The sequence below is a fragment of the Mobula hypostoma genome, chromosome 1, assembly GCF_963921235.1.
Source record: "Mobula hypostoma chromosome 1, sMobHyp1.1, whole genome shotgun sequence".
Classification (NCBI taxonomy): Eukaryota; Metazoa; Chordata; class Chondrichthyes; order Myliobatiformes; family Myliobatidae; genus Mobula; species Mobula hypostoma.
In genome coordinates this window covers 91038777-91182955 of record NC_086097.1, presented here as the reverse complement: position 1 = coordinate 91182955, position 144179 = coordinate 91038777, and the positions used below count along the sequence as shown (strand labels likewise).

The window sequence follows — 144179 nt, the reverse complement described above, 5'->3', positions numbered from 1 at the left end:
CGGTACTGCAGGTCTGCCTCACTACTGAGTTGATGAATAGTGGTGCAGTTGAACCCTGTTGCAGTCTGCTTCATGCATGTGGGGAAGAAGGCACCAGAGTTGGAGCGCAGAGGTGCTGCGTGATCCTATGGATTGTCCGAGTGACTGTCCTGGACATCTTTGTTGTTATTGTAACACTCTGTTGGACACTGGTAATGTAGAATACTATGAGTCTGATTCACTGGTTCACTGGCGAGAACGACAGCAGGAGAGCTGCATGGTCTCTGTTGCGGCATGGACCAGGCCCTCGTGCCTTGGGGGTCACCTGTTGTGGCTGTTGAAGAAGGAGATGCTGGAGCTGGCTGTGTGCCATTGCATTCTGTGTGGGTGCTGCCATCCAGTATTTGCTTGGTGGAAGGCAAACTGGATGCGTTCATCTGCGGCTGCATTGTGCGATAAGAGGAACTGTTGCAGGCCATTCTTGCAGAGACATTGCTCCAGGGCAACATCCATGCACGATCAATCTACAGGCCATGACACTCAGGAACTTGGGCTATTTTTTTTAGGTTTTTTTGTAATTTGTGCTCTCATAATTATATGTGCTGTATGTGCTGTGTGCCATGTGAGATAGCTGGTTCTGTGTTTTGCACCTTTGCCCTAGAGGATCACTGTTTCATTTGGCTGTATTCATGTGTGTGAATGAACTATGATTAAACCTGAACTTGAACTTGAACATGATCTCAGCATGCCTTATTCTTTTCAATTAGAAATGAGGATAAAAGAAGAAAGGCAAGTGTATAAGTGAAGCTCCACTTGTTTTAAAGGCAGTGAATAGTGATAAAGTTTGGAGTGGGAATCAGATGGAAACCTAAAATGTTAGGCAACTAGAAGCTCAAAGATGTCCTTGTTGAATAAGTGCAGAAACTCCATCAAGTATTTGGTTTCTCCAGTGCAGGATAGACAGCATTGAAAGAAAAGAAAGTCTGTCCTGCTTCACTTGGAAGGGGTACTTCGGTGGCTGAATGGTGGGAAGCAAAGAGATAAAATGTTGGGTATGAATCTCCTGCAGCTGCACAGATAGACTAAAGAAGATTGACCAGTAGAGGTGGAAGTCTGTATGAGGCATCTGTGTGGAATGTCTCTTTAATGGAGCAGGTAAAAAGAAATGGAGGGACAGGGAGGATGGAATAGAGTCAACAAGGTACCTGAAGGTTCAGAGCTGCTGTATGAGGTTGGCTGGTTCGATGGCTGAACAAGGACTGTGGGTGTGAGCTGGGTTTAAATAGGCTGCAGGTGATGAGTTGGCAGTGAGTGGCAGGTGACTCCTGTTAGGGGGATGGAGACTGGAGGTGCCTGTCTCTGCAGGCCTGATATCTCTGGAATTTACAGAGAATGGTGAGAAAAACAAAAAAAAAAATCCAGTGAGCAGCAGTTCTGTGGGTGAAAATGCCTTGTTAATTAGGGGAGTCAGAGAGAATGGCCAGACTGGTTCAAGCTAACAGGAAGGTGACAGTAACTCTTACAACAGTAGTGTGCAGAGGGGTATCTCTGAACACACAACACATAGAAGCTTGAAGTGGTCGGGCTGCCTCAGCAGAACACCACAAATATATCCAGTGGGCCACTGAGTATATATTCAAGTGCAATGAAAGCCTTACTTTCAGCTGCATCACAGGCCCAGAGCATCACAAACAAAACATAAATTAAGCATAAGTTATACACAATCTTTACAAGAAAGAGCACAATTGGAACAACACATTGCCTGTGGGAGGACAAATCTCAGATCTGTATTCTGTTTTCATACTTTGATAATAAATGTACTTTGAAGGTTGAACTTTGAAAAGAAAAGCATGAAGTTAATTTTAGTGCAAAATGATCAAAGTGATAAAGTGTTGCTATACTGAGTTAATGATTAGGATTGTGGGGGTTGGTTCAAGAAATGAGCGGTTGAAAGGAAGTAGCTGTGCTTGGACTTGGTAGTGTGGATGTCTGTAACTCCTGCCTGGTGGCAGCTGTGAGAAGGTGTCATTGTCTGGATACCGAGATCTTCGTTGGTGGATGTGCCCATGGTGGGTTTTGCTGAGATTTCTACTCTCTGTGGTTTCTTATTTCCTCCGCACTTGAATTGCTGTACTAAACCATGGTGCAACCTGTCAGGATACTTTAAACAGTATATCTATAGCAACAAGGTCCTGCTAGAGGGAGAAGAACAATTTTTCATCGGAACAACTCAAGACTTTTCCGATAGGACGTGATGAAACACTCCCTGATCCTGAAGGGAAAGTAATTCACTTTGCTAAGTAATGCTTTTCTCTCTATGCTTTGGCTTCAGACAGGAGAATTAATTCAAAATCCTTTTCACCTCATTTAATGGATAGCTAAGGTCATGTTGTTGCAGTTAATTCTCTGGTTGTATTAATTCTGGGTCCTTCTGCCTGCCTTCAGCTTATGGTTACCAGTTTTGACTCTATGCCTGAAGAGTTCCTGCTCCCTGCAATTTAAGTTCAAATTTACTGTCGTGGGCGGACATACCCAGGGTATAAATATCATTAAAATTAGCTGCTGCTGCAACGCAGTACATTGCAAACATAAATTACATAAAACTTCAATTGACATAAATTATACACATCTTACACCACAAAATACACAAAAATGAGCACAAGTAGAGGGAAGTACAGTTCAAGGTAGAATTAGGGCTTTTCATGTCTGTTCACGAATCTGATGGCAGTGGGGAAGAAGCTATTGTTGAACATTGAGCTGTGGGTCTTCAGGCTTGTGCATCTCTTGCCTTTCGGGCAGGTGGGGCTCGTCAGCCTCGGACGGCAGCCCACCTAGGAGAAGGAAAACTCTGATTTTAAACCTTCACTGCCTTGTGGCCATACCCACCCATGGGAAAGGCTTCGGGAGTAAACCTCGAGGAAGAAATCCAGAGCCGAGGTCACTAAGGCTGTTTGACTTTGTTTACAACTTCACTCTGGCAACCTCTGCGACGACACTGGTGCCAAGCTGTATTGGCACTTGCCCTTCCCTTGGACAACATCAGTGACGTGGAGAGGGGGAACCCGCTGCATGGGCAACAGCCGTTTCTTCAAATCTTCCCGCCCAGGCTTGCGCCCTGGAGAGGACACAGTCCACCAGAGGCACAAACCCATGATCCCCTGGGATTGACGGCTGCCTACTGCCTCCTGTCTGATGACAGCAATGGGAAGAGGGCATGGCCTGGATTGTGGATATAACCTTCCTGAAATATTGCCTCTTGCTGATTTCTTCAGTGGATCCGTGATGGAACAGGTTGTGTCCACTATTCTCTGTAACCTTTTTCTTTGCTGTTTATTAGATATTCCATACCATGTGCAACCCGCAGAATCTAACTCCCTGTCTCCCACTGGTAACCACGCGCTGCTTCACCTTTCCAGCTGAATTAGAATACAAACAGACTCCTTGTTTGGCAATTGTACAACCAACCTTTCCTGTTACATTTTATAAAGATCAAGGGACGATGTTCAAAACGAGGCATAAAAAGCACATTCTGTAAAATGTCACTGTGATTTTTTTTAGCTCCTTGGATTTCATGTAGCTGAACCTTTGAGTTTAATCTCTGCCCAATGGATATGTCAGGACAATGATGAAACTTGGAAATCCTATTAACACAGAGAGTCACGTCGCACTGAAATCGGCCCTTCAGTCCAGCAGCCATTTTAATCCTATTTATTTTCCCGAAACTCCACCACTCGTCAGCCCGTGAGGGGCAATTTACACCAGCCAATTAGGCTACCAACTCACAAGCTTTTACATTGTGTGGGGAAACTGGAGCACCCAGGCAAAACTCACATATATTGGAAAGAACATGCAAATTTCACACACAGACAGTACCAAAGATCAGGACTAAAGCCAGACATTGGAACTGTGAAATAGCGTCTCTACTTTCTGATGAAGGGTCATTCATCGTATGCCCTGAAGAAGGGTCTTGGCTCAAAATGTTGATTGTTTATTTCCCTCCATAGATGCTGCCTGACTTGCGGAGTTCCTCCAGAATTTTGTGTGTATTGCTCAACGCTTCCAACATCTGCAGAATCTGTTAGTTTTAGGCTCTATTTTCTGTGCTGCCCTGATTTAATGACTGTGGAGAAACTGGAATATCTTTTCCTTTAAGTAGAGAAGATCAAGAGGGAGTTAGTAGATCTGCTAAGAACTGTGAAGGGATTTGATAGAGCAGATAGGGGAAGAAAGATGCCTGTTATTTATTTATTGATTGAGATGTAGCACAGAATAGACCCTCCTGGCCCTTTGAGCCGTGGCGCCCAGCAACTCCTAATCTAACCCTAGCCTAATCACTGGACAATTCACGGTGACCAATTAACTTACTAAATGATAGATTTTGGAATGTGAGAGGAACGGAGCACCTAGAGGAAACCCACCCAGCCATGGGGAGAACATACAAACTCCTGACTAACAGTGGGCTGAATTGAACCTGGGTCGCTGGGACTGTGAAGCGTTGTGCTAACCTGGACCAGCCTGGGGAGGAGGCTTGATAGGTGTTCATGATGAATACTTGGAACCTGGAGGCTGTGAAATATTTCTGAGGAGGCTGCAGAAGGTCATAATGGATAACTGGCCTCTAGCTGCTCAGGACCTGAGAAGGGACACTGTCTGTCCTAACAGGTATACTGACTTATTGCTGATAGTCAACAAGCAATACTGCTGCTCTTAACTAATAAAACTGGTCTTTCTTGGACCGGGATTTCGTCCTTCAGGGTCAACCGTCACCTACTCCATTGCATCTTAGAAAGCTACCACCAGCGGTGCTGCAGCCAATGAAGCAGTAATGCATGGGACAGATAGACAGGCACTAAGGAAACATTTAAGGAGTGTGTTGAGATTTATGCGGTTTATGTCATGATCAAATGCATAAACATTGATTGGAATAATGATGGATTGAGATCAAGTTTCAGACAATAGGAAAGGGAAATCTCTAACAGAATGGGTGTTTTGGATATGTTTACTGAAATCACATTGGTATCAAACATCCTTTCACCACCTGGCCAGAAACAGGCTTGAGAGCAGGCTTCAGACTGGAGTCATGAGCTGACCAGAGACAAGCCACCCAGCCTGAAGATGGAGACTGTAGATTGCTACAGGTTGGAAGTGCTGGGCCAGCCACGCTCCACCATGATCTTCTGTGTGTGAGACCTGCTGTACTTTCAGGGAGTGAAGGCCAAATGATCTACCGTCGGTGGTGGTGATGTTCAAATGAGATGTTAAAGCAAAGCACCATCATACCTGTCAGGATGAGGGAAATGATCCAATGGCACCTTTTGGAACTGACCAAGAATTTTTCCTCAATCAATGTCACTAAAACAGATTATCTGAGTAATAACTCATTGCCTCTTGTGAGGCCTTGTTGTATGAAGAAGGTCTGTTTTCTATCAATTGACAAAGGGTCTTGGCCTGAAACGTCGACTGTACCTCTTCCTAGAGATGCTGCCTGGCCTGCTGCGTTCACCAGCAACTTTTATGTGTGTTGCTTGAACTTCCGGCATTTGCAGATTTCCTCGTGTTTGCTCTTTTCTATCAATACTAACTTTTACTCTTTAAAAGTATTTTTAATACACTTAAGTGCTAAAATACAAGGTTACCTTTCTTTGAAAGTATTGCTTTCAGCTTCAGGGATAATGGGATCACACACTGGACTTCAATGGGTTAACAATAACAAGCTTTATTTAATTTCAACTAGACATATTTCTTGGTGATCTCAAAGGGCCATCTGAAGATAATTGTATGCTGTATAATTGAGTTAAAGAGGCCATGTATGTGTAGTAATGTAATTTCACCAGAGTAATTCAACCTGGCATTTGCAGTCTTGACTGTGGGTTTAGTCAAAGGAAGATGACATCACCATCACATTGCTGATTAGTTCAAGTGCTCAACTGTGAAGTGAAATATTATGGCACCCATGATTCAGGCTTGTTAACAAGAGAGCCCATCTGCTTTGTCTCAGGGATGTTGGACATGTCATTAATGATTGTCCAAAGGAGGTGCTCTGGGGGGAGAGAAGTCACCTAGGAAAGAAAAGCAGTTCTGGAGATCACAACAGGAAGAGTAGTGGAAGGAGAAACTGTCAGCCCCCAAAAAATCAGAGTAGGAGATATCACAGGGGAGCGATCATGAGGGGGTTGAGATCAGGATGTGAAAGACCATTGGATGAGAGGAAGTTGGTCTTCATTGCAAGATAATTTGAGTACAGGAGCTGTCTGGCTAAAGTTGTACAGGGTTGGAGTGAGAACCCCAGCTGGAGTTGTGTGTGCAGTAGTAATCTAATCTGATGTTGTCATAGAAAGGGTGTACCAAAAGTTTATTTAATAGACCGCAGAGCTGGTAGGACTTGTGTACAAGGAGAGACGGGGTTTGGTCCTATATTCTATATTCTGCATTGCAACATTATATTTGGCATTTGAAACACTATATCTGCATCTATAACAGGATATTTTACATCAGTATTCTGCATTTGTAACTCTAGAATCTGCATTCTGTTAATGTTTTTCATTTGTACTGCCTCAATGTACTGATGTTGTGAAATGATCTGTATCAATAGCATGCAAAGCAAAGTTTCTCACTGTACCTCAGTACACGTGACAATAATAAGCCAATTACTAATTAGTCTTAGAAGTTTGGAAGAATGACAAGGAATCTTGTATGACTCTATCAACTGTCATGAGCCCTGCGGGCCAGTGCACCTATATTTGTTAATTGCTGTCTTATCTAGAGTCATTAAGCCCTTGTGCTTTCTGTTTAATCTTGTTAAGTTTATTTTGACTGGCACAGGCTGTCAGTGTACTGTGATTATTTCGAGCGGACTCCTGATTAGCACTGATTGTGGGATCTTTGTGTGTTTCGAGAATGATTCACCTGGCGGTGACACCAATATTCTGTTGAAATTCCTTTGAATAAACTCTTATTTCTATCTCAACATGGGAATCTGTCATTCCTCCACACTTGGGTTCAGTCATCTGTCAGTACACACCACGACAAATGTAATGCTCTAGTTAAGATTTCTACTGCTATGCTGTGAGGTATATTTATTTTAGCAGTTTTCTGCAAAAGCTGTGTGTCCTGTAAGTAAGAGTGTTTTGGTTTCAGCCAAAGATAAGGAGCCATTTTGTCCAACTTTGGAATGTTGCATCAGCCAATCAGGTTTGCCGTGGTAACGTGTTGTAACTTTTTGCCCAGTGGGATGCCATCGAAGATTTAAAAGAGCTGGGTGGGATCTGAAATCTGGAGGACAGTACTCTGGTTTGGAGCTTTTTTGTCAGGACAAGGGAAGATGCTCGTAGGATCCCACCCCAAGTGGAGACCCTATTGTACGGAGTACTTTGTGCAGGCGAATGGTTCAAAGGAGGAAGTGCCAATACTCCTGAATTAGCCAGTCCATTAGAAATGGTCTTTGAAGGAAGTTCAAACTGTGACTGGTGTCCTTCACGTAGAACATAGGTTCAGTGTACGAGTAATCAAAGTGACTACTCCAGGAATGAGCTCCAACATTTATGTGCAGATTTTGACTGGTTTAATTGTAAAGGACCCTCTTATTTTTCTTTCTTTTTTGTTAACTGTTAAAGTTGAAATGTTGGTAAATATACTTCCTTTGTAATTTTATGCCAGTGCATGATCTGTTACTTTTCTGGTGAACAATATCTTTACATGGGGCAGTAGTTACACAGCATTCACTACAGTTCACATCCCTCCCAGGAACATTCCAACTTTCCTGTTTGGTTGAACCCAAATCGTACTGACCCTAGACGTGTGTTGCTTATGGAAGGTGGCCTTCTAACTGGTGAACAACATGGCTGTTGGCAGAGTTAGCTAACCAGCCAACTTGGTGTACGAGTCCTAGTGAGAGGGTTACATGAACAACATTAAACAGAATTGACACAGGATAGATGTTCCCAATCAATGGGAAGTCCAAAACCAAGGTCATAGCCTCAAGATATGGGAAATGCCATTTAGCTTTATGAGAAATGTATTCACCCAGAGGGTAGTGAATTTATGGATCATCTACTACAAAAGATGATAAAGGTCCAGTGATTAAATACATGTAGGTGGAAATTGATATACTGTATTTCTTAATGCTAAAGGGATAATGAGAGATAGGGAGCAAGCAGGAACAGGGTTCTGAGGTGAAAGATCAATTATGATCATATTGTTCCTGCTCCTGTTTTCTGTAACACAAGAGAATCTGCAGATGCTGGAAACACACACACACACAAAGTGCTTGAGGAACGCAGCAAGCCAGGCAGCATCCATAGAGGGGACCAACAGCTGCCATCTCAGGCCAAGACCCTTTAACAGGACTGGAAAGGAGGGAAGAAGATGCCATTCTCCTCTTGCCAACTTTAATTCTGGCTCCCTCTCCTTCTTCCAGTCCTAATGAAGGGTCTCAGCCTGAGATGCCAACCGTTCCTTTCCAATGATGCTGTCTGGCTTGCTGAATTCCTCCAGCATTCGGTTTGAGTTGTTCCTATTTTCTGTAAATTTATTATGTGGAAAAAGATTGCCAGGGGCTGGAGACCATGGCAGGAGGGAACATGGCGTAGATATTATGAAGAAGAAATCACAGCAGAAGAAATCGATGGAATGCAGGAAGAGATCAATGGGAGACAATGAAGGATTGTGGCAGGTGAGATCCCAGTGGGAATAGGTTCAAGGAGAGAGAGAGAAAATGGAGGGCTAGTGAGGAGATCATAGTGGAGAGACTGCAAGGGGTGCTGGGAAATCACTGACACTGGGGCAGAGAGCTGGGTGAGGAGGGGAATGAGTTGGTGGTGAGAAGAGTACGCTGGTGCCTCTAGCCACCAAGTAAAATCTTTATTTAAACATTAATTACTGAAATTAATTACTTTAATTACCTCCTAGATTTAAATAAAAATAGACCATAGAACTTTATAGCACAGGAACGTGCCCGTTAACTCACAAACCTGAGCCAAACTAATTAAGAAACCGACGCCTAGTCTATTCCGCGTTCACAAGAATCTGAATCGGAATCAGGTTTAATATCACTGACTCGTCATAAAATTTGTTGTTTTGTGACAGCAGTACAGTGCAATACATAGTAAAAACTATAAATTACAATAAGAAATATATAAAAAATGTAATTAAGTAATTAGTGCAAAATGAGAGAGAGAAAAAATAGTGAGGTGGTGTACCTGGGGTTATTGCCCATTCAGAAATCTGATAGCAGAGGGGATGGAGCTGTTCCTAAAACATTGAGTGTGTGTCTTCAGGCTCCTGTACCTCTTTCTTAATGGTAGCATTGAGAAGAGGACATGTCCTGGGTGATGGGGGTCCTTAATAATGGATGCCACCTTTCTGAGGCATCGCGTTTTGAGGATGTCCTTGATTCTGGGGAGGCTACATAACAAATCTGCTCAAGCTCCTAATGAAATATAGTCACTGTTATGCCTTCAATATGTTGGGCCCAGGATAGATCTTCAGTGATGTTGACTTGAAACAGCTCACCCTTTCTATTGCTGATCCCTTGATGAGGACTGGTGTGTGTTCCCTCGACTTCCCCTTCCTTAAGTCCACAATCAATTCCTTGGCATTGAGTGCAAGGTTGTTGCTGTGACACCACTCAACCAGCTGATCTACCTCACTCCTGTACACCTCATCACCATCTGAGATTCTGCCAACAATAGTCGTGTTATCAGCAAATTTATAGGTGGTGTTTGAGCTGCGCCTAGCCACACAGTCAAGGGTGTAGAGCAGTAGGCTTAGCATGCAAGCTTGTAATGCACCAGTGTTGATTGTCAATGATGAGGAGATGTTATTTCTGACCCACACCAACTGCGGTCTCCTGATGAGGAAGTCAAGGATTGAGTCGCAGAGAGAGGCCCAGATTTTGAAGCTTTTTAATTAACTCTGAGCATATGATGCTGTTGAACATTGAGCTGTAATCAATAAACAGCAGCTTGATGTAGATGTTGCTGTTGTCCAGGTAGTCCAAGGCGAAGTGCAGAGCTAATGAGATTGCATCCACTGTAGACCTATTGTGGCAATCGGCAAATTGCAACAGGTCCAGGTCCTTGCTTAGGCAGGAGTTGATTCTGGCCATGACCAACCTCTCAAAGAACTTCATCACAGTACATGTGAGCACAATTGGGTGATAGTCATCCAGACATGGTCCATATCCTTCCATTCTCTACATATTCACGTAGCTGTCTAAGAGCATTTTAACACCTCTACCTTACAGTATTTGCTTTTATTACCTTTTCAGGCATCCACCAGTTGCTGCATAATAAAAAAAATTGGACATACACCTCCTATGAATTTTCCCCCCTCACTTTAAATGCATGCCCTCTCCTGTTACATATTTTGACCCCAGAAAAAGATACCAGCTGTCTACTATATTTAAGACTGTCTACAAGAAGGGTCAGAGCCGTCTCTATTTCCTGAGGAGACTGAGGTCATTTAACATCTGCCGGACGATGCTGAGGATGTTCTACGAGTCTGTGGTGGCCAGTGCTATCATGTTTGCTGTCGTGTGCTGGAGCAGCAGGCTGAGGGTGGCAGACACCAACAGAATCAACAAACTCATTCGTAAGGCCAGTGATGTTGTGGGGATGGAACTGGTCTCTCTGACGGTGGTGTCTGAAAAGAGGATGCTGTCTAAGTTGCATGCCATCTTGGACAATGTCTCCCATCCACTACATAATGTACTGGTTGGGCACAGGAGTACATTCAGCCAGAGACTCATTCCACCGAGATGCAGCACAGAACGTCATAGGAAGTTATTCCTGCCTGTGGCCATCAAACTTTACAACTCCTCCCTTGGAGGGTCAGACACCCTGAGCCAATAGGCTGGTCCTGGACTTATTTCCTGGCATAACTTACATGTTACTATTTAATTATTTATGGTTTTATTACTATTTATTATTTATGGTGCAACTGTAATGAAAACCAATTTACCCCGGGATCAATAAAGTATGACTATGACTATGACTATGACTATGACTAAGCTCCTGACAATTTTATTCTTCTATTTGGTGCTCCTTCAGCCTTTGTCACTCCGGACAAAACAACTGGATTTTATCTAATCTCTCCTTACAGCACCTGCCCTCTAATCCAGGTAGTGTTCTGGCAAAGTTCTTCTGCACTCTCCCAATAGCCTCTACATCCCTCCTATAATGAGGGACTGGAATTGACTAAAATCTTCTGCTAGATCTAGACACTGGGAGGGGTTGCCTGTTTAGCCCTCTCAACAAGAGATGGATTTCAACTCATTGCTGTCAAACCAGTCATGCAGCTGAGCTATGATGGTAGTTTGCAAGTGTTCTGAGCCTTCGTATGTGATCAGCATTCAGAGAGCAAGACTGGCATCTTGTAACTGCTTACAAGTGCAATCACAAAGCTGCCTGAAGCTACAGAGGCAATTTCCATTTTCTCTGCTAGGCCTCTTCTGCTGGAGAGGCGATGATGTCTTCCATCATGCCTTGTTTTGCAAGCATATTTACAGGATAAAATTAAAAAGTAATGCAGTTTTATAGGCAAGGCAATAAAATACAAGGAAAGCAATTTGGTGTTTTTTTAAGGCTGAAGAAGAAGGATATAGCCATTGAGGAAAGGGTGGCTGCAGGAAAGGAATTAAACTAACAGCAGTTTGATGAGTAGCCAGAGAAGATTTATTTACAGGCAAGAGCTACAAGGCAAATTGTGGAGGTGTGGCCGCAAATCAGAGCAATGAATGGTTCCCACACCCTACAGGCCATTAGAAGTCCCAGTGTCAAAATACTAGAGGACATGCAGTTAAGTTGAGAGGGAATAAGTTCAAAGGAGCTATAGAAAAGGGATTCTTCACACAGAGTGCAGGGTGCCTGGAATGCTCTGCCAGGGCTGGTGGTGGATAAGGCACTTAACAGGCTCAGAGACACATGAATATGTGGGGAATGGAGGGATATGGACCTACATAGGTGGGGGGGGGGGGCTTACTGGGCTTTTGATTACCAGTTTATTCAGCACAACACTGGTCCAGAAGACCTTTTTCTGTGCTGTACTGTTCTATTTATATTCTATGTAGATGGAAGAGAAAAATGTTGGTGATCAACAAATGACCTTTTCCAGGAGTGCTGTCTGATGGGTGGTGAACATTGTCCAGGATACCAGGTATTCGACTTCATCATTGGTCCCCCGGGGCCTTTAATGCCTCATCAAGGGGAAAGACAAGGCAGTTTAAGAACCTCTGATGGTGCAGCCCTCCCTCAGTAAAACATAGAACAGCACTGAGCAGTAACAGGCCCTTCAGCCCACGATGCGTGTACCAACCGTGATGCTGATTTAAACTGCTCATCTGCCTCCATGTAGTCAATATCCCTCTACTTCCTGACAGTTCATATGCCTCTCTAAATGTGTCTTAAATACTGCTCTGTATCTGCTTCCATCATTTCCCCAGGCAGCGGATTCCAGACACCTACCTACCTCTGTGTAAAAATGTTGTCTTAAACCTTTAAACTTTCTCCTTCTCTTTTTAAAAGTTTGTCTATCAGATCTACATCAGGCTCAGAAGATTCCTCATGGTTGACTAGTTTATGGAATAATTCTAAGTTATTAGTCACTCCCATGCTCACAGAAACATGAAAGAAGAACAATGCTTTTCAAGGTTCAAACATGGACATCTTAAAGAGACACCCAAGCACAGAAGACACCCATAGTTACAAATCCGACAAGGAGGCTCCTAGAAGATGAGAGAGGAGGATGATTGATGGACAAGGGTGAAATTTGTGAATGAATTCTGGCCAGGTTTAAGCTGCCATAGAGTTCTGGTGATAATGAAAGCAGTACTGGGATCATTCATTGACTTTCACAATGGATGCCGGGTGGGAACACAAACACGAGAACATCTGCAGATGCTGGAAATCAAAGCAACACACACAAAATGCTAGAGGAACTCAGCGGGTCAGACAGCATATATGGAAAAGAGTAAATAGTTGACATCTTGAAGACTAGAATGGGAACAGGGTGTTATATTCTATAGAAGGGAAGGAGGTCACAGCACTTGTGCATCAACCATGTCTCACTGAGCTGCACTCTCAACTCAGAGAATTTGGAGTTCATGCCGTACCCCAGAAGATTCAGTACTCACTCTTGTGCGGTACTGAGGAGGGCTTCTTTGCTATATGTCATGTAATTCTTATAGTGAGCTCCATCTGCCCTTTCGACAAAGCATCGTGAGAACAATATTGTACAGCACAGCACAATATTGGAGTTGGGGAATTCTACCCGGGATCCTGGACAACATTCAGGTCTTATAGTCTCATGGAGTAATACAGAGTGGAAACAGACCATTTGGCCCAACTTGTCCATGCCAACCAAGACGTTCATCTAAGCTAGTCCCATTTTTCTATGTTTTTCCCTTATCCATTAATCCTCTCCTGTTCATTGACAAGTATCAACTCAAAGGATTACTTACTGAACTGTGAACTCACTTCAGATGTTTCCTGACCATTTGTGAATTCCCCACAATGTTCTGTTTTATTTCTGTAAGTGGATTGTCTGGTGATTATCACATTGTTGCCTTAGATTTTTGTGTTGCTCAGTGGAGCTGTTCTCCTTTGAATTCACTGTATGTTCCGAGGGAGTGAGCTGAGAACGATCTGATCACAGGAGTGAAAGAAAAAAGTCTATCTTCCCTTATCCCTGAATTCTACCAGAATTCAGAAGGATGAGGGGTGACCTAATTGAAACCTATCGATTGGTGAAAGGCCTTGATAGGGTGGAGGTGGAGAGGATGCTTCCTATGGTAGGAGAGTCAAAGACCAGAGGACACAGCCTCAGAATAGAGGAGCCTCCTTTTAGAATGGAAATGAGGAGGAATTTCTTTAGCTAGAGAGTGATGAATCTGTGGAATTCGATGCCACAGGCAGCTGTGGAGGCTAAGTCTTTACGTATATTTAAGGCAGAGATTAATAGATTCTTGATTGGTCAGGGCATGAAGGGATACTGAGAGGGAGGGGTGGAGAAGGCAGGAGATTGGAGCTGAGTGGAAAAATGGATAAGCCATGATGAAATGGTGGAGCAGACTCGATGGGCTAAATGCCTAATTCTGCTCCTATATACGTTATGGGCTTATATTTGGTTTAGCCTAGAGTGGGCAGTGCACTGTCACAGCTGGTAGCACATAAAGCCAGAACCAATTTCAGTCCTGACTTTGGGTGCTGTCTGTGTGGAGTTTGCATGCTCCCACTGTTACTGTGTGGGTTTCCTCCTGATCCTCCAGTTTCCTCCCACATCTCAAAAATAAGTCGGCTGAAGGGTTAATTAGTCCCTGGAAATTGCCCCTTGTACAGGTGAGCTGTACAATCGAGGGGAAGATGCTGAGAATGTGGGGTGATAATAATGGACAATGATGGATTAGTGTAAATGGGTAGCCAATGGTCAAAGAGCCGAATGATCTGTTTCAATGCTATACAGTGTGCTTCCTGACTCCATGATTCATGTACAAAGAGAGGACTCCGCAGTGATCCCACCCACCGTGGAACAACTGGGAGACTCATTGTGGCTACAGATGTACACAAATGCTTTGGGGTGCGGGTGCCATCTGTTGGAAAGCACCCAGCAAAAGGCCAACAGAAGCATCATGATCCAATCAAATGAACCCCTGGCTAATATTCCTTTGGAAATTCTACCCATGCACAGATAAAGATGCAAGTTTCTATATTAGTTGAGTGATAATCCTGAAGGCAGAGGATGGCAGTAGATGAAGCATACTCTACCTGGAGGTCGGAGAACTCTTCTGGGCCCCTTAATCTTTGTGATATTGATAAACGACTTAGAAAAGGATGGATTAGTAAGTTTGCAGATGACACAGAGATGTTGTGGATCGTGTAGAAGGCAGCTGTTGGTTACAATGGGATATAAACAGAGTGCAGAGGTGGAAAGAGATGTGATAAACACACCCAAAATGCTGGAGGAACTCAGCAGGCCAGGCAGCATCTATGGAAAAAAGTACAGGTCGAGGTTTTGGGCCGAGACCCTTCAGCAGGACTGCAGATGGACTTCAGTCTGGAAAAGTGTGATGTGATACACTTTGGAAGGTCATACTTGAAGACAAAGTACAGGGTAGGATTCTTAGCAGTGTGGAGAGACAGAGGGATCTTGGGGTCCACGTTCTCAGATCCTTCCAAGTTGCCATGCAGTTGACAGGGTGGTTAAGGAGGTGCATGTGTTTGCTTCGAGTGCTCCATTTTCCTCCCACATTCCATAGGTGTTCAGTTCGTGAGTTGCCGGAGTGCTATGTTGGCTCCGGAAGTGTGGCAGCACAAACTTTGCCAATTTGATTTGACATAAAGCAATGGATTTCACTGTGTTCTGATGCACATTAGACAAATAAAGATTACCTGGTGTTCTGGTCTTCATTAGTTGGGGAGCTGAGATCAAGAGCCACAAGGTAATATCGTAGCTCTGTAAAACCCTGGTTAGACCACACGTGGAGTATTGTTTAGATCTCGTTGCCTCATTATAGAAACAATGTGACAGCTTTAGAGAGGGTATAGAGATTTACCAGAATGCTGCCTAGATTAGAGAACATGTCCTGTAAGGAAAGATTGAGCAAGCAAAAGCTTCTTCTCTTTGGAGCAAAGAAGAATGAGAGGTGACTTGATTGAGATGTATAAGATTTTGAGAACAATACGTAGAGTCAGCAGTCAGCACCTTTTTGCCAGGGCAGCAGTGGCCAATACATCTGCTTAATATGAGTGTTAGTTTAGTGGAGATATCAGAGATAGGTTCTTTACACCAGGAGTGGCAGGAGCCTGGATTGGTAGTAGAGGAAGATTCAATAAGGGCATCTAAAAGACTCTTGGAAAAGCATATGGATGTAAAAGAAATGGAGGGTTATCAGCTGTGTAGGAGGGAATGTTGAGATTGACTGTGGAGTATGTTTAGCATAACATCAACGGCTGAAGGGTCTGTGCTGTACAGCGTCATTCTATGTTGGATTTGCAAAACACATGCACACACTCAATGGCACTATCCAACCCACGACTAATGAGGAGGTTGCAGGATTCCATCAAAGGCTGAATTACCTTCCTTTACCCATCTTCAACTAAACAACAGACTGCAGCCTGTCTGGAAGCAATGGCCCAACTCACTTTAAATTGCATTGCTTTTCACAACACCTAGTGTCAATTTTGAATCTTGTTTCTCAACCAAAGGACTGTCGTTCTGTGGCCAAGATGGCCCCTGTGACTCTGAGACCCTCAATTAAATCAAGCATGTGGGCTACAGGGACAGCAAACCATTTCCCAAAGGAACTGTCTGTTTGAGGCCTTAACATTGGGCTTAATCAGAGTCAGAAAGACTGGATGGAGCAACAAGCCATCTGCTGGTAGAACTCCGTGAGTCGGGCCACATTGGCGAGGGATGGCAAGAAAAGGATTACCAGTCAAGTGGCTGGTGTTATTACTTACTCCTGAGGAACTTTCAAAAATCATTCTCTGCCACTGGAATTGGATGGAATGAGCACCATACAGATCCTGACCTAAAGTGGTAGCACCTGGACTCTCGTGACCTCACCAGAAGCCTAAACTGAAAAGTGCTAGTTACCTGAAACAGACAGGTATGATGGCTGACATGAGGACTGGCGTTTGGTGGTGCTAGATTCTGACTGGGGTGGGGATGTTGGGAAGTAATGTAATTTCAGGTGGGGGGAGGAACTGAAAATGGAGGGTTCGGTAGGGTACAGGATGGCGGGAGGAGGAAGTTGGAATGAAGTTGAATCTGGATCAGGAAAACAGAAAAAGAAACAACATTGGAGTGATTCCTGGTGATGGAGAGGAAGGGTGGGATTTTTTGAAATAAAAAAGAAGTAAGACTTTAAATTTGACCCGGAAGAGCCTTCTTCCATCAATCCCATTAAGTTAACCAGAGAGTTGCAATCTGCTATAGATTGTGCTCGTACTTTGAGAAGAATGAATCGTTCGTAAGGATAAAAACAGTGTGAGAAGGCATTATGTTTGAAGACTTTGCTGGGCAAAAAGGTAGTATCTATATGTCGTCTAATGAAAATAGAGGTATTTGGGGTGTCATATAATGGATGTTCTGATGGAGATTTCAATAGAGTAGGTTAAATCTCATTTATTGGGAGGTAAAGAGATCACAAGTAGGTAGAAATAGGGAAAGGATGGATAGTTCATCCGTATTGATTTATTTTGATGGGGTGAAGCTTCCTGATGAAATTAGTTTTAGGTATGTTAGTTATAATGTACAAGCTTATATTCCACCTCCACTTAGATGTTTTAAATGTCAGAGATTTGGGCATGTTGTGGCAGTATGTCGTGGGAAGCTAAGGTGTAGTTAGTGTGGTGTGAAACATAAGGATGAAGATTATGGAGAAGGCATAAAGTTCAACTGTTGTAATTGTGGAGGAGAACATAGTGCAGGTTATAAAGGATGTGAAGTGCTTAAGAAGGCAGTTGAAGGCAGGTTAAAGTACAGTTGGGTGTGCTTTATGCAGAGGCCTTTCAAAAAGTTAAACCTAATATTGCATTGGAAGTGATTCCTATTAAAAAGGGCATTAATATGTCAGTACCTCCAGTTGAACTCTGTCTTTTTGTGTGTTTCCCTCCAGCTGTCAGTCTGTGGTTTTGTATTGCCATGTGCTCCTATCCCCGCTCCTGCTCTACTCCAGCCCCTGTATTACTGAGTACTCCGTCTCTCATTTACTTCTCATTATTACCTGTATTGCTGCCACCTGTGTCTCATTGTGCTCCACCTATCATCTGCCTCTCTGTTTGTTGCTCAGTGTATTTCAGTCCTGTGTTTTCACCTGTTTGTTGTCAGATTGTACCAGTGAATTTTCCCAGCATTCATATCTGTACTCTGTCCATCTGAATATTGACTCTGCCTATTTCCCCGATTCTGGTTTTTGGATTACCCTGGATGTTTTGATCTCTGCCTGAACTCTGTTGCTGACTTTGTTTGCACCTTGGGATTTGTTACTCAATTAATGTCACTGTGCGCACAGTACTGGGTATGCAATTGGATCCCTGTTCCAGCATCCTGACATAATAGGAGAAAGGCTGCATGGTGGTCTGAGGATTATGCAGAGGCAATTAGGGAGAGAAATAGGTGTTTTAGAAAGTTATGAAGTGTCACTCTCCAAGTGACCTTACTAAGTATAAAAGGGCACAGGCCATGGTGAGGAAAGTGGTGAAGACTGAGAGAAAGCTTTACTGGAGGTCATATTGTGATAGTATTGGAAGGGATTTGGGGAATAGTTAAGAAAGTGGTGCGGGGGGTGGTAATTCATAGGGATAATAATATCCCAGCATTGATTAAAGAAGATAAATCAATTGTTACTGAAATAGGGAAGGTTGAGTTACTAGCTAGATCATTTGCTGCAATTTGTACTCAAGATATTTTAGATGAAGAGGTTAAACAATGTAGAGATAAGGCTCGAAATGAATACCCTGATGTGTTGAAAGCCAGCTGTAGCAATGATAGTATTAGTGATGTAGAGTTTTCTTTCTGTGAATTTAAGAAGGCTATTAATAGTGCAGTCAGACATCTCTAGAAAAGGGTGCTTTATGTTATTGTATGATTAGACATATGACTGACAACTCTCTTGAGACAATATTAAAATTCTTAATCATATTTGGAAATTAAGACATCTTCCTTCCTCATGGACAATGGCAGTACTAGTGCCTATTCCAAGATCTAGGAAAACCCCATTGGACCCTTTTAGTTATAACCAGTATTATTAATGCCTCATTTATGTAAACTTATGGAACATATGGTAATAGAGAATTTGAATTATATTTTGGAAAAAAGAGGTGATATAGCATTTTATCAGTGTATTTCAGAAGGGTAGATTGACATTTGTTTCAGTTTTACCTTTGGAAGATGCTATTAGGAAAGCACAGGTAAATAAAGAAGTTGTAATAGCAGCATTTTTTATATGGAAAAGGAATATGATGTGCTATGGAAAGAAGGAATTTTGATTAAATTATGGTAATTAGGAGTGAGGGGAAGATTTTTTAGTTTTTTATTTGGATGATCTAAACAGGTACGGGTTGGCTAGGTATATTCAGGTTTCTATGAGATAGAGAATGGGAACCCACAAGGCAGTATTTGTAGCCCTTTATTATTTGATATTATGATATTTTTCTCTGAGATAGATACCAGGGTGGGTAAGTCACTATATGCAGATCATGGAACTTTATGGATTAGAGGTAGGAATTTCAATTTAACTGTATATAGGATGCAGTTAGCAATTAATAAGGTTGAACAGTGAGAAAATAGATGGAGATTTAAGCTTTCAGTAGCTAAAACACAAGTTGCGTGTTTTACAAAATACTATCAATAGACCTGCATTTGATTTGAAATGATATGCCAAAGTCTTGAAGAAGTGTCTATGGTAAGATTTCCAGGCATGTGGCTGGATAATAAGCTAACATGGAAGCACCATATCAGTAAAATAATTGGTAAGTGTAAAGGAGCATTAAATATTCTCAGGTGTCTATGTGGATAATTTTGAAGACTCCCATGACTATTACATCATTGCCCTTTTGGCATGCATTTTCTATCTCCCATTGTAATTTCTAGGCCACATCTTTGGTACTGTTTGGGGGTCTGTAAATAACTCCCATCAGGGTCTTCTTACGGTTGCAGTTCCTTAGCTCTATCCACAATGATTCAACAACTTCTGACCCTATGTCACCTCCTTCTAATGATTTGATTTCATTTTTTTACCAACACAGCAATACCACCCCCTCTGCCTTCCTGCCTATCTCTTTGATATAATGTCTATCCTTGGACATTGTGCTCCCAGCTATAATATTTCAGCCATGATTCAGTGATGTCTAAAACAACATCCCTGCCAATCTGTAACTGTGCTGCAAATTCACCTACCTTATTAAGTATACTGCGCAGATTCAGATACAAGCCCTTCAGTCCTGTATTCACCCATTTTGATTTTGTCTGCCTTTTTCATTGTAACTCATCCTGTTGACTGAAATTTCGTCTATCATCAGCCTTTCCTCATTACACATTGCCTCTTTTTGTAAACCAGCTAAATCATCTTCAGCACTGTTATCAGCCTTTCCTAGACATAGACATACTTTATTGATCCTGAGGGAAATTGAGTTTCGTTACAGCTGCACCAACCAAGAATAGAGCATAAATATAGAAATACAAAAACCACAAACAATCAAACAACAATATGCGAACTATGCCAGATGGAAATAAGTCCAGGACCAGCCTATTGGCTCAGGGTGTCTGACCCTCCACGGGAGGAGCTGCAAAGTTCGATGGCCACAGGCAGGAACAACCTCCCATGACGCCCATTGTTGTATCTCGGTGGAATATGGCCGGAGTCCAACAGCAAAAAGTTCAATATCCGGGCTACAAACACGTTCCTCGATTGTAATATGACCAGGATTGCACCATCCGTTGTTAACCAGAACAGTAAGCCCCCAACTCCTTTACGCTTTCCGCTCTCAGTGCACTTCTGGTCAGCCCGAATGGTCTGGAAGCCATCCATGGAAAAGTTTTGGTCGGGTATGTCCACGTGCATTCCAAGTAGAGAACTCCTCTTCTCCATAAGTCTCTGTTGTCTCGACCCAGTCCTCTTTCCTTGCCTTTTTGGTTAATCGTTTAGCTAAGAAAGCTGTTAAAGGTTCAACAGTGGATATAGACCTCCATTCTGCAAATCAGAAGCTAAGGGGCATGAACAGAGGCTTATGAGAAGACTTGTAGGATATTGGGCATAAAGCGAGACACCTTTACAGAATACATAAAACTGTTGGATTGATGGGAGAAGGGGGTAAAATAAGAGGGGAGGAATTGTATTGACTTGACTTAGAATTGGGCATACTATGCTTAAATATTCCTTGTATCTTGTTACATATTCTGGGTTGTGTAGGTTTTGTCATCACTGAAACAGTTGAACACATACTATTACAGTGTGAGGCATATAAAGTTAAAGAAATCAGATGCAGGCTTCATTACAAATCTTTGGGGGTTCATTGTTTTTATTTAAAAACTGTATTAAGTTCTGGGAGTGACTTTAATTTAATTCACAGTATTGTCTTTCTCTACTTGGAACCTATAAGGCTTTTTGAGGTAATTTTTTACACAATGACATACAAGAGAAAATCTGCAGATGCTGGAAATCCAAGCAACACACACAAAATGCAGTCCTGCCGAAGGGTTTCAGCCTGAAACAATGATTGTACTCTCTTCCATAGATACTTGCTGGCCTGTTGAGTTCCTCCAGCATTTTGTGTGTGTTGCTAGGAGAGCCGATGTTAATTGTCAGTGAGGTGGAGATGGTATTTCCAATCCACACAGTTTATGTTTGGTCTTCTGGTTATGAAATCGAGGATCCAATTGTAGAGGGAGGTACAGAGGCCCAGGTTCTATAACTTTTTGATCAGGACTATAGGAACGATGGTGTTAAATGCTGAGCTATGGTCAATGAACAGCTTCCTGTCCTTGGTATTTGCATTGTCCAGGTGATCCGAGACTGCGTAGAGAGCCATTGAGATCACGACTGCTGTAGTCCTATTGTGACGATAGGTAAAGTGTAGTGGGTGCAGGTCCTTTCTGAGACAAGTGTTGATTCTAGCCATGACCAATCTCTCAAAGCATTTCATCACCCGTAGATGTAAGCATTACTGAATGATAGTCACTGAGGCAGCTCACCCTGCTCTTCTTGAGCACTGGTATAATTGTTGCCCTTCTGAAGCAGGTGGGAACATCTGACTGTAGCAGTGAGAGATTGAAAATGTGTTTGAATACAGTTGGTTGGCACAGGTTTTCAGAGCCCTACTGTGATGCGAGGGTTTACCCTCGTGAAAGACAGCATGACGTCGGCCTCCAAGACAGAGTTCACAGGGTCATTGGGTGCTGCAGGGATGCTCACAGCTGCAGTTTTGTCCTCCCTTTCAAAGCAAGCATCAAAGGTGTTGAGCCCGTCCGGTAGTGAAGCACCTCTGCCATTCATGATGTCGGGGTTTTGCTTTGTAGGAAGTAATGGCCTGCAAACCCTGCCAGAGTTGATGTGCAACTGATGTCGCCCCCCAACATCCCTCAGAATTGTTTCTCGGCTCTTGAAGTAGCACTCTGCAAGTCAGAGCTAGTTTTCTTATACAGTCCTGCGGGGGGTTGCCAGAATTAAATGCCAGAGATCTAGCCCTCAGTGGACTACGAACCTCCTGGTTCATTCACAGCTTTTGGTTTGGGAATGTACAGTATGTTTTGTAGGCACACACTCATCCGCACAGGTTCTAATGAAGTAGATCTTGTTATTTCTGTTTTTCTGCACGATTTAAAATCTATTCAATATACATATACTGTAATTGATTTACTTATGTATTTATTATATATTTTTTCTTTGATATTATGTATTGCATTGAACTGCTGCTGCCAAGTTAACAAATTTCATGACACATACTGGTGATAATAAACTTGTTTCTAATCCTGATTCTGAAGTAGCTGATAGCAATGGCATATTCATTCAGACTTGAAATTAACTCCCTGAACACAGTCCAGTCCACTGATTCAAAACATTAAAGTTCCTGTGCCCCTTGTTCCTCACTACTGGTGCAGTAGTCTTCAGTCTCTGCCTATACTCAGGGAGTGGAAATACAGCCAGATAATCAGACTTTCTAAAGTGTGGACATGGGATAGCATGGTAGCCACTCTTGAACTTGGTGTAACAGTGGTCCACTGTGTTGATTCCTTGGTACAGCAGGTGATTTGCCGATAATAATAATTTAACGACTTTATCAAGCTGGCCTGGTTAAAATCCCCCAGAATGATGGGGAAGACATCAGGATGTGTTGTTTCATGCTTGTTGATTACATTGCTCAGTTCATCTAGAGCCTGTTTGACATTAGCTTGATGTGGAATGTACATGGCTACCAAAATGATCGTTGAGATCTCCCACAGCAGGTAAAATAGCTGGTACTTAATTGTGAGGTAGTCTAGGTCTAGTGTGCAATATAGGGACGTCACTGACACATTAGTACACCATGAGGAGTTGGTCATGAGGCATACACCTCCACCTCTGATTTTGAGAGACTTGACAGTCCTATTCTGACAGTGTATAGGGAACCTATCAATCTGAATTGCTGTGTCCGGTATGGAAGGGGTTAATCAGGATCCCGTAAAACAAAAGACGCATTTGTTCCTAACTTCTCTCTGATACAGCGCCCTAGCTCTGAGATTGTCTATTTTATTTACCAGAGACTGTGTGTTTGCCAGCAAGGTAGTTGGTATTGGGAGTCAGAAACCTTGTTTTATTTAATCTCACCATCAGACCAGCACGTTGCCTTCTTTTTTGCCAGCGGCTTCTTAAATGGACCGTGTGCCGGCTACAGTCTGGTCTATGTCTTATAGTCTTATGGTCTATTTCTGTCGGCTTTAAGCAGAAATAGATTGTTCATTTGCATTTAAACTTCATCACTGACTGTACACATTATAGACGCAGGCTGAAATGGGAATATTTGATTTTTCAATGAGAACTGCAGTTAGGTTTGTCCGGAAGACCCAAAGTAGCTGGTAATGAAGAAGCCACTAAGCGCATGTCATGAAATATGTTGTTTTGCAGCAGCAGTAAAATGCAATACATAAAAATGCTGCAAGTTATAAGGGATACATAATAAATAAATTGTGCAAAAGTGTAGAAAAACAGTGAGATTGTGGTCATAGACTTGTCTGAACTTTGTCAGTAGAGGGGAAGAAGCTGTTGCGTAAAAATATAAATCATCCCATCCTAAAATCCTGTCTGTGAACACTAAAATGCCTCACTGCTTCGTTAATCATGAGTTCCCAAGCACAGAGCTGCTGTCTTCACTTTACCTCCATTCTGCCATTAATCCACCCATGTACCATGGTCATGAATCTGGATATACTAACTACCACCCACATCAGTCAGTATTCAAAATCAGACACAAATCAAAATCAAAATCATGAGCAGAGCCCTCCTGAAACTCCTGCCTGCTGATTTTCATCTCTTAAGTCATCGCCCAATTATTACCCAGTCCATAACTTCATGATCTTCATGGTGACAACCTTCCAGAAATAACTAACCTTGAAACCCTCAGTCTCATGGAAGGACAAGATAGAATGGCAGAACAGACTTGATGGGTTGAATGGCCTAATTTTGTTCCTATGTCTTATGGTCTTACTTTCCACAGGTGTACAAGCCACAAAAACCTGTAACTCAAACTTGCTTTTTTTTTCTCAACTTTGGAAGACATCCCAGAACTCTCCCTTGAAGATCTGGATTCCACAGCTCCAGTGTAATCTGCTCTGTACCTACTCATTTTATTAGGACAGCATGGTAGTGTAGCGACTAGCATGTTGTGTTACAGCACCATCAATCACCAACTGGGCTTCTATTCCTGCTGCTGCCCATAAAAAGTTGTACATTCTCCTCATGACTATGTGAGGTTTCCTTGGGGTGCTCCAGCTTCCACAAGAACCTAAGATATAGGAGCAGAATTAGACCATTCAGCCCATTACCTGCTCTGCCAATCCATCATCGCTGATTTATTATTCCCCTCAACCCCATTCTCATGCCTTTTCCCCATAACGATTGATACCCTTACTAATCCAGAACCTAACAATGTCATTTTTAAATACACCTAATGATTGGCCTCAACAGCCGTCTGTGGCAGTGAATTCCACAGATTCACCACCCTCTGGCTAAAGGAATTCCTCCTCATCTATTCCAAAGAGACATCCTTCTTTGCTGAGGCTTTGTATTTTCTCCTACATTCCAAAGACCTGCAGTTAAGGCTAATGACTTGTGGGTGTGCTACTTTGGCCTAGTCTGTTGACTTTTGCACACAAGCTGCATGCACAAGCTGGTGCAGTCTTTCATTGATTCTTTGATGAAAAAGCTCTTGTCGGGCTTCAAGCTGGGTGTAGGTATCTATTATAACTGATATTTTGATGACAGACCCTACTATCTTCTTCAGGGATGATGCCTGGGCATGTCTAGTCCAATGGTGTTTCTAACCCCATTGTCCATCTCTCCTGATCGCTTATCCAATCAGGTTTCTGCTCTCCCACTTTGTTTCCAGTCGAATTCCAGCTCTTACTTGGAGTGAGACCTTCATCTTTGTAAAATTATTTTCTGCTAGTTTTATTTCAATAGCTTCTTCTACCAAGCAGTCTCAAAGGCCATTGGCACGGCACAGTAGTTTTATGCTGTCAAAGTCAATCCTATGGCCATTGTGAATGCAGTGTTCCGCTACCGAAATAGTAAGTATGCCCACAACACAATGAATCTCAGGTTTGAAGAATGAACATTCAGGATAGACAAAGAAGAATAATTGGATGTTGTGTAGATGGATTTTCGGATTGCCTTTGACAAGGAACCACATGTGAGGCTGCTTAGCAAGTTAAGAGCCCATGGTATTACAGAAAAGATACCAGCATGTTTAGACATTAGCTGATTGGCAGGAGGCAAAGAATGGGATTAAAGGGACCCGTATCAGGTTGACTGCTGGTAACTAGTGGTGTTCCCACAGGAACCTCTGCTGAGACCATTTCTTTTTACATCATATGTCAATGATTTGGATGATAGAATTGATGGCAAAGAGAAGATATATTGGTTTTGCATTAAATGGCATTAAAGGGACAACTTCATTCAAAAAAGTCATGACAAAGAGGACTATAATTTTCTCATTATGTTCTTAGATTCAATATTGTGAGAGCCAAAGGGATGTTCCACAGTGCATTTACCTAGAGGAAATATGTTGAATAGTTTGAAAACTGGCTGCCTCATAAAGGACAGAGATTTAGAATAATTGGGTCCTTTATAGACTGGAAGGAGGTAACAAGTGTGGAGTACCACAGGGATCGCTTCACTGTTTACATTATTGACTTGGAGGAAGGAAGATCATGTAATGCTTCCAGAATTGTTGGTGAATGGAAAACAGGTGATAGATTTTATTGTAATAAACATACAGCAATTCTATGACAGGATGTAAATAGAGTGCCTTGAAAAGGTATTCAGCCTCCAACCCTTTGTTCACATAAATGAGTATTACAGTTAGGTATTTCAATCAATTTAACAGAGAATATTTATTTGTGAATCACATAATCCTTGCTTTCACATAATGTCCAAAAAACGATGAAGATTGTAAAGCATGAAAATTAAAAATTCAAAAACTGAAATGTCAGCAGTTCGAAAGTTTTGTTTTCCTTTGCTCAGTACTAAGTTGAACCAACGCTCACAGCTATTACAGCCAGTAGTCTTTTTGGATAAGTCCTATTAGCTTTGCACAAGATTTTCCCATTCCTTCTTGCAAAATTGTTCAAGTTGCGCCTGGTGAGTTGGGGAGCAGCAGTGGACAGAAATTTGAATTCTTGCCGGAGATGTCCACTTGGTTAAGGCCAGGACTCACAATGGGCCATCCATGGACATCAATTTTCTTCATTTGAAGCCACCCAATATTGCTCTGGCAGTGTGCTTTAGGATGTTGTCCTGCTGAAAGATGAACTTCCTCCCTGGTTTAAGCTTTCTGTTCGAGGATAGCAGTTTTTTTTTTAATCTATGATTTCTCTGTAGTAAGCAGGATTAGTTGCTAGTGACTAGTAGTGTTCTACTCATGTTGGGACCGTTTCTTTTTACATTGTATGTCAATGATTTGGATGATGAAATTGAAGAAGTTTCTACTTTCTACTTTATTGTCGCCAAACAATTGATACTAGAACGTAAAATCATCACAGCGATATTTGATTCTGCGCTTCCCGCTCCCTGGAGTACAAATCGATAGTAGATATTAAAAAAATAAATTATAAATCATAAATAGAAAATAGAAAATGGAAAGTAAGGTAGAGCAAAAAAACCGAGAGGCAGGTCCGGATGTTTGGAGGGTATAGCCCAGATCCGGGTCAGGATCCGTTCAGCAGTCTTATCACAGTTGGAAAGAAGCTGTTCCCAAATCTGGCCGTATGAGTCTTCAAGCTCCTGAGCCTTCTCCCGGAGGGAAGAGGGACGAAAGTGTGTTGGCTGGGTGGATCGTGTCCTTGATTATCCTGGCAGCACTGCTCCGACGGCATGCGGTGTAAAGTGAGTCCAAGGACAGAAGATTGGTTTGTGTGATGTGCTGAGCCATGTTCATGACCTTCTGCAGCTTCTTCCAGTCTTGGACAGGTCAACTTCCATACCAGGTTGTGATGCACCCTATAAGAATGCTTTCTACGGTGCATCTATAAAAATTAGTGAGGGTTTTAGGGGACAGGCCAAATTTCTTTAGTTTTCTCAGGAATTAAAGGCGCTGGTGGGTCTTCTTGGCAGTGGACTCTGCTTGGTTGGTCCAAGTCAGGTCATTTGTGATATTGACCCCGAGGAACTTAAAGCTTAAGATAGCTGGAGGGGCATGTTTGTTGAGGGAGCAGAAAGGCTGCAAAAGGATCTAGACAGATTAAGAGAATAGGCAAAGAGGTGGCAGATGGAATACCGTGTCAGGAAGTGTATGCTTATGCACTTGGGTAGGAAGAATAAAAGTGTAGGCTTTTTTTTAAATGTTGAAAAAAAATTAAAAATCATGGTGCAAAGGGATTTGGGAATCCTTGTGCAAGATTCCAATAAAGGTTCATTTGCAGGTTAAATCGGAGGTGAGGAAGGTGAATATAATGTTAGCTTTTCTTTCAGGAGTACTCGAATATAAAATCAAGGATGTAATGTTAAGGCTGTATAAGACACTGGTATGGCCTCACTTTGTGTATTGTGAATAGTTTTAGGCCTCATTTTTAAGAATGTATGTGCTGACATTGGAGAGGATTCATAGGAGGTTCCCAAGAATGATCTTGAGAATGAAAGGGTTATCATATGAGCAGCAGTTGAAGGTTCTGGGCCTGTATTCCCTGGAATTTAGAAGAATGAGTGGGGATCTCATTGAAACTTATCAAATGTTGAAAGCTGTAGATAGAATAGATGTGAAGAGAGTGTTTCCTTTACTTTAGGGTCTATGACCAGAAGGCACATCCTCAAAATGTTGGGACGTTCATTTAGAACAGCGATGAGGAGGAATTTCTTTAGCCAGAGGGCGGTGAGTCTGTGGAATTCACTGCCACAAGTAGCTGTGGAGGCCAGGTCATTGGATGCAATTAAGGCAGAGCTTGACAGATTCTTGATTCGTCAGGACATGAAAGCTTATGAGAAGGCAAGAGAATGGTGCTGAGAGGGAAATGGATCAGCCATGATGAAATGGTGAAGCAGACTCAATGGGCAAAATGGCGTAATTTTGCTCCTAGGTCTTATGGTCTTATGGTATATGGTGACATATAAGTACTTCAATAATAAATTTACTTTGAACTTTGAATTCTCTCAGGCTGCCCAGCAGAAACCTCGCTGACCTGATTTAACACATTTCACTATATGTTTTGAAACATAGAAACATAGAAAACCTACAGCACAATACAGGCCCTTCGGCCCACGAAGTTGTGTAGAACATGTCCCTACCTTAGAAATTACCAGGCTTACCTATAGCCCTCTATTTTACTAAGCTCCATGTACCTATCCAAAAGTCTCCTGAAAGACACTATCATATCCGCCTCCACCACTTGAATGGTTTTGATGTAGATGTGACAAATAAAGCTGAATTTATTTAATTCTTCAAGCCAAAACAGTATGTTTTCCCATCATGCCACTGAATTTCACCAAATAATCATAATTCTGGGTTTCATACTCCATGGAAACAATAAAAAATATAAAAATAAGCTGTTCAATGGTTTTTTATTCTTTAAATTATTCAAAACATGAAAATTAATTTTTAAAAAAGACTCAAGAGTTCAAAAATGCAGGTCTATGGTTGAGGTGCAGGTCAATTTATATTTTCTACCCAGTGCGGAGTGGGGAGGGAATGGGATGGAGAAGAGAATCCAGGTTGGGCAGTGTTATGCTTTGTAACTTCAAAACATTGAACTAATTCAAAGGAGGACATGGGAGTCTGAAATACTGGTTTAACTTTGTGTTTACTTTAAGTGAGGCGGGCAGGTATCACTTAGTAGCGTGATGAAGTATGCAATTCACAGATTTATATGAGGGGTGATTGATACGTTCATGGCCTAAGGTAGAAGGAGTCAATTTTAGAAAATCTAGCACATCTATTTTTCCTACATTTACACACTTAGTCCAGCCGTCGTGGAGCATATGGATCCCTTCTTTGTAGAAGTCGGCATCTTGGACCCCTAGGAAGTGGTCCACAGCAGGGGTGATTGATAAGTTCGTAGCCTAAAGTAGAGACGATGAATTATTAACTTCAACCTTTCTGCATAATCACTCAAAGAGTTGAACTGCACATGCACGTAACGAGAGTTGTACCACGAACTTATCAATCACCCCTGCTGTGGACCACTTCTACAAAGATGGGATCCGTATGCTCCACGACCACTGGATTAAGTATGTACATGTAGGAAGGGACTAGGTTGAAAAATAAATGTGTTAGGTTTTCTAAAATTGACTCCTTCTACCTTAGGCCACAAACGTATCAGTTACCTCTCGTACATAGAACTCATAATTAATTATTTAAACAAACAAGAATGCTTAATTAAACAATATATATGCAAGATTACTCAAATATTATTGAAATATTAAATACACAACATTCCTAATCAAAGCTTTCCATACTGTTGTATTACATTCATACATATCAACAGTGCTGCTGCCATTTGTAACTAGATTCCTGGCTGTCTACTGTGGCCTCTGTAGATATCGTGAGGCCTCTACTTCCTCTATGGAGATTCGGCATGTCATCAAAAACCTTGGCAAACTTCTGTAGACATGTGGTGGAAAGTGTGTTGATTGGCTGCATTATGGCCTGGTATAGGAACACCAAATCCTTTGAGTAGAAATTGCTACAAAGGGTAGTGGATTCGGCCCAGTACATTACTGGTAAAACCCACCCAACCATTGAGCACATCTACATGAAACGTTGCCTTAGAAAAGCAGCATCCATCATGAAATATCCTCACTACCCAGGCCATGCTCTTTTCTCACTGCTGCCGTCGGGTAGAAGGTACAGGTGCCTCAGGACTCACACCATCAGGTTCAAGAACAGTTACTACCCTTCAACCATCAGGCTCTTGAACAAACGGTGATAACACATATTTGAGGACTCCTTTTATCTTGTTATTTCATGCTAATTATTTAATGCTTTTTTTTTAGTATTCATTTGTTTACGGTTCCTGATACTTATCGTAGCAGATGCTGTTTACAGTTACAGTTCTATAGATTTGCTAAGTATGCTTACGGAAAAAGCTCAGGGTTATACGTGGTGACATATATGTACTCTGACAGAAGACCGAAGTCAGCCCTAACTGATCACAATTGCCTGGTAAACCAGTTCCATCTAGCCAGTAAATTAACTTGCAACTTCCATTTGCCAAGCACCTTCCTTACCATCATCAATGTGAAAGAAACTACAGCTTGATGGGAAGGTTAGGTTGAATGCTAAACGCTATTTGCAAAACATACAATCTGTGGAAATCTGTAAAAAGAAAACAAATTATATATCTGAGTTTTTAAGGGAATCGGATGATACTAACAGGGAATTCGCAGCTCACTTTTTTTTAGATTAGATTATGAGGACAGCAGTCCTCTTTTATTGTCATTTAGCAATGCATGCATTAAGAAATGATACAATGTTTTTCCAGAATGATATCATGAAAACACATGACAAACTGACTTAGAAACTAAGAAAAACCACATAATTATAACATATGGTTACCCGTAATTCGATAAGAACAGACTATGGCACGGTAATTTGGTGTCTAAACCAAAACTAAACTTAGTTTTATTTTTGATTTTTTTTGTTTTGTAACTGTATGTTTTTATGCTATGAAATAATGTTTGACGAGCTTCCACAGTAAACCTGACCTATTGTTGTTTGGCCTGTTTTAAGACTCATCAAGACCAAGAAGGAATCTGAACAAGTTACAACTTCGCAAGGTCAAATTTCTTCCACCCACTGTAAGCCTAAATTGATAGCCACCAATTCTGTTGTATATACTGATAAATGATTATTAAGGTGTGTCTTTATTCCTTAGTGTAATTCAGACAAAAACAGCCACACCAACATTCCCAGTAAAATTATATTTTGATCCATCTGTAAAAATGGATAACATATCAGAATAGTTTTCCTTAACATATTTGCTAAACCAACAGACGCTCAGGCATAACAGAGTCCTTAGACTTTATGAAATCATGTAACCTGAAATCAACTGAAGTCATTAGGAAAAAAGGTGGGGTTACCAAGATACAGTGGGGCACAGTGCATAATCCAACAAACCCATATTCCCAGTGTGATAAGAACCCAGCCACCCAAAACTAAAACCACTCTTCTTGTGATGTTCCTAACAGTCCTCCAGAACACCTTAACAGGATGATCCTTTCTTTATCCCCTCAAGTTAATCTAGTATGTTAACAGCAACTTCAACCACCACAACTGTAAGGGTAATTGTCCCATTTCAACCAGTAAAGCCAAAACAGGGGTTGATGTTACTGCATCACAACACAATGTTAAAGTCTGTGCTTGTATTTTATCCAAATATTTTAAAGTTGAAGATGAAGCTGATTCATAAGCCACTCAGCCATAATCAGGAACAGATCTAATTAATGAGGCGTTAAGGCCTCTGATTTCACTTTTAAGACTATTATCAATGGATTACTGGAAGGTAAAGTCTTTTGAACTTATCTCCTTGGTCTTCGTTCTGAAAGCTACCTTGGGATTCTCTAGCTGTATGAGAGCAGATTCAATATATTAATATATAAAAGTGTTAGGTGGTTAAGAAGACAATCATCAACAATACTTCTGTCTCTCTTAGCCTCTCAGTGACCCATATAACACACACAAAATGCTGAAGGAACTCAGCAGGCCAGGAGGCATCTATGGAAAAAAGCGCAGTCGATGATTTGGGCCGAGACCCTTCAGCTGGACTGGTGCATAAAAGATGAGGAGTAGATTTAAAAGGTGGGGGAGGGATACAGAAACTCAAGGTGATAGGTGAAACCAGGAGGGAGAGGGATGACGTGAAAAGCTGGGAAGTTGATTGGTGAAAAAGATACAGGGCTGGAGTGGGTGTCCAATAGGGGCAGGTGTAGCACTTGTTCAGCTTGCAAGGAATAAGTGCCGGGAGGGAAATCAGTAGGGAGGGATGAGTGGACAAGGGCATCATGTAGGAGTGAACCCTGCAGAAAGCAGTAAGTAGGGGGGTTTGGGGTAGGAAGGATCTTGTTGGAGATGGTGGAATTTCCGGAGAATCACACCTGCCCCTACACCTCCTCCCTCACTACCATTCAGGACCCCAAACAGTCCTTCCAGGTGCGGTGACACTTCACCTGTGAGTCTGTTGGGGTCATGTACTGTGCCTGGTGCTCCTGGTGTGGCTTCCTGTATATCGGTGAGACCCAACGTAGATTGGGAGACCACTTCGCTGAGCACCTACGCTCCATCTGCCAGAATTAGTGGGTATCTCCCAGTGGCCACCAATTTTAATTCCACTTCCCATTCCCATTCTGATATGTCAATCCATGGTCTCCTCCACTGTCGTGATAAGGCCGCACTTAGGTTGGAGGAATATTTTATAATCTGTCTGGGTAGCCTCAAAGCTGATGGCATGAACATAGATTTCTCGAACTTCCGGTAATGCCCCCCCACCTTCACCATTCCCCATCCCATTTTCCCTTTCTCACCTTATCTCCTTGCCTGTCCATAACCTCCCTCTGGTGCTCCTCCCCCTTTTCTTTCTTCCATGGCCTTCTGTTCTCTCCTATCAGACTACCCCCTTCAGCCCTGTATCTCTTTCACCGATCAACTTCCCAGTTCTTTACTTCATCCGTTCCCCTCCCAGTTTCACCTATTACCTTGTGTTTCTCTCCCTTCCCCACCTTTTAAAACTACTCCTCATCTTTTTTTCTTCAGTCTTGCCAAAGAGTCTTGACCAAAATGTCAACTGTACTCTTTTCCATAGATGCTGCCTGGCCTGTTGAGCTCTTCCAGCATTTTGTGTGTGTTTCTCTGATTTCCAGCATCTGCAGATTTTTCTCTTGTCAGTGACCCATATACCCTATCTCTGCTTCTCCAATCCCTCTCTAAAATCAACTAATCACACATTAAACATTTGGACATTTCTAACTTTCACAATTAAATGTTAGGATTAATTTTGTCATTGAGCTCTGTAGTGATAGATTAGTTAATTTCCATCTTCCTGCTCATGTTCTGCATCTGACCACAGATGTGACAACACAAGCCAATCTCAAATAATGACACTCTACACAATGATTGGAGGGAAAGCAAATACTCATCTAAATTGGAACCTCATTTAGTGGAGGAAATTGCATTTAATGAATATTTGACTAAGGTGTTTACTCCAATAACCTGCATTTTTGGTTCCTCTTTCCTATAAGTTAGCCCGCTGTATGGATGCCTCAAATAATGTGTTTTAATAAATGCTACAGCTTCGGGTTGGTCTGCTACTACAGTCAGACATTAGACTGTACTATGTTTCATACCGCGAGGTGCAACAGCATCAGGTTAGATTGCAATCCAGTGAATGTAGCAGATTAAGCTGGCCGGTGGTGTAGTGGCATCCACACCGGACTTTGAGGTGAGTGGTCCCGGGTTGGAATCCAGCCGGATCCTTGCACGCTTTCCATCCGTGCTGAGTTGAGTGTCGAGCTCGCACCTCAGCCCCGTTTATTTTTTTAAAAAGCAGACAAAATTGCTAAGGAAATGGCAAGGTTCCTGCTCGATGCACCACAAGGTGTGGAAAGGAGCAACAGCAACAACTATGGTACGTTGAATGATAATTACTATTCCTTATTTGTGCTTGAACAAGGGACGGATGTTGGAGTTTATTTCCTCAGAAGTGAGTTCAAGAGTTATTTGTTTGAATAGAAGTATCAAAGCACTTCACTAGGACAGTGCCAGTGCCGAGTTTTACATGGAATTTCCAAGATTGAGATTGATTATTGCTGGATGAGGTATATGGTGCTAATGACATTGAGGTACAGATCAGGAATGACAATTAAATAACAAAAAAAGATTTGAGAGAGTGGATGATCAACTCTGTTCCAATTTCTTCCTATGCATCTATCATTGTCAGATATACTCTGCATACCGAAGAGTATCTGGAGTAGCTTGGCAACCATTAGCTGCTGTGAAAATATGTCACTTATTGTGGTAAGTTAACTGGCTACTGTAAACTGCCACATGTGTGTGGGTAAGGAAAGAATATATAGGATTTGTTGAGGAATTGGGGGAAATAAAAGAAAATGGGATTATTGTAAATGGGCAATGACTGGTTTGTACAGCTGTAGGGCCTTTTCTCATGCTGTAACACTCCATGATTCTGAGTTTTTGACATCTCTTGTCTATCACCAATGTTGCTAGAGTTGCTTTGCATCTCTGCTGTGGCTTCAATTTCTTTTAAGTTAATAATGAATATGCTTCATTAATCCTGAAAATATGGCCAGTATGTGTTTCCCTTGATTATTTTCCTTTGAATTTTCTCTTCCAGTTAAATCTGCAAAACTCACCATAAGATTGGAGATAAAGATAATAAATGAGACCCTTCAACCATCAGGCTCCTGTACCAATGTAGACAACTTCACTCACCACAATATTGAACTTATTACTGAACACAGTCTATGGATTCATTTTCAAGGACTCTACAATTCATGTTCTCTATTGTTTTAGTTATTTATTATTATTATTTGTTTTCTTTGTATCTGCTATTTACATTTTTTACACATTGGTTGCTCCTCAGTCTTTGAAATTTTAGATTTTAATTGATTCTTTGTATTTCTTTATTATACAGTGAATGTCTGCAAGGAAATGAATCTTAGGGTAGTACTTGGTGACATATATGTACTTCGATAATAAATTTACTTTGAACTTTTAACTTCTACATCTACACAACCATAGTTATTAATAATATTAATTAGAATAGAGTTTTAGTAAAATTGGTAGTTTATGTGTTCACAAAAGCTTTGGAACCAAATATATGCTGGAAATGAAGACAACTCTATGGATAATCATTGTGCTCAATATTGCTGGTGTGATCAGAATAACAGGCCAGATGTCATTGGATGAAAGACAGGTGTAATGTAAGGCAGGCTTACTTGATTTGTAATGACTTGTAAATATCTTCTGGTGTTTTAAATTAGACTTGAAACCTTGACTGACCACCTGTATGTTTATCATTATCTTTCTGTGTTCACACGCCGTAAGGGTTGTTAGATAAACCCTGTCAAGTTGCAAGTATCAGAGGTTTCCCAGCACAGGAGGCATAAGCTATTTATTAAATATAAAGACAGTTCATGTACAGCTTGCAGTCATTAGGCAAAGCTTTGTGGAAGTATCGTTTATCTCTGACTTCGGTGAATAAACTTGAAGTCATAGAGTTGAGTTGGATAGCTTTAAAACAGGCCATTGTTCACACTGGTCAGCACGCACATCAGTATTAATCCAAACTTCCAGCACTTGACCCATACCTTAATATCTAGATGAAGTAACTGCTTATCTAGATATTTCTTAAACTTATTGGTAGTTTTGCAAAAAAAAACACGAAGTAATTGTTTGCCTCTGATAGTTTTAGAACATAAGGCCATAGATGAAGAAGAATTAGGCCAGTCGGCCCATCAAGTCTGCTCCTCCATTTGATCATGGCTGATGTATTTTCAGTCTCAAACCCATTTTTCTGCTTTCTCCCCATAAACTTTGACACCCTTACTAATCAAGAACCTATCAACCTCTACTTTAAATATATCCAATGACTTGGCCTCCGTAGCCATCTGTGGCAATGAATTACACAGATTCATCACCCTCTGGATAAAGAAATTCCTCCTTATCTCTGTTGTAATGGGATGCCCTTCTATACTGAGGCTATGTCCTCTCTTCCTAGACTCTCCCACTAATGGAAACATCCTCTCCATATACACTCTACCTTGGCCTTTCAGTATTTGGTATGCTTCAACAAAATCTCCCCTCATTCTTCTAAATTCCAAAATGTACAGGTCCAGAGTCATCAAACACTCCTCAGTGTTAATCTTTTCATACCTGGGGTCATTCTCATAAATGCCCTCTGCACCTTTTCCAATGCCAGCATGTCCTTTCTTAGATATGGGGCCCAAAACCTTTGACATTACTCCACATGTGGTCTGACCAATGCTTTATAAAGTGTCAGCATGACGTCCTTACTCTTATATTCTAGTCCTCTCAAAATGAATGCTAATATTACATTTGTATTTCTTACTACCAACTCAACTTGCTAGTAAATCTTTAGGAAATCCTGCACGAGAAATCCCAAGTCTTTTTGTACCTCCAAATTCTGAATTTGCTCCCCATGTAGAAAATGGTCTATGCTTTTAGTTTTCTACCAAGGTGCGTGACCACATACTTCCCTACACTGTATTCCATCTGCAACTTCTTTGTCCTCCTTCTCATCTGATCAAGTCCATCTGCGGACTCTGTTTCCTCAACACTACCTGTCCCTCCAGCCCTCTTTGTATCATCGGCAACCTTTTCCAAAAACCATCAATTCCATTATCCAGATCGTTAACATTAAATTGAAAAGTAGTTGGCCCACCACCAAATGCTGCAGAGATCACTGGTCAATTGCAGCCAACTAGTAAAAGCCCTTTTATTTACACTCTTTGCCTTCTTCCAATCTTCTGTCCATGTTAGTATCTTTCCTGAAATGCCATGAGCTCACCTTGTTTAATTGCCTCGTGTGTGGTATCTTGTCAAAGATCTTCTGAAAATCCAGGTAAAGAACATCTATTAACTCTTTTTTGTCTATCCTGCCTGTTACTTCCCTAAAGAATTCCAACAGACTTGCCAGGCAGGATTTTCCCTTAAGAAAACCATGCTGGCTTTGGCTTATTTTATCCTGTGCCTCCAAGTACCTAGAAACCTCATCCCTTTCATCTCGCCAACTACTGAATTCTGGCTAGCCAGCTTATAATTTCCAGTTTTTTGCCTCCTGTCCATCTTAAAGAATGTAGTGGTATTTAGAAATTTTCCAGTCCTCCAGAACCATTCCAGAACCTAGTGATTCTTGAAAGATCATTACTAATGTCTCCACAATCTCTTCGTTACCTCTTTCAGAACTCTGGGAGCATAGTACATCTGGTCCCGGTGACTTGCCTACCTTCAGAGCTTTCAACACCTTCTACTTATTAATATACTTGCTTCTTCTCCCTGACATTTCTGGCAGGCTGCTGGTGTCTTCCACAGTGCAAAATACTTATTTAGTTTATGAAACATTGGTTTGTTCCTCTTTACTACCTCTTCAGTGTCATTTTCCAGATGTCCAATGTCCACTCTTGTCTCTCTTACTCTTTATATATCTTAAAAAAAATTTTAGTATCTTTTATATTATTGCCTTCTGTTGGTTCTTAAAAGCTTCCCAATTCTCCAGCTCCTCATTAATGTTTGCTTTTTTCTTTGCCCTTACTTCTACTTTTATTTTGTCTTTGACTTGCCTTGTCAGCTACGCTTGTCTCATCCTCTCTTTAGAATGCTTCTTCTTCAGGATGAACTGATGCCATGTTTTCCGAATTACTCCCAGAAACTTCAGATACTGCTGCTGTGCCTTTATCCCCGCTCATGTCCCCTTCTAATCAACTCTGGGTAGCTCCTCTCTCTCATCTGATATGTCCAATTTTTGCTTCTCCCTCAAAATGCAGGGTGAATTCTATCATATTATGGTTACTGCCTCCTAAGGATTCCTTTATGTTAAGGTGCCTAATCAAATCTGATTCATTACACAACACCTGATCTAGAATTGTCTTTCCTCTAGTGGGCTTGACCACAAACTTCTGTACAAAGCTGTCTCACTGGTAATGTACAAACTTCTACTCATGGGATCTGGCACCAACCTGATTTTCCCAATCCACATCACCCTACATATTAAAATCCCTCCTGACCCCACTGTCTCATTTCCCCTTTTTAGATATCTTTTAGATTAGATTATGAGGACACACTGTCCTCTTTTACTGTCATTTAGTAATGCATGCATTAAGAAGTGATACAATGTTCCTCCAGAATGATATCACAGAAACACAAGACAAAACAAGACTGAAAAAACTGACAAAAACCACATAATTATAACATATAGTTACAACAGTGCAAAGCAATACCGTAATTTGATAAAGCACAGACCATGGGCACAGTAAAAATAAAAGTCTCAAAGTCTGTCGCAAGTCCCATTGTCTCACGCAGATGGTAGAAGGAAGAAACTCTCCCTACCATGAACCTCCAGAGCTGCAAACTTGCCTATGCAGCACCCTGGAAGCACCCGACCACAACCAACTCTTGAGTCCTTCTGAAAACTTCGAGCCTCCGACCAGCCCTCTGGCACCGAGCACCATCTCTGCCGAGCGCTTCGACCCCAGCCCCAGCAACAGGCAATAGGCAAAGCCGAGGATTTGGGGCCTTTGTCTCCGGAGATTCTCGATCGCACAGTAGCAGCGGCAGCGAAGCAGGCATTTCAGAAGTTTCTCCAGATGTTCCTCCGTGCTTCTCGCGTCTGTCTCCTTCAAATCAGGATTGTGCACGGCCCCTACTTAACAAATACGATATCATTTCGGAACATGCGTTGCGCCACCATCTTCTCCTCCCCTCCCCTCCGTTCAATCTCCTATTGTAATTTCTTCCCCTGTGCATAACGTTGTTGAGGGAGGAATTGCTGTGTGGAGGAGGGAAAAACTAGTGGAAAAAGCCATTCTGATCTTTGTGTGCTGATGTGTAACATGCTTCTCAAAAGATGCAACCTAATTTTAATTGACTAGGAGAGTCATGATTGGGACACAGCAGAAGTACTTACTTCATCACAATCATGCTCTCAGCAGTCTGCAAGATGTAATTTAATTTTACTACATTCAGACAAAGAGAATTAGATTAGGAGCTAGAACCAGACCATTCAACCCACAATGTTGTGCCAAACCAGCTAGCAAATCAAAAACACCCAAACACTAATCCCTCCAACCTACACCATGCCCATATCCCTCCATCTTCCTTATATCCATGTGTCTATCCAAATGTCTGTTTAAACGCTCTAATGTATTTGCCTTTACCACCATACCAGGCAGCGCAGTTGAGGCATCCACGACCCTCTGAGTAAAAAACTTACCCCTCACATCACCCTTGAGCCTACCCCAAGATTAATAGATGGATGATAAAGAGAAGAAGGATATGGTGATACAGTTAGATGATAAAGGAAAATATTATGTGCAGCTTAGAACTGTTGGACTAAATATTTATGCCTATAATGTAAATTGTATGTAATTCTGATTGGAAAGCCAGTAATGCATAGATTAAATACCACAACCCTCAAAGTAAAATCAGCATATCTACATCTCTATCATTAATCATTGACACAGTTGGATTAAATTAATTTTAAAAGGTGACAGATAGCTTCATTTGTTACTGGCTGCTGGCATTAAGATTAGATGTTGATATTCAGAACTCTACCTAAATATTATTTTCTTAATATTCATTGTGACATGAATTCAGAAACAGAGGAATTTAGATAATTTTGTTGATGGTGAATACCCTTGATGTTTTTCCTCCACCTTTACTCGTCTATTTTCAATGGTGGATAAGCTTCAGCTGTAAAGTTTTCATGTACAGACTCATAAATTGCATAAATATTAATTGTACATTTATGAAAGACCTGCCTAAAATATAAGTAGCTGAATTGAAAGATTAAATTTTATCCGATAGAAGGTTGGATTAACAGTAGACTTGCATGACCAAATGCTATTTAGGTACGACCCTTCCCATATCACCTATTTAACACCTATTGATCCAAGATAACTTGGATTTATATAATTCCTTTCAACTTTGATATCTGAAACACGTTCAACCAGTGATATATTTATAAAAACTTAGCTGCAGCTGCAACATCAAGAAATACAGTGAAAAATTTATAGAGAAACAGGTGTATACACTAAAAGAAAATGGGGGGGGGGCAAAAAGGGGCATAAGCTGAATTTGTCAGAGAAGATTAAGCATATTTAGGAAAAACGGTATCTGGAGCAAGAATAGGGCCCCTAAGAGACCAAACGGACACCTTTGTGTAGAGCAGCTGGAGATGGGAGAAAAGCATGAAGACTTGGGAATGAAGGAAATTTAATGGGGATATTTTAAGGGTAGTCTGCTTAACTATAGAATAAGTACTAGATGTCTTAAAATGTATGAAGTTAAACAAATCTACAGGGCCTGACCAGAAACAACTTGTCCAAGAACTTGTGCCAAGGTGTGGGAAGACTCGAACATATCCACGACATAGTAAAGCGGGAGGATGAGCAACCAGATGTCCTGGTACATAGGGAGGAAAAGGGAGGAGGTCCTAAAGAGAAAATTTCGAGAGCCAGGTTGGAAAGCTAAAAGGCAGGACCTCCAGGGTAGTAATCTCTGGATTGCTGCTTATTCACATGCCAGTGAGGGCAAGAATAGGATGATTTGACAGGTGAATGCGTGGCTGAGGAACTGGTGCAGGGGGCAGATTTATGGATCATTTAGATCTCTTCTGGGGTAAGTACACCCTGTACAAAAGTGATGGGTTACATCTGAACCCAGGGGGGACCAATATCCTTGTAGGCTGGTTAGGGAGGGTTTAACTAATTTGGCAGGGAGGTGGGGACCAGTGTGATAGGGCTGAGGATAAGGATGTGGGTTTACTAGCAGAGGTAGTGTATAGTGAGGCTGTCAGGAGGGATGGGCAGATGATAGGGAAAAATTGCAGTGGGAGGAATAGGATGCAGTGGAAAAGGTGGACCAAATTGTAAAGGGTGACAAATACAGGACGGAAGGTGTTATAGTTTATTACATGCAGTATGCAGAATAAGGTAGATGATCTTGTAGCACAACTAAGAATGGCAAGTATGACATTGTGGGTATCACATAGTCATGGCTGAAAGATGATTCTAGTTGGGAGCTTAATATCCAAAGATACACAATCTATTGAAAGGACAGGCAGGTAGGAAGGGGGTAGAGTGCCTTTGCTGGTAAAAAGACATACCATAGGATTGGAATATAGGTAGAATTAAGAAACTGCAAGGGTAGGAAGACCTTGATGGGCCTCTGAACAGCAGGAAAGATGTGGTCTGCAAATTACAGTGGGAAATAGAAAAAAAAACATGTTGAAAAGGCAATGTTATATTTGTTATGGGGGATTTCAATATGCAGATAGAATGGGAAAATCAAGTTGACGCTGGATCCCAAGACAAAAAAAAATGTGGGATAGCTTTTTGGAGCAGCTTGTAGTTGACCAATTCTCAGCTTGTGGTTCTACAATTCTGGATTGGATGTATGTAATGAACTGGATATGTTATGGGAGCTTAAGATAATGGACCCTTAGGAATCAATGATCATAATATGATGGAGGTCACCCTGCAATTTGAGAGGGAGAAGCTAAGGTAAAATGTATCAGTACTAAAAACCAACTAAAGGAAACTAAAAAGCCATAAGTGGAGAAAAGATGTATTGTGTGCAGTTTTGGTCCCCTAATCTGAGGAAAGACATCTTTGCCATAGAGGGAGTACAAAGAAGGTTCACCAGATTGATTCCTGGGATGGCAGGTCTTTCATATGAAGAAAGACTGGATGAACTGGGCTTGTACTCGTTGGAATTTAGAAGATTGAGGGGGGATCTGATTGAAACGTATAAGATCCTAAAGGGATTGGACAGGCTAGATGCGGGAAGATTGTTCCCGATGTTGGGGAGGTCTAGAACGAGGGGTCACAGTTTGAGGATAGAGGGGAAGCCTTTTAGGACCGAGGTTAGGAAAAACTTCTTCACACAGAGAGTGGTGAATCTGTGGAATTCTCTGCCACAGCAAACTGTTGAGGCCAGTTCATTAGCTATGTTTAAAAGGAAGTTAGATATGGCCCTTGTGGCTACAGGGGTCAGGGGGTATGGAGGGAAGGCTGGGTTCTGAGTTGGATGATCAGCCATGATCATAATAAATGGCGGTGCAGGCTCGAAGGGCCGAATGGCCTACTCCTGCACCTATTTTCTATGTTTCTATGTTTCTATACCAATAATATCAAAATGATACCAAAACCTTTTTCAGATATATAAAGAGAAAATGAGAGCCAAAAGTAGATATTGGACTGCTGGGAAATAATGCTGCAGAGATAGTAAAGAGGACAAAGAAATGGCGAAAGACATCGTGGGAGACATTGGTAATATGCCAGAAGTTCAAGAGTGTCAGGGGGAGGAAATGAGTATAGTTGTTATTTCTAAGGAGATTGTGCTTGGGAAATGGAAGGTCTGAAGGTAGATAAGTCAACTGCACCAGACGGCCTACTCCCCAGGTTTCTAAAAGAGGTTGCTGGAGAGATTGTGGAGGCATTAGTAATGACCCTTAAAGAAATAATGGATTCCAGCATGGCTCTGGAGTACTGGAAAATTGCAAATGTCACTCCACTCTTCAAGAAGGGAAGGAGGCAGAAGAAAGGAAATTATAGGCCAGATAGCCTGATCTCAGTGGTTGGGAAGATGTTGGAGTCGTTTGTTAATGATGAAGTTTTGGGGTACTTGGAGGCACATGAGAATATAGCCCAAAGTCAGCATGGTTTCCTCAAGGGAAAATCTTGCCTGACAAATCTGTTGGAATTCTTTCTGCTAAACAAGATAAGAGCCCAGGTCATTACAGGAAAGGTACTAGCATAGATAGAGCAATGGCTGATTGACAGGAGGCAAAGAGTGGGAATAAAGGGATCTTTTTGGATTGGTTGCCAGTGACTAGTGGTGTTCCATAAGGTTCTGTATTGGGACCGCTTTTCTCTACATTATATGTCAACAATTTCGATGATGAAATTGATGGCTTTGTGGCAAAGTTTGCGGTTCATTACAAAGATAGGTGGAGGGGCAGGTACTGTTGAGGAAGCAGAGAGGGTGCAGAAGAATTTAGACAAATTAGGAGAATGGGCAAAGAGGTTGCAGACAGAATACAGTGCCAGGAAGTGTATAGTCATGCACTTTGGCAGAAGGAATAGAAGCATAGACTAATTTCTAAGTGAGGAAAAAATTCAAAAATCCAAGGTGCAAAGGAATTTCAAAGTCCTCGTACAAGATTCTCTAAAGGTTAATTTCCAGGTTAATTCGGTGGTGAGGAGGGCAAAAGCAACTTTAATATTCATTTCAAGAAGACTAGATAATAAAATCAAGGATGGGATGCTGTGCAGTTTTGGTTCCCTTATTTAACAAAGGATGTGCTGACATTGGAATGGGTTCAGAGGAGGTTCATGGGAATCCAAGAATGAAAGAGTTATGATACGAACAGTGATTGAAGGCTCTGTCCCTGTAATCACAGGAATTTAGAAGAATGAGAGGGGGATCTCATTAACACCTATCGAATGTTGAAATGGCTAAGTAAAGTGGATGTGGAGACAATGTTTCCTTTGGTGGGGGAGTCTAGGACTAGACAGCACAACCTCAAATAGAGGGACATACATTTAGAACAGAGATGAGAAGGAATTTCTTTAGCCAGAGGGTGGTGAATCTGTGGAATTCACTGCCACAGGTGGCTGTGGGGGCTAGGTCACTGGATGCATTTAGGGCAGTTATTGCAAGAACCCTGGCTAAGATACTTGCATCAATGTTAGCCATAGGTCAGGTGCCAGAAGATTGGAGGATAGTAAATGCCGTTCCTTAATTTAAGAAGGGCTGCAAAAGACCAAAGACCAGAAAGCTTAAAATCTGTGGCCTGTAAGTTACTGAAGAGGAATCTGAAGGATATGCTATACAGGTATAGCTTAGGAGGATTAATGGCACCTAACGGCAACTCCTTTGCTTGCCTCTTCGGAAACGGCTCTATTTCCATCTTTAATATCTCTATTTTTCCCTTTCAGGGTTCTTTTGAAGACCCTGACCTGGAGTTACACGCTGACTACAGTTCTTTGCGGAATGGAACCTGCTCTCGGGGTTTCATGAATGGCCATTGTTCAGCACGCCAAGGGCTCGGCCTAAGTGCTTTGCTCACCTTCGGAGGACTGAGATTTTGTGGCTCTGGAGACGGAGGGATCGGAGGTCGTTTCCTCTGCAGGAGATCGGTGTCAATGGAGATGGAAGATCTCTGGCTGTGTGCCCAGAGATCGAGATCTTTGGACACAGAGCTCGGAAAAAATCAACACAACAGACTTTTAACTTCATAAACCAGTGAGTTGTTTATTATGTCTCCCCCCTTGCTGTGAAATGGAGACATCGCTTTCTCCCTTATTAGGGAGAGAGAGAGCCTGTGGCATGTCAAATACCGTGTGAATAGGTAGTCTTCGAGGTACTGCAAACCTGTGTCTTTGTTGTTGCTTTGCTCATGGTTGAGTGCTCGATAGTGGGTGCAGATGTTTTTTTTTGCCAGTGGGGGGAGGGGGATCTTTGCTAGCTGCCGCTTAGGCACGGGAAGTAGGGGAGCTGGGGAGGACTTTGGGGACCTAACATTTAAATGTCATTCATTCTTTGGGGGCACTCCTCAGTTTTTGTGGATGGTTGCGAAGAAAAAGCATTTCAGGATGTATATTGTATACATTTCTTTGGCATTAAATGTACCTTTGAAACATGGAAAGACAGGGCTAGACTGGGGTAGTCAAAACGGCTTTACGCTTTAGAACTTGGTTGAATTTTTTTTTGATGAAGTGACTAGAAAGGTGATGATGGTATGGCAGTAGACAGTTTATATGGATTTCAGTAGGGTCTTTGATAAAGTTCCATGTGGTAGGCTGCTCTGGAAAGTTAGATAGTATGAAATCCAGGAGTGGTGGCTAATTGGAAATACAGAGGGTGATGGTGGAACGTTGAGGTGATTAGTTTTGTGCTTCAGGTGTCGGTGCTGAGCCAAATGTTGTTTGTCATCAATATCAATGATTGGATGAGAATCTAAAGGGCATGGTTATTAAGTTTGCAGAAGGGTGCTAGATATTGGTATCATTAGCAGTGGAGATCATTATTAGGATTTATATCCCATGTTAATAAGCTGAATTAGTAGGCCAGAAAAAGGCAAATGATGTTTAATTCAGATGAGTGTGAGATTTTGCATTTTGGTAAGTCAAATCAAGGTAGGACTTTCACAGTAAACAGTAGAGCTTTGAAAAGTGATATAGAACAGAGGGACTTTGATGCTCAGGTACATGGTTCCTTGAAAGTGGAGTCACAGGGTGGTGAAGAAGGTCTTTAGCACACTGCCCTGCAAAACTCAGAGCACTGAGTAAAGAAACTGGGAGGTTAGCTAGCAGTTGTACAAGACACTGGTGAAGCAGTACTTGGATTATTGTGTTCCGTTTTTACCACTCTGCATAAGGAAATGTGTTATTAAACTGAAGAGTGCAGGAAAAGATTTAGAAAGATGCAGCCATTGCTGGGTGGACAGTTACAGGAAGAAGTTGAACAGACCAGAGCATTTTTCCTTGGAGCACAGGAGATTGAGAATTGATCTTATAGAAGTGCATAAAGTCATGTGGTGCATTGATAAGGTGAACACACTCAGTCTTTACCCCAAAGTTGCAGAATCAAGAACTAGAGGGCACGGACTTAAGGTGAGTGGAAAGATTTATTAACATAGAATAGTACGCACAGTAAAGGCACAACATTGTGGGCCGAAGGGCCTGTACTGTGCTGTACTATTCTATGTACTAACCTGAGGGGAAACTTTTTTTATACAGAGGGTGGTACGTATATAAAATTAGCTGCCAGGAATGTATGAGGCAGGTACAATTACAACTTTGGACAGACACAAGGATAAAAAAGGTTGAGAAGGATATGGTTAAACATGGGTAAATGGGACAAGCTTGGATGGATGTTTTGGTCAGCACAGATGAGTTGGGCTGAAGAGTCCCTTTGTGTGCTGCATGACTCTGTAACTGTTTTTATTATTGGGAATAGTGACATGGTCATGTGATATTGGTTGAAGTATTGACCAGGAACCCTTTTCCTGTAGTGTTATGACATATTCTAATTTCACCTGAAAGGGCTAATAGGGTCTTGGAGAACCTCAATAGCATTTCATCGAAAAGGTGGAACATACAGTACTCTCTTAGCACAGTACAGGCTACAGTAGGCTGGGTTATGAACTCAAGCCTCTGGATTAGAGCTTGAGCCAATAATCTTCTTACTTTGAGGAACAAGATTGTATAGGATATTGGAACATACCACTCAGCCCAGCCATGTTTGTATTTATGTTCCACTTGAGCCTCCTCCTGTCCTTCTTCATCTGAAACTATGTTTGAACCTCAAATTCGTTATCCCTATATACTGATCTAGCCTCTCCTTAAATATAGCCATAGTTTGGGTTTTGTAATGATAAGCAAAACCTGAAAAATGAATAACTAATGTGACAAAATTAATCAAAAGTGCGATCTTTAAGATATAACAGTTTTCTGTTTAAAACAGCATTGTTACACTATTTATTTTTCTATTGGGAAGAGTTGATTTCTTGAGCTCAGATTTCTTATTAAACCCTGAAATTTCCCCTCATTATTCCAATATGATAAGTCCACATTGTTTGTCAAACAAATATCTTTTATTTCATCTTAAGCAATTCAACTCAGTTCCTACCTTTCTCTGTGAGAACACAAACATGAAAAATGATTTAATGTAACCTTGCATTTGAGTGACTGATGGGGGAGTGAGTGCCTCTTTGCAGACACCAGCGCCTGTTAGCTCGGTAATGACAGGGATGGACTGACAATGTACACCAAGCACAAGAAAGAGACTCAGAAAAGCACACCTACTGTGCTTGAAATTGAGTAATTCCTTTTCTCACTTTTCTTCTTCCACCAGTAACTTTAGATTTACAATATGCTTCATAAACCCCACTGGCTCACAGCTGTTTATTAACAAATCATGGTTGCTTTCTTTGTCAACTTAATCTGGTTATCCAAAAGTGTTTCCTCAACCCCATTAAATAAACAGTGCTGGAATTCACACAAGCAATTAGATGAGACGTGGTTTAGTCTATCAACGTATAAAAAGTCCAATGGAAGAACTCCAATGGAAGAACATAATCTTGTGATTAAAATGGATGAAATACACATTTAAACCTTTCCATTATGTTATTTTGAAGCAATACATAATTTATGGACAGCGTGTCTGTTTCTGTTCTGCATGACTGTGGACTTCATGGCAACAACTGCTTGTGATTTGATCTATGGTCAAATTTTAACATGTCTTTTCATTGTTGCACTGGCCATCAGCTTCCATCAGTGGCTTAGATCAAAAGCCTGAGTGGATTTCTCAGGAGTTGCAGATTTTGGGATTAAATTAACAATCATGAGTTGGAAGTGTGAAAGAGATGAAGGCAACGAGATAATGCACATCTACCTGCACAGAAAGAGGTAACAATTCAAGGCCAATCAGTCAGAGACACAGCAAGGTTAATTCACATCCTTTCCTTTACTTTCCCAGATGTCTTCTGTTAAAATTTGGCAGAAATGTAATTTCTGAAATAATTTAAATACTCTGCATCTGAAAATACAGTTAGATCTCAAAATATGTTTGTAAAATGGTTGCCATCATAATAAACACATTCATTTCAGATGTTAGAAATTTGGACATTAAAGTCTTGGTCTTGAGAATGACAAATCCAATAGGTCATTGACTATGGAATAAAAACACCTAGTTGTGACTTCTTTTGGTGGCTTCAAGTTCCAGGGCAAGAGTATTCTTTTGAAGAGTTGTTTTGTAACCATCCCAGAGCTGTCGTCAAATTCTCCTTGTCATACCTGAGTTATAGCAAGAGGTCAGCAATAGGAAGAAGAGAAAATTGAGAGTGGGGTGAGCACAGATTGCTGTTAGCCCATCCATGGATTCTTATTGGATATGGAGCAGTCATTGCCACCCAGAGTCTGGAAGTATTTCTTTCCCATTGTTACTCTTCCTGGACTACTTTTGGAAATGATCTGTTTCCCAGTTCATAGTTGACTTGCTTGCTGTCATGTGTCCACTATTTCTCCGGTTGGGGTTTGGTCATGTGGGACAGCTTGTGTATTGTGGATGCTCTGACTGTGAGGGATGGAATTCTGCTGGAGCTCGAGGGCTATTGCATTCTCTGGGAAATTCTTGACCTGTTTCTGATACTCTACAAAAGAGCAAGTCTTGGTGGCTATCGCGATGATGTTCTTACCAATAAATATAGTCGAAACCCGACTGTCTCGGAACAGTAACATGTTAATTGATCGGATGAATATTGTCACTATGTTGATGGTTACCAAGCTTAACACAGGATATAGCATCATCTTTTGAGGGGCTATGTGCTCACCTTGCATGCTGATCTCACTGAGAGACACACATGGCAGAATGAGCAAGAGAATGTAGCAGTAGAAAAACATGAGTCCCTCTGCCCACATGGGAAGGCCAGACTTATGTGGTTCCCAGAGATTGGCTTGGATGTCCAAAATATCCAACAAATCCAGGGCTACCCAGAACAGACGTCCTCTTAGATCCTCTTTCTTTCTGAAAGTCCTGACATAGTCCATGCTGTCTAAGGCGATCAAGATGAGGTATAGCCCGGGCACACAGATAGAAAGCAGTAAGGTCAGTGCCTTTCGTGCGACTATGTCTGTGTTCTTTTTCTCAGCCTTGTAGTTCTGAAAAATAAAGTAGAGCTTAATCTCCAGAACGAATATGTACAGAAACCAGAGTATCATGGCATATCCACGCTTGGCGGTCTTTACCTCAGCTCCGACCCAGACTGCCACGTACCGCAACACGATGAGGAAGCAGATATCTCCAACCAGCACAATGATACAGACCCCAATCTTCCGAGGGCCCTGGTTTTGCTCCACCAGGTAGGCGTCCATGAAGGCCATGCTGCTCATGATGACAATGGTGGAGAGGCACACATGGCGCCTGTCGGGTGGAGGAAGGACCATGTTAGTGGTCAAGGAGCACCTTTCAGCCAGTACTGCAGGGCTGTCCTGTCAGGACTAAAGGAATATCTCCACGTAGCTGAAGAATACAAAAGGTCAAATGCACTACTAAAATGAAGATAAGGTAGCCAAAGATGATTGCTCCTATTATTTTGATCTGCTGATCGAAAATATAGTTAGCTATTACCTCCAGTATTCCAGTGATAAATCTAAAGGCTTCCTCAATTCCTGCTGGTAATCTCCTCCCATCCGTGCTCTTATAATTGGTATATTGATGTTTGAAATGTCTTGTGCTTTTTTAATGGCAATGATGTAACTCTTCATCAGATGGAGAACAGCAAACATATCTCTGGAAATCATGGATTCCTGAGAAAGCATGGCATGCCTGAGCGATGGACTCTTGACTAATGGATAAAGAGTTCAAAGGTTGAAGGGATGCCAGTGCCAACAGCAGTGTAACAAGTGGGGTCAGCCTGAGATGTGAATGCATTGTCAATTAATTATGAATCTTCTTCTGGATGGACCAGATTGCAGTGGTATATTCATCAGCTGCTTTCCATGGACTAAAACTGACTTGGTCATTATCCATTATATTCTTTCAGAACACCGACCTTCTCCTGGTAATCCTGATGTTGGTTTTCTCTTTGGATCCATGAAACCAAGGAGATATATGGCTGGGGGTGGGGTAGAGAGACAGAAAAAAAAGGAAAGAGGCACATTAGAGATGAAAGGTCACAATCACACAACTTTGTGCTGCCGGCTGCATATTGATCAACTACAAACTGATGTATATTGGAAAAAAGGTCAGAATAATCTTTTGAAAATAAAATATTTATGAGCTTATGGGTTTCAAATGGTAAACAATTTTTTTTCTTCAGCATGCAGTGCTTGCAAAGGTTCACCAGATGAGCAGCTAGCAGCTTAACGCCTGACCAAGGAATCTTGCAAGGACACACAAGGTGGCTTCAGATCTTGATGTTGTTCTTCGGAGATTGACCAAAAATGAAACCGTGAAACACAGTGTGCAACCAGAAGGCCAAGTATATCATTACCTCCCTAAGTAGGACAAGCCAAATCTGCCATCAGAAAAAGCAAGACTAATCATATCTCATGGAGAACAAGTGAGAATTAGAAAGTAAATCTTATGCTAGTTAACTGATTTGTCTACACGAGGAATTTCTTGGGCCCTGGGCTATATTGGCCTGGGCTGGAATCCTTGGGTGGGAACTATCAACTTGGCTTCCAATTTATGGCCACTAGTCCTTGCCATAGGCTGCCATGCTGCATTAGCTCTACGGTGGAGTATTAGACATTTTCTCTGGCTATAAAAGCTTGCAGCGGGAGCCCGACCAGCTGGAATAACGGCCTGAAAAATGGCAAATGGGACTTAATGCAAATAAGTATGAGGTGTTGCATTTTGTGGGGGTGGGGGGGGGACATAGGAGAGTGGAGCTTTCAAGGTGAGCAGTAGGGCACTGCAGAGTGTGGTGGAACAGAGGGATCTCGGAATATAGATCCATAGTTCTTTGAAAGTGATGTCACAGGTAGGTAGGATCATCATAAATTAAAGCACTGAGTGCTGGAATTAGGATGTTGTATTGAAGTTGTAAAAGATCTGGTGAGGTCTAATTTGGAGTATTGTGTGTAGTTTTGGTCACCTACCTACGGGAAAGATATCAATAAGATTGAGAGTGTAGAGAACATTTAGAAACATATTGCCAGGACTAGAGGACCTGAGATAGACGATAGACAATAGACAATAAGTGCAGGAGTAGGCCATTCGGCCCTTCGAGCCAGCACTGCCATTCACTGTGATCATGGTTGATCATCCACAATCAGTATCCAGTTCCTGCCTTATCCCCATAACCTTTGATTCCGCTATCTTTAAGAGCTCTATCCATCTCTTTCTTGAAAGCATCCAGAGACTTGGCCTCCACAGCCTTCTGGGGCAGAGCATTCCATATATCCACTACTCTCTGGGTGAAAAAGTTTTTCCTCAACTCCATTCTAAATGGCCCACCCCTTTTTCTTAAACTGTGGCCTCTGGTTCTGGACTCACCCATCAGCGGGAACATGCTTCCTGCCTCCAGCGTGTCCAATCCCTTAATAATCTTAAATGTTTCAATAACGTCCCCTCTCAGCCTTCTAAATTCCACAGTATACAAGCCCAGTCGCTCCAATCTTTCGACATATGACAGTCCCGCCATCCCGGGAATTAACCTTGTGAATCTATGCTGCACTCCCTCAATAGCAAGAATGTCCTTCCTCAAATTTGGAGACCAAAACTGCACACAGTACTCTCACCAGGGCCCTGTACAGCTGCAGAAGGACCTCTTTGCTCTTATACTCAATTCCCCTTGTTATGAAGGCCAGCATGCCATTAGCTTTCTTCACTGCCTGCTGTACTTGCATGCTTGCTTTCAGTGACTGATGTACAAGAACACCTAGATCTCGTTGTACTTCCCCTTTTCCTAAATTGATTCCATTTAGATAATAATCTGCCTTCCTGTTCTTACCACCAAAGTGGATAACCTCACATTTATCCACATTAAACTGCATCTGTCATGCATCTGCCCACTCACCCAGCCTGTCCAAGTCACCCTGCATTCTCATAACATCCTCCTCACATTTCACACTGCCACTCAGCTTTGGGTCATCGGCAAGTTTGCTAATGTTACTTTTAATTTCCTCATCTAAATCATTAATATCTATTGTAAACAGCTGCGGTCCCAGCACTGAACCCTGCGGTACCCCACTGGTCACCGCCTGCCATTCTGAAAGGAACCCGTTAATCGATACTCTTTGTTTCCTGTCAGTCAGCCAATTTTCAATCCATGTCAGTACTCTGCCCCCAATACCATGTGCACTAATTTTGCCCACTAATCTCCTATGTGGGACTTTATCAAAGGCTTTCTGAAAGTCCAGGTACACTACATCAACTGGCTCTCCCTTGTCCATTTTCATAGTTATATCCTCAAAAAATTCCAGAAGATTAGTCAAGCACGATTTCCCCTTCGTAAATCCATGCTGACTCAGACCGATCCTATTACCGCTATCCAGATGCTATTCATCTTTTATAATTGACTCCAGCATCTTTCCCACGACGGATGTCAGGCTAACCAGTCTATAATTCCCTGTTTTCTCTCTTCCTCCCTTCTTGAAGAGAGGGACAACATTAGCCACCCTCCAGTCCACAGGAACTGATCCTGAATCTACAGAACATTGGAAAATGATTACCAATGCATCCACGATTTCTAAAGCCACCTCCTTAAGTACCCTGGGATGCAGACCATCAGGTCCCGGGGACTTATCAGCCTTCAGACCCAACAGCCTATCGAATACCATTTCCTGCCTAATATAAATTTCCTTCAGTTCATCCATTACCCTAGGTCCTTTGGCCACTATTATATTTGGGAGATTGTTTGTGTCTTCCCTAGTGAAGACAGATCCAAAGTACCTGTTCAACTCATCTGCCATTTCCTTGTTCCCCATAATAAATTCACCCGCTTCTGTCTTCAAGAGATATAGGAAAAGGTTGAAAAGCTTAGGACTCTATTCCTAGACCGTAAGAGAATGAGGGTAAATTTGATAGTGTTATAAGGAGGTGGCTAGGAATGGACCCAAGTGCAAGACACAGACACTGAAGTACTAGGGACAGGACTAGGATACAGGGCGAGGCCAAGCACATGGACAGGAGAACCGGGAACCTGGAACGGAGTTAAGAGCCCGGGCTTGGACTCCGAGCCAGAGACTGGACAAGGACCCAGTACCTGGGTCTTGCCTCTGGCTCGGACCCCAGAACTAGGCAAGGATGAGGCTTGGCTGGCAGTCAGGACGAGGCTGGAGTCTTCAGGCTTGAGGCTAGAGGCCAGAGGCGAGGCTTGGCAGGAGGCAGGAGGCTGGAGTCTTCAGGCTTGAGGCTAGAGGCTAGAGGCGAGGCTTGGCAGGAGGCAGGAGGCTGGAGTCTTCAGGCTTGAGGCTAGAGACTAGAGGCGAGGCTTGGCAGGAGGCAGGAGGCTGGATTCTTCAGCCTTGAAGCTTGATGCTAGAGACTGGAGGTGAGGCTTGGCAGGAGGCAGGAGCTGGATTCTTCAGGCTTGAGGCTAGAGACTAGAGTCAAGGCTTGGCAGGAGGCAGGAGGCTGGAGTCTTCAGGCTTGAGGCTGGAGTCTTCCGGCTTGAGGCTAGAGACTAGAGGTGAGGCTTGGCAGGAGGCAGGAGGCTGGAGTCTTCAGGCTTGAGGTTAGAGGCTAGAGTCAAAGCTTGGCAGGAGGCAGGAGGCTGGAGTCTTCAGGCTTGAGGCTAGAGGCTAGAGGCGAAGCTTGGCAAGAGGCAGGAGCTGGAGTCTTCAGGCTTGAGGCTAGAGGCTAGAGACTTGAGGTGAGGCGAGGCAGGAGGCTGGAGTCTTCAGGCTTGAAGCTAGAGGCTAGAGACTGGAGGCGAAGCTTGGCAGGAGGCAGGAGGTTGGAGTCTTCCGGCTTGAGGCTAGAGACTAGAGGTGATACTTGGCAGGAGGCAGGAGGCTGGAGTCCTCAGGCTTGAGACTAGAGGCTAGAGACTTGAGGCGAGGCTTGGCAGGAGGCGAGAGACTTGCGGCAGGAGGCGAGAGACTTGAGGCGAGGCAAGGCTTGGCTGGAGGCTGGAGGCTGGAGGCTGGGTGCTCCTCCTGGGCAGGGTGCGGATCACCACCCAACAGAGGCAAGGGACAGGAAGGGACAGAACCAACAGCAGGTAAGGGCAAGACGGCCTGGCTTACCCAATGGAGGCAAGGGACAGGAAGGGACAGAACCAACCGTAGGGAACGGCAATATGGCCTGACTTACCCGATGGAGGGAAGGGACAGGAAGGGATAGAACCAACCGCAGGTAACGGTAAGACGGCCTGGCTTACCCGATGGAGGCAAGGGACAGGAATGCAGCTAGGTACGGGGTGGCTTCAGGACAAGACTGAAGGCGAGACGAGGCAAGAGTTACCAGCAAGACAAAGCAAGGCTTCAGGCGAGGAAACAGAAGGCAGAGGAAGGGATACAAGGAGTAAGGACAAGATCAATCCAGCAGCCAAGCCCTGGTCTCTGAAGGTACTTATGCAGCCAGCCCCAACAAGCATCAGCTGCCTTAATTAGTGCTTAACAGGAACAGAAACAGGGTAGACAGGAAATCCTGGAGCAAGGGTCGATGGACCGGACCGTGAAGCGGAATACGGACTTCAAGGACCGGACCATGACCGTATCCGCTCCCCCTCCACCGCCCCTACGGGAGTCTCCTGGCGACCAAACAGGGTATCCAGACTATGGAGACCCGGGTGGGTGGGAGGGTATTTAACAGAAAGGAACCCCAGCTGGCAAGAGGAAAACGACAGTGTTTGTGTCGCTGGGTCCATGGGTAGTTGGATCGTTCTGTCATAAGGAGGTAGCTAGGAATGGACCCAAGTGCAAGACACAGACACTGAAGTACTAGGGACAGAACTAGGATACAGGGCGAGGACAAGCACATGGACAGGAAAACCGGGAACCTGGAACAGGACTGGACAAGAGAGCTAGGAGCCCGGGCTTGGACTCCGAGCCAGAGACTGGACAAGGACCCAGTATCTGGGTCTTGCCTCTGGCTCAGACCCCAGAACTAGGCAAGGTCGAGGCTTGGATGGCAGGCAGGACGAGGCTGGAGTCTTCAGGCTTGAGGCTAGAGATTAGAAGCGAGGCTTGGCAGGAGGCAGGAGGTTGGAGTCTTCAGGCTTGAGGCTAGAGGCTAGAGACTTGAGGCAAAGCTTGGCAAGAGGCAGGAGGCTGGAGTCTTCAGGCTTGAGGCTAGAGACTTGAGGTGAGGCTTGGCAGGAGGCAGGAGGTTGGAGTCTTCAGGCTTGAGGCTAGAGGCTAGAGACTTGAGAAGAGGCTTGGCAGTAGGCAGGAGGCTGGGTTCTTCAGGCTTGAGGCTTGAGATTAGAAGCGAGGATTGGCAGGAGGCAGGACCTGGGGTCTTCAGGCTTGAGGCTAGAGACTAGAGGTGAGGCGAGGCAGGAGGCTGGAGTCTTCAGGCTTGAGGCTATAGACTAGAGGCGAGGCGAGGCAGGAGGCTGGAGTCTTCAGGCTTGAGGCTAGAGGCTAGAGACTTGAGGTGAGGCTTGGCAGGAGGCAGGAGGCTAGAGACTTGAGGCAAGGCTTGGCAGGAGGCAGGAGGCTAGAGACTTGAGGAGAGGCGAGGCTTGGCTGGAGGCTGGAGGTTGGATGCTCCTCCTGGGCAGGGCGCGGTACTCCTGGGCATGGCGTGGTACTCCTGGTCAAGGCGTGGTTCACCACCGGACGGAGGCAAGGGACAGGAAGGGACAGAACCAACCGCAGGTAACAGCAAGACGTCCTGGCTTACCCAAGGGAGGCAAGGGGCAGGAAGGGACAGAACCAACCGCAGGTAATGCTAAGACGGCCTGGCTTACCCAACAGAGGCAAGGGACAGAACCAACCGTAGGTAACGGCAATACGCCCTGACTTACCTGGCGGAGGCAAGGGACAGGAATGCAGCTAGGTACAGGGTGGCTCCAGGACAGGACTGAAGGTGAGACGAGGCGAGAGTTACCAGCAAGACAAGGCAAGGCTTCAGGCAATGCAAGGCGAAACAAGAACTTCAGGCGAGGCAAGAGTTACCGGCAAGGCTTCAGGCAAGGAAACAGAAGGCAGGGGAAGGGATACAAGGAGTAAGGACAAGAACAATCCAGCAGCCACATCCTGCTCTCTGAAGGTATTTATGCAGCCAGCCCCAACAAGCATCAGCTGCCTTAATTAGTGCTTAACAGGAACAGAAACAGGGTAGACAGGAAAACCTGGAGCAAGGGTCGATGGACCGGACCGTGAACCGGAATATGGACTTCACGGACCGGACCATGACAGATAGAGGCATACAAAATTATGAAGGGTAAATGCAAGCAGGATTTTTCCACTGAGGTTGAGTGAGACTAGAATTAGAGATTATGGGTTAAGGGCGAAAAGTGAAATGTTTAAGGGGAACATGAGGGGGAACTTCTTCACTCAGAGGGTGGTGAGACTGAAGAACGAGGTGTTAGTGGGAGTGGTGGACGCAGATATGATCTCAGTATTTAAAAGGCACCTGAGATATTGAATGCTGCCATCACCAAAGGAGAAACAGCCCACCCAAACACATTTCAAATCATAGTCGTTGACTTCATTTTGGCTTGTTTGAAGAAATCTTTGCCCAGTTATCATCAGCGTATAACATGCAGCACCAGGGTTCACAGCACACTCGACCACTGCTATACTATATTAAGTAATGCCTACCATTCTATCCCTAGACTGCATTTAGGAAATCTGATCATTTGGCTGCCCTACCTACATACAAGCAGAAACTAAACAACAAGGCTCCGGAGATAAGGACAACAGAGTGGTGGTCATGGGAGGCAGAGGACCGGCTATGGGACTGCTTTGTGTCAGTGGACTGGACTGTTTTCAACGACTCATCAGAGGACTTGAATAAGTACACAAAGTTTGTCATGGACTTTATAAAAACAATCGTAGATGAGTGTGTCCCCATAACATCATTCAGTCTTCCCTAACCATAAGCCCCAGATGAACCATGAGATCTGCAATCTACTGCGGGCCAGATAATAACATTCAGATTTGCTACCCAGTCAGATACAAGAGGTCCAGGTATGATCTCTGGAAAGCCATTTCATGTGTGAAGTGACAGTTCCAGACCAAACTTGAATCACTGAAGGATGCTCGACAGTTGTGGAAGGGCTTGACTGCTATTACCTCTTACAAAGTGAAACCAGGTGACATAGATGACAACAAGGCTTCGCTCCCCCATGAACTTAATGCTTTCCATGCTCGCTTTGACCATCAAAAGAAGGAGGAAACTTCACAAACTCCCACAGCTGCCGATGACCCTGTAACTTCAGTCTCTGAAGCAGACGTGAGAGCATCCTTCAGGAGGGTGATCCCATGGAAAGCATCTGGCCCGGATGGGGTACCTGACTGAGTACTAAAGATCTGTGCTGATCAACTGGCTGGAGTGCTCCCCCATATCTGTAATCTCTCACTTCAGTAGCCTGAGGTATCCAAATGCTTCAAGTAGGCTTCAATTATACTGGTGCCTAAGAAGAACGTGGTGACCTGCCTCAATAACTATCACCCAGTAGCACTTACGTCCATTTTGACAAAGTGCTTTGAGAGTTTGATGATGAAACATATCAACTCCTGAGAAGCAACTTGGATCCACTCCACTTTGCCTACGGGCACAACAGGTGCACTGCAGATGACATTTCATTGGCTCTTCACTCAACCGTGGAATATCTGGACAGCAAAGATGCTTACATCAGGATGCTTTCTATCAACTACAGCTCGACATGCAATACCATCATCCCCTCAGAACTAATCAATAAGCTTCAAGGCCTTGCCCTCAATACCTCCCTGTGCAAATGAATCCTCAATTTCCTCATTTGCAGAATACAGTCACTTTGGACTGCCAACAACATCTCCTCCACAATCTCCATCAGTACAGGTACACCACAAGGCTGTGTGCTTTGCCCCCTGTTCTACTTGCTTTGTACTTATGACTGTGAAGCAAAGCACAGCTCCAATGCCATATTTAAGTTTGCCAATGACATCACTGTTGTTGGCTGAATAAAAGGTGGTGATGAATCATCACATATAAAGGAAATTGAAAATCTGGCTGAGTGGTGTCACAACTACAACGTCTCACTCAATGTGAGCAAGACCAAGGAGCTGACTATTGACTTCAGGAAGAGGAAACCAGAGGTCCTTGAGTCAGTTCTCACCAGGGGATCAGAGGTTGAGAGGGTCAGCAATGTTAAAATCCTCAGTGTTATTATTTCAGACAGCCTGTCCTGGACCGAACACATAAGTGTAATTACAAAGAAGGCACGGCAGCGCCTCTACTTCCTTAGAAGTTTGCGAAGATTCATCATGACATCTGAACTTTTGACAAACACCTATAGACGTGTGGTGGATTGACTGATGGCAAACACCAATGCCTTTGAATGGAATATCCTACAAAAAGTAGTGAATAAGGCCCAGTCCATCACGGGTAAAACCCTCTCCACCATTGAGCACATCCACATGGAGAGCCTTTGTAGGAAAGCAGCGTCGATCATCAAGGACCCCCATGCCTCAAGCAATACTCTCTTCTCATTGCTGCCATCAGGAAGAAGGCACAGGAGCATCAAGACCCACACCACCAGGTTCAGGAACAGTTACTATCCTCAACCATCAGGCTCTTGAACCAATGGGTATAATTTCACTCAACTTCACTCGCCTCATCAATGAACTGTTGCCACAACCAGTGGACTCACTTCCAAGGATTCTTCATCTCGTGATCTCAATATTTATTATTTAGTTATTTTTTATTATTTCTTTTTTGACTTTTAAATTTGTACAGTTTGTTGTCGTTTGCAAATTGGTTGTTTGTCCATTCTGTTGGATTCAATCTTTCATCGATACTATTATATTTCTTAGATTTACTGTGTATGTCTGCAAGAAAATAAATCTCAGAGTTGCATTTATTTTGAACTTTGAACTATAATTTCCTGGCTTATTCTTATAGCCTTTCTTAAACAATGGAACAGCATGAGGTTTCCTCCAATTGTCCAGCACCACACCGGTGGCTAAGGATGTTCTAAGTATCTCTGCTAAGGCCCATGCAATTTCTGCACTAACCTCAAGACAGCAAACACCTCCTCCTCTGTAATCTGTATACAGTCCACGACTTCACTGCTATTTTGCCTTACTTCTATAGACTCTCTGCCCTGAGTAAATACAGAGGCAAAAAAATCAAATTAAGATCTCCCTCATCTCTTTCAGATCCATGCACAGATGACCACTCTGATCTTCAAAATGACCAATTTTGTCCCTCACTATCCTTTTGCTCCTAATATACCTGTAGGAGCCTTTGGAATGCTAGAGCAACTCATGCCTTCTTTTAGCCCTCTTGATTTCCTTCATATAAGGAAATATAAGTTATAACATATAAGTTATCTTGCATTTCCTAATCTCCTTAAGTACCTCATTTGCTTCTTCCTGCCTATACCCGGTATGTATCTCCTTCTTTCTCTTCACCACGGCCTCAATATCTTTTTAAAAACCAAGGTTCCCTAAACCTGTATTCCTTGCCTTTTACAGGAGGATACAAACTTTGCTCTCAAAATTTCACTATTGAAGGCCTCCCACTTACCAAATACAGCTTTGCCAGAAAACAACCTGTCCCTGTCCCGATCCACACCTGGCAGTTCCTTTTTGTTACCTTCAAAATAGGCTTTTGACCAATTTAGAATCTCAGCCTGAGGGCTAGACCTATCTTTTCCATAATTATCTTGAAACTACTGTCATTATGATCACTAGATGCAAACAATTCCCCTATACAACCTTTATCACTTGCCTTGTCTCATTCCCTAATTGCAGATCTAGTATCATACTCTCTCTAGTTGGGACCTTTATAAACTAATTAAGGAAACTTCCATGAACACATTTGATAAACTCTATCCCATCCAGCCCTTTAACATTATTGGAGTCCCAGTCAATGTGTGCAAAGTTAAAATCACCTACAATCACAACATTATGTTTCTTGCAACAGTCTGAGATCTGTCTACAAATTTGCTCCTCTAAATCCTGGGACGGATGGGTGGTCTGTAATATAATCCCAATAATGTGGACATCCTTTCTTATTCTTCAGCTCCATTCATACAGCCTCAGTGAACAAGCTCTCCAGTCCGTTCTGTCTGAGCACTGCCACGACATTTTCCCTGACTAGTAATGCCATTCCTCCCACTCTATCACATCTAAAACAACGGAACAGTGAAACATCCAACTGCCTCTCCTACACCCCAGTAACCGAGCCTCACTAATGGTGACAATTCATAATTCCACATGCTGATCCATGCCCTAAACTCATCTGCCTTTCCTACAATACCCATTGCATTGAAATATACGCAACTCAGAACATTATCCCACCATGCTCAATCTTTTGAATCCTGGCTTTGTATAAGACCATACCACATAGGAACAGACTTGGGTCATTGGGCACATTGAGTCTGCTCTACCATTCCATCAAGGCCAATTTATCATCTTCTCAACCCCATTCTCCTCCCTTCTCCACATAACCTTTGATACCTTTATTAATCAAGCACCATGTTTAAACTGTATCATCTTCCTATTTCTATCCTCAGTACTATGCGACACTGGTAGCAATTCTGAGATCACAACCCTGGAGGTCCTGTCCTTTAACTTAGTACCTAACTCCCTGAACTCACTTTACAAGACCTTGTTCCCCTTCCTACCCATGTCATTGGTACCGACGTGGATCGTGACTTCTGGCTGTTAACCGCCCACTTAAGAATGCTGAGGACTAGCATTCTTAGTCCTAGCATTCATTCGAGATGTCCCTGGTATCTGGGAGGCAGCATACTATCTGGGAAACTCGTTTTTGTCCGTCAAACCTCCTGTCTGTTCCCATAACCAACAAATCCTCTTTCACTACAGCTCGCCTCTTCTCTCCCCTTCCCTTCTGAGCCACAGAGCCAGACTCAATGCCAGAGACCTGACTGCTGTGGCTTTCCTCTGCTAGGTCATCCTCCCCAACAGTATCAAAAGTGTTGATGAGTGTTGATGAGTGGAACAGCCACAGGGGTACTCTGCACTGCCTGCCTATCCCCTTTCCCCCTCCCGACAGTCACTCAGTTACCTGTGTCCTGCACCTTTGGTGTATCTACCCTTCTGTATGCCCTGTCGATCAATCCCTCAGCCTTCCTAACGATCCGAAGTTCATCCAGTTCCAGCTCTAATTCCTCAACATGCCCTGAAAGAAGCTGCAGCTGGATGCACTTCGAGCAGGAGTATAACCAGGGATATTGCAGATCTCCATGCCTTCCCACATGCCACAAGAGAGCATTCCACTATCCTGCCAGGTATCCCCACTACTCTGACTATGCAATAAGAAAGAAAGAAAAATTAAATGAGAAAAATACCTCCTGCCACTTCCTCTATGAGCCAAAGCCTGAACTCCCCACTCTCACAATGACTGCTCCACTTAAACCTAATTTTTTTTTATCGACCCTTGCCAGCACCTAATTATCCACAACCCTCGGGAACCATGGCATGCAGAATGTCCTGACTGCCCCTCCCGTTTCTTTTCAACTCTTCCTCCCGCTACGCAATCCAACTGCTCGGGAACTATGGTGTGCACAGTTTAATCATCTTACTCTGTATTCACCTGGTCTTCAGCCAGTTTATAAACCATCTCAGTAAGCAACCTTCAACTTTAGCTAACAGTATCTTTTGTGGGACTTTATGTCATGCCCTTTGGAGGTCCATACAAAATCATACTTAGGCAATCTTCTGGCACTGTGTCACAGATTATAGCGCTGCTGCCTCCAAGCTCCAGTGACCCGATTTCAATCATGACTGTGAGTACTATCTGTGTGTTTTTCATGTGTCAGCATGATATTACCCTCTGGGTTCTTTGGTTTCTACCTGAATCCCAAAGATGTGCTGGTTGATAAATTGACTACCAATTGAAAATTGCCCTGAGTGTGAAGATGAGTGGGAGCAATGAATAAGAACATGAGGTGAATGAAATGTGATTGAGTAGCATTCCCGTAAATGGGTGTCTAATGTTTAGTATGCTGAATGACTGAGCTGAATGGAGAGAGGAAAGAATAGCTCATTGTCAGTGCAAAGAAACATAGTGTTCCCCAGATTTCTTACTGGCAGCTCTAAGTATTTTTTCAGACCAAGTGTTAATAAGTTCCTGTTTTATGGAACAATTCTGGTTCAATAGTTAAAGTGAATTAAACTGCTGTTGAAAAAGGTACCATGGGGATACAATTATTAGGCAGTCATCAGTCACTGATTAAAAACTGCTTCTCTGCTGAGTGACTCTCTGACTCTCTGACCTCATCAAAATAGTCAATCAATTTTGACAAGTATGACCTGCCCTTTATGGATCTATGCTAACTCCAGTTGACAGTTTTCAAGGGGTTCAGCCTCTCGATTCTTTTTAAGAGCTCTACTAATTTCGTGACAATAGATGGCTGGCAAGCTGGTCTGTAATTACAAATACAAGCGTATCTGCAGATGCTGCAAATCCAGAGTGACACACACAAAATGCTGGAGGAGCTCAGCAGGCCAGGCAGCATCTATGGAGAAGAATAGACAGTCGTCTATACACAGGGTCTATAATTCCCTGGTTTCCCTTTCTCAGTTTTGTAAGTAGCAGAATGACATGCACAATTATCTAATCCAAAGGGACAAACCAAAAGCCATGGATGAGCCAGGAGATTCGTAGCTTGCTGAGGGCTAGATCTGTGGCATTCAGGGTTGGTGATCCAGAACTACTGTATACAAGTACTCTAGGTACAACCTAAGGATAGTTATTTTAAGAGCGAAAAAACAATTCTGATTGAGGTTAGAGATGGAACGATGCACGTCAGCTCTGGTAAGGTTTGCAGGCCATTACTTCCTACAAAGCAAAACCAAACATCATGAATGGCTGTGATGCTTCACTCCCAGGTGTGCTCAATGCCTTTTATGCACACTTTGAAAAGGAGAATAAAACTACACCTGTGCGAATCCTTGCAGCATTGGGTCACCCTGCGATCTCTGTCTCAGAGGCTGACATGAGAACATCTTTCACGAGGGTGAACCTTTGCAAGGCCCCAGGCCTTGATGGGGCTCTGAAAACCTGTGCCAACCAGTTAGCAGGAGTGTTCAAAGACATCTTCAATCTCTCAGTGCTGCAGTCAGAGGTTCCCACCTGCTTCCAAAGGCTGACGATCACGTGAGCTGACCCAGTGGCCCTCACATCTACTGTGATGAAGTGCTGTGAGAGGCTGGTCAACTCCTGTCTAAGCAAAGATCTGGACGTGCTGCTATTTGCCTATCACCACAATAGATCTACAGCAGATGCAATCTCTCTAGCTCTCCACTTGGCCTTGGAAAACCGGGACAATAGGCTGCTGCTAATTGATTACAGCTCAGCATTCAACACAATCATACCCTCAGTTCCAATTAGAAGGCTTCAAACCTGGGCCTCTGTAACTCCCTCTGCAACTGGATCCTTGACTTCCTCACCTGGAGACCACATTCTATTCTATTCTCTTCGCTGACAATCAATAGTGGCTTAAGGATGTGTGCTTAGCCCAATGCTCTACTCTCACTACACCCACGACTGTGTGGCTCGGCACAGCTCAAATGCTATATATAAATTTGCTGATGACACAACCGTAATTGGCAGAATTTCAGATGGTGTCAAGGAGGCGTACGAGAGCAAGATAGCAGTTGGTTGAGTGGTGAGGCAACAACACCCTTGCACTCTATATCAGCAAGACCAAGGAATTGATTGTGGACATCAGGAAGGGGAAGTCAAGGGAACACACCCCAGTCCTCATCAAGGGATCAGCATTGGAATGGGTAACAGTTTCAGGTTCCTAGGTGTCAACATCTCTGAAGATCTATCCTGGGCACAACATATTGATGCAATTACAGAGAAGGCATGACAGTGGCTATATTTCATTAGGAGTTTCAGGAGATTTGATATGTCACCAGAGACCCGCAAATTTCTACAGATGTACCACAGAGAGCAATTTAATTGGTTGTATCACCATCTGGTATAGAGAGGAGACTGCACAGGAGAGGAAAAACCAGCAGACAGTTGTAAACTCAGCCAGCTCCATTATGGGCCCAGCCTCCCCAGCATGGAGGACACCTTCAAAAGGCGATGTCTCAAAAAGGTGGCATCTATCATTAAGAACCCCATCACCCAGGACATGCCCTCTTCTCATTACAACCATCAAGGAGGAGGTACAAGAGTATGATGACACACACTCAACATTTTAGGAACAGCGTCTTCTCCACTGTCAGATTTCTAAATGGCCAATGCATCCATGAACATTATGGTAGTATTTCCCCTCTCCTTTTGCATTAATAATTTAATTTATTTTTTATTTATACATCTTACTGTCATTTATATTTTCTTTATTATGTATTGCAATGTACTGCTGCCACAAAACAACAAATTTCATTACATGCCAGTGATATTAAACCTGATCCTGATTCAGTTCCTGACTCAAGAGAACTTTGGGAAGTTTGGAATTCAGGGATTGTTAGGAAAAACTAATTACTGAAGTTTTCCCGCTGCAGATTTAAAAGTTATTTTTGCAAGATGAAGGATTAGAGAGAGAGGAGGAAGACAGTAAACACAGATAACACAAGGGTCACTTACTCTTGATGCAAAGAAGTATAACATTTCCCCAGATCTCCTACTGGTGCCTCTAAGCAGCTTTCAGACCAGGTGTTAATGAGTTCCTCTTCTATTATGGACAACTCTGGCTCAATAGTTAAAACAAATTAAACTGCTGTTGAAAAAGGACCATGGGGATACAGTCATCAGGCACTTATTAGTCACCAATTATAAGTTAGTTGTAACTCTTGTACCCGTAGCAGATCTACAAGATTCTGTTATTAATTAGGCCATTGTGAGGGCATTAACACTGGCTTCAGGTGTTCATATTGTTACTGTGCCAGCAACAAAAGAAGAACGTGCAAGCTGAGATTTCCCTCCCGGTTAAAAGTAATTTAGTATTTGGTTTCAAAATTTGGAGGCATTTTGACAAAGCATTAAGGAAGGAGGATTGGTCACAGATGAAATGACCTACAGGGTTCATGAGAACTAATTTTAATCAGGCATATTGTTGTGATTCGAAGTGCACTGCCTGAAAGCATGGTGGTGATAGGTTCAAAAGAAAATTACCTAAATAATTGAAGTTGACGATTGGTGTTTGATAAGCACGTAAGGTTGAAAAATGTGCAGGGTTTTGAGGAAGAGTTGGGGGAGTGGAACTAATCGATCTCCCCTTTGACAGAGATTACTGTGCCAGTGGTTACCCTCTCCTCAATACCAGTGGATAAACATGACTTATGCTTTGGTATGATACTATGCTTCCTGCGTATTCCTGAGTTACTCCAAGAACCATTCTCTACCTGCGATAGACCATCTAATATTCAGCCAGATGAAATTCCACAGTCTCGCCCAATGCAGACTAGGGCAAACTAGAAATTGAAAGCATGAGATCAACTGTAGTGATTATATCATTGTCCAAGACTGAAGAACATCACTAACTACACAGGCCAGGTCACAAATCTTGTACCTTTTATTCCCAAATTACATTCATTCTGCCTTAAGCTGCATTAAGCAAAGTACTGGGGCAAGTCTTAGTGGATTGGCAATCACTCTTACTTGCTTCTCTCAGTTGAGAAGAGAATGTGCCAAAGCTAATGACAGTTCTATACTTTCCATGGACTTCCACCCCAGAACTATGCAGAAGGGGCAACATCCTTCAGTTGAGCAATTAATTCAAGGCCTCCTTTGCCCTCTCGGGTGACTGTCACTGTTTTGAAAAAGTATAACCATGCCATCTTTTCATATGACGTAGCCAATGCTTGTTCTCAGAACAATCCCACTTCCCTCACTTCAAAGTTGCTGGTGAACGCAGCAGGCCAGGCAGCATCTCTAGGAAGAGGTACAGTCGATGTTTCAGGCCGAGACCCTTGGTCGGGACTAACTGAAAGAAGAGCTAGTAAGAGATTTGAAAGTGGGAGGGGGAGGGGGAGATCCAAAGTGATAGGAGAAGACAGGAGCAGGAGGGATGGAGCTAAGAGCTGGACAGGTGATTGGCAAAAGGGATATGAGAGGATTATGGGACAGGAGGCCCAGTGAGAAGGAAAAGGGGGAGGGGGGGAAACCCAGAGGATGGGCAAGGGGTCCTGTCCCATGATCCTCTCATATCCCTTTTGCCAATCACCTGTCCAGCTCTTGCCTCCATGCCTCCTCCTCCTGTCTTCTCCTATCATTTTGGACCTCCCCCTCCCCCTCCCACTTTCAAATCTCTTACTAGCTCTTCTTTCAGTTAGTCCTGACGAAGGGTCTCGGCCCAAAACGTCGACTGTACCTCTTCCTAGAGATGCTGCCTGGCCTGCTGCGTTCACCAGCAACTTTGATGTGTGTTGCTTGAATTTCCAGCATCTGCAGATATCCTTGTGTTTCCACTTCCCTCATTGTTTCCTTGTAACTAATTTTCTGTCATGTGTCCGTAGTATCCATCCAATTCTCCTGACACCCATCCCCATCGGGGTGATTTACAGAGGCCAAATAACCCATCAACCCCACTCTTTGGGAGAAATCCACCTGGTCACACAGGGAACATGAAAACTCCACACAGACAGCACCAGAGGTGGGACTGAAGTTGGGTAACTGGAGCCGCGAGGCAGCAACTCCATTAGTTGTGTTACTCTGTCATCTATTACTCGTAACAACATTGCACTTCTTATGATCTCAAATGTCCCAAATCACATTAAATCTAATAATGAATATTTTAAATAATTAATCGTCACTATAATGGGGGAAATTAAAGAGGGCATTGTGCGCATGGTAAGTTCCCAAGAAAAACAATATGATTCCAGCCCATTTATTATTGATGCTGATTGTGAGGTGAATGTGAAGATCTCTGCTCTACTTTGAAACAACACACAGCCAGAGAGAGCAGACATGACCTCCTTTAAGCTGTCATCTGTAAAGCAACATCTCCTCAGTTTTGCATTGGAGCATTGATTCAGACTGAAATCTCTGGAATACCAGTTGAACCCACAAGTCTCTGATTCAGGGGAAAAATATGTTGGCAGCTCAGCCTGGCTGGCTGTGCAAAGCAGCAGTATTCTCTGGTCAGTTTTCATGCCTCAAGAAATTTCACTGAAATAACTTTGACCTGTTCATTTATCTCACGCTTTTCATGAAACCTTGATTATACATAAACAGTTGCTGTATTTCTTACATTAAGAGTGAATGCATTTCCTGAGTAATTAGTTGGCTGTCAAAGCACTTTTGGGCATCTTAAAATAATGAAAGGTATTATATAAATGCTAATTCTTTCCGTTATTCATTCAATATTGCACAGATCATCTTCCTCCAGGAATTTGATTGAAAGTTCATTTAAGGAAATGGAATAAAAAACAGACCTTATGCTGCTCTGCCTTATAGATCAAGCCCGTGTCCGAGCCTTTACCGAGTACATTTCCCATTCCCGTATTCTCTGATGTCCAGTTTAAGTGTTCAATACACAATGTCTGAGTAACCAGAGCCCCTGGAAATACAGTATTCCAAAAGCTCACAATCCAGTAGTGGAGAACTTCTGGTAAGATGACAGTGCGTGCAAATATAGCAGCCTCTTGTGGACCAGCCAAAGGTGCTGTATTCTTTGTAAAATGTGTTTTTTTTTACAATCCGGACAATTTTACTCCAAGAATTTTGGATGCTGCACTGTTACTCCATTGGTGAGCTGCTGGTTGATCAGAATAGCTGGGCTGGTGTCGAAGGGACCGGCCGAGGTGGTGGGATAGGGGAGGAGCCTGTTGGGATGTCAGAGGAGCCTGTTTGGGTATGGAGCAGCCTGCCGGAATGTCAGAAGAGCTGGCTTGGGTTCGGAGGGGCTGACCTGGCTGTAGACTATGTTGCTGTCCACTACTCGGAAGCATCAAAGCTGGTGCAGTATAACCGTGGGAGATTGTCTCGGACATTTCACTTGCGATCACAAGACTCTGTTGGACAGTGATAATGTAAATTGCCACAGGCCTGTTACCCTTGTCTGGTGGTGGGACAATAGACAATGATCAATAGGTGCAGGAGTAGGCCATTCAGCCCTGCAGGTGACATAGGAACTGTGTAGCCTCAGTTATAGCCTCAAGCCTCGGGTTTGCCTGGTGCTGCAGACCAGGTGAGAGACACAGAGCGTTTACCGCGTGGCGTTCGAGCTCGGCTGGGACCTGGCCTCTCCCATCGGTGCTGTCCTCCTGTGTTCGAGCGGTGGAATGACAGGCTGGATTGCATGCATCTATACACTGCCAGGAGACTGTACCATCAATTGCTGGACATAGTTGCTCAGGGTCCTGGACCTTTTATATATGTTTTTTTTTGAGTGAATATGCTTCTTCGCTCACTATTTTGAATTACGTTACTCATTATTTTTGAATGTTTGCTTGTTTTTAACATTTTGCACCTTGGCCCCAGAGGAACACTGTCTCATGCAACTGTATCGATTAAACCTGATTTGATTTGTTTTTTTTCCATAGAAGTGCAACCTTCCAGACAAATATGTGATATCTCATCTTAAATCCTAAATAGCTGACCCCTTACCTCAAGTGATGCCTCCTCGTTCTAAACTCCCCAACTAGAGAAAGCAACTCTTACCATGGATGGTGCCCAAACTTCAAAGAAGCTTTTATGCTTTCGTGAGACTACCTCTCTCCTCTACAATCCAGAGATTCTGGGACAAATTAACTTTTTTATTAGTTTCAATGGAATTGGTTACTGGGAAGAAAGGTTGGCACCCTGCCAGAAAAAAATTAAGTATAAGGGACTAAATGGAGACTTTGTGACCAGGAATGACAAGTTTTTAATGGGTGTAAATATCAAAATCCTGCAACAAAAGGCGTTGAGAGGATTCGATCACCAACAATTGGAAAGATTGGATGAACTTGGATTGTTTTGTCTGAAGCATCAGTGGCTGAGGGGGATGTTGGGTGTGATCTGATAGAAGTATATAAAGGTGTGAAAATCACTATTCGTTTTCCCGTGACAGAAATGGCAAATACTAAAAGGGAAAAATTTTAATGATATTTTAATGGCAAGTTTTTGCATAGAAAGTGGCAGGTGCCTTGAACACGCAATGCTAAGGGAGGTGATACGACAGCAATGTTTAAGGGGCATTTAGACAACCATATGAACAGGCAGGGACTTAAAGGATGTTTAAATTGGTGTTATGGCTGACGTAGATGCACTCGGCTAAATGGCCTGTTCGAAGCTGCCGTCTTTGTCACTTAATTGAATGAAAAATGAGGCTTAAAGATCTCAATGGTCTTTCACGGCAAAGGGTAATTCACATCAGTACTTTATCTGGAATAAGGCTCTTCATGATTTGAATCATCTCCTTAAGCAGTCAAGGTTGACAATATGGGCTGACATGGAAGTTGTTGACTCTTCCACAGATGGGGAAGGAGGTGCCTGACAGGATGAGCCAGTGGCTAACTCATGAAGTGGTGCACTCCTGTTGTTTATTCAGTGATTCTGTGCACTCCTGATGCATTATGTCAATGTCGTCCACAACTTCCTCCTCCCAGTAGCCAAAGAATAACTTCCAAAATCACAGTGCAGATTTCATCTATCTAGAGGCAAAATGGACATGATCTTCTTCACATGACAACTCCAAGAGAAATGCAGATATTACATCTTCCATTTATCATGAAGTATTCTCCCGTCATTCTACGCTCTCTGTGGTCAGCACCAAGCATTATACATGTTATGGATATCACGATGGCCACTCTTTCTTCCACTTGGGTATTTCACAACTAATCTTCATAGTCAGTGTGTATTTGTTCATTCATATGACATGGGCGATCATGGTCTTTCCATGTCAACGTTGAGCTACAAGTACAATGAAAAACTTGTTTGCAATAACATCAAAGGCATGTACTTTAGGTTCAGACAACACACAATATAAATTAGAAATTACTGCAAAAAAACACAATCACAGACTACGTAGTGCAAGAGGAGGTCCGTAGTGTTCTATTGCTGAGTGGGGTTGGGATTGTTCAGATCAGTTTGAGAACCTGATAGCTGTAGGAAAGTAGCTGATCCTGAACCTTGTAATATGACCTGTCTGTTCTGTCAGGTAATAGTCACCCTGAACAATTTCAAAGGCATGAAGGGAGTTCCCTCTTTTGTGTTGACTTCTTAACTGACACTTCTTCACATGATCTGGTCAATATCTAATGTGGAGGCTTGCTATGTGCAATTTTGCTGATACTTTCCCAATCTGTAGCAGTATCTACATTAAAGAAGGTACTTTGGCTGTTTGGGACTTGAGATAATTGAAAATGCTATATAAATTCAGATTCTTTTTTCCCTTTCTCTAGGAGAGAGGCAGAAGTCATAGCTGGCAGCTAGGATTGCCCCCTGTGTCCCCTACCACGCATTCCAGCAGCAGCGAACCAGGGCCGTGGTAGACGGGATCTCCACTGTTGGTTCCTCCACAGGGAACAACGGGGGCTGGTAGCCATGGAGCACTTCAAAAGGTGACACACCCGTGGCAGAGGAGGACAAACCTCTTCTATGTGGAAGGGTTAGAAGTAGCAAAGCATCGCCAATTGGCTTCTTCTGACTGACTGTCGGTCTGCAGATGATAGCCAGGGAACAAACTGAATGAGTTGTGGAGGAAAGAGTGGAAAGCTCGTCAGAAGTGGGAGACAAACTGTAGGTCCTGCTCTGACACAATGTCCTGGTGGAAGCCATGGAGACCACTACATGTTGGAGAACTGGGTCCACCATCTCAGCAGCTGATGGAAGCTTGTGGACGGCAATGAAGTGGGCTGCCTTGGAGAACTACTATCACTGTCATGATCACCGTGGTCGGAAGGTGGCAAACCCGTGATAAAATCCATGGTGCTGTTGAACCAAGGCTGTTGATGAACTGGTAGGAGCCTAGAAGAACATTGGTTGGAGAAATTGGACTGGGCATGTTCAGTGATAAACTGACATACATCTGCAATCATGGTGGGCCACCAGCATAGGCGTTGCAGTAAATCCAGAGTTTGTCATGCTCCTGGATGGCTGGAGAGGGGTAAAGAGTGGCTCACTGGAGTGCCTCAGAGTGCATTGCCGGCAGCATGAGCAGTACATGCAGCTGTCAGCTGGGTCGGCCGGAGCAGGCTCGTGCCGTAGGGCCCGGCGGATCGGGTTCTTAAGGTCCCAGATGATTGGGGCTATGATCTAGGAGAATGGAATGGGCTGAGGGTTGATCTCCGTTTCAGCTGGGTCAAACTGTCGTGACTGGGCGACCGCCTTACTGTTGTTGGAGCGGGGTTGGTAGGAGGAGTTGAGTTGTTCGAAGAAGAGGGCCAAGCAAGCCTGACGTGGGTTGAGATGGCAGGTGTGTTGAATGGATTTGAAGTTCTGGTGTTCAGTGCAGATCAGGAAGGGCTTGGTGTTTCCCCATCAGCCAACGTCTCCATTCCTCCAAGGCAATTAGCTCCCTGTCTCCTGCTCCATAACAAAGCTGTGTAGAGTTGAATTTGTGCGAGAAGAAGGCACAAGGATGTTTCTTCCCACCTGGTCCTCACCGGAAGAGGATGGCCCTGACACCCACATCGGATGTGCCCACCTCTACCACAAAAGCTCTGGAGAGGTTCAGGTGGTGGAAAATGGGAGTGGTGTGAGGCACCACTTGAGCTCTGTGAAAGCGTGGTCTACAGCAGCAGACCAGGTTATCCATAAGATAGGTGATTTGGTGAGGGAGGTGAGAGGAGCAGCAGTTTAGCTGTAGTTTCTGATGACCAGCGGTATAAGTTGGAGAAGTGCAGCTGGGGCCATTCAACAGCAGCACACACTTTCTCTGGGTCCATGCTTTTACCTTTGGTGAAAGGGCATCGCCCAGGAAGGAAATAACTGGGATGTGGAACTAGCATTTTCCTAACTTGTAGCACAGTTGGTTTTTGAGGAGTTGCTGAAGGACTGAAAGGATGTGACAGACGTGGTCTTTGGGGGTCCCTGGAGAAGATGAGGATGTCATCAAGGTAGATGAACACATACCTGTGTAACTTGTCTTGAAGCACCTCATTGATGAAGACTTAGAAAACAGCTGGACTGTTGTAAGGACCGAAAGGCATCACCAAGTATTCGTCGTGCCCAGTGGGCATTATGAACGTGTCTTCCGTTCATCCTCCAGCAGATGCGGGTCAGATTGTACACACACCGTAGATCCAGTTTGGTGAAGGATTGGGCCGCGCGGAGTGCTTTGAATGTGCTATCCATCAAGGGAGAGGGTAGCGGTTTGTAATGGCGATTTTGTTGAGTCAATGCAGGAATGAAGAGACCCATCTTTCTTTTTCACAAAGAAGGGTCCTGCACTCTCTGGGGAATGGGATGGTCAAATGAAGCTGTGTTGTTGCTCTTCAGCAATGTAGTCATTTATGGCTTGCATCTCGGGAGGAGAGAGGGAGAACAGATGGCCTCAGGAAGGGACGGTGCCCGAAAGGAGGTCAATTGCAGTCCTGCGGTCTGTGAGGCGGCAGGGTGCCGGCTTCTCTTTTCCTGAAGGCGATATCTAAGTTGTGGTATTCTTGTGGGAGTTCAGTGCTTCTTCGTCTCCATGGATTTACAAGGTAAAGTCAACTGAGGTTGTAAGCAGGTGGGTCCCAAACTCAGCAATGAACCAGATGACCAGGCAAAGTGAGGGTTGTGAGTGGAGAGCTAGGGGTAACCCAAGATGAGAGGAGTGTTGTGTGAGTTGATAAGAAGGAATTGGATGGATTCATGGTGCTATCCAATGCTCACATGCATAGGCCATGTATGTGCTCTGACCATCCCAGACCTCAAGAGATATCCATTATTGGCCATGATGCAGAAGGGGTGTGAGATAGGCTTGGTAGGGAGACCAGAATCCAGTCAGGAAAGTTGCCTGCTGTGATTTGGAGGGTCATTCCATAAGACGCTTGTCAATACAGAGGGCCAGAGTGATGAGGCTTTAGAGGCATCACCCAAGTAGACAACAGGAATTCTGCAGATGCTGGAAATTCAAGCAACATACATCAAAGTTGCTGGTGAACGCAGCAGGCCAAGCAGCATCTATAGGAAGAGGCGCAGTCGACGTTTCAGGCCGAGACCCTTCGTCAGGACTAACTGGTCCTGACGAAGGGTCTCGGCCTGAAACGTCGACTGCGCCTCTTCCTATAGATGTTGCTTGGCCTGCTGCGTTCACCAGCAACTTTGATGTATGTTACCCAAGTAGACAGCTCGTTTTTTCAAGCGCACCGAGAGGCTGTGATGGTAATGGGTCAGCAGCACTTCTGCCTTCCAGCCACAGCCCGCTGCGAGGATCCTGACTTACACCGTGTAATCCATCACTGAGCCTGAGCCTTGATGCAGGTGAAATATCCGATCCACTGCTGCCCTTCCACTTCCTAGATAGTCGAAATCCCAGCTCATTTCCATAGTGAATTCCTCATGTTGGTTGAAAATGGGGGTTTTATTGTTCCAGCTAGTGGCGGCCCACGGCAGAGCTCACCCAGTCAAGAGAGAAATGACGAAGGTGACCTTGGCTCAGTCCATAATGTGCAGAGCTGGCCAGAGCTTGAAGTGTGAGATACACTGGAACAGGAAGTTGAACTTCAGGTTGGCGATCCATGGACGCGTTTGGGCACTGGCATCCGGAGCTCCAAGGGAGAAGGTTGACTGGCACAGGGTTGCTGAATCCAAACGGAGAGTGGGTTGGGAGCAGATGGTGAATGATTCACTGCTGCTTCTGGATTGTACGAACATGTCGACAGACAACTTCCTTCAGGCAAGCAAACTCTGCTGGGTCAATCACTGGTCATTTATTCTGTCAGGAAATGCAGAGGAGGCTTGACCCAATCACAGAGTAGTGAAGAAGATTTAGTGGTGAGCGATCAGTTTAATAATAAACTGCAAAATAACAAGCCAAGAGAGAACAAGAGAGAACAGATACGTAATTTGATAAGGCAACAAGGTAACTGAAGGCTAGGAGCAATTGGTTGAAGCTGGTTAGTTGGATGAGTGAACAGCAATTGTGGATGAGAGCTAGGTTTAAATAGGCTGCAGGTGATGAGTTGAAAACGAGTGGCAGGTGACTCCTGCTAGCTGAGTGGAGACTGGGAAAAGCCTGCACATGCAGGCCTGACACTGTGCTGATTCTTCTCCCTGAGCTTTTCTATCCACAGATAATTCCCCATGTGTACAAGCAATCACCATGATTTATTTTAATACCAATCCAGTAAATGGTCTCTGGACCTTCTCCAAGAGCAGAGAATTGTCCTTGTTCGTAAATGCATATTTATCCTCATTCAACACCTCCAATAGCCATTTAATCAAGTATGTTCTTGCAGATTCTCTGTAGACCCTTGCTGTGTTAAAACTAATGGTTCCTGCTAACTGAAAGTCATAGGCTATTGTATTTTGTAGTATAGAAACAGAAAATGTTGGCCAATCTCAGTAAGTCAGGCAGCATCTCATAAAGAGATGGAGCATTGAAACAAGCCCTTGGATCAACCACCCAGGTACACTAATTCTAATTTAATCCTATTTTTATTCTCCCCACATTCCCATTAATTTACACATGGAAAGATAAACAGAGCTAATGTTTCGGTTTAGAGATTCTGTGGGATATTCTGGGTATGCTAGAGGGGTTTTGCAGGATTCATCTTCGCATCTTTACTGCCATCGACTCTTTCCTCCAGAATTTATTATTTATTCGGTTCATTTATTAAGGAAGTTTAAACAATATAAAAAGGGCAGTCCTGCTGAGTTAAGATTTATAAACAGTTGTAAACAAGTGGTGCTTGCAGTGAGATGACTCATTGAGTAGCATGACTCGAATCTAAATTCACCACATGCCTATGACTCGGGGGTGAAGCTTTGATCTTGTTCTTTAATTAGGTTACTTGCTCCCGTCATGCATCCTGCTAAATTTGAGAGTGACCAATGTGTTGCTAAACACCATCCTCATTCTGTTGGACAGATAAAAATGATGGTGTGAATGAATTCAAGGCTATAAGGTGACGGCGATCCATTCAGGCGCCTGTGGTACAGAATTCTCTCTCGATTATTCTTTGCTTCACCACTGCTTTTTCCCATGAGGCCCCCATAATCTGACCTGTCCCACTCATAGTTGCTTTGTCTCAGGAGAAATTACTGATCGATTACTTTCTCTGAATTGTCCAAGATGAATACACATAGACAGTACATATCATGGAGTGGGTGGCAGGATGAAACTACGTCTCTACCAAAGGAGGTGTAAGGCATTCCTTCCCTCCACTATCCTGCCGGTCACCCTTGGGCTAAGATGTAGCACCTGCTTAGCCACACACCCCACCACCGCCCTCCCCCCGGGCGATCAGGGTCACAGGAAGCCATGGGAGCAGGTGGTGAATGATCAAATGAGCAGCTGGTGCATATCAGAAGTCCTGATTATGGCACCAGGCCGACAGTACTGATAATGGCTTGGCTCACCTGTCTTGTAGAGACACTGCCAGGAAGAGGGCAATGGCAAACCACTTCTGTAGAAAAATTTGCCAAGAACGATCGTGGTTATGGAAAGACCATGATCTCCCACATCATATGACACGGCACGTTGCAAACGAATGATACTGTGGAGAAGTGGGGAATATAAAGGGTATACTGTTAGGTACAGTACTGTGCAAAAGTCTTAGGCACATATATATGGCTGGGGTAACCAACAGCTCTGTACAGTACTGTAGCAATTTTACGTATTGCACTGTACTGCTGCCACAAAAAAAAACCAAATTTCATGACATATGTGATTCTGATATGGGTCTCTACTCCGGACTGAGAGTGGGATGGGGTCAGGGAGAGGGGAATCATGGTTGAGAAAATGGGAAGGGGACAGGGAGGGAGTGGGAAGCTCCAGAGAGACATTCTGTAATGATTAATAGACCAATTGTTTGGATTCAAATGACCTTGCCCATTGTCTCAGGGCTGGGTGGATCTGCACCCACACCAGAATGACCCCCTCCTACCCCTGGCTCTCCTTCTCTGTCACCTGTCCCACACCCTCCCATGGCACTCCGATCTCACCATTCCCAACATCCTTTGCTCCGGTCAGACTTACAAACATAGACCAGTCCTAATAGAGGGATTAAAAGTGGGAAGGGTGAACAATTTCAAGTTCCCGGTCAGAGATGAGGATCTATCCTGGGCCCAACATATTGATGCAATTACAAAGAAGGCACAACAGCGGCTGTATTTAATTGGGAGTTTGAGGAGATTTGGTATGTCACCTAAGACACTCAAAAATTTCTACAAATGTACCGTGAGAGCTGTCTGACAGGCTGCACCACTGTCCGGTATGGGGGACTACTGCAGAGAGTTGTAAAATTAGTCAGCTCCATCATGGGCACTGGCCTCCATAGTATCCAAGACATCTTCAATGAGCAGTGCCTCAGAAAGGCAGGGTCCATCATTAATGATCTCTACCACCAGGACATGTCCTCTTCTCATTGTTACTGTCAGGAAGGAGGTACAGAAGATTGAAGACACACACTCAGCTATTCAGGAAAGCTTAGTTCCCTTTGCCATTGATTTCTAAATGGACATTGAAACCATGAACACTACCTTACTACATTTTTAAAATTTCTGTTTTTGCACTATTTATTTAATTTAACCTTTTAATAAACGTATATATACTTACTGCAATTCACAGTTTTTTCTATACTTATCATGCATTGCATTGTACTGCTGCTGCTAAGTTAACAAACTTCACGACATACAGTATCTGGTGATATTAAGCATGATTCTGATTCTGATACCTAACCCCTTCTGCCCGCATGGGGACCACATCCTCCCATTCCCTGCAAAGTCATGTGCCTATCTTAGAGCCTCTTAAACATCTCAATCAGAATCGCCTCCACCACCAACCCTGGCAGTGCATTCCAGGCACCCACGACTCTCTCTCTATTAAAAAAAACTTGCCCTGGACATCTCCTTTAAACTTACACGTCAACAAATACACTCAAAAACTTCTATAGTTGTACGGTGGAGAGCATTCTGACAGACTGCATCACTGTCTGGTATTGGGGGGGTGGGGGGCTACTGTACAGGACTGAAAGAAGCTGCAGAAGGTTGTAAATCTAGTCAGCTCCATCTTGGGCAGTAGCCTGCAAAGTACCCAGGACATCTTCAGGGAGCAGTGTCTCAGGAAGGCAGTGTCCATTATTAAGGACCTCCAGCACCCAGGGCATGCCCTTTTCCCACTGTTACCATCAGGTAGGAGGTACAGAAGCCTGAAGGCATACACTCAGTGACTCAGGAACAGCTTCTTCCCCTCTGCCATACGATTCCTAAATGGACATTGAAGCTTTGGACACTACCTCACTTTTTAAAAAATATACAGTATTTCTGTTTTTTTAATCTATTCAATACACGTAACTGACTTGCTTGTTTATTCATTATTATTATTATGTTTTTTTATTTATCATTTTTTTCTCTCTGCTAGATTATGTATTGCATTGAACTGCTGCTGCTGAGTTAAGAAATTTCATGTCACATGATGGTGATAAGAAACCTGATTCTGATTCAGATTCTCCGACAGGAATTGAATGCCCTCTGGTATTAGATTATCTCAGTGCTGGGAAAAAGATACCGAATGCCAACTCTATGCTTTTCATAATTTTGGAAACGCCTTTAAGGTTTCTCCTCAGCTTCCAGAGAATCCTAATTTGTCCAATCCCTCCTTATTTTTACAAATGTACAAAACTTTATTCAAATACAAAGCACATATGAAGGATAAGGGTTACAGTGCAGTTATTAATTTTAAATTTAAGTATAGTTAGCATCTATAATACACTCAGTTCTCTGGTGGGCCCACCATTCCCAGAAACCCCTCACTGAACCCATGATGATCCTGTGCTCCCTCTCTAAGGACATCCTGGCACAGATGTAGCCCTGGAAGAGGGACAGGCAGTCGGCCTGGGCAGAGCCCTCGGCAGTCCACCGCCTGGACCCGTGAATGGCCAGTTTGGCCAGACCCAAGAGCAAGCCTATCAGGACATTCTCCGAGTGACCCTCCAGCTTCCATACTGGGTACCTGTAGATGAGGAGCGGGGGCTGCAGTGCAACCAGAATCTGAGCAGCAGCCCCTTCAGATGCTCAAACAGGGGCTGCAACCTCTTACACTCCATATAAACATAATACACTGACTCCTCCCAGCCACGGAACAGACAAATGGAGGGGTGTCAGTGAACCAACACCTTCCACTCCAGGTCCCCAATGTACATGTTAGGGTCTGTTTTACCATCTGGAGAGGGAGGAGGTCCCCAGTGGAAATCTCGTTATGCAGGGGTCCTTCCCATGTAATCTAGTCTTGCCTAATGCAATGCACTCATCAAATGTCTTTGTTATCTTCTCAAAAAATTCAATCAAACAGTCACAGCTTCTTTTCAATATATCCACATTGTCTTGATTAATCTGTGACTTTGTAAGGTTTATACCATCCCTCAGAAATTATACCAATATTAGCCACCACTAGAGCTACAGAAATTATTCTGCACTTACTTGGTTTATCCTTTCCTCCTTTTAGGCAAAAGGAGCAGTTCTCCATACCCCATGCACCATGCTGTAGGCAGGGATGATTGAACACTGGTAGTCAAAGCCCCCACAACCTCCTCCTTGTCTTTTTACCTCCCTGGGACATATTTCATCGCAGCATGGCAGCTTAACAACTTTTCAAGACACTAAACTCTTTGATACCTCCTCTTTTATTAAAGCAACTGCATCTGATATGTCACACTTACACTCGTTTGGCTGCAACATCAATTACAACCAGCAATGGTTAGCAGTTATTCAAAGCTAAATTAACTATACAAGTTTCATTTTGTGTCGTTTCCACTCTAATAAAAGGGTCCAAGGCATTTTGGAGGAGTCAGAGCCCATATGGTCCAAACTGACTGTGTTGTCCAGCAGGCCAGTCCCATTTGCCTGTATCTGGCCCAAACCCCTCTAAACCTCTCCTAACCATGCACTTATCTAGATGGTTTTTGAACGTCGCTGAGTGAGCCCAGCTCAACCATTATTTCTGACAGCCCATTGCAAACACACACCACCCTTTGTGATAAGAAGATGTCTTTGATATCTACTGTAAATCTCTTGCCTCTGATCTTAAACCTACAACCACTTGTTCAGAATCATAATTAGAATCAGGTTTAATACCAACTGCATACATTGTGAAATTTGTTGTTCTGCGGCAGCAGTACATTGCCATACATAATAATAAAAAGTGTAAATTACAGTAGATATATTGGTCGATTGGAAAATCAAGTTGGTAATGGATCTCAAGAGAGTGAGTTTGTTGAATGCCTAACAGATAGCTTTTTAGAGCAGTTTGTCAATGAGCCTACTAGGGGATCAGCTATGCTGGATGGAGTGTTATGTAATGAACCAGAGACGATTAGGGAGCTAAAGGTATAAAGAACCCTTAGGAACCAGTGATCACAATATGAATATGTTCAACTTGAAACTTGATAGGGAGAAAGTAAAGTCTGATGTAGCAGTATTTCAGTGGGAATTACAGTGGTATGAGAGAGGAGTTAGCCAAAATAAATTGGAAGCAGCTGCTGGCAGGGATGACAGCGGAACAACAATGGCATGAGTTCCTGGGAAAAATGAGGAAGGTGCAGGACATGTTATTCCAAAAATGAAGAAATACTTAAATGGTAAAATAGTACAACAGTGGCTGACAAGGGAAGTTAAAGCTATTGTAAAAGCAAAAGAAAGGGCATACAACAAAGCAAAAATTAGTGGGAAGATAGAAGATGGAAAGTTTTTAAAAACCTACAGAGAGCAACTAAAAAAATCTTTAGAAGGGAAAAGATGAAATATGAACATAGAACAGAGAATAGTACAGCACAGTACAGGCCCTTCAGCCCATATTGTTGTGCAGACCCTCAAACCCTGCCTCCCATATAACCCCCCCATCTTAAATTCCTCCATATACCAGTCTAGTAGTCTCTTAAATTTTACTAGTGTATCTGCCTCCACCACTGACTCAGGCAGGGTATTCCACGCACCAACCACTCTCTGAGTAAAAAACCTTCCTCTAATATCCCCCTTGAACCCACCCCTTACCTTAAAGCCATATCCCCTTGTATTGAGCAGTGGTGTCCTGGGGAAGAGGTGCTGGCTATCCACTCTATCTATTCCTCTTAAAATTTTGTATACCTCTATCATGTTTCCTCTCATCCTCCTTCTCTCCAAAGAGTAAAGCCCTAGCTCCCTTAATCTCTGATCATAATCCATACTCTCTAAACCAGACAGCATCCTGGTAAATCTCCTCTATACCCTTTCCAATGCTTCCATATCCTTCCTATAGTGAGGCGACCAGAACTGGACACAGTACTCCAAGTGTGGCCGAACCAGAGTTTTATAGAGCTGCATCATTACCTCGTGACTCTTAAACTCTGTCCCTCGACTTATGAAAGCTAACACCCCATAAGCTTTCTTAACTACCCTATCTACCTGTGAGGCGACTTTCAGGGATCTGTGGACATGTATCCCCAGATCCCTCTGCTCCTCCACACTACCAAGTATCCTGCCATTTACTTTGTACTCTGCCTTGGAGTTTGTCCTTCCAAAGTGTACCACCTCACACTTCTCCGGGTTGAACTCCATCTGCCACTTTTCAGGCCACTTCTACAACCTATCAATGTCTCTCTGCAATCTCCAAGAATCCTCTACACTATCTGCAACACCACCAACCTTTGTGTCGTCTGCAAGCTTGCCAACCCACCCTTCTAACCCCACATCCAGGTCATTAATAAAAATCACAAAAAGTAGAGGTCCCAGAACTGATCCTTGGTGGACACCACTAGTCACAACCCTCCAATCCGAATGTACTCCCTCCACCATGACCCTCCGCCTTCTGCAGGCAAGCCAATTCTGAATCCATCTGGACAAACTTCCCTGGATCCCATGCCTTCTGACTTTCTGAATAAGCCTATCGTGTGGAACCTTGTCAAATGCCTTACTAAAATCCATATAGATCACATCCACTGCACTACCCTCATCTATATGCCTAGTTACCTCCTCAAAGAACTCTATCAGGCTTGTTAGACATGATCTGCCCTTCACAAACCCATGCTGACTTGTCCCTGATCTGACCATGATTCTCTAAATGCCCAGAGATCCTATCTCTGAGAATCTTTTCCAACAGCTTTCCCACCACAGACGTAGGGCTCACTGGTCTATAATTACCCAGACTATCCCTACTACCTTTTTTGAACAAGGGGACAACATTTGCCTCCCTCCAATCCTCTGGTACCATGCCCGTGGACAACGAGGACATAAAGATCCTAGCCAGAGGCTCAGCAATCTCTTCCCTTGCCTCGTGGAGCAGCCTGGGGACTTATCCGTCCTAATGTATTTTAACAACTCCAGCACCTCCTCTCCCTTAATATCAATATACTCCAGAAGAACAACCTCATTCATATTGTCCTCACCATCAAAAAGTTCCTTCTCATTGGTGAATACTGAAGAGAAGTATTCATTGAGGACCTCGCTCACTTCCGCAGCCTCCAGGCACATCTTCCCACTTTTATCTCTGATCGGAAAGCAAGCTAGCAAAGAATATCAAAATGGATAGTAAAAGTTTTTTTCAAAATGTTAAAAATAAAAGAGAAATGAGAGTGCATATAGGACCACCAGAAAATGAGGCAGGAGGATTAATAATGGGATACAAGGAAATGGCTGATGTGTATTTTGCGTCAGTCTTCACTGTGTATGCCTGATGTTGTAGTGTATGAAGGAAGAGAAGTGGGTGCAGTTTCTGTTACAACAGAGAAGGTGCTCAAAAGGCTGAAAGACCTAAAGGTACATAAGTCACCTGGACCAGATGAACTGCACTCTAGGGACTGAAAGAGGTAGAGTTAGAGATTGTGGCGGCATTAGAAATGATCTTTCAAAAGTCATTGAGCTCTGGCATGTTGCCAGAGGACTAGAAAATTGCAAATGTTACTCCACTCTTTAAGAAAGTAGGAAGGCACAGAAAGGAAATCATAGACCAGTTAGCCTGACCTCTGTGGCTGGGAAGATGTTAGAGTCAATTGTTAAGGATGAGGTGCTGGAGTACTTGGTGACACAGGACAAGATAGTACAAAGTCAGCATGGTTTCCTTCAGGGAAAATCCTGCCTGAAGGACCTGTTGGAATACTTTGAGGAGATTACAAGTAGAACAAGGGGGATGCAGTGGATGTTCTATATTTGGACTTTCAGAAGGCCTCTGACAAGGTGCCACACATGAGGCTGCTTACCAAGTTAAGATCCCATGGTATCACACAAAAGTTACTAACATGGTTAGTGCATTGGCTGATTGGTAGGAGGCAGTGAGTGGGAATAAAAGGATCCTTTTCTGGTTGGTTGCCAGTGACTAGTGGTGTTCCACAGGGGTCGGTGTTGGGACCGCTTCTTTTTATGATTTAGATGATGGAATAGATGGCTTTGTTATCAAGTTTGCAGATGATACGAAGATTGGTGGAGGGGCAGGTAGTGTGGAGGAAACAGGTACAATGCAGAACAAGTAGGAGAATGGGCAAGAAAATGGCAAATGAAATACAATGTTGGAAAATGCATGGTCAGGCACTTTGGTAGTAGAAATAAATGTGCAGACTATCTTCTAAACGGGGAGAAAATCCGGGAATGTGAGATGCAGAGGTACTTGGGAGTCCTTGTGCAGAACACCCTGAAGGTTAACTTGCAGGTTTAGTCGGTGACGAGGAAAGCAAATGTCATGTTAGCATTCATTTCAAGAGGTCTAGAATACAAGAGCAAGGATGTGATGCTGAGGCTTTATAAGGCACTGATGAGGTCTCACCTTGAGAATTGTGAACAGTTTTAGGCCCCTCATCTTAGAAATGAAAAGCTGGCATTGGAGAGGATCCAGAGGAGGTTCACAAGAATGATTCCTGGAATGGAAGGGTTATCATACAAGGAACGTTTATTGGCTCTGTGTCTGTACTCTCCGGAATTCAGAAGGATGAGGGGGGATTTCATTGAAACCTTTCAAATGTTGAAAGGCTAGACAGAGTAGATGTGGAAAGGATATTTCCCGTGGTGGGAGAGTCTAGGACAAGAGGGCACAGCCTCAGGGTAGGGGCGTGTCCTTTCAAAAGAGAGATGTGGAGAAATTTCTTCAGCCAGAGGATGGTGAATTTGTGGAATTTGTTGCCACATGCAGCTGTGGAGGCCAGGTCGTTGGGTGTATATAAGACAGAGATTGATAGGTTGTTGATTGGACATGGCAATAAAGGTTACGGGGAGAAGGCTGGGAACTGGGGTTGAGAGGAGATAGAAAAAAAGGATCAGACATGATGGAACGGCAGAGCAGACTCGGTGGGCCAGATGACCTAATTCTGCTCCTATGCCTTATGGTCTTATGGTCTATATATATAAAAAGTTAAATTAATTAAGTAGTGCAAAAGAGAAAAGGAAGGAGTGAGGTAGGGTTCATGGGTTCACTGTCCATTCCAAAATCTGATGGCAGAGGGGAAGAAGCTGTTTCTGAATCATTGAGTGTGTCCTTCAGGCTCTGGTCCCTCCTCCCTGATGGTAGTAATTAGAAAAGGGTATGTCCTGGGTGATGGAGTCCTTAGTGATGGAATGCTGCCTTTTTGAGGCATCGTTCCTTGAAGATGTCCTGAATACTACGGAGGCTGCTACTCAAGATGGAGCTGACTGTGTTCACAACTTTCTGCAGTTTATTTTGATCCTGTTCGGTAGTCCCATCACGCCCACCTCCCGTACCAGACAGCAATGCAGCCAGTTGGAATGCTCTCCATAGTACATCAGTAGAAATTTGCAGGTGTCTTTGGTGACATATCAAAATTCCTGAGCTTTCTAATGAAATATAGCTGCTGTCATGCTTTCTATGTAACTCTATCAATATGCTGGGTCCAGGGCAGATCCTCAGAGATATTGACACCAAGGAACCTGAAGTTGCTCACTTTTCCGTTGCTGATCCCTTGATGAGGTCCGATGCGGGTTCCCTCGTCTCAGCCTTTCGGAAGTCCATAACCAATTCTTTGGTCTTACTAATGTTGAGTACAAAGTTGTTGCTGCGACACCACTTGTTTTTATCCACCCTCCCTGCTTTCACCCTTTCTATACCTTTATATAAATGTTAACAGTATTAACAGACAGAATCTGACAGAGAGCCAACTGTTTCAGCAGCTTAGCCAAAGAAGCAGGCTTTAATAAATAACTTAAAAAAGGAGAGATTGACAAGTGGAGAGATTTAAAGAAGGATGTTCACAGCTCAGGCTAATTCAGCCAAGAACATAATTGCCATTTTGAAGTGATAGAAAACTGGGATCTGGAAGTGTCAAGAAGTAGAGGACTACAGACACCCTGGATAGCTGTGATCCAAAGGAGGTGACACAAATAATGACAGGTTCAAGAAGGGATTTAATGTGAAGTTCAAAACAGTAACAACAATGTGTGAGTAATCTGGCTGCTTCAAATAAACTCTCCAGCCAAGAGTAAAGATCACATATTTTGCTGGTTAAGAAATTCAAAACACTCATCCATTTAAGTTATTGGATGTGACCGCAAGGCTGACTGTCCACTCAGTTTATAGTCAACGTTCACTGCAAACACTACCTACCCCGGACAAAGTCATCTGGGAATTATTATCATAGTTCACTTTAAATTAGCTTCAGTGGTGATGAGAAAGGCACAAAATTCTACACATCAATTTTGCTTCCTGAAAGAACATCTTAACTTTAGAAGAGTAACCTTTTATCATGCTCCTTTGACTCGAGATATTCAATAAAATCCTGGTAGAATTTTAAGAAGTGGCAGGGCAGCAGCATCACATGCCTTGATCAACACTTGTAACCCTTGGCCAATCATAGAGAGACACAGCACCAAAATACTGGATACTGTTGGCAGGGACGACCGACCAGGTGTGAGCCACAGTGGCAGGGCCTCCGGCACTGAGTCTGACCCTGTGGTGCAAAAGGGTGGGACGGAGAAGAGGAGAGCTGTCGTCATTGGAGACTCTATAGTCAATGGAGCAGACAGGAGATTTTGTGGACGTGAGAAGGACACCCGCATGGTTTGTTGCCTCCCGGGTGCCAGGGTCCGGGATGTCTCCGACTGGGTGCATGACATCCTGGTACGAGAGGGAAAGCAACCAGAAGTCGTGATACATGTTGGGACCAATGATATAGGCAGGAAGAGGGATGAGGTCCTGAAGTGTGAGTTTTGGGAACTAGGCAGAAGGCTGAAGAACAGGACCTCAAGGGTGGCATTCTCAGGATTGCTGCCAGTGCTACGTGACAGTGATGGTAAGAATTGGAGGAGATGGCAGTTGAATGCATGGCTGAGGAGTTGGTGCAGGGAGCAGGGTTTTAGGTTTTTAGATCATTGGGATCTCTTCTGGGGAAGGTGGGACCTGTACAGATTGGATGGGTTGCACCTGAACTTGAGGGGGAGTAATATCCTTGCAGGTAGGTTTGCTAGCATGGTTCGGGAGGGTTTAAACTAATTTGCGAGGGGGATGGGACCCAGAGTGATAGAGCAGTGAAAGAAGTGCATGGAGTAAAGCCAGATCTAACATACAGAGAGGCTTTGAGGAAAGAGAAGCAGAATAAACGATGTAAAGACAGTAAGGTAGAAGGGCTGAAATGTGTGTACCTCAATGCAAGAAGCATCAGGAACAAAGGTGATGAACTGAGAGCTTGGATACACACATGGAATTATGATGTAGTGGCCATTACAGAGACTTGGCTGGCACCAGGGCAGGAATGGATTCTCAATATTCCTGGATTTCAGCACTTTAAAAGGGATAGAGAGGGCGGAAAAAGGGGAGGAGGGGTGGCATTACTGGTCAGGGATACTATTACAGCTACAGAAAGGGTGGATAATGTAGCAGGATCCTCTTTTGAGTCAATATGGGTGGAAGTCAGGAACAGGAAGGGTGCAGTTACTCTACTGGGGGTATTCTATAGGCCCCCTGGTAGCAGCAGGGATACAGAGGAGCAGATTGGGAGGCAGATTTTGGAAAGGTGCAAAAATAACAGGGTTGTTATCATGGGTGACTTTAACTTCCCTAATATTGATTGGCACCTGATTAGTTCCAAGGGTTTAGATGGGGCAGAGTTTGTTAAGTGTGTCCAGGACGGATTCCTGTCACAGTATGTGGACCGGCCGACCAGGGGGAATGCCATACTAGATCTAGTACTAGGTAAAGAACCGGGTCAGGTCACAGATCTCTCAGTGGGTAAGCATCTGGGGGACAGTGACCACCGCTCCCTGGCCTTTAGCATTATCATGGAAAAGGATAGAATCAGAGAGGACAGGAAAATTTTTAATTGGGGAAAGGCAAATTATGAGGCTATAAGGCTAGAACTTGCGGGTGTGAATTGGGGTGATGTTTTTGCAGGGAAATGTACTATGGACATGTGGTCAATGTTTACAGATCTCTTGCGGGATGTTAGGGATAAATTTGTCTCGGTGAGGAAGATAAAGAATGGTAGGGTGAAGGAACCATGGGTGACAAGTGAGGTGGAAAATCTAGTCAGGTGGAAGAAGGCAGCATACATGAGATTTAGGAAGCAAGGATCAGATGGGTCTATTGAGGTTAAAAACGCAAACAACAGGAATTCTGCAGATGCTGGAAATTCAAGCAACACACATAAAAGTTGCTGGTGAATGCAGCAGGCCAGGCAGCATCGCCTGAAACATCGACTGCACCTCTTCCTAGAGATGCTGCCTGGCCTGCTGCGTTCACCAGCAACTTCTATGTGTGTTGCTTGGGTCTATTGAGAAATATAGGGAAGCAAGAAAGGAGCTTAAGAAAGGGCTGAGAAGAGCAAGAAGGGGGCATGAGAAGGCCTTGGCGAGTAGGGTAAAGGAAAACCCCAAGGCATTCTTCAATTATGTGAAAAAAAAAAGGATGACAGGAGTGAAGGTAAGACCAATTAGAGATAAAAGTGGGAAGATGTGCCTGGAGGCTGTGGAAGTGAGCGAGGTCCTCAATGAATACTTCTCTTCAGTATTCACCAATGAGAGGGAACTTGATGATGGTGAGGACAATATGAGTGAGGTTGATGTTCTGGAGTATATTGATATTAAGGGAGAGGAGATGTTGGAGTTGTTAAAATACATTAGGACAGGTAAGTCCCCGGGGCCTGACGGAATATTCCCCAGGCTGCTCCACGAGGCGAGAGAAGAGATTGCTGAGCCTCTGGCTAGGATCTTTATGTCCTCGTTGTCCACGGGAATGGTACCAGAGGATTGGAGGGAGGCGAATGTTGTCCCCTTGTTCAAAAAAGGTAGTAGGGATAGTCCGGGTAATTATAGACCAGTGAGCCTTACGTCTGTGGTGGGAAAGCTGTTGGAAAAGATTCTTAGAGATAGGATCTATAGGCATTTAGAGAATCATGGTCTGATCAGGGACAGTCAGCATGGCTTTGTGAAGGGCAGATCGTGTCTAACAAGACTGATAGAGTTCTTTGAGGAGGTGACCAGGCATATAGATGAGAGTAGTGCAATGGATGTGATCTATATGGATTTTAGTAAGGCATTTGACAAGGTTCCACACAGTAGGCTTATTCAGAAAGTCAGAAGGCATGGGATCCAGGGAAGTTTGTCCAGGTGGATTCAGAATTGGCTTGCCTGCAGAAGGCAGAGGGTCGTGGTGGAGGGAGTACACTCAGAGTGGAGGGTTGTGACTAGTGGTGTCCCACAAGGATCTGTTCTGGGACCTCTACTTTTTGTGATTTTTATTAATGACCTGGATGTGGGGTTAGAAGGGTGGGTTGGCAAGCTTGCAGACGACACAAAGGTTGGTGGTGTTGCAGATAGTGTAGAGGATTGTCAAAGATTGCAGAGAGACATTGATAGGATGCAGGAGTGGGCTGAGAAGTGGCAGATGGAGTTCAACCCGGAGAAGTGTGAGGTGGTACACTTTGGAAGGACAAACTCCAAGGCAGATTACAAAGTAAATGGCAGGATACTAGGTAGTGTGGAGGAGCAGAGGGATCTCGGGGTACATGTCCACAGATCCCTGAAAGTTGCCTCACAGGTGGATAGGGTAGTTAAGAAAGCTTATGGGGTGTTAGCTTTCATAAGTCGAGGGATAGAGTTTAAGGGTCGCGATGTAATGATGCAGCTCTATAAAACTCTGGTTAGGCCACCCTTGGAGTACTGTGTCCATTTCTGGTCACCTCACTACAGGAAGGATGTGGAAGCATTGGAAAGGGTACAGAGGAGACTTACCAGAATGCTGCCCGGTTTAGAGAGTATGCATTATGATCAGAGATTAAGGGAGCTAGGGCTTTACTCTTTGGAGAGAAGGAGGATGAGAGGAGACATGATAGAGGTGTACAAGATAATAAGAGGAATAGATGGAGTCGATAGCCAGCGCCTCTTCCCCAGGGCACCACTGCTCAATACAAGAGGATATGGCTTTAAGGTAAGGGGTGAGAAGTTCAAGGGGGATATTAGAGGAAGGTTTTTTACTCAGAGAGTGGTTGGTGCATGGAATGCACTGCCTGAGCCAGTGGTGGAGGCAGATACGCTAGTGAAGTTTAAGAGACTACTAGACAGGTATATGGAGGAATTTAAGGTGGGGGCTTATATGGGAGGCAGGGTTTGAGGGTCGGCACAACTATGAAACAGGCCCTTCGTCCCATTGTCTGTGTGCCGGCCATCAACAGCCTATTTACACTAATCCTACCTTAACCTCATTTTTTAAAATTCCCCTCACATTCTCATCTAACCCCGAGATTCTACCTCGAACTGTACACTAAGGAAAATGAATCCACCAATCTGCATGTCTTGAGATGTGACAGGAAACTAACCAGCCAGTGGAAACCCAAACAGTCAAAGGGACAACTTGTAAACCTCAGCAGACATCAAGATGAAACCAAGTTGTTCTACAATATCACTATTAGCTGTGTCACTGTACTCCCCTTAAATTACATAGAACTATCTGTTAATATCATGCCCTTTGCGAATGATCCACCTCATGTCCTATGAAACAACAGTAACCACACCTCCAAAGTACTTCATTAGCAGTAGAGCTCTTTAGGCTAGGCTGAGGTCAGGAGAGAACATAGAACAATAGAGTACGGTACAGGCCCTTCATTCCACAAAGCTGTGCTGACCTTTTGACCTGCTTGAAGGACAATCTAATCTCTCCTTCCCACATAGCTTTCCATGTTTCTTTCATCCATGTGCCTATCGAAGGGTCTCTTAAATGTCCCTAATCTATCTGCCTCCAAAACCACCCCCTCACAGCATTATATTCACTCTCTGTAAAACACCTATATTTGACATTCCACCTTCTACCTTCCACCAACTACCTTCACATTGTGCCCTCTCATATTGGGACATACTGGGACACTGGCTCTGCACTCTACCTCTGGCTCTAATCACCTTATACATCTCTATGAAGTCACCTCAGTGTCCTTCACTCCAAAGAGAAATGACACAGCTCACTACACCTTTATTCATGCTACATGCTCTCTAATCCAGGCAGCATCCTGGTAAATCTCCTCTGCACCCTCTCTAAAGCATCCATATCCTTCCTATTATGACACGACCAGAAATGAACATAATACTCCAAGTGTGGTCTTACCAGGGTTTTAAAGAGCTGCAACATTACCCCCGGTTCTTGAACTCAATACCCTGATTAATGAAGGCCAACATCATACACCTTCTCAACAACCCTATCAACATTGAGGGATCTTTGGATGTGGACTCCAGGATCCCTCTGTTCCTCCACACTGATAAGAATCCTGCTATTAACCTGCTACTCTGCCTTCAAGTTCAACCTTCCAAAGGGTATCACTTCACACTTGAACTCTTTCTGCCACTTTCCACCTCAGCTCTGCATCCTATCTATGTCCCATTATAAATTACAACAATCTTCCACACTATCTTTTGTGTCATCTTTTGAGAAAATATCCTCATCCAAGTCATTTATAAAAATCACAAAGAACAGAGGTCGCAGAACAATCCCCACAGAGTACCACTAGTCACGGACCTCCAGACTCCATCTCCTATTATTCTCTGCCTTCTGTGGGCAAGCCATTTCCAAATCCATGCAGCCAAGTTTCCCCAGATCCCATTCCTCCTGACTCCCTAGGTGAGTCTACCATGGGGAATCTTGTCAAACACAAACTTACTAAAACTGCTCTAGCTTCATCAATTTGTTTTGTCCCTCACAAACCCATGTTGACCATCCCTAATCAGACACGCTTCTCCAAATGCTCATAAATCCTCTTTCTAAGCATCCTCTCCAATAGTTTTCCCACTACAGATGTGAGACTCACTGGTCTATAATAGCCTGGATTATCACTAATACTATTGTTGAACAAAGGAATAACATTTGCCACCCTCCAATCATCTGGAACTACTCCTGTGGTTAGAAAGGACACAAGGATCATCACCAAAGGTGCAGCAATCACTTCCCTCTCTTCCAGGAGTAACCTGGAATATATCATATCCAGCACAGGAACTTAATCCATCCAAATGTTTTTCAAAGGTTCCAGCACATCCTCTTTCCTAACGTCGATATATGCCAGCATATTAGTCTGTTTTATGCTGACCTCACATTCATCAAGGTCCCTCTCACTGGTGAATATTCAATAAGGACCTTCATTACCTCCTCTGACTCCAGGCACGCTTCCATTTTTATCCCTGACTAGTCCTATCCTCACTCTAGTCTTCCTCCCGTTCTTTACACACGAGTAGAAAGCACTGGGGTTTTCCTTAATCCTACTTGACAAGGCCCTCTCACGTTCTCTCCTAGCTCTTCTGAGTCCCTTCCTAAACTTCCTGGCTTAAGAGTGCCCTGTCCTCTAATCGGCCTGTACACGTATTGTGTCAGGAATCCTTTCTGGGCACACTTAACAAACTCCGCCCCATCCAAACCTTTTGCACTAAAGAGGTGCCAATAATGTTAGGGATGTTGATGTCACCGCTGACAACAACCCTCTTATTTCTGAACCTTTCCAAAAACCTCATGATTAATCTGCTTCTCGGTGTCACTGCTACTTTTGTGGAGTCTATGAATACCCCAAATACAGTGATTGCTCCCTGCCTGTTTCTGACTTCCACCCACACAGACTCAGAGACAATTCCTCCCTTTCTGCAGCTGTGATACTATCACTGTTTTGCAATGCCACTCTCTCCCTGTCCATCACAAACAGCAGTGCTTCCAGCCCTATTTCCCAGTATCCTACAAGTTATTCTCTAACTCCCTTTTCATTTATTTTGGCATCAACCTACACTAATGAGCAATTCACAGAGGCCAATTAATCTACATGCAAGTCTTATGAATATCCAAATGAAACCTGCGTGGTCACATATTGAACATGCCAAATCCACATACACAGCATTAGAAGTCACATTCAAAACTGTGTGTGGTAGCACTGACACTAACAGCACCTGTGATGGTCAGGCTCTTAATGTAAATCCCTTTCCTTCTTTGTATTACTCATAACCTTTTCAGATATATAAAGAGCAATAGAGAGGCGAGAGTGGGTATTGGGCTGCTGGAAAATGATGTTGGACAGGTATTAATGGGGTACAAAGAAATGGTGGACAAAATTAATTAAGTATTTTGTGTCAGACTTCACTGTTGAAGACACTAGCAGTATGCCAGAAATTCAAGAGCGTCAGGGGGCAGAAGTGAGTGTCGTTGCTATTACTAAGGAAAAGGAACTTGAGAAAATGAAAGGCCTGAAGGTGGTAAGTTACTTAGACCAGATGGACTACACCCCAGGGTTCTGAAAGAGCTAGCTGAAGAGATTCTGGGGGCTTTAATAATGATCTTTCAACAATCACGAGATTCAGGAATTGTTCTGGAGGGCTGGAAAATTGCAAATGTCACTTCGCTCTTTAAGAAGGGAGGGAGGCAGAACTTATAGGCCAGTTAGCCTGACTTCAGTGGTTGGGAAGATGTTGGAATCCATTATTAAGGATGAGGTTTCAAGGTACTTGGAGGCACATGATAAAATAGGTTAAAGTCAGCATGGTTACTTTAAGGGGCGATCTTGCCTGACAAATCGATTGGAATGCTTTGATGAAATAACAGGCAGAATAGACAAAGGACGCCGGTACTGGGACTGCTTCTCTTCACATTATATGTCAATGATTTGAACGATGGAATGTATGGCTTTGTGGCCAAGTCTGCAGTCGAGACAATGATAGGTGGATGGGCAGGTAGTGTTGAGGAAACAGGGAGTCTGCAGAAGGACTTGGACAGATTGAGAGAATGGGCAAAGAAGTGGCAACATAGGGAAGTGTATGGTCATGCACTTTTGAAGAAGAAATAAAGGTGTAGACAATCTTCTAAATGGGGAGAAAATTCAAAAATGAAAGATGCAAAGGGAATCGGGTGTCATTATGCAAGATTCCCTAAAGATTAACTTGTAGGTTGAGCTGGTGGTAAGGAATGCAAATGCAAATGTAATGTTAGCATTCATTTCAAGAGGACAAGAGTATAAGACAATAAGCCCATAAAATATAGGAGCAGAATTAGACCATTTGCCCCATTGCGTCTGCTCCGTCATTTCATCATGGTTGATCCATTCCCCTCCGGCACCAATCTCTTGCCTTCACCAGCTTTTTCTCCTCCACCATCAGATTTCTGAATGTACAATGAACCAATGTACGCTACCTCAATATACATTTATCTTTTTGCACTTCTTATTTAATATTTAATATTCCTTATTGTAGCATATAGTTTTTTATTACCATGTTTTCCAATGTACTGCTTTTGCAAAACAGCCAATTTCATGACATACGCCAGATGTTAAACCTGAATCTGATTCTGATAATGCTGATGGGAAGTTCCTGAGGATTTCACGGCAGCTTCTTCAGCTGTCCATTGGGTGGCACTGTGGAGCAGTTTTTTAAAAATTATAATTCTAATCTTATAATTTCCCATCACCCACAGTTTCCTAAACACAGGAGATTCTGAAGATGCTGGAAATCTTGAGCAACATGCCCAAAATGTCAGAGGAACTCACCATGTCAGGCAGCATCTGTGGAAGGGAGTAAACAGTCAGCTGTTTACCTTCCTGATAAAGGGTCTCGGCCCGAAGCATTAACTGTTCATTTCCCTCCATAGAGGCTGCCTGACTTGCAGAGTTCCTCCAGTATTTTTTGTGTATCTCTATTCCAGTATCTCCAATCTTTCTGTGTCATTCAAATTTGTCTTTTTGTTTCTTTGTCATTTTATAATTGACATTCTCTAAAACAAGCCAATGAATTTAAATAATCCATCGAATTTATTTTTGTAGAACCAGAAAATGTCAAAGTGAAAGTTGGGTTTAAATGTGGTTAATAGCTAGATCTTTCAGATTCTCAGTCATCTGCATACTCTTTTCCAATTTTTCCACAATTCAGTCCATTAATTTTATTTTGAAGTGAGTTTATTTGCAACAGTACTCTTGGGCAATTTTTCTTTTCTTTACTCAAGAGTTACACAAATCAGGAACACCCTTCCTGTGTGGGTTGTGTTCAGCTGAAACAATTGGAATTGGGGTCAAGGTTAAAGGAGAAATGGGACAAAACAGTGGTAAAAGGGGATAAACTACACCTCAGCCATGGTCTGATTGAATGGCTCATGGAATGAGTAACAGCTCCTTTCTGGAATTTCTTACAGACTCGGCTGGCTCGGTGGCTCACAGCTCCTTGATCTGGGTTCAATTCTGATCTCAGCCGCTGCTTGTAGGGAGTTTTCTTGCTCTCTCTGTCATGTGTGTTTCCTCCAGGTGCTCTGATTTCCTCTCACATCCCAAAGGCTGGTACGTTAGCTGGCTGCTGTGTAGGTGGGTGGTAGGAAAATTAAGGTGAAATGGACGGAAGTGAGAGACAGGATCGGTTGCAGGGCAATAAGTGAGGGGATGCTCTGAGAGCCAGATTTGACTGGAGTGGCTGAATAGCCCCCTTCTCTGTCATAATAAAGTATAAGCAAAAGAGCTTTGTTACAATGCAGATTATGAAATTTTAATGTTTTCAGGTAACTTATTTGATTTCAGAAACTTGACATCAATTAATGACTGAATCTGAAATGAAAACAGAAAACGCCATCTGACCTTCTATGTGTTTCCATTGTGGTCAGCTTTGTTTCTGCACTAGCAGCCCAGGATCTTGTTTCACAATTAAATACAGTCCACATCCTTTAGTCAAGAGGTTGTGGGCTGAAGTCCTGCTTAGGAGAATTCAGCATATATTCTGGACAAACTTTACAGGTGCAGAACCAAAGGAATGGATGTCACATCAGGATGAATGGTTAAACTGCTTTTCTACATGTCCTCTGCAACAATTTTATCAGCAAAGGTCTACCAGGTGTCCATACTAATTTCAACAAATAAAAATCATACCTCCCATACTCAAACTTCCACTTCTTCCCATTGCCCTGTATGAAGGATGAAATGAAATTGGAAGTAGTTTATTATTGTGACCAGCAGTGAATCACGAAGAAGCTTGTCTTATATACTGTTCATACAGATCAAATCATTACACTGTGCATTGAGGTAGAACGAGGTAAAACAATAGCAATGCAGAATAAAGGGTAACAGCTACAGAAAAGTGCAAATGCAGGTAAATTTTAATGTGCAAGTTCACTACAAGATAGATTATGAGGTAAGGAGCCCACTTTTATCATACTAGTGAACTACTAGATAGTCCTATAATAGCCTTGACCCTGGGGGTATGTGCTTTCAGGCTTTTGTATTTTCTGCCCAATGGAAGAGAGGAGGAGAGATTATCTGGGGTAGGTGGGCTTGTAGATTATGCTGGCTATTTTACTGAGGCAGCGAGAAGTGTAGATGTGCTTCCTGAATCTTGTGTTAGACATCCTGTAATGAAATGCAGCCATGTATTTTGCAACATCAGTACTCCATGAAGCCTGCAAACCCTGTCCGCCTCCCATCCACACCGTCACTATTTTATTACTCCTCTTTGTAAATGCTCTGTAATCAAGCCACCATTGTAACTGAGCTCAAGTCAACCTTTGAGCCATTTCCCCATCCGCAATCAAACCAGGGAAATGGACAACAACACAGGTGCTGCATTTATATAGCTTCCCATTTCTTTTTTTGCAGAGTAAAATGCTCTAAGCTGCATCACGGAAGCTTTACCAGTCAAAATATGACCCCAGGATACATGGAGATACTAGGATTGGTGAATAGAAGCAAAGAGTCATAGGCAGTCAGACAGCACTGAAACAAGCCCTCTGGTCCAATTTGTCTAAGGTGCAAGGGCAAAGGTGCCTAACCAAACTAGTCCTATCTGTGTACCTTTGGCCTATACCTGTCAAATTGTACCTTCCTCTACTACTTCTTCTGGCAGCTCATACCACAAATACGCCACCTCCTGGATGGAATTCATGCTCTTCAGATCTTTCCCTTTCAGTCTTTCCCCATTCATCAAAAACCTTTGTCTTCTAGCTTTAGACTCTCCTACCCCGAGAAAAGAAGACATCTACCCCCTTTCCTTTATAATATCCTTTGTGATATTATAAACTTCCTTAAAATCTAAGACTGGTTACATTAAGGAGCATCTTTCTGGAGAGGAGAACTTTATGGAGGATCATTCACAAACAGCTGAAGATACAGTGACAGTTGATTATGAAGTAACTAAAAGCAGGAGCTAGTCATGAAGAGCAGAGAGGATTTGATGGGCTCTAGGGGTAAAAAATATCCCTTAGATTGTGAGGAATGAGATAGCAGAGGATACAACCAGGAAGTGTTGGACACACGAGTCTTGACTTGCTGAGTGCTGTCCGCTTTTTCTATTTTTATTTCAGATTTCTAGCATCTGAAGTTTTGTTTTTGATTTTTATTCACTGAGGTCATAAAGAAATTTGAAAATTCAGATGTGAATTTTGAATTCAAGGGGCTGATGGAATAGGTCTTTATGTAACAACTGCTGAGTGATGGCTGAGCAGGAATTTGTGTAAAGTAGGACAAAGACACAGCACTCGCCTGAAGATAAAGAAGTATCTGTTCCTTAGAAAAAAACAAAAGCACTTCACAAGAACTGAAGACCATGAATTCACTTGGGATGCAGTGCTGTGAAAAATCACACATACACATACATAGGTGCCTAAGACTTTCGCAGAGTACTATATTTGTCAACTTGGAGCGGAAAGTGAGTTTGTAAACCTGGCAGAGACTAAGGATGTCGGGAATGGTGAGGATGGAGTTGCCGTGGGAGGTTGTTTATTCCCTCTGGTTAGAGAGTCTGATGATTGAGGGGAAATAACTGTTCCTGAACCTGGTGATGTGGGTTCTGCGACTCCTGCACCTTCTTCCTGATAGCAGCAGCAAGAAGAGAGCATGGCCTGACTTCAGCCCCTCTAACATGCACCTACACTGCCATGTAAAATGATTTTCTTTTTAGCTACATCCAGTTGTCATCCCTCAACCTGTGATGGGTCCTATTCTACTCCTTCTATACTAACAATTGTGTGGCCAGATTTTGCTCTACCTCCATCTACAAGTTTGCTGATGATAACGCCGCAGTGGGGCACATCTCAAATAATGATGAGTCTGAGTACAGAAGGGGACAAGAGAGCCGAGTGACTTGGTGTTGTGACAAGAACCATTCCCTCAATGTCAGCAAAGCAAATGAGAGGCTCATTGGCTTCAGGAAGAGAGGGGAGCATTAGAGAACAAGCTTTTATTTATATTAGTGGTGCCGTGGTTGGGAGGTTGAGAATTTCAAGTTCCTAGGAGTGAACATCAGCAATGACTTTTGCTGATCGAACAACATTGATACCACAGCCAAGAAAGCTCACCAGCAGGAAGCTAAAGAAACTTGTCATGACACTCACCAGTTTACATTGATGGTTTATCTCTTTAACTGTTTATTTGTTTGTTTGTTTATAGAATGGTTTAGTACGGCAAATGCTCTGCCGTGACCACAAGAACCTGCGGAGAGATGTGGACACAACTCCACACATCATGGAAACTATCGTCCTCTCCATGGACTCAGTCTTTGCTTCCTACTGACTTGGTAAAGCAGCCAACATAATCAAAGACCTCATCCATCCCATTCTCCCTCTCCCATCAGGTAGAAGGTACACAGGCCTGAAAGCTCAAACCACAAGGTTCAAGAAAAGCTTCTGTCTGCCTGTTATAAGATTGTTGATGATCCCCTTTGACAATAAGATTGACTCTTCACCTCACATTCTACCTTGTTTTGGCCAAGCGCCTTACTATCTACATACACTGTTCACTGTAGCTTTAACTCTTTACTTTGGACTCTGTTGTTTTACGTTGTTCTGCCTCAATGCACTGTTGTAATAAATTTGTTTCTATAAACGGCATGCAAGAGAATATTTTCACTGTCCCTCAATACACATGACCAATAAACTAATTTACCAATTTGCTAACTGTGTGGCATTTCTTACTTTTGGTTACTGTGCAAAGCCAACTGGAATAAACAGTTAAAACAAGCTGTTTGGACTTATTGCTGATTATTTCAACATTTGGGCATTTGAGAAGGACAACGTCCTCAGACGTTGCCACAGAATTCTCCCTGCTCCATCACTTTGAACGGTTCACCTGACTTTGAATCACAATAAGCAATCTTCCCTCTGCCTCAGGTCGTTCAAAGTTCAAGGTAAATGTATTATCGAAGTACACCGTATACAACCCTGAGATTCATTTTCTTGAGGGCATACTCAATAAATCCATAGAAAAAATAGCCATAACAGAAGCAAGAAATAATAATAATATATAAATATGGAGAAATGAGATGACGAGTCCTTGAAAGTGAGTCCATAGGTTGTTGGAATATTCCAGTGATGGAGCAAGTCAAATAATCCCCTTTGGTTCAAGAATCTGATGGTTGAGGTGTAGTAACTTCCTGATGGCAGCAGCAAAATGATAGCATGACCCTGGCAATGAGGGTCCATAATGATGGATGCTGCTTTCCTGCAACAGCGTTTCATGTAGATGTGCTCAATGGTGGGGAGGGTTTTAGCCGTGATGGCCTGGGCCGTATCCATTACTTTTCGTAGGATTTTCCATTCAAGGGCATTGGTGTGTCAATACCCAGCAATGATGCACCCAGTCAATACACTCTCCACTACACAGCTATAGAAGTTTACCAAACTTATAGATGTCACGCTGAATCTTTGTAAACATCTAAGTAGAGATGCTGACATTTCTCTTCATAATTGCTGGACCTGGGACAGGTCCTCCAAAATAATAACACCAAGGAATATTCATGGAGAATTCCTCATCCAACCTGCTCCCCAGAACCATGTGGCCTCATCTCCAGATGTACACAAGCCTGCACCTCACACTGCACCTGTGGTTGTGACAGGAACCAGTTCCTTTGCAAGGAGACACAATAAGCAGGATGTCCATGTACTTTTTGTTCCTGCTTACACATTCAATAACTAGCACATGCTCTGTTTAGACTTTTTGGTTGTCTTCCAGAGAATTAGCAGGTCAAGGGCTGGGTATCCTGTGGTGAGTGACTCCTTGATACCCCAGAGCTATTCCGTCACCTACAAAGCACAATCCCGGCGCTTGATGAATACACCTCGCCTGCCAAAGTGAGTTCAAATTTCAAGAAGCTCAGAACTATCTAGGTCAAAGCAGTCTGCTTGCTTGGCACCTACCAAGAGCTCAGAGCACGCATTTCCCCCAACACTGCCCCACAGTGTGTACTACCTAAAAGGGCATCGCAACTGCCTGTCCTGCTGAGTTCCTCCAGCATTTTGTGTGTGCTGCTCCAAAAATAAGTGAATAAGTTATAAGACCATCCTCAGTACTGCAGAAGGCAGAGCATTTTGTTGGCTCATGGCTTTGAGGGCGACTCGATCTGTTGTGGCTCTCATAGGCTGAATCTTTCCTTCTGGTTAATGGAGTCAGATTGCAGCCTCTATCAACAGTTGATGGTGAAGATTTGTACAGACTTTTGTTGTGAACATCTATCACAACTTGGTTCCTCCAGGTCATCATCAGCAGTCCCTTGTGGTGGCCAATGCACTCCCTTCTCGTGCCTTTGGGACATGTACAACACTCTCTAATAAAAAAGACAGGTGATGAATCTGGGAGGTTCACCTCTGTGGCTCTGCTGTCGTCTGCTCAATGAAATCCATTCAGCTGTCCTTGACAGAAACAATCCTTTGCCCCCTCAGCTTTGTTCTGGTGCAGATTGCCCTGCTCATGCCAACTCTCTGGAGAAGCCCTCCTGTTGCTCTCACTCTCCTGCCCCTTCCCATCACTTCTGTACATTATTCAGATCCAGTCTAAAAACTATTATTAACCTGCTCCCGCCACTGCCTTTGGAATAGGGTTTTTACATTTCAAACATCAGGTCACCCAGACTGGAAGCAGGCCTCATGCTTCTGCACCAACCATTGCAGCGTCCACGTACACTCCTCCCATTTTACCCTCTCACCCCTCATCAGCACTCCCCCCTGATTTCCCCTGCAATGGGGCAATTCACTGACACCTAACCCTCCCCCCCCCCCCACCGACGTTCCCTCCCTAACCAAGGAGCAGCAGAGCTCAGCGATGAACTCAGGTTGTGAAGCAGTGAGACTAACCACGTGTCACAAATCATTGGCTTTATACCCATGTCACCTCGTACTCAACCCTCCTTCCTTATGAGGGGTGATAGATAAGTTCGTGGCCTAAGGGAGAAGGAGTCAATTTTAGAAAACCTGACAGATTTATTTTTCAACATAGTCCCCTCCTACATTTACACACTTAGTCCAGCAGTCGTGGGGCATACGGATCTTGGACCTCCAGAAAGTACCCACAGCAGGGGTGATTGATAAGTTCGTGCCCTAAGGTAGAAGGAGATGAGTTATACAGCTCTCATTACACGCACATGCAGTTCAACTCTTTGAGTGATTATGCAGAAAGTTTAACATTAATAACATCTCCTTCTACCTTAGGCCATGAACTTATCGATCACCCTGATGAGTTATTAACCTCAAACATGACAAAAAAAATGCCCCAGAATTCCAGTGAAAACCCTTCTGTAGCCCCTGAAAAGCCTCCACATCCTTCCTGTAATTGTGCATAATACTCCAAGTGAAGCCAAGCCAAGTTTTCTACTAGTGCATCATGAATTCCTGACTGTTACACTCTAGCAATGAAGGTAAGCATGCCATTAGTACCTTGTTTGTCATGCTATTTACTTGCGTTGCCACTTTCCGGGAGTTATGGTCTTGGAACCAAAGTTTCCTCTGCACATCAATACTGTTAAGGGTCCCCTCACGGTTTTCCCCTTACATTTGACATACCAAAGTGCAACACCTCACATTGCCCATTTTAAGCTCCATTGCTTATGGGTTCAGATCTCTAAAAAGGACAGTGATTTATCTAACTCAAGAGATTATGTTACCATGTTTATAAACAGCTCATATCAATGGAGATGGGACAGTTTACCAGAAGTGGCTCCCCTGATGAAGTTAATTTGAGGACTACAAATCAAATTTAACTTGATTTCCAGTGCAAGAAAGGAGAGTATTGTCATTGGGGTTGAGAATTCAACAACAATGGACTGATCTGCGCTAGGACTGCAATTAATATATCTGCAAAACATAAGGTGGTTCATCATAGAGTGCCCCTTTAGATATTTGCATCTGTTTCAATCAATATTCCTTGTCAGCTAGCTGGCTGCTAATCTGGAATGAGGCAACAGTTTGGCAGGCATGCTACTGCAGATTTATTCGATAAGATTCTACTTTGGAACAAATCAAATCAGTTTTTCTTTTGAGATGAAAGAATGATTAGTTAATTGAGCTTGGAAATGAAATTCGACAACATTCTTGTATTCCAATCCCATAAACAGTGAGAACTAGGGTTTCCTACTGATCCAAGGGTTTGGCAGAAATTTTTTGGGTATTTCTGTTCTTCTTCCCTTTATATACTTCCTTAAAACAATTTGGTGCCCTCGAGGTTTAAGATGTCCCATGGCCCACAACAGACAGATGTCAAAGCAGAGAAGCAGCTAATAGGAAGAGAGAGTTAAACCTTGAAGTGAATGAGATCCTGAAAGGAGAGCAGGAAGAAGGGGAGACGAGAGTAGTTTTGGGAGAGGGTTCCAGGGTTTGGGGCTCAGGCAGCTAAAGTAGCACCTGGACATGGTGAAGAATGTGTGGGGAGGGTGCATGAGCAAACTGAACCAGTAAATCTGACTGCACTGACCTATGATATTTTATTTTATGGAGATACACTGCGGAGTAGGCCCTTCCAGCCCTTCAAGCCACGCCACCCAACAACACCCGATTTAACCCTAGCCTAATCATAGGGCAATTTACTACGACCAATTAACCTACTAAATGGTAGGTCTTTGGACTGTGGGAAGAAACTGAATTACCCGGAAGAAACCCACATGGTTAGTGTTGGAAAGAAGAGCATAAAGAAGGGAGAGATCATTAATGCGTTAAATGTGACGACAAGTGATTTACATTGAAGGGTAGAAGCAAATAGACAAGCTTTATGAGGGAGATATATTAAGACTTACAAGCTCATGATAACATAGGGCTATGAGATTATTGACAGTCGAGATCAATGTGAGAGGGGATGATAAGAAGGATGTATAAATGAGTGCTAATTAACTGATGCAAGTTAACACTACTGATTAATCCATGATGAATGGAATACATTAATAAAGTAACAATTGATGATACAAATTAGTTGAGTGGCAGTGATTACCTGATTGTTAAGTACACTTGTCATGTCCATTTTTTTGCCCTACCTTTTCGTCAGTGATTTCTGCCTCATCTCTTCATGTTGGACTTCTGCTTCAAAAAAGCTTCTGCTACACACTATGAGTAAGTCAGTAAGTATTGATTGTCTAGACATAGCAGCTAGACAGCTTATAATCACATCCAATGCATTCTCATCCTTATACTCAGACTAATAGTGATTGGACAGCGTAGAGTGTACGGAATCAAACTGTGCTATGGTTTGAAGCTGGGAGGCAGCGACTGATGAGAGTTACATAGGGACAAGATGCTAACAGATTTTCAGAGATGGTTATTTGGACAGGAGATATTGCAATAGGTCATATTATACACCGAGTGGCTGGACAATGGGATAGAGGCTGCTGTGCTTGGATAATCTGTTGCCCACAATACACTGAAGTGTGGCACGTGGCCAAGTAGTTAGGGCGTTGGACTAGCAATCTGAAGGTCATGGGTTCGAGTCTCGGCCGAGGCAGCGTGTGTGTCCTTAAGCAAAGCACTTAACCACACAGTGCTCCAGTCTACCCAGCTGAGTATGGGTACTGGCAAAAGTGCTGGGCGCTAACCTTGCGATAGACTGGCATCCTATCCGGGGGGGGGAGTCTCGTACTCTCAGTCGCTTCACGCCAAGGAAACCGGCATAAGCACTGGCCTGATGGGCCACAGGCTCGTGACAGACTTTAAAAAACAATACACTGAGCACTAAGATGTTCGTGGTGTGACCTGTTGTGTTAAAGTCCACTTTGTTTTGTTTATTCTTTTTTTCCCAGCTACTTAAAGCTCGTGAAGCACTTACAGAGTTGGAGACAGATGCTGAAAATCAGACTTCTATCTGGGATCTGGTTATCTGTTTATTCATTTCTGACAGAAGGTCATTGACCTGAAATATTACCCCTGTTTCTCTTTCCACAGATGCTGCCTGACCTACTGAATGCTTACAGCGTCTTTTATTTCAGATTTCCACCAGTCTTGATTTTAACCTAGGATTGTTCTGTTACAAGGACAGGGTTTAATGTCATCTTTTTTGCATCATTGCCGTAACTTACACATCCATTTTACATGTAATGTCCTGGTTAAGAACATATTTTAATATTATTTCTATTGCTATGCTGTGAGTTATTTTTATTTTAGCAGTTCTTCTGCAAAAGCAGTGTGTCCTTCCTATTAGCTAAGTGTCATAGACTAGTGTTTTGATTTTGGGTGAAGACAAGGAGCCATTTGGGATGCTGTGTCAGCCAGCCAATCAGGTTTTTTTGGTTACATGTTGTAACATTCTGCCTAGTGGGCTGCTATGGAAGATTCGAGAGAGCTGGGTAGGATCAGATTTCTGAAGGACAGTAGTCTGGTTTGGGGACTTTTGTGAGGAGGTGTGGAGAAGAGCACAAGAGAAGATGCTTGGAGGATCCCATAAAAATAGAAACCCTATTGCAAGGAGTGCTTTGTGCAGATGAATGGTTCCAAGGAGGAAGTGTCAAAATTTCTGAGTTAGCCAGTTTGTTCATGACATTCTTCAAGGGAAGTTTGACCTTTGGCTGGTGATGAGAGTTCAGCGCCATGAGTAAAGCAATGCACCCAACTACTACAAAAATGAGCTCCAATGTTTATGTGCACATTTAGACTGGTTTAACTGTAATGGGCCCTTTTTCTTTAGCTTTTATTTTTCTGTTAGATGTTTGTTAAAGTTGAAATATTGGTAAATATACTTCCACTTTAATTGTATGCCGCTGTACAATGTGTTATTTCCTGGTGAAAAATAGCTTTGCATGGGACAGTATTTACACAGCATTCACCACAATTTTAGTTCTTTCATTGGAAAATTCGACTTTCCTCATTTGGTTGAACCAGAATCATACTGAGTCTAATCATGTATTGGCTATTGAAAGTGGCCTTCTCACTGCTGAGTCACGTGGTTGTTAGCAGAGTTAGCCAAGTTTGTTACGAGTGACAGTGAGAGGGTTACACACAGTTTACAATACACAATAGAATAATATGAGCTGACAGACACTTGAAAGTGATGAGGTAATTGGTTCTGTCACTTGCTGAGCTCTGTGTCTCTATTATGCAATTAAATACTCATAGACTTGGGGCTATATTGAAGATATGTGGATTGTTAGGTTAGTGCAACATCAGGATCTTCCTATCCTCTTTCCTATATAGTGTCTATTATTCCAACTGGGATGATTTGAACTATTATATTGGAGATGCAAGAGCAATGGATTTGATCTGAGTGTTGGGAATTTATTTGCTTACACTGATAATAGCCCAGGTAACAGTGTGACACTGAACTACCATTCACCAATCAACCATCCTAAATTTGTTAATTGTAGAGCTTTATAACCAATTTAAAGAGAAACAAGATGTATCTATAATATATGTGGATACCTATTGTCCATATAACTCTACAGGAGAGAATTCATCTTTCCAACTCTTCCATGCAAGGTAGCATCGTTCTATTTGTATGCTCATCAGAGGCAGTGTAGACAGAAAGCTGTCTTGCAATGTTCCAAATTTCAAAGTAAATTTATTATCTAAGTACATATAGGTCACCATATACAACCCTAAGATTCTTCCGTTTGCAGGCCTGCTCAGTAAATCCAATAACCATAATAGAGGTTTTATAACCTCTTTTTCCCTTATTCGGGAGGGAGAGAGAGCCTGTGGTATGTTGAATTATGAGTAGTCCTTAGGGTACTGTAAGTTTGTGTCTTTACTGATGCTTTGCTGCATGCTTGAGTGCTCGGTGGGGGCGCTGATGCTTTTTTGATGGTGGGGGGGAGGTATTACTGCCTTGCTGCTGATTGTGCGTGGGAGGGGGGAGCTGGGGGGGTGCTTTGGGGTTCTAACATTTAACTGTCAATTATTCTTTGGGGCACTCCTCTGTTTTCGTGGATGTTTATGAAGAAAAAGAATTTCAGGATGTATATTGTATACATTTCTCTGACATTACATGTTCCTATTGAAACCTACTGAAACAATGAATGCCACAACTACCAGTGTGCAAAAGACAACAAACTGTGCAAATACAAAGAATAACTAAATAAGCAATAAATATTGAGAACATGAGGTGAAGAATCATTGAAAATGAGTCCATGGGTTGTGGGAAATTTCAAAGATGGAGCAGTGAAGTTAACTGAAGTTATTCCCACTGGTTCAAGAGCTTGATGGTTGAGGGGCTAGAGCTGTTCCTGAACCTGGTGGTGTAGGTCCTGACTCTCCTGTACATTCTTTCTGATGGCAGCAGCTTGGACGATGGGGGTCTGTGGAACAGTCTATGTTCCAAGCCTACACTGATAGCACTCCCCAACTTTTCCAATGCTACATCAACAACTGCATTGGTGCTGCTTCCTGCACCCATGCTGAGCTCATCGACTTTGTCATCTTAGCCTCCACCTTCCACTCTACCCTAAAATTTACCTGGTCCATTTCAAACACCCTTCTCCCCTTTCTCAATCTCTCTGTCTCCATCTCTGATATCTATTGATACCTTTCATAAACCCAGTGACTCTCACAGCTACTTGGACTATACGTCTTCCCGCCCTGTTACTTGTAAAAAACAACATCCCCTTCTCTCAATTCCTCCGTCTCTGCAGCATCTGCTCACAGGATGAGGCCTTTCATTCCAGGACTAAGGAGATCTTAGTGACTATGTGACTCCCTTGTCCTCTCGTCCCTTCCCATTGATCTCCCTCCTGGCGCTTATCCTTGCAAGCAGAACAAGCGCTACATCTGCTCCCACACCTCCCCCCTCACTATCATTCAGGGCCCCAAACAATCCTTCCAGGTGAGGTGACACTTCACCTGTGAGTCTGTTGGGGTCATCTACTGTATCTGTGCTCCTGGTGTGGCCTCCTATATATTGGTGATACCCGACACAGATTGGGAGACTGCTTCACCGAGCACCTACGCTCTGTCCGCCTAAAAATGCAGGATCTCCCAATGGCCAGCCATTTTAATTCCACTTCCCATTCCCATTCCAATGTGGTCTCCTCTGCCGTCATGATGAGGCCACACTCAGGTTTTTGAACTTCCGGTAATGCCCCCAACCCTCCTCTCCTTCGTTATTCTCCATTCCCTTCTCCCTCTCTCACCTCATCTCCTTACCTGCCCTTCACCTCCCTCTGGTGCTCCTCCCCCTTTTCTTTCTTCCATGGAATTCTGCCCTCTCCTATCAGGTTCCCCTTTCTCCAGCCTTGTACCTCTTTCACCAATCAACTTCCCCAGCTCTTTACTTCACCCTTCCCACCCATCCTGGTTTCACCTATCACCTTGTGTTTCTTCTTCCCCTCCCCCCACTTTCTAACGCTGAATCCTCATCTTCTTTCCAGTTCTGCTGAAGGGTCTTGGCCCAAAACGTCGCGTGTACTCTTTCCATAGATGCTGCTTGACCTACTAAGTCCCTCCAGCATTTTGTATGCATTGCATGGATATCCAACATCTGCAGATTTTCTCTTGTTTGTGATTTAACATAACAGATTGTGTGTCAGTTATATAGTGCATCAATGGGAAAATTGTTCATAACTCCTTCACTGTTTTTCTGGAAAACCAGACCAATATACCATAAGACCTTAAGACATAAGAGCAGAATTAGACCATCTGGCCCTTTGGGTCTGCTCTGCCATAATAAATCATGGCTGATTCATTATCCCTCTCAACCCTATTCTCTTGCCTTCTCCCTGTAGCCTTTGATGCCCTGACTAATCAAAAAACTCTGCTTTAAATATACCCATGACTTGGCTTCCACATGCGCTTGTGGCAGAGTTCCATGGATTCAATATTCAATAGGTTTCAGTGAGATTCCCCCCCTCATTCTTCTAAACTCCAGTGAATGCAGGCCCAGAGCCATCAAGCACTCCTCACATATTCTTGTGAACCTCCTCTGGGCCCTCTCCAATGCCAGCACATTTCTTAGATAAGCAGCCCAAAATTTCCCACAATACTCCAAGTGATATCTGACCAATGCCTTATAAAGCCTCAGCATTGCATCCTTGCTCTTATATTCTCGTCATCTCAAAATGAATGCTAACATTGCATTTGCCTTATTTATCACTGACTCAACCTGCAAGCTTACCTTTAGGGAATCCTGCACAAGGAGACCCTTTGCACCTCTGATTTTTGAATTTCCTCCACGTTTAGAAAATATTCTGTGCCTTTATTTCTTCTACCAAAGTGCATGATCATACATTTCCTTACACTATTTATTTGCCCATTCTCCTAATCTGTCTAAGTCCTTCTGCAGACTCCCTGCTTCCTCAACACTACTTGCCCCTCCACCTACATTTTTATTGTTCACAAACACACAAATTCTTGATATCCAAATCATTCACATATAACGCAAAAAGAAGCGGTCCCAACACTGGCCCCTGCGGAACACCAAAAGTCACTGGCAGCCAACCAGAAAACACCCCACCTTATTCCCACTCTTTACCTCCTGCCAGTCAGCCAATCTTCTATCCATGCCAGTATCTTTCCTGTAATATCTTGTGCTCTTAAGCAACCTCGTGTGTGGGATCTTGCCAAAGGCCTTCTGAAAATCCAAGTAAACCACATTCACTTACTCTCCTTTGTCTATCTTGCCAGTTACTTCCTCAAAAAATTCTAACAGATTTGTCAGGCAAGATTTCCCCAGGCTGACTTTGGCCTATTTTGTCATGTGCCTCCAAGTATCCTGAAACCTCATCCTTAGCAATGGATTCCAACATCTTCCCAACTGGAGAAGTCAAGCTAACTGGTCTGTAAATTCTGCCTCCCTCCCTCTTAAATAGTGGAGTGACATTTGCAATTTTCCAGTCCTTCAGAACCATTCCAGAATCTAGGCATTCTTGAGAGATCATTACTAATGTTTCCACTATCTCTTCAGCTACCTCATTCAGAGCCCTGGTGTGTAGGCAATCTGGTCCAGGTGACTTACCTAACTTCAGACCTTGCCAAGCACCTTCATCTTAGTAATAGTAACAACACTCAATTCTGCCCTCATAGTTCTGGCATACTGTTACTGTCTTCTACAGTGAAGACTGATGCAAAATACTTAATAAGTTCCTCTGCCATTTCTTTGATAGAAAGGATAGACTATGGACTGGATGGAACTTGGTCTTTGCTTGTTCATCAGATCCTACCCTAAATAGGTGTCTATTTTAAGTAATGAAAAGACTTAACTGCATTGAACTTTGAGCAAAGTACTTGAAATTCCCACTTCAATTTTAGCTGTGTTCAGCAGATTTTAAGACAAATCATATCTCATTATGTGAAACAACACCTTCTTAATAAAATTAAAGAGTTATTGATTTTTTATTATTAAATCAATTGAACTGAAATATTAAAGTAGACACCATGCCAAGTTCATTTGACATATTCATCATATGAAAGAGTGACATTTTGTTCAACAATGGCTTAGGGGAAGGTGAACAATGTTTAGAAATGCCGTGGCAGGGCTTTCCTGCTATAATTTTGGCAGGCATTTGTGGAAGAAGTCAAGGAACTCGTTTATGTGATAGTGAGAAATTGCATCAGTCCACCCTTTGATTTTCAGACATGCAATCAACCAATCAAGTCTTGTCTTGATCTCAACATTGCAACAATTGGCAATGTGAAATAATGTTGGCCATTGTCTGCGTTATCTCTGTTCAATTATCTCTTCACCCCATTAATCCTAATATCTTGCCTCTGTTAGTGCAAGGAAATCATATGTCTCCATTATTTATTTTATTTGGAGATACAGCACAGAACAGGATCTTCTGGCCCAACGAGCTGCACCATCCAGCAACCCCCTTATATAACACTAGCTTAATCACAGGACAATCTACAATGTCCAATTAACCCCCTAACCCAGGAGTTCCCAACCGTTTTTATGCCATGGAACCTTACCATTAACCAAGGAGTTTCTGGACCCCAGGTTGTGAATGCCTGCTCTAACCGTTACGTCATTGGACTGTGGGAGGAAACCAGTGCACCCGGAGGAAATGCACACAGTCACAGGGAGAATGTACAAACTTCTTACAGGCGCCACTGGAAATGAACTGTCTAAAACATGCCAAGCTGTAACAGCATCGTGCAAAACGCTACGCGACCGTGGCATCCGGGACTGAATTTGCTTTGTTGAGGCCAAGTATTGTACCAACATGCTTACCAGTGGACTTTATCCTTTGGTATTATTTCAAAATTCCTGATACATTAGGTTGACGGGTAGGGTGTGGAGTATTTTAGTAATCTGCATATCTCAATATCAGGTACACTAATTAAAAGGTTATTGTAAATATAACACTCGATGGATTCTGACGCTGGCTGTACATACAAGAAAATAAAGTGTAGTATGTCCCTAGATTAGAGTCATAGAGTCATAGAAACATACAACCCAGAAACAGGCCCTTTGGCCCATCTGGTCCATACTGAGCCATTTAAACTGCCTACACCCATTGACTATAGACCTTCCATGTACCTGCCCAATGTTCTCTTAAACATTGAAATCAAGCTTGCATACTGACAGCTCATTCCACACTCACACGACCCTCTGAGTAAGATATTTCTCTTCATGTTCCCCTTTAACTTTTCACCTTTCACCCTTAATTTATGACCTCCAGTTGTAGTCCCACCCAACCTCAGTGAAAATCTCCTGCTCGCATTTACCCAATCAATATCCTTCATAATTTTGTATATTTCTATCGATTTTCCTCTCAATCTTCTACGTTCCAAGGAGCAAAATCCTAACCTATTCAATCTTTCCATATAACTCAGGTCCTCCATACCCAGCAGCATCCTTGTAAATTTTCTCTGAAGTCTTTTAACCTTACTTAAATGTTTCCTGTAGGTAGGTCACCAAAATTGCATGCAACACTCCAAATTATGGCCGCATCAATATCTTATTCAACTTCAACATAACATCCTATCTCCTGTACTCAGTATTTTGATTTATGAAGGCCAATTTGCCAAAAGCTTTACTCCCTATCAACCTGTGGCACCACTTACAATGAATTATGGACCTATTTTCCCAGATCCCTTTGTTCTATTGCACTCCTCTGTTCCCTACCATTAACTGTGGAAGACCTACCCTAGCTAATCTACTGAAGTGCAACACCTTGCACTTGTCTGCATTAAATTCCATCTGCCATTTTTCAAGCTGGTCCAGATCCCTCTGCAAGCCATGACTATCTTTCTCGTTGTCCACTATACGTCCAGTCTTGATGTCACCTGCAAATCCGCTGATCCAGTTAACCACATTACCATTCAGATCATTGATATAGATGACATACAACAAAGGATCCATTAGTCACAGGACCCCAGTCAGAGAGGCAAATTAGATATTGTCTACAAAGCCAATATCTAATCCAATCTGCTACCTCATCTTGAATGACGGGCGACTGAACCTTCTTGACCAACATCCCATACAGGACCTTGCCAAATGCCTTGTCCGTGTCGACAACATCCACTGCTTTGCTTACATCAACTTTCCCGATAGCTCCCTCAAAAAACTCTGTTTAAGTGGCACAATCATGGATTTGGCAGCACAGCAGATACGGCAATTGTGTTCCTGAATATGTACGTGTCAGCTAACTAGATTAGATTATGAGGACACTCAGTCCTCGTTTATTGTCATTTAGAAATGCATGCATTGAAAAATGATACAATGATCCTCCAGAATGATATCACAAGAAACTCAGGACAAACCAAGACTAAAACTAACAAAACCACATAATTATAACATATAGTTACAACAGTGCAAAGCAATACCGTAATTTGATAAAGAGCAGACCATGGGCACAGTAAAAAAAAAGTCTCAAAGTCCTGATAGCCTCATCATCTCACGCAAACGGTAGAAGGGAGAAACTCTCCCTGCCAAGAACCTCCAAGTGCCGTAAACTTGCCGATGCAGCACCATTGGAAGCACCCGACCGCAGCGGATTCTGAGTCCGTCCAAAAACTTCGAGCCTCCGACCAGCCCTTTAACACCCAGCACCAAGCACCATCCTCTGCTAATAATAAATTATTATTTCATTGTGATAGTATTTAACGCTATTTATTCCGTTGTAGCATTTGTCGAGACCTAGACACAGCAACGCTTCACTGGATGCTTGCATTCTGCCTTGCCTGAGAAATTGAACTGTCGAGGCCACTGGCTCTGAAGACTAGCGATACTCGTTTTATTCTTAGTTGTTCTTTTCAGCCGCAGTGTAGGCTCCGGTTTCCGTTTGAATGTTTTAGTCAACGGCCCTGTTTGGCCCAGCATTTATTGTTTCCTTTTCCCTTTAACACTGTTCGCATTAAAGTCTGTGAACTGTCGACCTGTTTTCAGTGTCTCTCACTCCACACTTGAGTCATTTCCGCATCGGGTGACAGACAGTCTCGACCACACAAAGATGGACCCAGCAGAGAGAGAGCAGCTGACCTTGGCCATGAGATCCATTGGTCAGAGTGATATGTCAATGCAACAATGTTTCGATGGAATTCCTATGTATAAACTGTTGTTTCTGTCTCCATTGTGACAGGAGAGTTTTGCTAAGTGATGGGCCCAGCAAAGTTTGAACAGTGACGTTTTGACATTGGTGGCTTGAAGAGAGGGTGCCTTTATTCTGAATGCATGTCCTGACTCTACATTCCGAGAGTCCCGAGTCTACATTCCGAGATTCTCTAGTCTACATTGAGTTATCCGGCATCCATTCCAAGCTTTTCAAGTCACAAGAACCCAGGTTCCCAGCTTTGTGGTCCTGTGACTCAGGTCTGCATAACAAATGAGCACTTCAAGCAAGCTTATCGATTGATTCAACAAATCATCATTCAAGTCAATACAGAGTAAATTCTGGAAGAGCACTACTCCAAAGGCTGATCCCCGGCTGGAGTGTGCAAATACACAAATAAAGTAACCCTATCAGGGGTATTTTTAACCTCTTGATGAAAGTCATGGTACAGACAGGGAAAATTGAACTTTCATGTAGCAAATTAAACAGACCTACAGAGAACCAGCTAGGTTTGCGATGAAAGAAACTTGTCTATGCTGTCTTGATCTGTAAAATTGAGAGTATATCCTAACTGCCTCTGGAAAAATTGTGAAAGATAAAACACTGAACAAGATTTGAAAAGGTTCCTTCTCTAGGTTTCAAGTTTCATGTTTTCAAGGTTTCCCAAGGACTTTTCTCTGTTCCCAAGGTTTTTATTTTTTCCAGTTGTTTCCAAGGCTTATTCAATGTGTTTAGGGTTTTTCAATGTCCTCGCCATCTCGAGGACTCCTCCCTCTCAGCCCTGCCCAATGTTTCTTGATCTCACTTGAGGCTCCCAGGTCTCTCAGTCTCTCAGTTTCTCTGGATCCCCAAGTCTCCATGCCTCCCTCTCAAGTTCCCCAGGTCTCTCAAGTCATCTCTGCATCTTGGGTTTTCAGGTCTTTCTTGGCCATCAAGTGCCAGCTATAGGGAGGGGGGTCCTGTAGTGATTTCTTTAGGCCTGTGCAGGGCAGCAGAGCATTGGACTCTCAGATTTTCAGAGCACCTGAATTGGTTAATTGTTGCCTATCAACAGTTATTAATGGTTTAAGAGTTCCTTGTGTTTTTCTCGGGTGACTCACTCTTTGTAAAGCGGTCTCCTGGTGCTTTCTGTTTAGGTTTGTTAAGTTTATTTCAATAGGCTCAGAGATCCTGTGTTAGTTTTATTCTTGAAGCAGATGCCCGATTAGCTCCAATCGGAGGGTCCTCATTTTGATAATGATTCATCTCACAGTGTCACTTGGTCGAGTTACCTCTGTAAAAGCTCTTGTTTCTGTCAACCATGGATTCGGCAACAGAGCAGATACAGTAATTGCGGTCGTGAATATGCATGTGTCGGTTAATTATTATTTCATCATGATAGTTTTTAACTCCATTCATTCTGTCGTAGTACTTGTTGAGACTTGGACACATCAACACTTAGCTGCCTGCTTTCATTCGGCTTTGCCTCGGAAATTGGACTGTCGAGTCAACTGACTCTGAAGACTAGTGGTATTCATTTTATCCTTAGTTGTTCTTTGCATCTGCATTGTAAGCTTTATTTCCCATTTGAGAGTTATAGCTAACAGCGCTGTTTGGTCTAGTGTTTATTGTTTTCTTTTCTCTTTCACACTGTTCGCATTAAAGTCTGTGATCTATTGACCTGCTTCAGTGTCTCTCACTCCACACAGGCCATATCCACAGCAGGCGACAATAACATTGTTTGGATATGACCTACCATGCACAAAGCCATGCTGACTATCCTTAATCAGTATGTATCTATCCAAATAGTCATATATCTAGTCCCTTGGAACACTGCCCAATACCTTTCCCATTACTGATGTTAGGCTCACCAGCCTATAATTTCCTGGTTTACGTTTAGAGCCTTTCTTAAACAGCAGAGCACACTGGCTATCCTCTAGTCCTCCTACACTCATCTCTAGCCACAACTGTGTTCCTTGGGCCTTGGGGTTCAGGTACATGGTTCCCTGGAAATAGAGTCACAGGTAGACGGAGCAGTGAAGGAGGCTTATAGCACACTGATATTCATCAGTCAGGGCATTGAGATCATGGTACTGTAGTGTAACATATTGCTGCAGTTGGACTTGCAGTATTGTGTTCAGATATGTTTGCCCTGCTATACAACTGTTTTAGCGAACTGGAAAGAGTGCACAAAAAACCAGGACTCAAGGGACTGAGTTATAGGGAGAGGTTGGACAGGCTAAGAATTTTTCCCTTATAGCATAGGAGGACAAACACGTAATCCGATAGAGGTGTATAAAATCATGAGGGGCATAGATAGGGACAATGTACGCAGTCTTTTTCCCAGGGATGGAGAACTGAGAACTAGAGGGCATAGCAACACACAATGCTGGAGGAACTCAGCAGGCCAGGCAGCAGTTATGGAAAAGAGTACAGTTGACGTTTTGACTGAGATCCTTCAGCAGAACCCTCCAGCACTTAGTGTGTGTTGCTTGGACTTCCAGCATCTGCAGATTTTCTCCTGTTTGTAATGAGAGAGCATAGGCTAGATAAGAGAGAAGAGAATAGGAACCTGAGAGGTAGCTTTCTCACCAGAGGGTGGCCATGCATGGAATGAGCAGCCAGAGGAAGTGATTGAGGCAGATATATTAACAATATTTGGAAAACACTTAGACAAACACATTACCATGTGCCCGGAGGGTCTAAGCACCTATAGTGGTGCTGGAACGTTCATGAATCTTGCAGAATTTTCTTTATTTCTGCATAAGTACTACTTGAAAATGTGATCAGATCTTTACATAAGTCCTAAAGCTAGTTAAAGAGAACCCAATAAAATAAATAACACCAAAAACATTACACTTGTTCATTTATTTATTGAGAAAAATGCTTCTCCATGGATTGTCACCTTGTCGTGGTGGAGAAGCTTGTGTGGTTCTGTGATCCCGAGAGCAATGCCGTCTGGAACTATGCTCCTGGTAGGGTCACTCATGGCGGTAAGGTCGAGGGTGAGATCCCTGACAAAGAACAATCCAACCAAGACCTCAGCGGTGGAACAGGCAGATGAAGTTACTTCGAACTCAATGGCTGTGACGGCGGATGAAGGCTGCAACAAATCCATCAGCTCCAATCGTCGTGGATTCCATGCCACTGGAATCAATTGCTTGATTTGTGAAGTATCGTGTGTTTCTTGGAGTGCAACGTCAAGTACATCTTAAACAAATACACGCACAGGCATACTCACTCTGTGGGCCACTTCTTCAGGACGAAGACCATCATCCTGAGAAAAATGATCCAATATTACATGCAATTGTTGGAAAAAGTATGTGAACTTCTGGGGTAATGCCTTCTGCAAAAGCTTTTTGGAGTCAGGTATTCCAATCAATGAAATGAGATTGGAGGTATGGGTTGTAGAGGTGCCCTGCCCTATAAAAAAGACACACAAAGTCAGTTTACTGATGGAGCCTGCTCTTCTCAAGAATATGTGCATGATGCTTCAATCAAAACAACTTTCAGAGGACCTTCGAAGAAGAATTGTACAGATGCATGAAGCTGGAAAAGGCTACAAGAGCATTTCTAAAGACCTGAGTGTTCATCAGTCCACAGTAAGAGAAAATATCTGCAAATGGAGGAAACTGTACTGCTGCTATTCTCCCTAGAAGTGGGTGTCCTGCAAAGATCACACCAAGAGTACAATGTGCAGTGCTGAAGGAGATGAAAAAGAACCCAAGGAAATCACTGGAACTTGCTGAAGTCTCTGTTCACCTTTCCACTATAAGAAAAACCACCATGAAAAAGAATGGTGTTCATGGAAGGACACCACAAAGGAAACCATTGCTCTCCAAAAAAATATTGCTGCACGTCTCAAGTTTGCAAAAGACCACCTGGATGTTCTACAATACTTCTGGGACAATGTTCAGTGGACAGATGAGACAAAAGTTGAACTTCTTGGCAGAAATGCACATTTCTATGTTTGGAGGGAAAAGGGAACTGCACACCAACACCAAAACCTCATCCCAACTGTGAAGCATGGTGGAAAGAGCACCATGGTTTGGGGTAGCTGCCTCAGGGCCTTGATCGTTGAGTGAACAATGAATTCAAAATCGTATCAATACATTTTACAGGATAATGTCAGGGTAGCAGTCCATCACCTGAAGCTTAATAGAAGCTGGATAATGCAACAAGACATTGATCTGAAAACCATGAGTAAATCAACAACAGAATGGTTTATAAGGAAGAAAAATTGTGTTTTGGAATGGCCAAGTCAAAGTCCTGACCTTAATCCTATAGAAATGTTGTGGAAGGACCTGAAGCAAGCAGCTCATACAAGGAAGTCCACCAACATCCTAGAGTTGAAGCAGTTTTGTAAGGAAGAATGGCCTAAAATTTCTCCAAGCCAATGTGCAGGATTAATCAACAGTTACCAGAAATGCTTGGCTGAAATTTTTGCAGAACAAGGGATCATACCAGTTACTGAAAACAAAGATTTTAATACTTTTTCCACCAAATACATGTAATATTGGATCATTTTTCTCAATAAACAAATGATCAAGTATAACGTTTTTGTGTTATTTATTTAATTGGGTTCTCTTTATCTAGTTTTAGGACTTATATGAAGATCTGATCAAATTTTAGGTCATATTTATGCAGAAATGGAGAAAATTCTACAGGGTTCACAAACTTTATGTTTGTTAATTGTTGTCTTATCTAGAGTTGTTAAGCTTCTGTGCTTCTGTTTAGTCTATTTTGACTGGCACGGGCTTTTAGCATACTGCGCTTATTTAAAGCAGACTTCTGATTAGTGCAGATCGTGGAGTCCTTGTGTGGGTCCTTGTGGTGTTACTCGGACGAGACACCAATTTTCTGATGGAATTCCTATGAATAAGCTCTTGTTTCAGTCTCAACATGGGAATAAGTCATCCTCCACACCTGGGTTCAGTTGTCTGTCAGCGAACACCGTGACATACAGATCTGGGCCACGTGCAGGCAAATGGGACTAGCTTAGAATGGCATCTTCGTCACCATGGATCAGTTAGACCAAAGGGCCTTTTTCCATGCTGGAGGACACCATAACTTTAGAACATACCCCCCAATAACAGCAACAAATACAGACTCCTATTTGCTGTCTTGCAACAAACACAGGTTCACTATCTAACATGGACCGTCTGCCTCAAAAGATCCTGCAAATAATAAATGCCAAAACTATGATATAAACACTCAAAGATACATAGCTGAGCGCTTGAAGAATCTTACTCTACATAGGCTTGGGGTAAAAGCTGAGTGTGGAAGTCTGGGCTCAGTGATCACCACAGGCTCTTTTCCGTGCTGCAACCTGTTATAATCGTGATTCAACACACCCGGGCACACTCACAGAACACCACGGACAGACAGAATAACTGGAGGTGCGTTTGGAGGTAGGATGACGGTGTGTCGCCACTACCTGGTGACAGAATCCAATTTTGGTTCTCCTCACTGTACACAGCAGTCGTTAATGTGAGCTTGAATTCAGCAGTGAGTGAAAATTAATTGTGTGCAAAATGATTATCTTAACCCTTGGCAATTTCTACTCATGTGTTTAGTCCCCCACAAGAACCTCAACCATCAAGTGGGCTATGCAGAAGGACAACAGAGTTTCCTCCTCAAGAGAGGTCAGACTGACTCTGCACCATCAAGAAACCTATGGCCACACCACTACTGCTCCACGCTGTTTCACCGACCAGTATCTGCTCCTTTAACAGGAATATCCCTGTCTCTGGCTGCCGGCTGTGGGTCATTTCTGGGTGTGAAGATGGAGGCTAGGCTGAGGCATGTCATTGCCATCATGGCAACGGCTTGGGAGTCCTGTGTTCACACGGGGGTCGCAGGTTCGTCCTGTGGGTCCAGACCAGCTGCACTCTTGTGGAGGCATGAGAGCCACCAGCCCACTCGGAGACACCTCGTACCTACGGGCAGCCAGCCTGAGCTGCAGAAATGAACACTCCCTCATCCTGATGGGATTTGTTAAGTTTGGCAAGTGAAATGTAATGGGAAAGTACACAGTTAATGGCAAGATTAAGGGCACTGATGCTCAAGTTCGAGTTATTTTCCAGGGCACACTGTTATTTTTCAGTGTATAAATGCCATGAAAATTAGCCTTTTGAAGGGGCAGCCCAGGAGAGAGATGACAGAATAAACACAATGAACTTAGTGCAAGTTATGAGAAATGTTGTCCACGGTAGTGTTTGGGTTTGTAAGGTTGCTTCAAGCAACTGATGGCAATGGGAAAGAAGCTATTGTTGAACCTTGAGGTGTGGGTCCTCAGGCTTCTGCACCTCCTGCCCAACAGCAGCCATGAGGAGAGAGCCATGCCTTGGATGGTGAGGGCCTTGATGATGGATATTTCCTTCCTGAGACACCATCTCCTGTAGGTGCCCTTGATGGTGGAGAGAGCTGCATCCACTATAGAACTGGCTGAGTCCAGCAGTGCCAGTAACCGCTCGTGTTTCTGTGCATTGTAGTTCCCATACCAGGCCACGATGCAACAAGCCAGAATGCCTCCCACTGTACATCCATAGCGGATGACAGGCCAACTCTCCTTAAAATGCAAAGGAAATAGAGACGCTGCCATACCTTCTTTGTGGTTGCATCTATGCGCTGGGTGTAAGAGAGATCCTCTGAGATATTGGCACCCAGGGACTTGAAGCTGCTCAGCTTTTGCACTAAAGACCCTTCAATAAGGAATGGAGCTGGATTTTCCTGCTTTCCCTTCCTAAAGTCCACAATCAGTTTTGCTGACTTTGACTGCAAGGCTATGTCGCGTCCCTTTCAAGGCGGTTAGTCCACCTTTGGTCCCCACCTGGCACTCAGCTCTCACCTGTGGCTCCCCGTAGCTGTTTGCATGCGACAGCGTCCACACCCCGGGCGACGGCTTCAACAAGCTGGGTAAACCAGGTGAGGGTAGCCGACGGGTCTCAAACACTCGGTGAGATAGGGAGTTGTCTATCCCAGCATGTAAAGACAGACTCTGGCGGATGGAGCGGACAAGACCAATGGAAGGTCCAACGGTCAAGAAGGCGGTCTCTGCAAGCGTCGTGGAACGTGTAGAACAGGACTCGACACAGAGGACGCCTTGGTCATCCACTGTGCCTAGTCCCATCTGCAGCCGTCTCGACTCTTGTCTTGCCACTGGATCCAGATGGGAATTGGGAAGAGAGAGTGAGGCTGACACTGCGCAACTCTCCCTCACTTAAATCCAAATCAAGCGCTAGTCTTGGCACCATCAAGCCGGCTGGTGGCGCAATGACATCAACGCCGGCCTCCGGGGCGAAGGTTCCCGAGTTCGAATCCAGTCAGGCCACTCTCAGGCACGCTTTCCATCCGTGCCGGGTTGAGTGTCGAGCTAGCAACTCGACCTCGTAAAAAGTACTAATGGTGTCGAGGTCTTCATCGATGATGATGGACGAACCTTATTGGTAAAACACCACTGAACCAGCTGACCTAATTCTCCTTGTCATAATCCTTGATTCTTCCAACAACAGTGGTGGCACCTGTAAACTTGAAGATGGTGTTGAAGTAATGCTCTTTAGGTGGCTATATGCAAAGTGAGAGAGGATCATTTCAAAGGAGATGTGCTGGACAAGTTCGTTTACAAAGAGTGGTGGGTGCCTGGAATGCACTGCCAGGCCTTGTAGAAGAAGCAAGTATTATGATGGAGGTGTTTAAAGAGGCTCTTTGGTGTGTGAATTTGCAGACAATCAAGTAGTTATCAAGTAGTATATAGTTATTGTGTGAAAAGAAGGGATTAGTATGCTTAGACATTTAATTAATCACAGGACTGTGGGCTGAATGGGTTGTTTTTGTGCTGTACTGTTCGAGATTTCATATTTTGTGATTAGCCACATAGTTGTAGCTATAGAGAGAGTAGAGCAGAGACCGAACAGAAGGCTGAACACAACCCTGAGCACACCTGTGTTGATAGTCGGTGACAAACAGGTAAGGTTTCGGTCTACACTGATTCTGGTCTCTCACTGAGGAAGTCAAGGACCCAAATGCATCCTTGAGGAAGGTATAGAGCATGGGTCTTGGAACATGATAATAAGTTTTGAGGAGATGACATTGAGGAGATAAACAGCATCCTGATATATGTACTTCAGTTGTCCAAATGCTCAAGAGTAGAGTGGGGAGACGGCGAGATAGCATCTGCTAAAGATCTATGATGGCGATAGGCAAATTGAAGTGGGCGCAGGTCCTTGCTGAGGCAGAAGGTAATTTGAGCCATGGCAAGCCTCTAAAAGCACTTCATTACAATAGATGTAGAGTGATATTAAGGTCCAAGTCTATAGCTCCCTGAAAGTGGCCACACAAGCTGATGGGGTGGTAAAGAAGATGTATGACATGGTTGCCTTAATTTATCGAGGCACTGAATGCAAGAGCCATAAAGTTATGTTGCAGCTTTAAACAAACTCCAGTTAGCCCATCTCTGGAATATTACATCCATCCCATTACAGAAAGGAGCTGGAAGTCTGGGAGAAGGTGCAGAAGAGGTTTACCAGGATTACAGGGCATGTGCCGTAAGGACAGGTTGGACAAACTAGAGCTGTTTCTCTGGAGTGGGTGAGTCTGAGGGAGACCCGACAGAGGTTTATAAAATTATGAGGGGCACAGATGGAGTGCAAAGCTGGTATCTTTTTCTCAGGGCATTTAAGGTAAGAGGGTAAGAGTTTGAACAGGGCATGGTGGATGTTTAGAAAGCACTGGTCAGGGTGGTGGTGGAAGCAGTTAAAATAGTGATCTTTAAGAGGCTGTCAGATAGGCACACGAGTCTGGAAAGAATGGACGGATATGGACCATTAGCAAGCAGAAGGAGTTAGTGTCATTAGACATCAGTAGTGAACTAGTTTGAACAATATTGCAGGCCAAAGAGCCTGTTCCTGTGTTACTGCTCTATGTTATATATTCTGTGTCCTATGTTCATAGACTTGTCCTCTCAGTCACTTGCCTTGTTTACTGCTGTACCAGAGTGACGGAGAGAGCTATGAATGTCAGCAGCTGAGCCCTGAAAGAAAACTGAGACAAATTTATTAAAGGAGGTGGGGATCCTTACAGCTAGGGTCAAGGGGAGGTTTGCAGAAAAGCTGTTGACTAGACTGGAGGGCTTGAATCATAAGGAGAGGCCGAATAGCCTGGAAATAGTTTCTCTGGAGCACAGGAGTTTGAGGGATAACTTTATGGAGCTTTATAAAATTATGTAGGGCTTTGCTAGGGTTGATAGCCATAGTCTTTTATCCAAGGTAGGGGAGTCAAAAATCAGAGGACACAGATGTAAGGTGAGAGAGGAAAGATTCAGAAGGGGCCTGAGGGGGAATTTTCTCACACAGAAAGAGTGATGGGTATATGGAATAAGCTGCCATAGGAAGTGGTAAAATTGAGACATTTAAAAGACATTTGGACAGGTCACAAACAAGAGAAAATCTGCAGACGCTGGAAATCCAAGCAACATGCACAAAATGCTGGAGGAACTCAGCAGGCCGGCCAGGCAGCCTCTATAAAAAAAAGTACAGTCGACGTTTCTGGCCGAAACCCTTTGGCAGGACTGTAGAAAAAAAGCTGAGGAGCAGATTTGAAAGGTGGGGGGAGGGAGAGAGAAATGCCTGGCGATAGGTGAAACTTGGAGGGGGAGGAATCAGTTCCTCCAGCATTTTGTGTGTGTTATTTGGACATGAAAGGTTTAGAGGAATGTGGGCCAAATCCAGGCAAATTGGACTAGCTTAGATAGACATCTTGATCAGTCTGGGCAGTCGGACAGAAGTGCAAACACGAGGAACTCTGCAGATGCTGGAATTTCAAGCGGCACACATCAAAGTTGCTGGTAAACTCAGCAGGCCAGGCAGCATCTCTAGGAAGAGGTAGAGTCGATATTTCGGGCTGAGACCCTTCGTCAGGACTAACTGAAAGAACAGCTAGTAAGAGATTTGAAAGTGGGAGGGGGAGGGGGAGATCCAAAATGATAGGAGAAGACAGGAGGGGGAGGGATGGAGCCAGGAGCTGGACAGTTGATTGGCAATAGGGATATGAGAGGATCATGGGACAGGAGGCCTAGGGAGAAGGAAAAGGGGGAGGGGGGAAAAACCCAGAGGATGGGCAAGGGGTATAGTGAGAGGGACAGAGGGAGAAAAAGGAGAGAGGGAGAAAGAATGTGTGTATATAAATAAATAATGGATGGTGTATGAGGGGGAGGTGGGGCATTAGCGGAAGTTTGAGAGGTCAATGTTCATGCCGTCAGGTTGGAGGCTACCCAGACGGAATATAAGGTGTTGTTCCTCCAGCCTGAGTGTGGCTTCATCTTTACAGTAGAGGAGGCCGTGGATAGACATATCAGAATGGGAATGGGATGTGGAATTAAAATGTGTGGCCACTGGGAGATCCTGCTTTCTCTGGTGGACAGAGCGTTGGACAGAAGTGTCGGTTTTGTGCTGTATAACTCTATGGATCTCTTATTAATCTTTGAATCTTATTCCAGTAATTGCTGACAACTGTCACTGATGCCCCACAACTCTGTTGTACTGAGATGACAAGGAAGGCTGCCCTCGTTCTGACTCATCAAGTGGCTAGTGTGCCCTTCTCTCCACTCGTTAACCCCTCCTTCCAGACAACTGCGGGTGTGTCCGGATTAGACTGCAGCTGTGTCTGGATTGGGCTGCTACTGTGCCCGGACTGGACTGCAGGTGCTACCAGACTGGACTGCAGGTGTGCCTGGACTGGACTGCAGGTGTGACCGGCCTGGATTGTAGGTGTGCCCGGACCGGACTGCAGGTGTGTCCGGTTTGGACTGCAGGTGTGTCCCAATTGGCCTGCTGCTATGCCCCATTTGGACTGCTGCTGTGTCCAGATTGGACTACAGGTGTGTCCGGCTTGGACTACAGGTGTGACCGGACTGGACTACAGGTGTGACCAGACTGGACTGCAGGTGTGTCCGGTTTGGACTGCAGGTGTGTCCCAATTGGACTGCTGCTGTGTCCAGTTTGGACTGTAGGTGTGTCCGGTCTGGACAACAGGTGTGTCCAGTCTGGACTGCTGCTGTGCCTGGACTGGACTGTAGGTATGTCTGGTTTGGACTGCTGCTGTTCCTGACACCTCTGCTGCTCCCCTTCATGCTGCTTGTCCTGTCAGCTCCAAGGTCTAGCACCACAATCCACCCTGACACCAGAGCCCACTGAGCCCAGCAAAAAGTGCCGCTCACAAACACGTCACCTCCAGAATGTTGGGCACCAAACTGCAAAATGCTTTCTAAATTTCACAAAATTTAAGAGAGACATTTCAGCTGCGAGGCAGCAGACTTGTTGTTAGATTTATCAGTTTCATCTTCAACCTAATCCAGTATTATTCCACTGCCTCCTTTCTCTCGCTGGTAAATTCCAGGAAGTTCAGGAAATTTATGTACATTGTATCCAAATTGCTGCTAAAATTGCTTGGATTGAGCTATTAACTATGTCTGCAAACCACCTTGCAGGTTTTATTTTAAATTCTGGAGATGGAGGATTAGTTGACACTTGTTTAAAAGTGTGATACTAATCCATTTGTTGCTAATTGCTAAAAATTGTAATCTCCATGTAAGGAAATGGCACAGAATAAAAGAAGATTTAATGCAAAAAGACACACTGCAAGTATAAAAATAAAATAACCTTATAAATTTTCTTATGACTTGAAAGGAAGCTACTCAGCCCATCATATCTATGCCATCATCTCACACCAACCCTCTCCTCCACTCATTTCTCTGCCGTCCATTCTCTCTCATGTCTCCACTCTGACTTTCCGACCACACAGCTACCAGAGGTAATCCAGGGCAACCAAGTAACCTGCCACAAGAGGAACTGCAGATGCTGGAAACCTCGAGCAATACACACAATGTGCTGGAGGAGCTCAGCAGGTCAGGCAGCATTTATGGATGGGAATAAACATTTGACGTTTCGAGCGAGACCCTTCATTAACCTGCCAGCCTGCTTTGGATGTGGGAGGAAAGCAGGTTACCTGGGCAAACTTGCACTGTCACAGGGAGAGCATGCAGACTCCACATAGACAGCACCAGAGGTCTGGATCATTCCCAAGTCTCTGAGGGTTGTAAGATAGCAGCTCCACTGGCTGTGCCACTCTGAAAGGATTTTAGTTTGAAAATGGCAATGGGAGGGGAGAATAACACTAAAAATAATTTGCTAGATTAAGAAATAAATAGACTTAATGGATAGACTGAGTGTGCTTGAAGTAGGATAGGGAAAAGTGTGATAACCAACAGTCAGGCAACTAATGTGACCAGACAGTTCTTTGCCCCCTTCTACAAGGAAAGGATGACCAACATCAAAGGATGTGAAAAGAGACCATCTAATTCTTTGAAATGCACTTGGACTTCAGCAAGGTCTTACAAATTGGAAAGGCTACCACTGAAACTGAATTTTTTTTTTAAAAAGAGGGATTGCTGGAATATTTTATAACTGGCACGCAATGGTGGAGGGAGATTGAAACACAGAAATTTTCTTCATCCTTGGCGAATGTTCAGGGGTCTCCTTCATTTAACACTCTCAGCACGTGTTTGGAGTGGCTGACGTTGCAAACCATTGAAGATGACAGTCTCCAAAACTGTAAAGAATGAGCGATGAAAAATGTGCAGAGGGTCCTATAATTTAAATGGAAAGAATACGTGCATGGAAAATGAAACTGACTAGAAACTGAAATTGTTGCTCTTGGTGGAGTAGGCACCGCAAAAGGTTCTGAAAGAACAATTCTGAGCTTCAGTTAGCAAACAATCCTGATAATGGAAATCCTTTCTTTATATAGGAGAGTAGACGATAATGATTCTGGGTAGTGAGACAGACTTGAAATGAAAGGCAAGCATGAAAGATAGTTCACATTTTCTATGAAGGGGAGAAACTGCTGTGTGCCAATCTGCTATTCCTGTGTGTAAATAATACTGTAGCTACTGAAAGGATTTGGAAAAGAGCAATTAACATGATTAAGATTACGAGAAGCAATCATTAATATTGGACACAGTCTCACTGGAAAAGAGAAGGCTGAGTGTTAATAGACAGATTAAGAGAATGGGAAAAGCAGTTGCTGATGGAATGCAGTGCAGGGAAGTGTATGGTCATGCACTTTGTGCAGAAGAAATAAGGATGTAGACTACCTTCGAAATGGGGAGAAAACTCAGAAATCAGAGGTGCAACGGAAATTGGAGTCCTTGTGCAGGATTCCCTTAGTGTTAACTTACAGGTTGGGTCGGTGGCAAGGAATGCAGACGCAATGTGAGCATTCATTTCAAGAGAACTAGGCTATAAAAGCAAGGATGTAATGCTGAAGCTTTATAAGGTATTGGTCAGACCGCACTTGGAGTATTGTGAGCAGTTTTGGGTCCCTTATCTAAGAGACAGATGTGCTGGTGTTGGGGAAGGACAAGAAGAGATTCATGAGAATTATTCTGGGAATGGAAGGGTTAATGTATGAGGGGTGTTTGATAGCCCTGGGCCTGTATCCACTGGAGTTTAGAAGAATGAGGAGGAATTTCATTGGAATCTATTGAATACTGAAAGGCCTAGGGCCTAGATAGAGTAGATGTGGAGAGGATGTTTCCTAGAGTGGCGGGGGGGGGCGGGGGGAGTCTAAGACCAGAGGGCACAGTCTCAGAATAGAAGAATATCCCTTTAGATCCCTTTAGAGATGATGAGGAATTCCTTTAGCCAGAGAGTGGTGTGGTGAATCTGTGGAAGTCATTGCCGCAGAAAGCTGTGGAGGCCAAGTCATTGGGTATATTTAAAGCGGAGTTTGATAGGTTCTTGATTAGTGAGGGTGTCAAAGGTTATGGGAAGAAGGCAGGAGGATGGAGTTGAGAGGGAAAATAAATCAGCCATGATTGAATGGCATATCAGATTCAATGGTCTAAGTAGCCTAATTCTGGTCTTAGGTTTTATGGCCTTATGGTCTTATTCAGAAAGGATTAAATAGTTGTAACAAACCATTTAGCAATGTCCAGGACCACTTCTTTGGGATTCTTGGAGAGGGATTTAGTAACTAGTGTACACAAAAATTTGGTGAGGTGGGACCGTGAGGTTAAAATTCTAAATACCTGAGCCACCCAATCCTCTCCAACCATAATCACCATCTCTGATATGAGCAGAGACTTTGGTAACCAATCTCAGGAAATAGACTGGCCATTACTGACATACAATGAGGAAGCCAGTCTTTACTTTCATGTTTGTAACATGACAGCCTCATTTCCCTGGAAATGCTGGTAAGGGTTGATGCCATGAGATTGTTTTTGTGGCACTGCCTGTGAGAAATAACAGGATATGCATCCCCCAAGGTCAACAATCTGCCTAGTACATCCATCTCCCTCAGTTTCATCATCCCCTTTAAATGACTCTCCTTTCAACCACAACATCTGGTTACATCTGGTTACATCTGGTCCCACTGACCAACCTTGAGGCCTCTCAGCCTGTCTTAAATATTCCTAATGTATCAACCTCTACCACCTACTCTGGCAGGGTGTCCCATCCACTCACCACTCTCTGTGTAAAAAAAAATTCCTCTGAATTTTTCCTCGGTCGGTGACCAGTGGTGTGCCTTGGAAATCTGTTCTGGGACTCTTACTCTTCATGATTTTTATAAATGACCTGGATGAGGAAGTGGTGGGATGGGTTATTGACACAAAGGTTGGGGGTGTTGTGGATAGTGTAGAGGGCTGTCAGAGGTTGCAGGGGGACATTGATAGGATGCAAAACTGGGCTGAGAAGTGGCAGATGGAGTTCAACTCGGATAAGTGTGAAGTAGTTCATTTTGGTAAGTCGAATATGATGGCAGAATATAGTATTAATGGTAAGACTCTCGGCAATGTGGAGGATCAGAGGGATTTTGAGGTACGAGTCCATAGGACGCTCAAAGCAGCTGCACAGGTTGACTCTGTGGTTAAGAAGGCATACGGTGTATTGGCCTTCATCAATCGTGGAATTGAATTTAGGAGCTGAGAGGTAATGTTGCAGCTATATAGGACCCTGGTCAGACCCCATTTGGAGTACTGTGCTCAGTTCTGGTCACCTCACTACAGGAAGGATGTGGATACCATAGAAAGGGTGCAGGGGAGATTTACAAGAATGTTGCCTGGATTGGCGAGCATGCCTTATGAAAACAGGTTGGGTGAACTTGGCCTTTTCTCCTTGGAGCGACGGAGGATAGAGGTGACCTGATAGAGGTGTATAAGATGATGAGAGGCATTGATCGTGTGGATAGTCAGGGGCTTTTCCCCAGGGCTGAAATGGCTGCCACAAGAGGGCACAGGGTTCAGGTGCTTGGGAGTAGGTACAGAGGAGATGTCAGGGGTGAGTTTTTTACTCAGAGAGTGGTGAGTGCATGGAACGGGCTGCCAGCAATGGTGGTGGAGGCGGATACAACAGAGTCTTTTAAGAGACTTTTGGATAGGTACATGGAGCTTAGAAAAATGGAGGGCTATGGGTAACCGTAGTAATTTCCAAGGTAGGGACATGTTTGGCACAACTTTGTAGCACAAGATGTGTTGATAACTGCTTATTTTGAAAGAACAATGACAGAGTTCAATAGCTTGTAAATCCCGTTTACTGCTGTAACTTTTTCAGTACATCCCTGGGTATGTTTTGGATAACTGATAGTGAGTTATTGCCATTGTGAGCCAACAGATCCTTAGGAACCAGTGATCACAATATGATTGAGGTTAACTTGAAATTTGATAGGGAGAAAGTAAAGCCTGATGTAGCAGTATTTCAGTGGAGTAAGGGAAATTACAGTGGTATGAGAGAGGAGCTGGCCAAAGGAAATTGGAAGGAACTGCTACCAGAGATGTCAGCAAAGCAGCAATGGTGTGCGTTTCTGAGAAAAATGAGAAAGGTGCAGGACATCTGTATTCCAAAAATGAAGAAATGCTCAAGTACAACCATGGCTGACAAGGGAAGTCAAAGCTATTGTAAAAGCAAAAGAAAGGGCATACAACAAAGCAAAAGTTAGTGGGAAGATAGAGAATTAGGAAGTTTTTAGAAACCTACAGAGAGCAACTAAAAATATCATTAGAAGGGAAAAGATGAAAGATGAAAGCAAGCTAGCAAACAATGTCAAAGTGGACAGTAAAAGTTTTTTCAAGTATGTTAAAAATAAAAGAGAAATGAGAGTGAAAATAAGGCTGCTAGAAAATGAGGCCGGAGAAATAATAACAGGGGGCAAGGAGATGACTGATGAACTAAATGAGTATTTTGCATCAGTCTTCACTGTGGAAGATACTAGCAGTATGCCTGATGTTGTAGTGTGTGAAGGAAGAGAAGTGGGTGCAGATACTATTATAAGAGAGAAGGTGCTCAAAAAGCTGGAAGACCTAAAGGTACGTAAGTCACTCGGACCAGATGAACTGCATCCTAGGGTTCTGAAAGAGGTAATGTTAGAGATTGTGGTGGCATTAGAAATGATCTTTCAAAAATTATTGGACTCTGGCATGGTGCCAGAGTTCTGGAAAATTGCAAATGTCACTCCATTCATTAAGAAATTTAAGAAAGGAGGAAGGCAGCAGAAAGAAAATTATAGACCAGTTAGCCTGACCTCGGTGGTTGGGAAGATGTTAGAGTCAATTGTTAAAGATGAGGCGATGAGTACTTGGTGACACAAGACAAGATAGTACAAAGTCAGCATGGTTTTCTTCAGGGAAAATCCTGCCTGACAAACATGTTAGGATTCTTTGATGAGATTACAAGTAGGATGGATTAGGGGGATATAGTAGATGTTGTATATTTAGACTTTCATAAGGTGCCACACATGAGGCTGCTTATCAAATTAAGAGCCCATGGTATTACAGGAGCATTACTAACATGGTTAGAGCATTGGCTGATTGGTAGGAGGCAGCGAGTGGGAATAAAAGAATCCTTTTCTGTTTGGCTGCCAATAACTAGTGGTGTTCCGCAGGGGTCGGTGTTGGGACCACTTCTTTTTATGCTGTATATAAATGATTTAAATGATGGGGTAGATGGCTTTTTCCCAAGTTTGCAGATGATACAAAGATTGGTGGAGGGGCAGGTAGTGTTGAGGAAACAGGCAGGATGCAGAAGGACCTAGACAGATTCGGGGAATGGGCAAGAAAGTTGCAAATGATACGGGGTGATTGTTAAGTTTGTGGCCTAAGGTAGGAGTCAATTTTAGAAGACCTAGCAAATTTATTTTTCCTACATTTACACACTTAGTCCAGCGATCGTGGAGCATACGGGTCCCATCTTTGTAGAAGTCAGCATGGTTTTCTTCTTGGACCTCCAGGGGTGATCCACAGCAGGGGTGATTGATAAGTTCATGGCCTAAGGTAGAAGGAGATGAGATACTAACTTCAAACTTTCTGCATTTTCACTCAAAGAGAGCTGTATAACTCATCTCCTTCTACCTTAGGTCACGAACTTATCAATCACCTCTGCTGTGGACCACCTGGAGGTCCAAGACACTCTCATTAAATGTACATCCAGTTCAACTCTTTGAGTGATAATGCAGAAGGTTTGAAGTTCATAACTCATTTCCTTCTACCTTAGGCCTCAAACTTATCAATCACCCCTGCTGTGGGCCACTTCTACAAAGAAGGGATTCATATGCTCCACGACCGCTGGACTAAGTGTGTACATGTAGGAGGGGACTATGTTGAAAAATAAATGTGCTAGGTTTTCTAAAATTGACTCCTTCTACCTTGGGCCACAAACTTATCAATCATCCCTGCTGTGGACCACTTCTACAAAGAAGGGATCTGTATGCTCCACGACTGCTGGACTAAGTGTGTAAATGTACGAGGGGACTATGTTGAAAAATAAATATGCTAGGTTTTATAAAATTGACTCCTTCTACCCTAGGCCACAAACACCCCTCATACAGAATGTTGGAAAATGCATGGTCATGCACTTTGAAAGTAGAAATAAATGTGCAGACTATTTTCTAAGCGGGGAGAAAATCCAAAAATCTGAGATGCAAAGGGACTTGGGAGTCCTTGTGCAGAATACCTTAAGGGTTAACTTGCAGGTTGAGTCGGTGGGGAGGAAGGCAAATGCCATGTTCATTTCAAGAGGTCCAGAATACAAGAGCAAGGATGTGATGCTGAGGCTTTATAAGGCACTGATGAGGTCTCACCTTGAGAATTGTGAACAGTTTTGAGCCGCTCATCTTAGGAAAGGTATGCTGGCATTGGAGAGGGTTCAGAGGAGGTTCACAAGGGTGATTCCAGGAAGGAAAGGGTTATCATACGAGGGATGTTTGATGGCTGTGGGTCTGTACTCACTGGAATTCAAAAGGATGAGGGGGTATCTCATTGAAACCTTTCAAATGTTGAAAGGCCTAGACAGAGTAGATGTGGAAAGGATGTTTCCCATGGTGGGAGAGTCTAGGACAAGAGGGCACAGCCTCAGGATAGAGGGGTACCCTTCCAAAACAGAGATGTGAAGAAATTTCTTTAGCCAAAGGTGGTGAAATTGTGGAATTTGTTGCTACGTGCAGCTGTGGAGGCCAGGTTGTTGGATGTATTTAAGGCAGAGATTGATAGGTTCTTGATTGGACATGGCATCAAAGGTTACGGGGAGAAAAAAAAAGAGTCAGCCATCAATGAATGGTGGAGCAGACTCAATGGGCCAGATGGCCTAATTCTGCTCCTATGTCTTATGGTTATCACTGGATTATGCAACCACCAGGAAACTGAATTAGATGGACTTTTGTTCTCTTTCCACCAGCAGTTCTACCACCAGTCTAGGAGACTAGCTGGCATAGTAGCACAGCTAGTAAAGCTGCTGCCTCACAGTCCCAGAGACATGGGTTCAATCCTGACATCAAGTGCTGTCCGTGTGGAGTTTGCATGTTCTTCCTGTTATAATTTCTTCTGCAAACTCAAGTTTGCATACATAGTAGTAGTTGATTGGTCACTGTAAATTTTCCCTAATGTGTAGGTGAGTGATGGAAACTGGTGGAAGTTGATTGGAATGTGGGGAATTTTAAAAAATGGATTACTGTAGGTTCAGTGTAAATAGTAATTGATGGTCTGCATGGTATTAGTGAGAGAAGAGTGTGTTTCAGTGTTGTATGCCTCTAGAACTCTCATGTCTGATACAGTGTCATCAGACATTAACTTTCATGTCTGCCAGGGAGGTCAAAGTTAACCCAGTATGACCTTAACAGCCTCGTTTTATTAGAATATTCCACTGTGGATTACAGGACAGGGACAGGATCAGTGTACTGCTTTCTCCCAGCATGCAATAAAGGAAAGAAAATAATTTATCACTGAGTTATTTTATTCTTAATTTAAATGTCATTTGAAGAATATTAAAACTCAAGCATTCAAATATGCTTTGATGAGTAGTTGGAGGAGGGAGTTGGTCAAATTGAATAACACATTTTTAAGAGAATTTATTCCAGCTTTTCATCAGGGGTACCACTTCATAATGGTTTTTAAGGGGCAGTATTGCCATCATTTTAAAGCTTGAGACATCATCAGATCTTAAATCAGTCGTGTCACCATGATCAGCCTTGAAGTGGGTCTTGCCGCTACTACCCTTTCTAAAAGCTAAATAACAACAAAAATGGTTTGATTAATGCCAAAACCCTGTGCTAACATCATTCAGTGACACGCTATGCAGGGCTGAATTATCGAATATCTAGATTAAATTACATTATTGACTAAATGTTGGCAGAATTGTGGTCTGAATCTCTTCTGACATTTAGTCCAATAGTTGCTCAGTAAGCCTCAACCCCATCCCAAAGAAAGCTGAATGTATAACATTAATCCAGATGCTTCAAAGTGCAACTCCATCCCCACCACCCCTGTGCCAAATATACATATACTTTTGTTCACGTTAATCTAACTCCCTCGCACTATTACTCAATAGCAAATTCCTAAACACCCGATGTTACTGGCTATTGCCTAGAAATTGCACTTCATTCTGCTCATGTGCACTAAACAAGTGCTATAACAGGTGCTCAATGCATTACTTGAAATAATTTGCTAAATTAGGTAAAGGGAGAGTTAGAGTGAATAATAGTGAGATGCAGCATAGACATAGGGTCTTCAACCCATTGTGTGCACCAACCATCAAGCTCCCATTTTTACACTAATCATATCCTGACTCACTGTATTCTCTTCACACACCTATGGACTCTCCCCAGGTTCTACCGCTTACCTTTGCACCAAGAGCAGTCTGAACCAAGCCTTTATAGTAGCAACCCACTAGTCTGAGGGAGGAGGGGGGGGGAACCCAGAGCACCCAAAGGAAAGGAGGACATGCAAACTCCATGTGGATAGCACTGGGATCAGGATTGAACCTGAGTCTCTACCAGCTGCTCCATAATACGTTAGAAACAGATTTGCACCTGCAACCTTGCACTAAAATGGGACCTGTGTAACACCAATGCAGGCTGCATGGAAAGCTCACAGCTGTTGCATCAGAAGGAAAGGTGTCAAGTCCCTGACCATCTGTATAAAGACTGCCATGGGGGAGGACGGAAAGCACAGCGGTTGGCAGGAGGGTTGGTGAGGGGACATGGCACTCTCCTCTGTGTCGAACCAGCCGAGTGCGGATCATTTGCCCCGATTGACACCCTTCCCCCACCATGTGTGGGCCCACCCACATTAGGTCAGGGGCTGGTCAAGGAGCCAGTGACCACAGGTAGCAGCTCTGACGTGAACTACATGGAGGCTTCAGACCGTGGAGGGTCACCCTGATGTAGTGTCCAATAGCATTGGGAACTGAGACTGGAGATACTGTGGCCATCAACATCAGTCAATTGGCACTCACAGTGAGTTGAGTCCCCTGCTTTCCATGGGATATTCACCAAAGGTCTCAGACTGTTTCCACTCTTCAACTTGTGCAGGTTGTGGAGGGAGCATGCGATAAGTAGACTGGCAGACTGGCATCACTGTGCGCACAGCTGACTCTAGCAAAACTACAATGTATTATACATGGAAGTCAACACACACACAATGCTGGAGGAACTCAGCAGGCCAGGCGGCACCCATGGAAAGGAGCAAACAGTCAATGCTTCAGGCCGTAGCCGTCCATCAGCACATTGCCTACCCCAATATACTGGAGGCCATGATTCCGTCTAGAAGACTCGGACGATCTATCTGTTCTATGCATGAACAACAGATGCTATTAGATCTAGTTTTGAGATTTGTAATGATTTTGATGATAGTCCAGCTCTCTGACGGAGCCTTTTCCCCCAGTACACGTTATCGCTATATCTCCAATGAGTTAATCTCTTAGAATACCTTCCAATAACTTTCGCACAACTGATGTTAGATTCACTGGCCTATAATTTCCTGGTTTATGTTTAGAGCCTTTCTTGAACAGCAAAACAACATTGCCTATCCTCCACTCTGTGTGATATGCGAAGATTTCGATCATTTTATTCCTAACTGCAATCACTGATCAAAAAAGAATTCAAAAGCGATGAGGAGACATGTTGATCTTAAAGAAACCCCCAAACTTACTCACTATTTTCAACCATATTGCACTTACTCTACAAATCTATACGTTCAAAATTTGCCTGCAGCAAATATCTTACAAGACTATTTGGCATTTTTATATAGAACTTAATTTGTTTAAAATTTGTTTTTGCAGTTTCCTGGGAGCTGCTTGTATCTGTGGACTGACCTAATTCTCTCAGTCACTGAATTCCACAATCCGTTCGTATACTTCCCTTCATCAAATTAAACGGCATATATTAGTTAAGGCACACTTAATGTATTAGAAAAAACTTCTGTATATCTTATTTTAATTCCCCTCGGGGAGAGTCATTGAAAGCTTTGATCACACAAAGTGTGGCGGAATGGGCTCTTAATTAAAATCTCGGACATATTCTGCATTATGGATCGTCTAGTGCTGCAGAGTGAACCAATAACGACTGTGTAATGAATAGCAAGTACTGAATAGGCATTGTCCAACACACGCAGCACGCTGAAAGTCAAAAACGCGACCCTCCTTCACTCAAGTGCACAAGCCAAGTCCAACAAATGGACCCTTCCGCCTGACACAGACTGTTCCTCTCCCACTGTCCACCACAATTGTTTCGGCATTGTTTATTTACTGCAAATCATTCTTTAGTAAAAAAAAACGCACACAGCGGTTACGAACTCTTAAGTTATCACAAATCACAGAGGGGGTAACAAGAACAATTGCTGAAAAGGTTGCCACCGTTTGAGAGCTATTTAAATATTATTCCCCCCCCCCAGGCGGCCCCAGCCCACGAGCTATTGGATAGTGACTCCCTGCCGCCACCTGCTGTGAATTCAATCCAACCTGTTTCAACTTTTACTTCAGAAAAAGAAAGGGAATTTTTATTTGTTGTGTTCTGCGGTTATTGTTGCAAAGCAAATACACAATGATAGGCATAAACGCTCAATTATATTGAAGTCTCCAATAAACTAAGCGTTTCATATCAATGTTGTTGGAAAGCATTCGGTTGAGGTGTTCTACGATAACTTCTGAGGGCTTGTGGTAGTGGACTCTTTTTAAAATTACCTCTGAGGTCCCTGTCCCTCTAAGAACCAATGCTTTCCTTGTCAGCATGCAAGATTGGCTGGCGGGATTTAGCGCCATTTTCATCACATGGACCTTGCGCTTCAGCCTGCATCCCGTCACCATGTTTGGCAATACAGTATATAACTTTGCAGCTGCTTTTCAGATCAAGTTGGCAGTTTTCAAAGCATGGCAGCAACTGTAAAGGTGGTGAGGCGTTTGCCGTTGTAATCTTTTCCGAAGCCACAAAACCTGGAACCTCCCCCTCCTGCAAATCACACCCGCTACCCTTTCACATCCCCACATCACCATCTCCCATCCCTTGCCCTTTGCAAGGAACCGCAGGTGCATAACCCGAATTTCACCCAGAATTGCTGCATTGGCAAGTTTCTCAAACAAAGTAATTACAACTGAGGAAAAAACAAAACCCTTCATGAAGCTAATCAGGTGGGATTTCAACAACTTTAGTTATGAAGCATACCGTAAAGCTCGTCTCTGAAAGTCTATGCTCTGTGGTTCCAAACAGCGGCAGCACAACACAGAAATAAGTTCAAATGCTTTTTAAAACAGCTCCATATAGAGAGATCAGCTTCTCTGACAAATGTTCCCCTACCACCCCCACAGCCCACTGTACCTCTGGAGGCTCCAGTCTGCAATACAAGCAATTTGCAATACTCAGGGATGCCTCAGTAAGGGACAACGGTCTCTCATTCATCCTCTACAATCCCAACAGAATACTGAAATCAGAAACTGCCATTGGGGCTAAATTGTGAGAGGGAGATATGATACAAATGGACAGAGTTTCTGGGGAAAAACAAGCAAGGGGAAGAAAAGGATATCATTTTATGCATTTTGAAAAAAAAATCGCTAATTTCTGTAGTTTTGTAAATAACCTTTGCAACCCATCCCCTCATGTCATGTAACCCCTCAAGTTAAGCGATCCAAGTAAAATTGCAGTTTTGTCTTACCCGATGCCTGGTTTTCTCCTCGGGACCGAGTATGCTGCCGAATCTGCCAAAAACTCACGATGAAAAGCTAATTGTAATCTCCCTTCCCCGGGAGAAAGGAAGCTGTGTAGATAGATTTCCTGTGGTGGATCGTGACATTGAGAGAGCGGCGGGAATCCTCGGCGGGTTTTTGTCTCCCCCGCACCAGAGAGACCCCTTTCAAATCCCCCCCCCCACCTCCTTTCTCTCTCTCTCTCTCTCTCTCTCTTTCTGTCACACACACACATACATATCAACACATTCACTGCTGACAAGCCTCCGTTCTTGCTTGCCACTGCCAAACCCGACAGAATAAGGGAAGGCGCTGACTCTCAGTGTGGGTAATTTATCAGCATTTTGCCTGCACGAAATACTGTCACATTGCCCTGCAACTGTCTAATATCTGTGCTGCCTGCAGCCCTCCATCGCTAGCTGTCTCCTCTCATCCCCTCCCCTTTCACAAAATCTAGAGCTTTCACTGACACCGAACAGTCTCTTGTGCAGTCATTTGGAAGATGAATTCTAACAGCCCGTTAGTCCAGTGTTCCTGGAGGTCAGAGCGAGAGTGAGAGAGAGAAAGAGAGAGAGAGAGTTTAAAATTAGGCAAGTAGTTGCTTTTGGCTGAACACCTCAAAACCTTCTGCCAAGTTTTTGGTAAATTGATTCACGATAAACGGACGCAGATTATTTTCCATACTATTTGCATTAACAATGTAGGAATTTTAAAAAGTCTATAGTAAAAGGCATTGGTGCAGGAGGAGAGAGTTTCCTTCATTTTTAACCAGTTCCCTGGTAGGTCCAGGTTTCTGAAGGTTTATTCAGAGTCCATTTCACTAAGCACTTTTTAAAATACAGAGTTATAGACAGGCAGACTGAGTGAAAGAGACAGCTTGATACAGATAAGCTGTATACAGACAGTTAATAGTGCTGAGGCAAATTCTCTGTTATTTCTTGTGTGGTTGGTAAATTCGTGGCTGGTTGAAGGTTGTATCTGCCCACAATTGGGAAGGAAATGAAACACAAGTATGAGGGACACAGTCTTTATTTCCCAGGGAAAGGAAACCTAACACTGGAAGGTGTAAATTTAAAGTGATAGGAAAAAAAAGATTTAAAAGGGACCTGGATGGGAGGGCAACTTCTTCAGCCAGAAGGCAGTGCATACATGGGTCAATCTGTCAGAGAAAGCAGTTGAGGCAAGATCAATAATGATATTTAAAAGACATTCAGATAAGTACATTGACAGGAAAGGTTTAGGGAAATATGCAATAAGCTTTGGTAGTGTCCTCATAATCTAATCTAATCTAATCTAGTTACCTTGGTGTACATGGATGAGTTGGGCTGAAGGCCTGGTTTTGTGCTATGATTATATAAGTGTTTAAATAATACCTTTCACAAACCAAGGGCATTACAAAGAATTTATTGTCAATGAATTATCACCCCTGTAGGAAATGTTGCTGCCAATGGTTCAAATAAATAGAATATGATAGAAACAAAAAACCTACAGCACAATACAGGCCCTTCGGCCCACAAAGTTGTGCTGAGCATGTCCCTACCTTAGAAATTACTAGGGTTACCCATAGCCTTCCATTTTTCTAAGCTCCATGTACCTATCCAAAAGTCTTTTAAAAGACCCTGTCGTATCCACCTCCACCACCGTTGCCGGCAGCCCATTCCATGCAGTCACCACTCTCTGCATAAAAAACTTACCCCTGACATCACCTCTGTACCTACTCCCAAGCACCTTAAACCTGTGCCCTCTTGTGGCAGCCATTTCAGCCCTGAGAAAAAGCCTCTGACTATCCACATGATCAATGCCTCTCATCATCTTATACACCTCTATCAGGTCACCTCCTATCCTCCGTCCCTCCAAGGAGAAAAGGCCAAGTTCACTCAACCTGTTTTCATAAGGCATGCTCCCCAATCCAGGCAACATCCTTGTAAATCTCCTCTGCACCCTTTCTATGGTTTCCACATCCTTCCTATAGTGAGGCAACCAGAACTGAGCACAGTGCTCCAAGTAGGGTCTGACCAGAGTCCTTTGTTGCTGCAACATTACCTCTCATCTCCTAAATTCAATTCCACTATTGATGAAGGCCAATACACCATATGCCTTCTTAACCACAGAGTCAACCTGCCACAGCTGCTTTGAGCATCCTATGGACTCGGACCCCAAGATCCCTCTGATCCTCCACACTGCCAGGAGTCTTACCATTAACACTATATTCTGCCATCATATTTGACCTACCAAAATGAACCACTTCACACTTATCTGGGTTGAACTCCATCTGCCACTTCTCAGCCCAGTTTTGCATCCTATCAATGTCCCCCTGCAACCTCTGACAGCCCTCTACACTATCCAACGCACCCCCAACCTTTGTGACATCAACAAACTTACTAATCCATCCCTCCACTCCCTCATCCAGGTCATTTATAAAAATCACGAAGAGTAAGGGATCCAGAACAGATACTAACCAGATAAATCACTTCAGTAATGTTGATTGAGAGATAGCCATTGGCTGGGCTGCCATAGTGAATTCCCTTACTCTAGGAATAATGCCAAGAGAAATTTCACCTGAAAGAGCACATGGAACCACATGTCGATGTCTGGCCCAATTTAAATCTGTGGTCAGATTTATAACAGCAATATTCCCTCAATTGCTATTCCTCATTCATAACTTAGAAATGGAGTATTGGTTTACAAGCCAATGGGAGCAGAGTCTGGCACCTGAACTCTGAAATATGCTCAGCAAATCAATAAAATCATGGTGTCAGCTTGATCTCAGCCCATTGCCTTAAGGGACATTGAGCTGGTGGCTGTTTTAATTTGGACAAGATCAAAGACGTAGGCAAGGGGCAGGTCAGACCTCTTCAATCCTCCCTTTCCTCACCCTCCAGATTTTGCCAAGTCCTACCCAATTTCCCACTACAATCTCTCTCTTCTCTTGGGTTGTCCATTGAAATCCAATGATAACGTCCACTCCTTTAACAGTGAAATCTTTGATGACTATACAGTCCTATCCTGGACCCACAAGCTCTATTGCAGGTGGGACATGTATATGTAGTAGTGGTGGTAACCATGGCTGCATCTCTCCTGGCTCTCTTCTGCTGTCTTCTGGTTGTTCTTTCCATCTCCAGAATACAAACCCCATTCCTATACAGCTGTCGCCAAATGGTACGGTCAGCAGCGAACTTCTCTGCATAATTCAGTAGCAACGAACAATCTGCCAGAGGAACTCAGCAGGTCGAGTAGCAACAGCTCTGGGAGTCCTGATGCATAGCTTAAACCTGAGCCATTGACAGATCCTTTCAGATGCTACTCAGTCCATTGATTTCCTCCTGCAAATTGTTTGTTGCTCCAGATTCTAGCAACTGCAGTCTCTTTTGTCTCCATAGTAATTCTGTCTGGAGATTTCAAGACTACGTATCCCTCATTCAAATAGTGAAGCAAATATCACCATGAATCCATTTCTCAAGAAAGCCTCTTTATTAGAGTAATGAGTGTAACCAGGGAATTGGATTGGTTCAGACGTCTCAGATCTTCCCACTCAATACCAGGAATTAATGCATAAATATCAATTTAGGTATTTACGTATACGTCTCTTCCCATTTATTTTATTTATTTATTTATTTGAATCTGGGAGTCACTGAGGAAAGGCTAACATTTATGGTCCATCCCAAATTGTCATGAGAAGGTGATGGGATCCATTTTCTTGAACTGCCAGAGTCCTTCTGATGAAATCACTCTCACCATGCTATTGAAGAGGGGATTCCAGGATTATGACCCAGTGGTGAAAAAGGTCAAGTGATAAATTTCCAAGCTGGGATGGTGCATGACATGGAGGGGATCTTGTTTAAAACAATGCCAGAGTACCACTCAAGAAGGTTAAATCATTTTGAAGCCATACCTCACAGTAAGGAAAGTGGCTGCAGTTGTTAGAAGCCAATCAACTCCGCTTCAGAATATCATTGCAGGAGCTTCTCAAGGCTGCTACCTAGGCCCAACTATCATATGCTTCATCAGTCCTTCCTTCCATCATAAAGTCAGACTGGGCATGTTAGGTAATTTGTCCTGCTGTTTGTGGATGGGATGTTCCTAAGAAATTTTCCACCTAGTCGAGTAGATACCAATGCTATAACTGTACTAGAACAAATTAGCTGGAGATACAGCTTGATCTGAAATGCAGGTCTTCATGAACACTGTTGGGATGTTATTAGGTCCTGTCACACAATAGTTCCTTGACATAAATTTGGGGGGAATCAAATCTGCTGAAGACTTGTTCCTGTGCTGGTGGAGATCAGCTGAGGTTGATCATCCCCTCACCTTTGCTGAACTCGGCTACACCTGCTTCTGTCTTGCCCTTAGCAGTCACCTGATGGGCTCCATTAACATTGATGTTATGGGTATTCTGGGAGCTTCCTGTTCCCAAAAGTTGTCCTCCACTATTCTTGACTAATGTTGTGGGACAACAAGGCCACAATCTAGTAATCTCTTGGTTGTGAAGTCCCTCAGCGCAGCCTAGAGCATACTTTTGTTGTTCAACATATGTGTAGTCCTGGGTGCCAGCGTAACACACTAACACCTAATTTTAGGGATGTCTGGTACCTTACTACACTCTTTATTAACCAGGGTTGATCACCCAGACTGACAGTAAATGTGTGATAGGCCACTCCATGAGGTACTGCCTTGTGGTGATGTGCTAGTCTGCTGTTGCCAATGGTCCACAGGTTTCTGAGCTGACAGATCTATTCTATGCTTGGAATATTGTGTTCAGTTCTGGTTTCATCTTTATGGGAAGGATGTAGAAACTTTAGAGAGGGTGCAGAGGAGACTTACCAGGATGCTGCTTGGATTAGAGAATACGTATGTCTTATGAGTTCACGTTGAGCAAACTATAGCTTTTCTCTTCAGAGTGAAGGAGGATGAGAGGTGACTTGATAGAGTTGCATAAGATGATAACAGGCATAAGTTGAATGGACTGGCAGAGACTTTTTCCCAGGTTGGAGGTGTCTAGTACATACAAGGGACTATAATTTTAAAGTGATTGGTAAAAGTATACGGACTATGTTAGAAAGAGGTTTTATACACAAAGAGTGGTGCGTGAGTCGAGCATGCTGCCGGGGGTGGTGGTAGAGAAGGATACATTAGGGCCATTTAAGAAGCTCTTTGATAGGCACATATATGCTGGAAAGATGGAGGGCTATAGAGGAGGCAATTATATTGATCTTAGAGTAGATTAAAAAGCTGTACCAACATCAAGTACTGTGCTGTTCTATGTTCTATTCTGAGCCAATCATCTTCAACACAGTTGTAGCTGGAGTATCTGTGTGGCAATTCCAGTTTAATTCCTTGTCAAGGATGTCCCCTTGGATGGTATGGGAAATGACTCATTGATGGTAAAGCTGTTGAATGTCAAGCGTATATAGATAGACCCCATTGTTGGAGATAGCCACCGTTTGGCCATTAGATGTGTTCTAACTCTGTCCCATTAAATGTCGTTGTGGAGTAAGACATCACCATGGTGAGAATCCTTAGTGTGAATTTGGAACTTCTCCAAGAGGACCGTGTCGTGATCACTTCTATTATTATGGATAGGTGCACGTGAGGCAGGCAGTTTCATGAGAGGAAGGTTAAATAGTTTTATTAGCAGCAAACCGTCTGCCAGAGGGATTCAGTGGCTTGAACAGCATATGGGGTGCAAAAGAATTTTTGACATTTCAGGTTATAACTCTGCATCAGATGTTTGCGGTTGAAACTTTGGTAAATCTTTGCATTTCTCTACCCAACACTCAGTGGCTGAATAGATATGGGACAGAAGTGGATAGATTTTATTAGGGCAATCAAGTGAAATGGGGTGAGTGCAAGAAATCAGCACTGTTCTGATCTGATTATATGAAGAAGCAGGGTTGAGGGGCTGAATGGACGACTTCTGCTTCTTATATTCTTATGAAGTCAGGCAATCTCTGCAACACCTCTTCCTTTTCTATACTAGATCCTCTCTCTCAGTTAAATTCCATTGATAGCTTAGTTCAATTCACTGCTGTGCTATTAATCAACTATCAGTGACTCTAGTAGGCCAATTGTTGATCAGGCCTACTCATCGATCGCTCCTTATTCTGGTACAAGATTCTCACTGCTTCTGTCTATGTTGGGCTGTGATGTGTGTGTGTGTGTGTGTGTGTGTGTGTGTGTGTGTGTGTGTGTGTGTGTGTGTGTGTGTGTGTGTGTGTGTGTGTGTGTGTGTGTGTGTGTGTGTGTGTCTGTGTGTCTGTGTGTGTGTGTGTGTGTGTGTGTGTGTGTGTGTGTGTCTGTGTGTGTGTGTGTGTGTGTGTGTGTGTGTGTGTCTGTGTGTGTCTGTGCTATGCCGATCAATTTTTGATTAATAGAATCAATAGCTTTTATTGGTATATTGCTTTTACTATAGAAAAGAGTACGATTCAGATTCAGATGTTTTAATTTATCACATGTACATCAAAGCATACAATGAAATGCATCATCTGCATTCCCAGCCAACACTTAAGGATATTCTGGGGGTAGTCCGAAAGAGTCACTACACTTCTCAGTACCAACATAGCATGCTCACAATGTTTAGCAGAACATCACAGAACACAGCAAAACAGAACACAAGCAACTAAAGGAAGACTACTAAAGTAAGCCATAAGGAGAGAAAGATGAAATATGAAGTTAAGCTAGCTAATAACATAAAAGGGGATACAAAAAAATGTCTCTGACATGTAAAGAGCAAAAGAGAGGCAAGATTGGATGTCAGACCGCGGGAAAATGATGCTTGAGGGGTAGTAATGGGGGAAACAAAGAAATGGCAGACAAACTTAATATGTATTTTGTGTCAGTCTCCATACTGTATGTCACTGATTTAGGTGATGGAATTGATGGCTTTGCGGCCAAGTTTGCAGATAGTGTGAAGGTAGGTGGAGGGGCAGGTAATGTTAAGGAAGCAGGGAGTCTGCAAAACTAGATTAGGAGAATGGGTAAAGAAGTGGCAGATGGAATCTAGTGTAGGTCATGCACTTTAGTAGAAGGAATAAAAGCATTATCTATTTTCTAAACATGGACAATATTCAAAAGTTAGTGGTGCAAAGGGACTTGGGAGTGTGAGCGGGATTCCCTAAGGGTTAACTTGCAGATTCAGCCGGTGGTAAGGAAAGCAAATGCGATGCTGTCATTCATTTCAAGAATACAAAAGCAAGGATTTAATGCTGAGGGTTTTTAAGACATTGGTCAAATCACGCTTGGAATATTGTGTGCAGCTTTGGGCCACTTATCTAAGAAAAGATGTGCTGGCATTGGATCCAGAGAAGGTTTAGGAGAATGATTCCGGGAATCAAAGGGTTAATGTATCAGAACTACTTGATGGCTTTGGGCCTGTACTTGGAGTTTAGAAGAATGAGAAGGGATCTCATTAAAACTTATTGAATATTGAAAGATGTAGATAGAGTCAATATAAGGAGATGTTTCCTATAGTGGGGGAGTCTAGGATGAGAGGACAGTCTCAGAATAGAGGGGCGTCCATTTAGAACGCAGATGAGGAGGAATTTCTTTAGCCAGTGGGTGATGAATCTGGGGAAGTCATTGCCATGGGCAGCTGTGGAGCCAAGTCATTGGGTATATTTAAAGCAGAGATTGATAGGTTTTGATTAGTCAGGGTGTCAAAGGTTATGGGCAGAGGCAGGAGACTGGGGTTGTGAGGGATTGTCACAATGGGGGGCATTGGGAGCAAGGGTGGACCCAAATGTAAAACACATCTTGTGAGGTTAATTAAATTTAGTTTATTGTTCGATACCGAGAGAGCAAGGCAGGAGCAGGAAGAGCGAACTGGACAAGGACTGAGGACTACGACTAGGCTGAGACTAAGGGACTGGGCTAGGACTCGGAATCGGATCCCAAAACGAGAGGTGACATGAAGAGGCTATGGTATGGACTCCGAGCCAGAGACTGGGCAAGGGCCCAGTACCTGGGTCTTGCCTCGGGCTCGGACACCAGAATCAGGCATGGACATGACATGGGCTAGGGAGAAGAGGAACATGGAAAATCAGAGCCTCAGTCTCGGGAGAGCAGGTACATGGAACCATGGACACATACACAGAACACAGAGTGGGACCCCTCCTTGGGTACAGGACACAGGGCTGGGACTCATGACCCCCCACGGGGCAACGGCAAGACGGCCTGACTTACCCCACGGAGGCGAGGACAAAACAAGACCAACATGAAAGAACACCAGACAGTACCTAACTAGCTCCGGCGATAGAACTAGACTGAAGTGCTGGTGAGGGCTGCAGACGAGGGCTAGAGGCGAGAGGGGCAGAGAAGGGTTTCAGACGGGTGGGGGTAGGACAGGAATCACAGACCACCAGGACCAGGACTTGACTCGGTACTTGGATGCACCCGGAGCCAGGACTTGACTTGGAGCCTCCGGGTAGTGGCGAGCTCTCGACTCGGCCCGGGAACAGTAGACAGCGGTTCTTGATTCCCTCCGGCGGGTTAACTGACGGACCCTCCTCGGTGAGGAACCTTTGCAGGCTTGCTTTGGCGAGGTAACTTGACAGGGTTGCTCTGGTGAGGAAAGGCGAATTATCGGCAATCGCTTCGGGCGGAGACTAGGCTTGCTCCGGCCAGATGACATTGGCACGCCGTACCTTGGTGACTTTGCAAACGCTCTCGCGCCGAACGGCTGAAAGCCGGAGACTATAAACTACTGGTTCAGCCAAGAGTTAATGGCCTCCAATCACCAAGGCCGAGAGACATGGAAAAACAGGGAACCAAAGGGAAACAGGGAGTCAACGGTCCAGATCATAACATAAACAAAGTAAATTTAAAGGGACCCTGATCCGGACCATGACAGGGATATTAAATCAGCCGTGATGGTATGACAGGGCAGGCTCGATAGGCTGAATGGCTTACTTCTGTTCCTATGTGTTACGGTCTTATAGTATTTTGGACATGCAATAGGGCAGTGGGAACCAGTCTTCAGGAGAACAAGAGAACAGGTAGATGGAAAGGTTAGGAAGATAAGAGAATAGAATCATTCCCTCTTCAATCAACTGATCTTATGTTAACTCTGTTTACCCACCATACCGTTCAATGCTAGGATCTTAACCTAGTGTACTCAGCAACAACCTCACGGGTCAGCCTGCCTGCAATTCAGCGAGGTGTGATATCTGGTTACCGAGCTGGTCATCCTCCTGGCTGAGAGGGTTCCTGATAGAGTAGAAATCCATTAGCTGTTAACAGGTGAAATTGCAGCTTCCACATTGAACTCCACAGTTACCTGTTATCTTAGTTCAGAAGCTCCCCATGTGGCTTCTTGAATCAGAGTTCAAGACTTCACGTCATGGAGTCATAACCATAGATTCATAGAGTAAGGCAGCATAAGAACATGTCCTTTAGCCCATATGATCCATCCTGACTGCAGCCTCTTCCCTGCTAGTCCCAGTTGCCCATGTTCGGCCTATAACCCTTCCCCTCCATGATCCTATCTAACTGCCTCTTAAATGTTGCAATTGTACTCACCTCACCCACTTCCTCTAGCAGCTCATTCCATATACTCGCTCTCCTCTGTGTAAAGAAATTATCTCTCAGGTCTTCTTTAATCTCTCCCCTCTTAGGTTGTATCTATGCTCTCGAGTTCTAGACTCCCCCACACTGAGAGAAGACTGACTATCCACCCTATCCGTGCATACCCTTCATGATTTTATAAACCATTCGTTCTCCTGCGCTCCAAGGAATAAAGATCTAGTGTAGCCAATGTCTTCCTGTAATTGTGGCCCTTGACAACCTCCTAAATCTCTTCTACACCTCTCCAACTTGACAGTGTTACGAGGGGTGATTGATAAGTTTGTGGCCTAAGGTAGAAAGAGTCAATTTTAGAAAACCTAGCACATTTATTTTTCAACATAGACTCCTCCTACATTTACATACTTAGCCCAGCGGTCGTGGAGCATACGGATCCCTTCTTTGTAGAAGTCGGCGTCTTAGACCTCCAGGAATTGGTCCACAGCAGGAGTGATTGATAAGTTCGTGGCCTAAGGTAGAAGGAGATGAGTTATTAATTTCAAAACTTTCTGCATAA

The 144179-nt window shown here is 43.4% G+C and overlaps 1 protein-coding gene across 5 annotated transcripts; it reads right to left on the bottom strand.

Annotated features, from left to right (window-relative positions):
- Window positions 1-46527: 46527 nt before the first annotated feature.
- Window positions 46528-134249, bottom strand: tmem121aa (transmembrane protein 121Aa). Of its 5 annotated transcripts, XM_063073097.1 has the most exons (5): window positions 134077-134249; window positions 93842-93876; window positions 74943-75079; window positions 48665-49533; window positions 46528-48577 (listed from the first exon to the last, which is right to left on the bottom strand). In XM_063073097.1, the coding sequence occupies exons 4-5, from the start codon at window positions 48860-48862 to the stop codon at window positions 47924-47926; spliced, it is 852 nt and encodes a 283-aa protein (XP_062929167.1). In that variant the 5' UTR covers window positions 48863-49533; window positions 74943-75079; window positions 93842-93876; window positions 134077-134249; the 3' UTR covers window positions 46528-47923. The 5 variants fall into 5 exon arrangements, with proteins under 5 accessions (XP_062929167.1, XP_062928824.1, XP_062928912.1 ...); XM_063072754.1 differs by having other exon boundaries at window positions 46528-49533; XM_063072842.1 differs by lacking the exon at window positions 93842-93876 and having other exon boundaries at window positions 46528-49533.
- Window positions 134250-144179: the final 9930 nt, after the last annotated feature.

Bases quoted from the DNA above. Each gene is read 5' to 3' on its own strand.
- tmem121aa (XM_063072754.1), bottom strand. From the start codon at position 48,862: ATGGTCCTTCCTCCACCCGACAGGCGCCATGTGTGCCTCTCCACCATT.